The 143,556-nt window shown below is 41.6% G+C and overlaps 8 protein-coding genes, 2 long non-coding RNA genes and 1 pseudogene across 13 annotated transcripts; 1 reads left to right on the top strand and 10 right to left on the bottom strand.

Moving 5' to 3' along the window:
• Nucleotides 1–1,960: 1,960 nt before the first annotated feature.
• LOC111954971 (four and a half LIM domains protein 3) lies at nucleotides 1,961–26,063 on the bottom strand. Its single transcript, XM_023974954.2, has 6 exons — nucleotides 25,916–26,063; nucleotides 6,933–7,112; nucleotides 5,713–5,887; nucleotides 3,822–3,991; nucleotides 3,485–3,671; nucleotides 1,961–2,834 (listed from the first exon to the last, which is right to left on the bottom strand). The coding sequence occupies exons 2-6, from the start codon at nucleotides 7,086–7,088 to the stop codon at nucleotides 2,674–2,676; spliced, it is 849 nt and encodes a 282-aa protein (XP_023830722.1). The 5' UTR covers nucleotides 7,089–7,112; nucleotides 25,916–26,063; the 3' UTR covers nucleotides 1,961–2,673.
• Nucleotides 26,064–28,009: 1,946 nt separating this feature from the next.
• On the bottom strand, nucleotides 28,010–35,479 carry LOC111955329 (ras-related GTP-binding protein C). 2 transcript variants are annotated; one of them, XM_023975533.2, is made up of 7 exons: nucleotides 34,962–35,479; nucleotides 34,138–34,341; nucleotides 32,948–33,147; nucleotides 32,318–32,432; nucleotides 32,024–32,166; nucleotides 31,181–31,329; nucleotides 28,010–30,970 (listed from the first exon to the last, which is right to left on the bottom strand). In XM_023975533.2, the coding sequence occupies exons 1-7, from the start codon at nucleotides 35,145–35,147 to the stop codon at nucleotides 30,813–30,815; spliced, it is 1,155 nt and encodes a 384-aa protein (XP_023831301.1). In that variant the 5' UTR covers nucleotides 35,148–35,479; the 3' UTR covers nucleotides 28,010–30,812. The 2 variants fall into 2 exon arrangements, with proteins under 2 accessions (XP_023831301.1, XP_023831302.1); XM_023975534.2 differs by having other exon boundaries at nucleotides 32,948–33,051.
• A 4,279-nt stretch (nucleotides 35,480–39,758) lies between these two features.
• On the top strand, nucleotides 39,759–44,655 carry LOC111954967 (c-Myc-binding protein). Its single transcript, XM_023974948.2, has 5 exons — nucleotides 39,759–39,909; nucleotides 40,267–40,339; nucleotides 40,538–40,586; nucleotides 44,022–44,151; nucleotides 44,397–44,655. The coding sequence occupies exons 1-5, from the start codon at nucleotides 39,895–39,897 to the stop codon at nucleotides 44,439–44,441; spliced, it is 312 nt and encodes a 103-aa protein (XP_023830716.1). The 5' UTR covers nucleotides 39,759–39,894; the 3' UTR covers nucleotides 44,442–44,655.
• Nucleotides 44,656–46,435: 1,780 nt separating this feature from the next.
• Nucleotides 46,436–48,047, bottom strand: LOC111954965 (gap junction alpha-9 protein-like; annotated as a pseudogene).
• Nucleotides 48,048–53,614: 5,567 nt separating this feature from the next.
• On the bottom strand, nucleotides 53,615–55,938 carry LOC111954966 (akirin-1). The gene is made up of 5 exons (XM_023974947.2): nucleotides 55,525–55,938; nucleotides 54,819–54,965; nucleotides 54,376–54,507; nucleotides 54,071–54,142; nucleotides 53,615–53,981 (listed from the first exon to the last, which is right to left on the bottom strand). Exons 1-5 carry the CDS (start codon nucleotides 55,724–55,726, stop codon nucleotides 53,971–53,973), a joined length of 564 nt encoding a protein of 187 aa, XP_023830715.1. The 5' UTR covers nucleotides 55,727–55,938; the 3' UTR covers nucleotides 53,615–53,970.
• Nucleotides 55,939–62,107: 6,169 nt separating this feature from the next.
• Nucleotides 62,108–68,277, bottom strand: LOC111955210 (serine/arginine-rich splicing factor 10). Its single transcript, XM_070436190.1, has 6 exons — nucleotides 68,074–68,277; nucleotides 67,328–67,451; nucleotides 66,286–66,388; nucleotides 65,876–66,053; nucleotides 65,708–65,764; nucleotides 62,108–63,942 (listed from the first exon to the last, which is right to left on the bottom strand). Exons 1-6 carry the CDS (start codon nucleotides 68,136–68,138, stop codon nucleotides 63,642–63,644), a joined length of 828 nt encoding a protein of 275 aa, XP_070292291.1. The 5' UTR covers nucleotides 68,139–68,277; the 3' UTR covers nucleotides 62,108–63,641.
• A 2,286-nt stretch (nucleotides 68,278–70,563) lies between these two features.
• LOC111955254 (fatty acid-binding protein, liver) lies at nucleotides 70,564–73,424 on the bottom strand. The gene is made up of 4 exons (XM_023975428.2): nucleotides 73,172–73,424; nucleotides 72,885–73,057; nucleotides 71,209–71,298; nucleotides 70,564–70,995 (listed from the first exon to the last, which is right to left on the bottom strand). The coding sequence occupies exons 1-4, from the start codon at nucleotides 73,236–73,238 to the stop codon at nucleotides 70,945–70,947; spliced, it is 381 nt and encodes a 126-aa protein (XP_023831196.1). The 5' UTR covers nucleotides 73,239–73,424; the 3' UTR covers nucleotides 70,564–70,944.
• Nucleotides 73,425–73,519: 95 nt separating this feature from the next.
• On the bottom strand, nucleotides 73,520–97,256 carry LOC111955253 (mannosyl-oligosaccharide 1,2-alpha-mannosidase IA). Of its 2 annotated transcripts, XM_023975427.2 has the most exons (12): nucleotides 96,440–97,253; nucleotides 94,139–94,235; nucleotides 93,839–93,954; nucleotides 93,429–93,509; nucleotides 91,302–91,396; nucleotides 87,763–87,886; nucleotides 87,492–87,585; nucleotides 87,228–87,343; nucleotides 86,722–86,941; nucleotides 77,924–78,096; nucleotides 75,082–75,197; nucleotides 73,520–74,752 (listed from the first exon to the last, which is right to left on the bottom strand). In XM_023975427.2, the coding sequence occupies exons 1-12, from the start codon at nucleotides 96,968–96,970 to the stop codon at nucleotides 74,614–74,616; spliced, it is 1,902 nt and encodes a 633-aa protein (XP_023831195.1). In that variant the 5' UTR covers nucleotides 96,971–97,253; the 3' UTR covers nucleotides 73,520–74,613. The 2 variants fall into 2 exon arrangements, 1 of the variants encoding a protein (XP_023831195.1); XR_002876095.2 differs by lacking the exon at nucleotides 77,924–78,096 and having other exon boundaries at nucleotides 96,440–97,256.
• A 3,700-nt stretch (nucleotides 97,257–100,956) lies between these two features.
• On the bottom strand, nucleotides 100,957–118,621 carry slc9a1b (solute carrier family 9 member A1b). Of its 2 annotated transcripts, none has more exons than XM_023975261.2 (13): nucleotides 117,980–118,621; nucleotides 113,896–114,129; nucleotides 112,930–113,156; nucleotides 110,347–110,597; nucleotides 109,953–110,170; nucleotides 109,565–109,764; nucleotides 106,729–106,818; nucleotides 104,847–104,917; nucleotides 104,474–104,641; nucleotides 103,778–103,874; nucleotides 103,400–103,525; nucleotides 103,149–103,224; nucleotides 100,957–101,852 (listed from the first exon to the last, which is right to left on the bottom strand). In XM_023975261.2, exons 1-13 carry the CDS (start codon nucleotides 118,233–118,235, stop codon nucleotides 101,596–101,598), a joined length of 2,271 nt encoding a protein of 756 aa, XP_023831029.1. In that variant the 5' UTR covers nucleotides 118,236–118,621; the 3' UTR covers nucleotides 100,957–101,595. The 2 variants fall into 2 exon arrangements, with proteins under 2 accessions (XP_023831029.1, XP_023831031.1); XM_023975263.2 differs by having other exon boundaries at nucleotides 101,732–101,844.
• A 2,964-nt stretch (nucleotides 118,622–121,585) lies between these two features.
• On the bottom strand, nucleotides 121,586–122,208 carry LOC139023321 (uncharacterized). The gene is made up of 3 exons (XR_011474459.1): nucleotides 122,146–122,208; nucleotides 122,008–122,058; nucleotides 121,586–121,630 (listed from the first exon to the last, which is right to left on the bottom strand). It is a non-coding gene; the product is annotated as an uncharacterized lncRNA (long non-coding RNA).
• A 13,374-nt stretch (nucleotides 122,209–135,582) lies between these two features.
• On the bottom strand, nucleotides 135,583–141,050 carry LOC111955186 (uncharacterized). The gene is made up of 3 exons (XR_002876083.2): nucleotides 140,921–141,050; nucleotides 136,861–136,946; nucleotides 135,583–136,090 (listed from the first exon to the last, which is right to left on the bottom strand). It is a non-coding gene; the product is annotated as an uncharacterized lncRNA (long non-coding RNA).
• Nucleotides 141,051–143,556: the final 2,506 nt, after the last annotated feature.

Genomic DNA, 143,556 nt, shown 5'->3' with positions numbered 1-143,556 from the left:
AGTTTGTGGTTAGAGCAGGTCACATTTCAGTCCATGACTCAATCATGTGTCATAGATAAAAATGTTACTCTGTGTTCTATTGTAGCAATATGATCTGTCAGTTGTTGTTTTATGCTCCATCCAAAACATTCTGATCGGAACAATAGATTGTGCGAAGCAGCTTGAAAAATACAATTACTACAGGGTCGGGCCATTTCTATTTTGATTCCAGCCAGTACAGGAAATTCATAAACTAAAGACTAATGTTCCGGAACAACTGGATTCCTCGAAATGGCACTAGTTGTATAACTGGTTCCAGTATGTACTCTCTTGTGACAGACTTTTAACATAAATGTTAACCAAATCAAGTAGCTGGCCAGCATTCTCATGAGATTTGGTTCTGTGTTCTGAGATTACTTGTAGTATAACCCTGTCCCCAGGCTCAATTGTAGAGAGCGCCTACTGGGGACAAGAGTACTTCTAGCACAGTATATTGTGTTGTGAATGTATCCTGTTACAGACCCTAGTGCATCATGTGAGGCCTATATCTCAGTGATGGCCTGTAGGGGGTCACATTATGTGAACCTGATTTATTTTGCAGCTGCCACTGGCAGAACTGTTGAATAGGTTTCGGTGGGGCCTGTTGACTGCATCCCCAGCCCCAGTCTGTGTCCCAATTGGCATCCTATTCCCTATATAGTAAACTCCTTTTGACCAGAGCCCTATAGGGACAAAGCCCCAGATCAACTAGTCTATGATGCTCAGATCTCTTTGGGTGTTGTGGCCACAACCCTGGCTGATAGTCCTTGTGGGACCAAACAAGGCCACTTTTAAAAGTCTCCGCAAACAGGGTCAGCCATATTCCAGGAGAAGTCATGGGAAAAAAATATTTAAAAACGCACAACAACATTGCCCTTGATTTTTTTGATAGATTGTTGATCTCATCTGATAGGCTTTTGTTGTGATGAGAATCAAGCTTGTGTCGCAGTTAGTATTTAAAATGTGGGCTCTTCGACATGGGTCAGTAAGCATGGACACAAAACACACATGTACTGTTTTGAACAAGAGATACATTTTAATCTATTACTATTATTTGTCATTTCCAGTTCCTGGAAATCATGCATATAGGAATCATGCACATGTAAGTCTTTATCAGCCCCATTCTTGACTGATGCATACACACTGCATTGACCTGGGTGTTGACACTGGTCCCAGAGGGGTGGCTCCTCAAGCACATGCACTTGCGACTTCAGAGGCTAGGCCCCTCACTTCCTGTCAACTTCAGTTGAACTTACTACACACATGGGGTTGTCAACCCTGTATGAATGTGTGAACAGTCTTGTGTCTCGCTTTCGACCCACGTGACCCAACATATCTGTTTTTACCTGTAGAAACAACTTGGTTTAAAAGGCCAGCTAAGTTTTGTTCTCTGTGTAGTCTTGTGAGCTACATATGGAGGGCATGGGCTTTTGTTCATAGTGCTATGAAGTTGCCATAGTGCCATGCTTAGTATATTCAAAGTCTACGCAAACGGAGCTACAGACCACAACAGTACGTAGAACTGTTGGATCCATTGCGTAGACCGTGTAAAGCTTTTTACAGCCCATTATCAAAAAGTGGCTTTAGCAAGTCATTGGGTATTTTGAAGAAAACTACATTCCACATTGAATAAAGATTCAATCAGCCTTTTTTGGACAGTTTGTACCTCTGCTACAATGTGTTTTGTGTTGGTCTGCCGGAACCCTCACTGGATTCCAGGGAGTGGCCACTGGGCACCACCACCCTGGCACAATCAATGTAAAAATGATCAAATCTGTTCACACCCAGGGTTGAGTAAGGAAAGTCATGTGTAATGTACGCAGAAGTCTGAAGGCTGTTCTCATCAGAAGACAGTTGGGAAGCCTTATGAAGGGTTTCTTTTGGCCCATTTGAGAAATAGAATATATTCATCTTTACAAATACAGTATTCTGATCCAGTTGCGTTATTATTACAGTAAATAAATTACGCTTTATTTCTTTAGAGTAGTAACACTACACAATAGTTACAATACAGCATACAAAAACAAGGCAAGAAAGGCAATCTTGGTTTATATAAAATAATACAAAGGTGGGGGGAAAAAAGTTAAATATTATTGACAAGCTGAGCTCTGACAACATTTGGATCATTTTTTATATTGCTGCAATAAAATACAGCTGTTAAGGCACTTCAAAAATTTAGTTCACACTATATGTGCATCACTAACACCATATTTCAGCAGAGCCCAGGTCAGGTGCATTAATATGTACGATACTTTCAGATCGTACGATACTTTCGGATACTTTCGGATTTAATGTATTTGTGTGCAAAAATATATTACAAATTACAAGAGGAAAAGCTTTAGTTACATCATACTTGTGTTATTTGCTGACTTTAAACATACATTTCAATGTGCTTTATGTTGTAAAGGCAGTTTAACAACATAGAATACATGCAACGCTGATTTAATTTTAAAAATATATTTATATAAATATATTTAAGGTGATGTAGTATAAAATGTAGTGTTTGCTTTAATATGTTGAGGTTTAGATGCTCTCTGTACTGTACTGTAGATGTTAACAAACCTGGAAGTGGACACCACTGTGTTACAAACTTGTTAGCTATTACTGTACATTTGTGATTGGTCAGGTGCAGTTGAAGGACGAAGACAGTGATTCTCATTGGTCTTCTTGGTCGTTGTTGCAGTCTCCACACAGGATCTGGTCACGGTCGGGGAAGAAGCCAGCCCCAACCAGAGAGACAGAGCAGCGGGAGCACTTGAAGCAGGGCTGGTGCCATTGACGATCCTGGAAAGAAATATACTTCCCCTCGCCAAACCCTGGASGGAAATAAAACACACTCGTYAGCATCTATAATAGAATACGGTTGCGTTTCAAATGGCACCTTATTTCCTATATAGCCCTATGGGCCCTAGTCAAAAGTAGTTCACTATAAAGTGAATAGGGTGCCATTTGGGACATAGTCTACGTCTGCAAAGAGACCTTTGACTCTCACCTGGATTGACAGTTGGGCAGTAAGAGAGACATTACATAACACAAAGAAATGACATTCTGAACATTAAGTTCTGTGGGTTATTCTATGGTTGGCTACAATAATAGCCCTGCTGAGGATCTGCCAGGTCTTAGAGGGACTCTCCTGCTGAGGATCTGCCAGGTCTTAGAGGGACTCTCCTGCTGAGGATCTGCCAGGTCTTAGAGGTCCCTGTGTTTAATTGAAACATTGGCATTCTAAACATAGCCACAAGCCTTACTAGTATATTTACAGTACGTCTGTGCTCTGGCATTTGCCTGGGTTGGTACAAAGTGACATAATGGGGAAGACATTGAGTGCATCCCAAATGGCACTCTATTACCTCTATAGTGCACTCATTTTGAACAGAGCTCTATGGGCTATATAAGGTTCCATTAAAGGACAAAACAGTGTCTCAAATCAATCCATATTATCTAGTCGAATGGAGAATGTACTAACCTGTGATGGGCGAGTTACAGGAGGCACACTTCTGTGCATAGATGCTGCTGAAGCACTTGACGCAGTAGGGCGTGTCTCCCTGGGAGGTGAAGGGCTGGCCGGCCAGTGGGATCTTGCATCCTGTGCACACGAAACACTCTTTGTGCCACGTCTCATCCTTGTAGCTCACACCCCCTGTTGCCAGTGCCTACGGAGGATACATACCCATCAACCTCACCCACTTGATCTAGCAAGTCTTTTTCACAAGGAACCTATCAACTACTGTGGGCATGTCACTAACAGTGACAGGGAGAGGATAATGAAGGTTTGCAGTTGATTTGAGGAGACCCTGGTTCACCTTTTTGCAGTGGCTGCACCGCGGGGCGAACCTGCCCTCGTAGCACGGTACACAGTAGTAGTGGTCTTTGTCTGGGATGAAGGACTGGGCACCGATGGGCTTCTCACAGCCATGGCACACAAAGCAGTTCTCGTGCCATGCAGAGCCCTCATACTCCAACTTCTTTGAGCCTGACAGAGGGAGGAGGGAGAGGGGGGATAGATAGGGAGGAGAGAGAGAGAAAGAAGAGAGAGAGAGAGAGCAAGAGAGACAAAGAGAAAGAGACACAGACAGGTTTTGTATAATTCAGTCTGTCTGCAAGAGTCATCATCTGAGTAGTCATCCCAAGTTTGTGTGCCATGTCAGCCACTTTAGTTCTGGGTTAGATTGTCCAACCTCAGCATTGCATAATCTCCAAGTGCTCGCACTACTGCTATTGCCAAAACAGGATGATTCAGTAATAACTGAACCTGTTTGTACACAGACTCAATATATCTCCCAGTCATCTCATAAAGTATAAATAATATTACAGGATTTTACCATCAAGAACGCTTGTGTGGTGTTACATCCAGTCAGGGCCGAATGGCTCTGGAGGTATTTCAGAATTATGGTTTATGGGTGACTGTTATTGGAACTTCTGACTTTAAGCGTGTGCAGTTTGGTCTTCCACAAATACACACTTCCTCCAAGTAGGTAATAAAAGTAGCCAAAATAAAAAAGCGAGCCATTCCTATGAAAATGAACATCAGACCTCTTAATCATTGCTCTTGTTTTACGAGCTTTGGGACCTGAAATGCGCACGTGGGGAGGTCGGCCAGTGGAACGTGTAACCGCCTGAATTTTTTAAAAGGGCGAGGGCACAGTGTAGTGTTTAACTGCGTTCCACTACAGAAACCTAACAAAACGACTGCTCAGTTCTGCAGAAACTGTGGAGAAATAACACCCCACCCCACCCTGTCCAGATTAAACCCTATGTAATTTGCAGTCATCTGACACCCACACCCGCTGATAGCGTAATGCTGCCATGCAGTCACAAAGAMCCTGGGGCCAGAATTCAACAGTAAGGCACTTTCAGTCGAGCGAGCAGACAATTGCAATGTCACATCTAAGCTGTGTCACACCCTAGCTGCTCAACAACAAAAATGCATTCGCCTTTTTATGGTAATGTCCCAAATGGCAAACTATTCCCTACGTAGTGCACTACTTTTGACCAGGGCCCTGAAGGTAGTGCACTACATAGGGAATAGGGTGCGATTTGGGACACATGCGATGCCGTCCACGACTGGATGTGAGAACCCATACGTTTTCCCTTTAGTGACACTGACTGAAGCAGTGCTGCTTACTCTGTAATACCCATGACAGAGGTTTCCCAGGTATTACACACCTGGCATTGATACAGATATAGGATCTTAATTTGAGCCAGTTTGCTACAACAGGAAACTAAATTACAAACTTTAGAAGCCTTTTTAAACCTCAAATACACTACAAGTTCTAATATCCTGCATTGCGGAAAAGTTCTCTTGCAACAGTGTGATCAAATTAAGATCCAACATCTGTAGGTGTGAGAACAGGAGTTGAGTAACCACAGGCCAAAGCATCACCAGTAAGGTCTTTTTAATGCACTTTTATGCCACAGCAACTATGATGGATGTGTAACCAGCCTAGCGCAGTACAGCTCAGCTCGACTCAGCTCAATAATGTCAAAGGGTGTTGTGCACAGGAGGAAGGGCTCGTGGTAATGGTACTGGAATGTTGTCAAATATATCAAACACATGATTTGATGCCATTCCATTTGCTTCCCTCAGCAGCCTCCACTGGTGTTGTGTTATGTTGTCATGTATCCCTGCACGTTTTTGAGAGTTTCGATTAGTACCTCCTACTAATCATGGTAAACAGTATCAGGTTTGTGTACCTGGCATGACGGTCTTGTCGCAGGCCACACACTTGGAGGAGAACTCATTGCAGTAGCAGTCGTTGCACAGGAGCGCCTCCTCCTGGCTGGTGAAGGGCTCGTCTGCCAGGGAGCGGTCGCAGCGAAAACAACGGAAACAGTGTTCATGGTAATGTCTGTCCTCATAGAACAGCTCCTGGAGAGGGAGAGGAGGAGTGAGAGGGATGGACCCAGGCAAGACAGGTCAGAGTCCGAAATATTTGGATTGAAAGACCATTCATGTTAATGGTAGCTGGTGGGCCGAGGCTCATTGTAATAGCTGGAGTGGAAATGGAAACCATGTGTTTGATGTGTTTGATACCTTTTCTTTCCGTTCCTTCCATTCCAGCCATTACGATGAGCCAGTCCTTCTACATCTCCACCCACCAGCCTTCTCTGGTTCACATTCATCATTTATGTTTATATGACAATGAGCTAGATTAGATCTGTTAACAAGGAGGTTTTAGTGAATAACTCTAACTTCAATCTAAACCATTTGAGTAAATATTGAAACAGTGTCCACAAAGAGATTTTTTTATAATCCACCTCTTATATTCCAGATCAACTGTAGTGCAAGCAAACACTGTTAACACACATCACATGATTAATGTCTCGCTTTATGTTTGGGGTGAAAACAATAATAATCCATTTTATTTGACACGTTGGTGGGTTTTCACAGTGTTAGTAAAAGGGAATTGGACAGAGAGGGAGGAGTGCTGTTATTATTGTGTGGAGGAGGAGGAGGGCCAAAGCTAACAGGAGATTTATTTACTGCCAGTCCCTCTGAGAGAGTCCATAACTCAGGGGTCACCCATGCCCCGTGGCGTCTAAGGGTGTTCCCTTCAGCCCTGTGTTTTCATTTGACTCTAACCAAAAGGCCTTAATGTCAGCCTGGAGCAGCTCAAAGGGGATTTTCAGATGTCTTGGTACTAGCCAAAAGAGCAGGAAAGTTGTGTTTTCCAAGAACTCCAGCTCTTTAGAAGCCATTATAACCGAACAGATGGACAAGGACACGCACACATACACACACGCACACACTCGTGTACGTACACAGAAGTAAAACCTCAGAAGTGAGCACACATTCAAACAACTGTAGACAGAAAACACCCACTTGCCACATGTAAACACATTCATACACACAACATATGCTAAACACATTTACACCCACACACACAAAGACAGATCATACAGTTTATGCTTACCCGTGCATTGTGTGCGATGAGCTCCTTGCACTTCTGACATGTGTTGGCATACAGGCGGTCATAGCAGGGAATGCAGTGGGGAACGTCCTCCACTTGGATGTATTTGCGTCCGTACAGGGACTCCTTGCACTCGCCACAGTCAAAACGGTCACTCATGTTGTCTTATCCCTGATTCACCTCCTGAAAGGAAACATCACAACCACAGTGAGTGAACGTTTGCTGAGCAAAGGAGGAGGGGAAGGAGGACAGCGCTGTGAACGTGTGAGGGGGGAGGGGCAGTGAGKGGAGTGAGAGAGAGGAGAGAGAAAGAAATCATTAATACAGACATTGTCATCCTACAAGAAACATGCTAATTTGGTATAGAGCAGGCCTAATTCACTCTATTAAATTCATCAAAACAGGAAGATTTTACATTTGGCTAGAAACKGAGAAAAATTTCCTCCTGTGTGCTACCCCCACTAGAATCCCCATCCCCATACAGCTTCTCCATCCTGTAGGGGGAAATTAATCATTTCCATGCCCATGGACATGTACTAGTCTGTGGCGACCTACATTCCAGAACTGGACAAAAACCTGACATCCTCAGCACAAACAGACAAACACATAYCTGGAGGTGACAGCATTCCCTCCCACATATTCCCCCTAGGCGCAACTACGACAACGTAACCAACAAAAACCGGTCACAACTCCTGCAGCTCTTTCGCACACTGGGTATGTATATAGTCAATGGTAGGCTTCGAGGGGACTTCTATGGTAGTTACACGTATAGCTCATCTCTTGGCAGTAGTACTGTAGACTACTTTATCACTGACCTCAACTCAGAGTCTCTCAGAGCGTTCACAGTCAGCCCACTGACACCCCTATCAGATCACAGCAAAATCACAGTCTACTTGAACAGAGCAATATTCAATCATGAGGCATCAAAGCCAAAGGAACGGAATAATATTAAGAAATGCTATAGATGGAAGGAAAGTAGTGTGGAAACCTACCAAAAAACAATTAGGCAACAACAAATTGTAACCCTTTTAGACAACTTCCTGGTCAAAACATTCCACTGCAATAGTGAAGGTGTAAACTTCGAAGTAAAAAACCTAAACAGTACATTTCAGCTTTCAGCTTCCCTATCAAATCAAAAAAATTCAAACAAAAAACTGAAGAAAATTAGCAACAATGACAAATGGTTTGATGAAGAATGCAAAAATCTAAGAAAGAAATTGAGAAACCTATCCAACCAAAAACACAGAGACCCAGAAAACCTGAGCCTACGCCTTCACTATGGTGGATCACTAAAACAATACAGAAATACACTACGGAAAAAGAAGGAACAGCACGTCAGAAATCAGCTCAATGTAATTAAAAATCCATAGACTTTAACCACGTCTGGGAAAATTGGAAAACACTAAACAAACAACAACACGAAGAGTTAGCTATCCAAAACAGAGATGTATGGGTAAACCACTTCTCAAATCTTTTTGGCCCTATAACAAAGAACAAACAGCAAAAACATATACATGATCAAATACAAATCTTAGAATCAACTATTAAACACTACCAGAACCCACTGGATTCTCCAAATACATTGAATGAACTACAGGACAAAATACAAACCCTCCAACCCAAAAAGGCCTGTGGTGTTGATGGTCCCCTAAATTATAAAATATACAGACCACAAATTCCAATTGGCTATACTTAAAGTCTAACATCATCATTGGCTCTGGCATCTTCTCCAATATTTGTAACCAAGGATTGATCACCCCAATCCACAAAACCGGAGACATATTTGACCCCAATAACTACCATGGGATATGCGTCACAGCAACCTTGGGAAAATCCTTGGMATTATCATTAATAGCAGACTCATACATTTCCTCAGTGAACACAATGTATTGAGCAAATGTCAAATTGGCATTTTACCAAATTACCATACGACAGACCACGTATTCACCCTGCACACCCTAATTGACAAACAAACAAAACAAAGGCAAAGTCTTCTCATGCTTTGTTGATTTCAAAAAAGCTTTTGACTCAATTTGGCATGAGGGTCTGCTATACAAATTGATGGAAAGTGGTGTTGGGGGAAAAACATACAACATTATAAAATCCATGTACGCAAACAACGAGTGTGCGGTTAAAATTGGCAAAAAACACACATTTCTTTCTACAGGGCCGTGGGATGAGACAGGGATGCAGCTTAAGCCCCACCCTCTTCAACATATATATCAATGAATTGGTGAGGGCACTAGAACAGTCTGCAGCACCCGGCCTCACCCTACTAGAATCTGAAGTCAAATGTCTACTGTTTCAAATCAAATCAAACTTTATTTGTCACATGCGCCGAATACAACAAGTGTAGACTTTATGCTTACTTACAAGCCCTTAACCAACAGTGCAGTTCAAGAAGAAGAAAATATTTACCAAGTAGACTAAAATAAAAAGTAACACAATAAGAATAACAATAACGAGGCTATATACAAGGGGAACCGGTACCGAGTCAGTGTGCGGGGGTACAGGCTAGTTGAGGTAATCTGTACCTGTAGGTGGGGGCGAAATGACTATGCATAGGTAACAAACAAACAGCGAGTAGCAGCAGTGTACACAAGGGWAGGGAGGGGAGGGGAGGTTAATGTAAATTGTCCGGTGGTGACTTTATGAATTTTTCAGCAGTCTTATGGCTTGGGGGTAGAAGCTGTTGAGGAACCTTTTGATCCTAGACTTGGCGCGGAGAATACAGTCTATAACTTGGGTGACTGGAGTCTCTGACAATTTTATGGGCTTTCCTCTGACACCGCCTATTATATAGGTCCTGGATGGCAGGAAGCTTGGCCCCAGTGATGTACTGGGCCGTTCGCACTACCCTCTGTAGCACCTTACGGTCAGATGCCGAGCAGTTGCCAKACCAKRCGGTGATGCAACCGGTCAGGATGCTCTCGATGGTGCAGCTGTAGAACCTTTTGAGGATCTGGGGACCCATGCCAAATCTTTTCAGTCTCCTGAGGGGGAAAAGGTTTTGTCGTGCCCTCTTCACGACTGGCTTGGTATGTTCAGACCATGATCGTTTGTGGGTGATGTGGACACCAAGGAACTTTAAACTCTCGACCCGCTCCACTACAGCCCCATCGATGTTAATGGGGGCCTGTTCGGCCCGCCTTTTCCTGTAGTCTACGATCAGCTCCTTTGTCTTGCTCACATTCAGGGAGAGGTTGTTGTCCTGGCACCAAACTGCCAGTTCTCTGACCTCTTCCCTATAGGCCGTCTCATCGTTGTCAGTGATCAGGCTGTTGTGTCGTCASCAAACTTAATGATGGTGTTGGAGTCGTGTTTGGCCATGCAGTCGTGGGTGAACAGGGAATAAAGGAGGGGACTAAGTACACACCCCTGAGGGGCCCCAGTGTTAAGGATCAGCGTGGCAGACATGTTGTTGCCTACTCTTACCACCTGGGGACGGCCCGTCAGGAAGTCCAGGATCCAGTTGCAGAGGGAGGTGTTTAGTCCCAGAGTCCTTAGCTTAGTGATGAGCTTCGTAGGCACTATGGTGTTGAATGGTGAGCTGTAGTCAATGAACAGCATTCTCACATAGGTGTTCCTTTTGTCCAGGTGAGAAAGGGCAGTGTGGAGTGCGATTGAGATTGCGTCATCTGTGGATCTGTTGGGGCGGTTTGCGAATTGGAGTGGGTCTAGGGTGTCTAGGATGTGAGCCATGACCAGCCTTTCAAAGCACTTCAGGCTACCGACGTGAGTGCCACGCGGCGGTAATCATTTAGGCAGGTTACATTGGCTTCCTTGGGCACAGGCACTATGGTGGTTTGCTTGAAACATGTAGGTATTACAGACTCGGTCAGGGAGAGGTTGAAAATGTCAGTGAAGACACTTGACAGTTGGTCCGCGCATGCTCTGAATACACATCCTGGTAATCCGTCTGGCCCAGCGGCTTTGTGAATGTTCACCTGTTTAAAGGTTTTGTTCACATCGGCTACCGAGAGCGTTATCACACAGTCATCCAGAACAGCTGGTGCGCTCGTGCATGCTTCAGTGTTGCTTGCCTCGAAGCGAGCATAAAAGGCATTTAGCTCGTCTGGTAGGCTCGCGTCACTGGGCAGCTCGCGTCTGGGTTTCCCTTTGTAGTCCGTAATAGTTTTCAAGCCTTGCCACATCCGGTGAGTGTCAGAGTCAGTGTAGTAGGATTCAATCTTAATCCTGTATTGACGCTTTGCTTGTTTGATGGTTCGTCTGAGGGCACAGCGGGATTTCTTATAAGCGTCCGGATTAGTCTTCCGCTCCTTGAAAGCGGCAGCGCTAGCAATTAGCTCAATGCAGATTTTGCCTGTAATCCATGGCTTCTGGTTGGGATATGTACGTACAGTCACTGTAGGGACAACATCATCAATGCACTTATTGATGAAGCCGATGACTGAGGTGATGTATTCCTCAATGCCGTTGGATGAATCACGGAACATATTCCAGTCTGTGCTAGCAAAACAGTCCTGTAGTGTAGCATCCACGTCATGTTTGCTAATAATCTGGTGCTTCTGTCCCCAACCAAGCAGGGCCTACAGCAGCACCTAGATCTTCTGCACAGATTCTGTCAGACCTGACAGTAAATCTCAGTAAGACAAAAATAATGGTGTTCCAAAAAAGGTCCAGTTATCAAGACCACCAATACAAATTCCATCTAGGGCACCGTTGCCCTACAGCACACAAAAAACTGTACATAACTCGGCCTAAACATCAGCGCCACAGGTAACTTCCACAAACCTGTGAACATGCTGAGAGACAAGGCAAGAAGGGCCTTCTATGCCTTTAAAAGGAACATAAAATTCGACATACCAATTAGGATTGGTCAGTGAAGCATAGCCTTGCCTATTGAGAAAGGCCGCTAGTAGGCAGACCTGGCTCTTGAAGAAAACAGTACACACTGCCCACAAAATGAGGTGGAAACTGAGCTGCACTTTCCTAACATCCTGCCAAATGTATGACCATATTAGAGACACATATTTCCTCAGATTACACAAATCCACAAAGAGAATTCAAAAACAAACCAATTCTGATAAACTCCCATATCTATTGGGTGAAATACCAGTGTGCAATCACAGCAGCAATATTAGTGAACCTGTTGCCAGAAGAAAAGGGCAACCAGTGAGGAACAAATGCCATTGTAAAAACAACCCATATTTATGTTATTTTATTTTCCCTTTTGTACTTTAACTATTTGCACGTAATATGACATTTGTAATGTCTTAATTATTTTTTGTCACTCACTTTGTGAATGTAATGTTTACTGTTAATTTTATTGTTATTTCATTTTGTTTATTATCTAGTTCACTTGCTTTGGCAATGTTAACATAGGTTTTCCATGCCAAAAACGCCCTTAAAATGAAATTGAGAGAGAGAGAGAAAGAAAAGAGAGAGAGAGAAGAGAAGAGAGAGAAGAGAGAGAAGAGAGAGAGTAGAGAGAGAAGAGAGCGGAGAAGAGAGAGAGAGAGAGAGAGAGAAGAGAGAGAGAGAGAGAGAAAGAGGCGAGAGATAGATTCCATGCAACAACAAAAAATGTATGTACCTACAAGTAAGTATCCAAGGCAACCAGTCAACAGTAGGATAGGATGACCTTTAATGCCCCAGAGGGGGAAATTGTCTACTGCTGTATACAAAATTGACACTGTACAAAACACACACAACATACAGTGCATTCGGAAAGTATTCAGACCCCTTGACTTTTTCCAAATTTTGTTACATTACAGCCTTATTCTAAATTGTATTAATTACAAATTGTTCCTCATCAATCTACACACAATAGCCCATAATGAAAACAGTTTTTTATAAATGTTTACAAATGTATAAAAAAAACAAAAACAGAAATACCTTATTTACATAAGTATTCAGACCCTTTACTATGAGACTCGAAATTGAGCTCAGGTGCATCCTGTTTCCATTGATCATCCTTGAGATCTTTCTACAACTTCATTTGAATCCACCTATGGTAAATTCAATTGATTGGACATCATTTGGAAAGGCACACACCTGTCTATATAAGGTCCAACAGTTGACAGTGCATGTCAGAGCAAAAACCAAGCAATGAGGTCGAAGGAATTGTCCGTAGAGCTCCGAGACAGGATTATGTCGAGGCACAGATCTGGGGAAGGGTACCAAAAAATGTCTGCAGCATTGAAGGCCCCCAAGATCCCAGTGGCCTCCATCATTCTTAAATGGAAGAAGTTTGGAACCACCAAAACTCTTCCTAGAGCTGGCCAAACTGAGCATTTGGGGGAGAAGGGCCTTGGTCAGGGAGGTGAACAAGAACCCAATGGTCACTCTGACAGAGCTCCAGTGTTCCTCTGTGGAGATGGGAGAACCTTCTAGAAGGACAACCACCTCTGCAGCACTCCACCAATCAGGCCTTTATGGTAGAGTGGCCAGATGGAAGCCACTCCTCACTAATAGGCACATGACAACCCGCTTGGAGTTTGCCAAAAGGCACCTAAAGGACTCTCAGACCATGAGAAACAAGATTCTCTAGTCTGATGAAACAAGATTGAACACTTTGGCCTGAATGCCAAACATCACATCTGGAGGAAACCTGGCACATTCCCTATGGTGAAGCATGGGGGTGGCAGCATCAAGCTGTGGGGATGTTTTTCAGTGGCAGGGACTAGGAGATTAGTCAGGATTGAGGGAAAGATGAACAATGCAAAGTACAGAGAGATCCTTGATGAAAACCTGCTCCAGAGCGCTCAGGACCTCAGACTGGGGTGAAGGTTCACCTTCCGACAAGACAGCGACCCTAAGCACATAGCCAAGACAATGCAGGAGTGGCTTCGGGACAAGTCTCGGAATGACCTTGAGTGGCCCAGCCAGAGCCCGGACTTGAACCCGATCGAACATCTCTGGAAAGACCTGAAAATAGCTGTGCAGCGACGCTCCCCATCCAAATTGACAGAGCTTGAGAGAATCTGCAGAGAAGAATGGGAGGAACTCCCCAAATTCAGGTGTGCCAAGCTTGTGGTGTCATACCCAAGAAGACTTGAGGCTGTAATCACTGCCAAAGGTGCTTCAACTAAGTACTGAGTAAATGGTCTGAATACTTATGTAATATTTCAGTTGTTTGTTTTTTACAAATGTGCAACATTTTCTAAAATACTGTTTTTGCTTCGTCATTATGGTATATTGTGTGTAGATTTATAAGAGGGGGAAAACCATTTCATCAATTTTCGAATAAGGCTGTAACAAAATGTGGAAAAAGTCAAGAGGTCTGAATACTTTCCAAATGCACTGTAGTACATACATTGCACGTTACCCATGTCATACATGTTGTACACGTCTCGTACAACCAAATACATAATACATATTGCACACACTGCCCTTGCACATTCTGTCAGCGGCATACTAACAGATCAGCTTAACTTATTGCTGTTTAGACACCATGAACCTCCAAGGTTCCAGATCTGTGATTTTGAACACTTCATTTTTATTGTCAAGCCAAACAAGGTTTTGCATTACAATTCCATAAGAAGTTGACAAGAGAACATAAACAGATCTGGCACCCAGGCTGCCAAGGCCCCTGATTCACCCTGGGAAACATTCCTGATTACATGTTCTAATCAGGTGATTGACATCTCATATGGTGAATAGGGAGGACGGGGTGGAAATACGCCTGACAGCTCTACTATACTGAGACAATCATAACACCCTCTGGCTACTTCTTAAGTCTGTAGGGAGCTGCTAGAGTATGTGACACGAGGTCAGATACATGTACCCCAGTAGCTTTCCTATGGAACGGGAAGGGCAAATAGGGTCCAACAGGGTACATATGGGTTGTGTCTCAAATGGCACCCTATTTCCTACATAGTACACTACTTTGACCAGAACCATATGGGCCCTGATCAAAAGTAGTGCACTATATAGGGAATAGGGTGCCATTTGGGAAGCATACATAGTGTAGAGTAGCAAAAGTGGGGGGATAAAGGTTGGAATTACATGAGTGGAGAAAAGTCTCAAGAGTTCAGGTAAAACAGGCTCAAGAAAACATTGTCAGGAACATGGCATTGACAGAGACTCTAAAGGCAGACACATAAATGTTTCTCTTGGAAGACATTTTGTTTATTATATTTTCCCTCTTTTCAAGGAAAAGAACACCCTTGAAATGCTTTCAGAATGTCAAAAAGCAAGGAGCGCGGAGAAGGGTTGTGGGTTCAATGATGTGCACCGGAGATTCAGGCGGTAGGTTTTAAAGGGGGAGTGAATGGAAGGGAAAGCTCTGGGGTGAAGGGTTTAGCAGCTCCCACTCAGCAGACAGAGCTGAAGTCACAGCCTCACAGGCTCCATGTCCTAGTGGTGATTGAACCCAAGAACTGGGTTGCATCCYAAATGGCACCCTATTCCCTATACCTGTATAATGCACTACTTTTGACCAGGACCCAAAGGACTCTGGCCAAATGTAGTGCACTTTATAGGGAATTGGGTCCCATTTGGCACGCAGACATGGAGTTCCTAATGAAGCAGACCTCATTTCTTGGAAATGCATTTTGCACACACAGGGTTGGCTTGATATAAAACAGGGGGGAATCAACCATTGCTCATGAAAGGAATTCCATCCCACAGTTGCGGTTGTTTTTTACAGGTATTGAGTTAAATGTACTAGAACCCACAAGTTATTTGCGTCTGGTCAATTAAGGAGTCGGCTTAGCAGTGGGGTGTACGTGCCATTCAAATGACTAGCCTCAGACTTTATTTACCATTATTGCCACCATTTATACACGATGGCAAGCACACAAGACAGAAGACTTGGCGAAAGAACAACTTCTGTTTTATCCACCCTATTTGTCTCTTTTGTTTATAATCAAGCAACTGAAAACTTGGCTAACCTCCACAAAATGTCATAGCAGCAGAGCATTTGTAATGGGAACATTCAGCCATATCCTCCTCCCCCATCAGCTAGGCTGCATCAGCCTGAAGAGGTTTGAGGCTTTACAAGGTCAAAGACACTTGGACGGAACACAAAACAGACAAGTCCATCAAACTCCATATCTGTTTCATGTCCGTTTATTGTGAGAGCGGTGGAAATCAGCTTGACTTCCCCTGCTAATGTCTCTCAAGAGGTTAGGCTTCTAGCTATTCTAGTTCATCCATCCCTAAAACCACTGCACTGATACAACAATGGCCTTCCTTCCGGGCATAGTCCCCACACAGCATGACATCTGCAAATACGTTATACTTGTGTCGACAATTATAAGCATTATGACATTCCTTTCTATCTTTTGAAAGTGATAAAAATGTTAACCATAAAAATGTATATGTCTGACCAAAATCAAAATACAAACCACGCCCTTTCTGTTGGATAATTTTTTATCTATTGCGTCTATCCACCCACGGACAATATTTATATCTTTGTTTAAACTCAATTTCGGCTCATTTATGCAATGTCCAGACCGTTCTGTTATTGTAAGAGCTACTGAACTACAAAGAGCTATTCCCAAACAGCATGTCCTTTCCAGCTGTAGAGGAGATGACTGAATGAGCCACGTCGGCATGGATACACTCCCTCTGTGGTTCCTCATCCTTATGACTGATGGTCGTGTTACACATGAACGTGACCCGGGTATAGAAACGATTTAGAGGGAATGCCTCAAAAATAGAGCAAGGAGTAAAAGAATGAACAGCAGGATGGGCACATACAAATACACGTACACACACGTACACATATCGTAACACAGAGTAGCTGGCTAGCATCATTGTTTTCGGAGCCACAGATGGATTGGACCTACCCTTCACTGAACAGAAATATAAACGTAACATGTAAAGTGTTGGTCCCATGTTTCATGAGCTGAAATAAAAGATCCCAGAAATGTTATGTATCCCCAAAAAGCTTATTTCTCTCATATTTTGTGCACAAATTTGTTTACATCCCTATTAGTTAGTGGGCCTGGCTGCCAAGTGGGTGGGCCTATGCCCTCCCAGGCCCATCCATGGCTGCACCCCTGCCCAGTCAGTTGAAATGCATAGCTTGTGACCTAATGAGTTTATTTAAATGTACTGATTTCCTTATATGAACTGGAACTCAGTAAAATCTTGGAAATTGTTGCATGTTGCGTTTATATTTTTGTTCAGTATATATAAATGTATCTGTGTCTCTGCGTCCTGCTCCCAGTGAGTGGTTAAATCAAACAGAAATCCATCAGTGGGACACGTGTTTTTCTCTCCTAGCACACTTCTGTTATAACTCTGCATTTCGCACCTCCAGCCACAGCGGACACCTGGATATTCTTCAGATATATTGTCCACGCTGGTGAAAGATTAATCGGAGTCATCAACTCTGAAGGCTTTGCACTGTGAGCCAGACAGCAAAACATACTCTCCCTCTTCGTCTCCCACATGGCCCAACAACAGACCAGGCCACTCTCTGTCCCTTCAAGGTACTCTGAAGTTATTTTCTTTCTAACCTGACATTTTCTTCAGAGTGCGGAGCCAGTTGTAACTGCATGAGCCATGTGAGTTCTACTGCAGGACCAATGGGGCTCTGGTCAAAAGTAGTGTACTATAAAGGGAATAGGGATCCATTTGGGATGCACCCTGTGTGTTTATTTTCCCAGCAGAGGAGTCTAGTGTGCCCTATGCTTTACAAACCAGAATGTTCCATGATGAAACCCCATGACACCTAGGAGCAAGAGCTAAGAGAAAGGAGTCTTTGTATGAAATGGAACAATCCTACAGTAGTGTGTAGGTAGCCTATGATAACATTACCAGTTTCTTCCTAGGATTCAAAAAAAGACTCCTCAGCTGGTTGTGCTTGTTGACATGTGCTGGGTGATGTATTGCGCTTTCCACTGACATTCAAATTCGAGCCCTGCACAAGCATTAATTTTATGCCTGAGTCCTACCCATGCATGCAACGTTCAGGCCCAACCCTACACAGGCCAGATTGCTTTTGCCAAATTTAAGGCTCTGCCCGAAATCAGAAAAACCTTTTTTTGTTAGTATCCATTAGCTGCTCGTCTCTGTCTGTCCCTCGCTCCCTACGCTTTTCGCGCTGCATTCATTCTGTTGCTGGTCTCAATGATGAGACTTGAGAGAGCAGTTAGCTGTTAGCTAGCTATTTTTCGTCACTCTAAACTCAACAAAACTGAAGGAACAATATTATTTTATAGGGATGGGCATGAGTATCGAGTACTTGAGCACTCGAACGGACGTCCAAACTTGATCTTTAACCAGATATATATATTTTTTCAAATACTGTAAAACTATTGGGTAAAACTTTTGTCTTGAAGACAACATTCATTTGCTTTGACTTTAATGTTCCATTTGTACATGTGTATTTGTGGGGTAAAACAATAAAGAAACCAAGCCATGAATCAAACATTACTTATTATTAATTAAACTCCCTTTCACCTCCGTGTCTCGCTCACTCAGTTGCGTTCTGATCACTCCCTCTACACCAGTGGCATGTATTCATGGATGCCAAGGGGAAGCCAGGCTTCCCCAAAAAATTTACCAAGAAAAAAATAAACAACGTTATTTATCTTTCGACTCTCTGTGTTTCATACATTTCCTGCCATTCACAAGAGGCTGAATGTACCTCACCGGAGAAAGGATCCGATTGAACAAAACTGTGCCCCTTTGTCTCAGTATGTGCAGAATATCTGATGCTGTCTTGTCAGAAAGAGTTCAGACCAATCACATCACAAGTCAAATGTCATTCTTGACAGAAAGAAAATGCATCTTGTTGTGTTGTTGTCCTCTGGTGGCTAGCTAGCTAGAATCGGCGCTTTCCTAAATTAACCATCGATAGAGATAGGAATTTGGACTTGTGGTTTTACTTAATTCTCCGTTCTGGCCAGTGATTATACCAGTGATTCTGATCCAACCCTAAATTCATACAGTACCAGTCAAAAGCTTGGACACACCTACTAATTCAAGGGGTTTTCTTTATTATCTTGGCATTCTCACAACCAGCTTCATGAGGTAGTCACCTGAAATTCATTTCAATTAACAGGTATGCCTTGTTAAAAGTTAAATTGTGGAATTTATTTTCTTCTTAATGTGCTTAAGCCAATCAGTTGTGTCGTGACAAGGTAGGGGTGGTATACAGAAGATAGCCCTATTTGGTAAAAGACCAAGTCCATATTATGTAAAGAACAGCTCAAATAAGCAAAGACGACAGTCCATCATTACTTTAAGACATGAAGGTCAGTCAATGCGGAAAATTTCACTTTGAAAGTTTCTTCAAGTGCAGTCGCAAAAACCATCAGGCGCTATCATGAGGACCGCCACAGGAAAGGAAGACCCAGAGTTACCTCTGCTGCGGAGGATAAGTTCATTAGTGTTACCTGCCTCAGAAATTGCAGCCCAAATAAATGCTTCACGGAGTTCAAGTAACAGACACATCTCAACATAAACTACAGTATGCGAATCAGGTCTCCATGGTCGAATTGCTGCATCAACAACAAAAACACTACTAAAGGACATCAATAAGAAGAAGACTTGCTTGGGCCAAGAAACACGAGCAATCAGTGGTGTACAGTACTTAAATAAAAAATACTTTAAAGTACTACTTAAGTAGTTCTTGTGGGTATCTGTACTTTATTATTTATATTTTTGACAACTTTTACTTTTACTCCACTACATTCCTAAAGAAAATAATGTACTTTTTACTCCTTACATTTTCCCTGACACCCAAAAGTACTCGTTACATTGTGAATGCTTAGCAGGACACAAAAATGGTCTCATTCACGCACTTATCAAGAGAACATCCCTGGTTATCCCCACTGCTTCTGATCTGGCAGACTCACTATATACAAATGCTTCGTTTGTAAATTATGTCTGACTGTTGAAGTGTGCCCCTGGCTATCCGTAAATTTAAAAAACAAGAAAATCATGCCGTTTGGGTTGCATAATATAAGGAATTTGAAATGATTTATACTTTTACTTTTGATACTTAAGTATATTTTAGTGATTACATTTACTTTTGATTCTTAAGTATATTTAAAACCAAATACTTTTAGACTTTTACTCAAGTAGTATTTTACTGGGTGACTTTCACTTTGACTTGAGTCATTTTCTTTTAAGGTATCTTTACTTTTACTCAAATATGACAATTGGGTACTTTTTCCACCACTGCAAGCAATGGACATTAGACCGGTGGAAATCTGTCCAAATTTAAGATTTTTGTTTCCAAATGCCGTGTCTTTGTGAGACGCAGAGTAGGTGAACGGATGATCTCCGCATGTGTATTTCCCACCGTGAAGCATGGAGGAGGAGGTGTGATGTTGTGGGAGTGCTTTGCTGGTGACACTGTTGGTGATGTAGTTATAATTCAATGTACACTTAACCAGCATGGCTTCCACAGCATTCTGCAGCAATACGCCATCCCATCTGGTTAGCGCTTAGTGGGACTATCATTAGGACAATGACCCAAAACACACCTCCAGGCTCCAGATATTTGACCAAGTAGAGTGATGGAGTGCTGCATCAGATGACCTGGCCTCCACAATCACCCGACCTCAACCCAATTGAGATGGTTTGGGATGAGTCAGACCGCAGAGTGAAGGAAAAGCAGCCAACAAGTGCTCAGCATAAGTGGGAACTCCTTCAAGACTGTTGGAAAATCATTCCTCATTAAGCTGGTTGAGAGAATGCCAAGAGTAAGCAAAGCTGTCATCAAGGCAAAGGGTGCCTACTTTGAAGAATGTCAAATATATTTTGATTTGTTTAACACTTTTTTGGTTACTGCATGATTCCATATGTGATATTTCATAGTTTTGAAGTCTTCACTAATATTCTACAATGTAGAAAAATAGTAAAAATAAATAAAAACCCTGGAATGAGTAGGTATCCAAACTTTTGACTGTGCTGTATGTGATGAGTCCAACAAAGTTGGTGGAAAACAGGTCAATGTAGATAGTCTGCGTATCGATTTGTTTAATTATTTAGAAGTCTTATGGCTTGCTGTTAGAAGCTCAGGGTCCTGTTGGTTCCAGACTTCGTGAATTGGTACTGCTTGCCATGCGGTAGCAGAGAGAAGAGTCTATGACTTGGGTGGCTGGAGTCTTTGACCATTCATAGGGCCTTCCTCTGTCACCACATGGATGGCAGGGAGCTCGGACCCAGTGATGTACTGGGTCATACGCATTACTCTCTGTAGCGCCTTTGCGTACGGATGCCAAGCAGTAGCCATAACAAGCTGTGATGCAGCCAGTCAAGATGGTCTCAATGGTGCAGCTGTAGAACCTTTTGAGGATCTGAGGGCCCATGCCAAATCTTTTCAGCCTTTTGAGAGGGAAGAAGCGTTGTTGTGCCCTCTTTACGACTGTGTTGGTGTGTGTGGACCATGATAGATCCTTAGTGATGTGGACACCAAGGTACTTGAAGCTCTCGACCCGCTCCACTACAGCCCCGTTAATGTGAATGGGGGAGTGCTCGGCCCTCCGTTTCCCATAGTTCATGATGAGCTCCTTTGTCTTACTGATGTTGAGGGAGAGGTTGTTGTCCTGGCACCACACTACCAGGTCTCTGACCCCCTACCTATATCGTTGTCGGCGATGATCAGGCCTACCACCGTCATGTCGTCAGAAAACTTAATGATGGCGTTGGAGATGTGCGGGCCACGCAGTCGTGGGTGAACAGGGTGTACAGGAGGGGAGTAAGCACGTACCCCTGAGGGGCCCCTGTGTTGAGGGTCAGCGTGGCAGATGTGTGGTTGCCTACTCTCACCACCTGGGGCGGCCCGTCAGGAAGTCCAGGATCCAGTTGCAGAGGGAGGTGTTCAACCTCAGGGTCCTTAGCTTAGTGATGAGCTTGGAAGGCACTATGGTGTTGAACGCTGAGCTGTATTAACTGAACAGCATTCTCACACAGGTGTTCCTCTTGTCCAGGTGGGAGAGGGCAGTGTGGAGTACAATAGAGATAGCGTAATATGTGGATCTGTTGGGGCGGTATGCGATTTGGAGTGGGTACAGGGTGTCTGGGATGATGGTGTTGATGTGAGCCATGACCATCCTTTCAAAGCATTTCATGGCTACAGAAGTGAATGTTAAGGGCTAATAATAATTTACCTTGGCTTTCCTGGGCACAGAGACTACGTTGGTCTTCTTGAAACACGTAGGTATTACAGACTGGGTCAGGGAATGACTGGGTCAAGTGAATGTTAACCTGTTTAAAGGTCGTACTCACATGGGCTACAGAGAGAGTGATCACACTGTCAGCTGTCATTTAATAGTTACCCCACTTTACTTTTATATTTATTTATCATGAAACCGGATTAGCCTATGTTTAATAATGTTCCTGCCCAGAACAGTTCACATTTTGTCAGACTTTTTTGGGTCACACAACACAGCTCACAGAGAATGATATTGATGGGCTTTAAAAGGTGCTATAAACACATTAAAAGCTCCTGTAGCTTTAGTAAAATGTTCATGGTTGGGGCAGTAAATTCTGCCAGAAATAAAGGAAAGGCTTGTCCCTTACAGCCATCGGTCGGATGACTGCTCCCTCTCTCTTTTATCCCAGTACAAAGAGACCCAATGTGAAGTGACTGACTTCCTGCCGGATCAGAAAGCACTGTTAGCTGCCTGCACGCACACACAAACCAAAATGAACAGAGGTAGCTCTCATCAAGTTGATATGCAATGTCTGTCTGTATCAACATTCCAAACGGGATGTTTTGAGACACAGTTTGCAAAACATCTCGTTTTGGATAATTGAACATCGACCAAGTCCAACATTCCTTTACCAATGTCCTTGGGAGATCACTTGAATCAATGTGTTGAAAAGAGACAAAATTGCACTGGGAAACACAGACTGGGCGATGATGACAATATCAACTCAAGACAAGTGAAGACTTTACCTAATCTTCATTCTTATCTGAATTTAATGACAAACACGGACTCCACCTGCTCGTAGGGTAGTAATTAAAAAATCCCTTGCTGACATTAACACAGAAAAACTGAGCCTGTAATCTTTTACCTGCCCTTTGAGGAACAATAAAAGCAAAATGAATGAGAGGGTACGTGCTTGGCTGTGTTTAGCTTTGGGCCCCCAGCTGGCTGTTTATGCCCCGTAGGGAACAACGCAAGATGCAGCTGAAAACCTTCTTAGAACTACATCCCTCCCGCACCACCTCTGGTGTGTACTAAAACAAAAGGCCAAATCTGACAACAAATAAAAAGACGTCACTGTGCCAAGGCCTTCTTCGCTCTGTGTGGTAGACCTATGCTATCTTCATGAACAAAGAAAAGGAAAGGCCTGAGTATGACATGGTGTAGAAGTCAGTCTAGTAAAGATAACAACAAATATGTGCTTTAAATTAGAAGATAAACTGATGAAAATCAATTGAAAGGGGGAATACATATAATCTCCTATATCTATTAAAAGGTAGTCATGGAGATAAGAAGGCAGGAAACGTCACTAGCATCCTCTTCTGAAGCAAAGTTGCTTTTGGCAACAGGCTATGTTTCATTTGGATTATTTTGCAGTGGGAATTCGGCCAAAGAATAAATAAATAAAGTTTGCTTGATGTGCACAATCAGCAGTCAGTCATTATCCAAAACAAATATGCATGTAAACATATTTTCCCAGCATCAGATGCTGGTAGCCAGTAGAGCGAGCATCCATCCAACCCCAGGCCCCGGGTGTTAATAGTATCAACGGCGTTTATTTTCCCAGAGCCCCTGGCGACCCTACAGCCTTTGTTTCATGAATGCTGTAAGATTTATTTGTCTTTGTTTTTGAGTAACATCTACATGTGTAAGCACTTTAGGACTGTTGAGACAAATGGTTCTAGACCCCAAACAGAATTTTGTTGGGAGAGAGGGAGTTTGAGGAAGTATGAGATGGAGTGGAATGCACATGTTTCTGGAGACAATGAATGAATGGGACCAAATCCATTAGAAAGAGAAAGAGAAAGAGAAAGAGAAAGAGAAAGAGAAAGAGAAAGAGAAAAAGAAAGAGAAAGAAGGGGGAAAGAGACAGGAGGGCATAACTCTGAGCTCACATCCCAACTCCTTTTAAATCTTCCATTGCTGCTGTTCATGGTGGGAAAAGTGACACTCTAGAACCAGCCAGGCAAGGAGGAAATGGAAACACAAACAACAGTGTGATAATGATAATGAATCATTTACAACCTATGGGTCAATGTCCCTAATTATGGCCTGAGCCCGTACCAGGGTATGTCCCAAATGGCACTATTCCAAAAGTAGTGCACTATATGGGGAATAAGTTGCTATTAACGATGTATTCCCAGCCTGGGAAAGACTTGTCCATCTCCAGAAGTCCTGGAAACCGTTTGGCTCTGCTCCAATGATTGTACACAGACCCAACCTTCCCCAATGAGAAGAATGTCAGAGGAATGAGACTGTGGTCAGAATGTGGCAGAATCATGTGGTGGGTCCAATGTTGGGATTGAAAAAAACAGCAAATGCATTTTTCTTCCATCCTCCCTCTGTTCTAAAAACGGCAAATTCCTCCTTTTCTAAAAATAATGAAGCAGTTCTTTTTTGGTTGCCACCACATTGCTGGTTACTCACAGGGAAAGACTCCTCATAAAAAGCCAATTGTTGAAGTAATCAAAGAGCTATGTTAATTACACCCAAAGTGCGTCGAACTCACATGATGACATGGATATAGAGTTTGCTGAATACATGCAGAAACTATTCCATTTGGTGCCAACGATGGTGAGTGTCTGGGAAAATAATACTTGCAATCTTAAGTATAAGACATGACATTACTCTTAAGGATGTTGGCTAATTGAGATGGCTGCATAGGTGTCCTACACAGCATTTGTCCTACCAGTTTTTATTGCGATGCCGATAAGGCCAGAAAATCACACAAAAGTAAAACAGTTGAAAACAACAGTGTATATTAAACTGTCTTCTTCCTGTTATACAATGTCTCCCCCCACCATATCAAGACACTGTTAATCAAGCTCTTAGTTTGAATGTGTGAGCAAATAATATGTTATGTGTGTTATTGTTCAACATTAATGTGTCAGAATCCATGAAATTCAAACAGAGAGATTGACTTGGGGGCAACTGTTACAGAGAGGCTCGTCTCTTCAAAAGACTCCCTGTTCTCTCTTTAAATCATACCGGTTCAAAATGGTCTGCAGGTATTGTTGTGGTGTGGTCTTAGGTATCAATTATACACTTGTGTGCCTCTGTCCAAGGCAACTAACCCCAACCCCCAACATCCCTCAGTTAGTTTCCTCATTCTAAAGTAAAATTAGGCTACATCCTACGATATATCCTGTCAGTCCAGTTCCTTGGGAGAGAAGGGACAGATGCTAAGAATCTGTGCAACAGGATGTATAAAGTGTAAAGAGAGTTAAAGAGGACAAATAACCGAGAGAGAGCATGAGAGAGCATGAGAGAGAGAGAAGACAAATTCCATTCTCTGTCCGTGGTTTGTGTCAACAACAAAAAACAACAATAAATGTGTTTGTGCATCTGCTTCATGTCGAATCGTGTGTGTATGATAGAGTATCAAAGAGTTTCTCAGCTCGAATACTGTACTCTCTGAGACACAGGTGAGTTGTGTGAAAGATCTCTCGAGCTGTGACCTGTCTTGTGGATGTCGAGTGTCCATATATCTTGACCTAAAACGTCACGCGAATTTCTGTTCCCTTGATAAAAATAAGCATAAATACCTTTCTCAATTTATGACAATAGTTAACATATAACACATTTTATCAGATAAAATAGTCAGTAGGCTAGAACTGAAGGGTCTAATAACGGACGATTCGACAGGTGACTCGATTCGCATCACCAACTGTATTATCCAGGTGCTTTATTGACTAAAATGTAGACAAGTAAAAGTAAGAATAAACAAGACTGTTCACTTAATCTCGTTTTCAATCAAATATTGATCTTATCGGCTCTCATAATTTTGTTATTATTTGTTATAAAACTCATACAAATGATTGTAAAATATCATACCACCAATTTACAGCTCCTTTCGTGTCAGGGAACTTTGTCAAATGTAGTTTATTTGTTTCAGTCACCAACCTGTAGCTTGCAGCTTTTCTCTGGCAGCAAAATTGACTCCAAATATTGACAAGTCAAGATCCGACGCAGTGCTGAACCCTTCTCAACTTCAACGAATGTGAAATGCATCGTGTAGCCTACTACCTCCCGTACGCAACAGCATCAGGCAAGCGCGTAAAAACACGCCCTACAGAAATTTCGCTTCTCGCTTTACTGCGGAGGCACAGCCGCACAGGTAATTTCAAGTGGCACAGACAAAAACATTTTTACTGAGCTATTCATTTACTTTGGAAGTCTAAGTCTATCACAGACGACTGACTCATCAACCTGTATCTTTTTGTTCTTCATACCTGTGTTATGTTAGTGCCAGTCTGTACTACCATGTTAACTCCTTGTCACCCATTATTGTCATGCTGTGCTTGGCTTGACAATTACCAATGGAGTTGAGAAGAGAACAAGCAGATCTGGAACCAGGTCGTGTATCTCACTAACCAGTGTAAAGAAGTAGTGAACTACAAGTAGTTCAAGTAGTTCAACTAGTAATTTAACTACATTTTGCATTAGCTTGGTGGTAGTTTAACTAAATTCAAATCTAGGTAGTGTTTTCACTAGTTAATTACTTTTTTGCCATGTAGTGGTGTAGATAACTACTGGAAGTACACTCTACTACTCTTTTTGCAAAAATAAAATAAAATATGGGTGAAATAGGCAATAATTTCCTTTCTTTTTCGGCATCAGACCTGCGTAATTCTCTCAATTGTGTTTAATAGGCTAAATATGACTTTGGGGTCAAATGTTAACATATGACCCCAAAATGATCTGTTCTTGTAATTATAGTCTATAACATTTCAGATTGACATATGCATTTTTTTTTTTAGCCTAACCATTTTCAGTGAAAGGAAATTGGTAGCTTGGTAAACTATATTTTCAGAGTAGCTTCCCAAACACTGTCACTAACATTGGGTGATAAGAGGCTGATGGAGGTAAAAACTTAAGCAATTAACTACCATAAGGCTTCACTTTTGTGTTGTCATTCCTTCAGACTTGATTAAGGTTCCTTACCAACTCATTCAGCAGAGTAAATACTCTGAGAAACTGCTGGGTTCCTGAAAAAAGCCCTGGCAAGCAAGATATTATTTTCCTTTTTTTTTAACCTCCATTTTCCACCAGTCTAAACTGGAGGTCTGGGGTTGATTAAAGAGTTACGTTGTGGCTCCATCCTGCCACTACCCATTACGCATGAAAATGTATGAGCACATGCGTAGTATGAACAGTTTCATTACACATGTAACTGACTTAACTATTTCAACCTATTTATCTTGTTAGTGTTGTTCACCCTGTACTGTTAAAAGGCTTATAAGATGCCTCAGCGGTCCTATGTTTCAATTATGTACAACATTGGGGGGGGGGGTCAATTATGCAATGGAGTAATGGAACATTCTTTTTGGGTGATAGCAACCACCTGAGCTGATCATTCCCAACTGCATGGGGTCTACCTTAAACACTACAATGCATAGACCATACAGACACATGTATACACAGTTCAAGTCAGGTCACCAATGTAGAGACAGTCACTGGTACCACAGTAAAGTAACACTGACTCCAGGTATTTCATATAATAATAAATACCATACAGCAATCTAGGTCTGCATTACATTACATTTGTGGTTAGGTCAGTGGTCTTGAACCTCTGATATTTATCATTGTATTAATGCAGTCACAGACATCATACTCCACTTTTCTGATTATTTTCATTAGTAGATCAATAGTGCCATCTACTGCCCACTGCAATACAGCAGCAGTGCCATGATGAGCCAAGACTAGGGTTGCAAAATTCTAGGAACTGGCAATAAATTCCCTGGTTTTCCCAGAATGAGGGGGGAATAAGGAGGAAAGCTCCAACCAGGATTTCTGGAAAACCAGGGAATGTATTGAAAGTTCCCGGAATTTTGCAACCCTAGCCAAGAAACACACGTCTAGCCTCGATTTAGGCAAGTTACTTGTTTCAACCTCGGAAGCATTTTTTGTTTTGTTCAAGACAATACATTTACTGTATAGGATCCAAAATGGTAGGTAGACTGGATGTTCAGAACAGTACAGTTATGAGTGACAATATTCAAATGAAAAAATATCTTTAATGCTTCACACAATTTCAGATAAAATAGTGAGAGACACTCAAATTTCCCTTATAATTCAAGTGCTTTAAATGCTTAATTATACTCAACAAAAAAAAACATTTATAACCTTATGGCATCTGACAACATATTCGATATGATTCACCTCCCTTTGCACCCAAAAGCAGAACAAAGACCAATGCAAATATTATCTCACAATGGAATCATAGAATCATCCCAATTGGTTGTCAGAGTAACAAACACTTTCATCATAAAGGTTATATCCCGAATGGCACCCTATCCCCTTTATAGTGCACTACTTTTGACTGGGCCCTGGTAAAAATAATAATAATAGTACACTATATAGGGAATAGTGTGCCACTTTGGAGGCATGCTAAGAGTCAGTCACTACAGCGCCCTGGAACCAATAAGACTAACATCCTGTAATACTCCATTTGAAACACTGGTAATTTATTAAGTTATTATAACTTGCACAGTTGGGGTCTAGGGAGACCTCAAGCATTCCCTTTATAGTGCAGTACTTTAGACCAGGGCCCATAGGGCTCTGGTCAAAAGTAGTTGCCTGACGACTCATCCTGAATTGAATTCCGCTGCTCTATCGATCACTCCATACAAGAAATGCTAGTGGGTGTGGCATATGGCCAGAGTGATGAGGATGGGTAGTCAGACTACAAAATTATTGCACTATGTAGGGATGCAGTCTGAATGATTACCTCTACATACCACAAGAGTTGTTGGTACTCACTACTAAAAACATACTGTAAGTACTGTACTGACCTTTCAGATAGCTTACCATGTCAGAGAGAGAAATACATTTACACACACCAGTCATAATTGTGTAATTGAAAGATTAAATTAATACATTATGTAAAAAAATGTTGGACCCAGGTATTTGTAACACAGAGACCTTTCAGCAAACATTCACATATTTTGTCATTAGTATAGTTCAATATATATGTTTTTATGCAGCACAGGGCACTGACTGGCCCAAAAGTAAACTCATTTTATAGTGAATTTGGCTACAGTTTGAAACTGACAACTGCATGAGAGTAGTAGGTACAGTATCATAGTTTACAACCACAAGTACTTTTCGAGGTGGTTTTCTTCCCAGATGGGGAAATGTTATCTTTGAGGAACAAGGCCTAGTTTTTAGCTAGGCTCCAAAACAATCAAAACAACTAAGTTGAAATACATATAGCAATAGTCCCAGATCTATAGTTGCATGCTTACAAATAGACCGCTTTGCACCGTAGTAACCAATGTCCAGTGCGATAACACTAACATGTACTCTACCGATCAAAGGTTTGGGGTCACTAAGAAATGTCCTTGTTTTTGAAAGAAAAGTACATTTTTTGTCCATTAAAATAACATAAAATTGATCAGAAATACAGTGTAGACATGGTTAATGTTGTAAATGACTATTGTAGCTGGACACAGCAGATTTTTTATGGAATATCTACATAGGCGTACAGAGGCCCATTATCAGCAACCATCACTCTTGTGTTCCAAGGGCACGTTGTGTTAGCTAATCCAAGTATATCATTTTAAAAGGCTAATTGATCATTATAAAACACTTTTGCAATTATGTTAGCACAGCTGAAAACTGTTGTTCTGGTTAAAGATACAATAAAACTGTCCTTCTTTAGACTATTTGAGTACCTTTAGCATCAGCATTTTGGGTTCGATTACAGGCTCAAAATGGCCAGAAACAAATAACTTTCTTCTGAAACTCGTCGGTCTATTCTTGTTCTGAGAAATGAAGGCTATTCCATGCGAGAAATCGCCAAGAAACTGAAGATCTCGTACAACGCTGTGTAATACTCCCTGAACAGAACAGAACTGGCTCTAACCAGAATAGAAAGAGGAGCAGAAGGCCCCGGTACAGAACTGAGCAAGAGGACAAGTACATTAGAGTGTCTAGTTTGAGAAACAGACGCCTCACAAGTCCTCAACTGGCAGCTTCATTAAATAGTACCCGCAAAACACCAGTCTCAATGTCAACAGTGAAGAGGCGACTCCGGGATGCTGGCCTTCTAGGCAGAGTTCCTTAGCTAACACAACGTGCCATTGAAACACAGGAGTGATGGTTGCTGATAATGGGCCTCTGTACGCCTATGTAGATATTCCATTAAAAATCAGCCGTTTCCAGATACAATAGTCATTTATAACATTAACAATGTCTACACTGTATTTCTGATCAATTTTATGTTATTTTAATGGACAAAAAAAAGTGCTTTTCTTTCAAAAACAAGGAAAGTTCMATTTCTAAGTGACCCCAAACTTTTGAACGGTAGTGATATTTACTGTTTCAATGCAGGCTTCCTAATTAATTTGTTTTCCAACATTGCTTCCTGTTGAACCTTGTCTGAAATAAGAGTGGGAAAACACAGATAGTGCCCTGTTTAAATGACTTGTGCTGAGGAAGACCACAATGACGACATTGTCATCTCGATACTCGTAAAACTGTTTGTAGCAAAAATAATCATTATTGTCAAATAAGTGGTTAGACGCAACCCAAAAACATTGAGGTGCTTAAAATAGATGTGCTTGCTGGCTTCAACTCTGTTCAGTGTTTAGTCCATTGCAGCGTTTTTTTTACCCTTTTCAATCCTTGCACAGAACAGCATCCCCCCCATCCCAAGTGTTATTTTTCAAGGTTTTTCCTGCTTTTTCCCTGTGTCACCTTTGATCGTTCATAGCCTTCCAAGTAAAATACACAATTACTACTTGTCCATTCTCAGTGGCTAAGGCATTCCAAACCTCTTTGCTTTTCTTACATTCCTCTAAACAGCACTTCCGTTTAATACACCAAGTTTTACGCTGGACAAGCTGTTGTTGGACGAGCTTGGCTGTAGTCTGCCTGTCCTCTGTGTCAAGGACCCCACTTCAAACACCTCCTGGATGGCTTTGCGGAAACAATGGAAGTTATAGTCTATTAAACCTGAAAGAAAACATCAGAAAATAAATCACGCTATATGAATTTATTTCAAAACAAATTGGGCTAGTAACTTCCAGCACTACAAATGAGATAAGCATGGTAGTGCAGCGTGTTAAACTTCTTCTAAAGGCTATATGCATGTCGGTCAAATCAACAATAGGCTGCTAAGATAAATGGTTAAATCCTATAAATGGTGCCAGACTTTTGTCTTACCTTTCTTTTCAAAGCTCTCCTCTCTAAGGATGCAAACGAGGGCTAGGAACTTGGTGACCTCTTTCAGGTAGAGTATGGTGGTATTGTTGAGCTTAATGATGGCCAAAGACTCCTTATCATATGCACTGCCATTTCCATCTTCCCTCAGGCTGCAATGGAAGAACACAAAGCTATTCACTTTTTACAATCACAAAATAAACTCAAAGCTCTCCACAATAGCTTTTCACAATCACAGCGATCTACGATTCCATGTCAACCTTTGCAATCACAAAAGCATCCTTACCACATGCTTCAACCGAATACAGTGCCAGAGGAATGCGTATTCACTGCATTGTTCATTTCAAATGATTTTCACATAAATCCCAAGCATGTACAATGTAATTTATTGAAGAGACAGTTAAATAGGATGTCCAATACACACATTTTTAAATGGCATGGCAGGGATCATCAACTAGATTCAGACGAGGGGTGATTGTTTTCTTGAGCAGATGGTCGGGGGGCCGGAAAATAATTACAAATTATTTGTAGACTGCAAATTGACGACAAGAAGCCCAAACACATAATAGTTGACTAAAACATAATAATTTCAAACCTTGCTTACATTTGTAAACGATCATGTCTCTATTATGCGTGGGAATACTTGGGAACAGATTTCCAAAATTAAAAGTACTTGGAGCTGATTTCCTGGTGTTTTTGTAGTCTTATGTCAAACAATGATTTATTATTATTATTTGCATTTATTTTGGGGGGGGTTTTTGCTTATAAAACTTGGGAGGCCAAATAAAACCACCTGCGGGACAAATTCTGCCAGTTGGGGAACCCTGGCATATGATTTTCTCTCACCCATAGATACAAGAGACGTCAATGACAACATCGATCATGTCACAACAAAGCTCGTATGACTGCATGTCCACAGGGGAGCTGTCGGTGGCGATGTAAATCTTACTGACCACGTCAAACAGGAAGGCTTTCTCAATCCCAGAGTTCTGTCCAAAAATAAAAACACGGGCAATGTTTTGACATATGAAACATTATCGAAAGGACTAAAACATTGCAAAAAATCTGTTGTGATTTGTGTAGAAGTACAGAAAAACAAGCATCAGTTCAAATCAGCTTATTGGTCAAAACAATACGTACTGATATGAAAATGTTCACAAGGTTTTCCAATGTTGGTAGCTGAGGAATGAGCTTCTGGACAACTTTACTGAAAGCCTCAAATATAGAGTGGTCATAGATGCTGGTCAAATAAAAGCTGAAACATAGAGAGAGGAGGAAGAGGGAGAGAGAATTGAGATCGCAGTTATATTTCCTGTGTTTCTAACAGTTCCTCTCCCAACATGTTAGGTCAAAAACAAGCTGATCCCTCTGAGTAACATTCAGCCACATACCTAACCTACCACCAGTTAAGGACAAAACAGACCGAGGCCAACAAATGGTTAAAAGCAAGTGTGTGGCCTTCACATCTCCTCTGACCACAGAATATCAGCTGACATTTACTACTGTTCATTTCCCTAAGATTCTTCATGTTGAATAGCCACAGTTGGTCCAGACCCAGCAGGTGATCTACTGCGCACGGCCGACGTTCATTATGTTGTATCTTATCCTTTATACTAAAGGCYGTTACACACGTCATGCAAACAGAACGACGGATCGCTGTATACTGTTCGTTCCAAATTGAGCCACACAAAAGTACATAGAACTACATGTGAAAATGACACTCCGTTGCTGTGTTTGCATAGTTTGAGTGAAGTGTGTAGGGCCCTTAACCTGAGATGAAGCTTCTCCAGGCTGGCATCTGCCAGGTCATCGTTGGCTCTCTGATGGACGTCTCTTTGGGTTTCTATCTTGTGGTCGTCTGACAGGCCATCAACCTTATGGATAAACACCTCAAAGTTGATCTCTGGGTTGACCCTGTAGGCTCGGGACACTGTGAGATGTAGCCTCCCCAAGGCTTCAACATAATCATCCTGATGAAACCAATAGAGAACAAAGGCATAAGACGTGCTACCTGTCCCAGACCTGCTGTTTTCAACTCTCTAGAGACCGCAGGAGCGGTAGAGATACTCTTAATGATCGGCTATGAAAAGCCAACTGACATTTACTCCTGAGGTGCTAGCTTGCTGCACCCTCGACAACTACTGTGATTATTATTATTTGACCATGCTGGTCATTAATGAACATTTGAACATCTCGGCCATGTTCTGTTATAATCTACCCGGCACAGCCAGAAGAGGACTGGCCACCCCTCATAGCCTGGTTCCTCTCTAGGTTTCTTCCTAGGTTTTGGCCTTTCTAGGGAGTTTTTCCTAGCCACTGTGCTTCTACACCTGCATTGCTTGCTGTTAGGGGTTTTAGGCTGGGTTTCTGTACAGCACATTAAGATATCAGCTGATGTACGAAGGGCTATATAAATACATTTGATTTGATTTAGAGCAGACACAATGCAGCAGTCTATTTTTTTGTATAAATAAAGATCAGTGGAACTGTAGGCTGTACAGTCAGTCTCCCAGGACTGCTGTAGAAAAGAAGAGCCTTCTCAATGTTTGCCATGGGTAGTGGGTAATTCCATGGTAACGGAATTATGCCGAGACTCATTTTTTCACTTTCAAATGTATACCTAACAAAAAACGATTGATTTTAGAGTTAAACAAACCATACATCTCTATACACAAGGACTACTTTTAACAATTTCCACTGAACATATTAAAAAAAAACATTAACAGGAAGAACTGTGCAGATACAAAGTTCAGTAACAGAATAAATCTGAGGGAGATTTTACCATTATTCTGTTATCAAATTGTGCATCTGCAGTTTTTCTAAGTAGTCATTAGAGTTGTATGGTTTGTTAATCTTTGAAATCAATGGTTTTTGTTTGGCATACATTTTAAAGCATAATTCAAGTGTGTTACCTTGGAATTGCCCTAGTACAATGTCTAACATTCCTCTAGTATTCTCACCTGAGCATCAATGACGAATATCAAAGCCCCCGTGCCCCTGAAGATCATCTCATAGTCGAAGGTAGGGTCAAAGAAGTCCACCTGACCAGGGAAGTCCCAGATTTGAAAATTGACGAAAGAGCTGCTGGAGATGTCATCCTTGTAGATTTTGTTGGTGCTCTCCAAGAACAGTGTCTCGTTGGGCGACATCTTGTGGAATACAACCTGGATATAGCACAATAGATTTTTTAAATTAGACAAATACAATCAGTGTAAATTACTACTTGACTGACTAGTTAGGTAATCAACAACTTGAGTAGTGTACTATTCATAAACACTATGGTGCATACACATTATAAACATTGTAGTGATGCACAGAAGAACTGACCAGCAGCAACTTATTGGAGAACTAAACTAATAGAAGGGGGTGGGTATAATTTATGGAACGTTCCAACAGGAATCTGTTCCAGAAACTTCGTAAATAACAAGGTTGCCAACAAACAACGCATACAAAGTTGTATAGCGGCCGAATAAGATACCCGGTAGGGAGTGGGCTATTTCATTAMGTTTTTCACTCACTACGTTTATTCCGCAAAATGTCTGTCCTCACTCTGGTAGCCTATGGACAAACATTAAGAATAAGSTATGTGGTGAGTTGATGCCTATTCGAAAGCTAGTTAGCAAGGTGAATTTATCNCCTATTCGAAAGCTAGTTAGCAAGGTGAATTTATCGTGCTACTTTGTATGCGTTGTTTGGCAATCGTGTACTTTACGAAGTTTTTGGAACAGATTCCTGTTGGAAAGTTCCACAAATTAAACCTACCCATAGAAGTATAGCAACACACCTTTTGAATAGATGACTTTCCACTTCTCCGCAATCCCATCAGCAGGATCCTTGGTTTACTGTCACCTGACGTCGTGCTCTCCTCCTCGATATCTGGTTCCTCCACTCCGTAGCCAAAATCCTTTGGGAAAGAGTCCACAACACCATAACTCCGAGCCAATGCAGGCTCCTCGTACTGAATCGACATTTTGCCTCAACTCTACCAAACAAATCAACGTTAGCGATTGTTAAATCTACTGGTCAAATCCAACCCTGTTTTGAGATAGCGTTAGCACTAACTAGCCTAGCTAACTACTCAGATAGCTTGCTAGCTACTGGTTTTGCTTGGTTGTTCACAACCTAGTCGTGATTTGAAAACAGACGATAGGTAGTGCTGTTATAGGGTGTATTCACTACGAACTAAATACCAGCATTTTAGTACCAAACAACATTATTGTATACTATACTTCCGCTACCCAACACCCCCGGTTTTAGCTTATCAACTAGCCAATTTTGTCTCACTTCCGCCATAACCTGTATTTTCCCGCCCCCTTACTCTCATTGGTTCTCTCTACGCACAGCAGTGTTAGAACATTGGCCCGTTGTCTTTCCTACTTCTCGAATTTTCAGCGCAGCTCAAGCAATTTCTCCAACCGTCAACACATTCAGATGAATAGAGGACACGTACCTGGACACGCGTTGGTTGGGAATTGTGTGTGTTGGGGGGGCTAAGGGCTGTTCTTTTCACGAAGCAACACTGAGTGCCTGGATACAGCCCTTAGCCGTGGTATATTGGCCATATACCACAAACCCCAGAGGTGGTGCCTTATTACCATTATAAATGGGTTACCAACGTAATTAGAGCAGTACAAATAAATGTTTTGTCATACCCGTGGTATGTGGTCTGATATACCACGGCTGTCAGCCAATCAGGGCTCGAGCCACCCAGTTTATAATTTTGCTTATACAAGGGGTGGGTCTAATCCTGAATGCTGATTGGTTAAAAGCCAATTCCAGCCGGTGTCTATTTCACAAATTACCACCAGCTAAATCTATGACATTAAAATGCCTATTTACTCAACTGACTGCTCAATCCACTGTCTCATCAGCCCAGCTATTAATTTTTATTTAACTAGGCAAGTCAATTAAGAACAAATTCTTATTTACATTGATTGCCTACCGGGGAACAGTGGGTTAACTGCCTTGTTCAGAGGCAGAATGACAGATTTTTACCTTGTCAGATCGGGGATTCGATCCAGCAACCTTTCGGTTACCTGCCAAAAGCTCTAACCACTAGGCTACCTGCCTTGAACGCCACAATAAAAAGCATGTTATATCACATTTCTTTTAGACTAACATTTTATTTTCAACAGAGGAGGTTTGTATAAAACCTTGCTGTCAGGACACTTTTGTTCAGAGGAGCAAGAACGTTGCCAGCCAGTATGGCAATCCAACAATTAGAACTATCGGAGTTATTGGAAACTCAATAGTAGACTGTTGGAAGATGCTAATTTCAAGATCGTTGCCTAAGATATTATACAACAAAATTTGAGGAAAGCCCAACCATTTTAGTCTTATGGGAAATATTGGTACTTAATGGAGTATGAAATAAGACAAACAGCCATGAAGAGAGGTAAAGAAATTGCTGAACTTAAAAGACTGAGGTAAAATAAACTTAAGGAAATACTTTCTCTAATCTCTATGGAGGACCTTGATGAAGAAGGAAAGGGTCAGTTATTCTCTTTACAACTAGAAATGGACCGAATGTATGAAGAGAGAGCAAAAGTGGCATTTGTAAGATCAAGAAGGAGATGGTTGGAGGAAGGTAAAAATACACAAAATACTTTTACAATTTTGTGAGAAAATCTGAATTTACCTCTATTCATGAGTTTAATATAGATGGTAAAGAAAATGAAAACCCCAAAGATATTTCAAAATATGTTTCAGAATTCTATGGTAATCTTTACACCAGAAATGCCTGTCCTACTAGTGACATATCTGCCTTTCTAGATGAAGACTTCCAAAAGTCTTGTGATTAATTAATTTATATTAATGAAATAAAAAAAATGTATCAGCAAGATAAAAGAGAACAAATCTCCAGGGAATGATGGCCTTTTTTATGAATTCTATAAATATTTTCAGGAGGATATTGTTGAATTTATATTTAAAGTTTTTAAGAAGGCAATTGATTTAGGGGTCCTGCCTGTTTCTGCAACACAAGGCCTTATTTCTGTAATCCCCAAACCAAACAAAGATCCTATGATGTTAGAAAATTGGAGACCAATCACATTAATTAACAATAATGGAAAGCTGCTTGCATGCATCTTTGTAGAAAGACTTATAAAAGGTCTTGACGAAATCATTGATGATACCCAGTCTGGTTTTATGAAGGGGAGACATATATGTAATAATATTTGACTAGTATTGGACTTGATAGACTACAATGAGCACATTATGGAAGATAGCTTTATTTTATTTGTAGACTTTTACAAGGCTTTGATACAGTAGAACATTATTTTATTTTTGAGACTTCGATTTTTTGGTTTTGGTCAATATTTTCAAAGTGTAATTAAGACACTTTACAATAATAGTAATGCTCTGTTAAATTATCCCATGGAACTTCACAGAGATTCGACATTAGAAGCGGAATTAAACAAGGATGCCCAATTTCTCCTTTCTTATTTTTATTGGTCACACAAGTTATGGCACTTCATATCTATACGGATAGATTTAGGGGTATTCAGATACAAGATAAAGAGATAAAATGTTCATTATTGTCTGATGACACCACCATTTAAAAAAAAAGATCATAATGAAGCCAGGAAAGCTATTGAGTGTAATAATGCCTGCTCACATGTATCTGGTTTATCTCTGAATATTAGGGAATGTGAATTATTTGTGTTGAAAAGATGTGACTTAAACTCAGTATGTAATATCCCTGTAAAAGATGTGATCACATATCTTGGTATTAAAGTTAGCAAAGATCCGAAAGAAAAGGCCAACTTAAATGTATCTCTTATTGTAGATACAATTGGAAAGAGATTTAACTCATGGTTATTATGAGATTTTTCTTTATCTGGATGTGTACTTTTGTCAAAATCTGAAAGTCTGTCCAGATTAGTTTATACCTCCCTTGCCTTGGATGTTCCTCTGTCAGTAACTAAAATGGTTGATTCTAAATTATTTAACTTCATGTGGAGGAATAAACCTCATTATTTAAGAGAAGCAGTAATATGTAGCACCCAAAGTGGGGAAGGGTTGAATGCTCTGGATTTTAAAACCTCTAATATAATCTTTAAGATCAAATGGATACAAAACTATTTAAGAAATAAGGATTGCATTTGAAATATAATCCCTAATTTAATATTCCAATAGATTGGTGGTCTACAATTCTTACTCAAATACAACTTTGATGTGGGTAAGATCCCAATTAAGCTTGCTAACTTTCATAAAAAAGCACTTCTAACTTGGAACCTCATGTAAAAACATAATTTCCCCCCACATAGATCTACAATCTGGAATAATAAAGACATAAAATACAAAAACAAGTCTTTGTTTTTCCAGAACTGGTTTTACAACAGCATTATCTGGGTTAAACACTTATTGAATAATGATGGACAAATGTATGATTATCCAGAATACATTAGAACACACAATGTTACATTCACTCCTGAGGATTTTCAAATAGTTGTTATAGCTGTCCCTAAAGGTGCCATTCTTCTTTTAGGAGAATATAACAGTACTCCAAGTTCAACTGTTGAGGATTTTGTAGCCTCAATACAACTAGAAGGAATTGACATTTTAAACTATTAATGTAGTAACATGTATATAAGAAAACTATGTCAAGATGTTACTATCCCCTCTGCTAAAATATACTGGAATGCAGCCCTAGGACAAGTGAACTGGAACAAAGTCTCGCTGTTGTCTGGCAAATATTGTATATCTAATAAGGTGAAAGAAGTATTATACAAACTCATTCATAGAATCTACCCTGTAAAGACATTTATTATACACAGATTCAAAACAGCTATTGATAACAAATGTGTATTTTGTGGTTGTGACCCAGAAACTCTTTTGGGACTGTTCTTATGTCAGAATATTTTGGAAGTGTGTTATAGTATTTTATTTTAAAAGAAACTGCCATTGATATTAATTTGTGAGACTCTGATATTATGTTTTATTTTTATCCAAATTATATGGACCCTGATTTAACTTTCATTGTTAATTTGTTTATTTTTCATACCAGATTCTTTATTCATAAAATGAAGTGGGCGGAGAACAAACCTATCTTCACATTGTTTGAGATAGAATTGAAATATTATTTAGAAATTATCAGTAAGTGTAAAAACAAAAAAGCAATATGTACACTTTTTGACAAATTGAAAATGTATCTCGATATGTAACACCCCTGTCTGTTTATGTACTCTTGTTTGTATATTTCTGTTTTTGTATTTGTTTTGTTCATAATAATAATTTATGAAAAAAGTGACAAAATGACCAGCCGGCTTGGGCAGCAACCCTAGATTTATGTCGGGACTATATCTTGTGGAATAATTATATGGTATGAGTAAATAAATAAAAAATTWAATTAAATTAATCATAGTTATAGCAATCGTAATGTTACCACGGTGGAAGAGAGCAGTCAGGGTGTATTCATTACGTCTCGCAACGGAAACCGTTTACCGTTTAAGAACCAAACGGAAGCAAACAGAGAAACGGAACAAAACGGGGAGGGTCCTACCAGAATTTGTCCAATAGAAACACTCGTTTTCGTTGTAAAACGTTTTCCCTTTGGAGTGAACGGTTTCTGTTGCAAAACGTTATGCAACAGACGAGAAATTTTGCAACAGAATCTGGGTAATGAATACAACACAGGCTTAGTCGTTTGATAAATATTTCCAGCTGTAGATAGTTTACTTATCTTCATAACGCAACATATTTGGTCGCCAGGCATAATGTCCTATTACAGAGTAAGTATACGAACCCTTTCTTCAATTAACTTCATACGAGTGGTTTGAAGATATCGCTTTCATATCCTGCGTTTTCACTTGTTAGCGTAGTTTTAGCTAACGTTACCTCGCTAACTGAATTCATTTATTACTTTAACTTTCACTCAGCGGCTACACATAATCAGCAGCATGACTGTATTGGCTAGCTTGTTTAGTAGTTCGTTTTCAAACTTCATGGTCAACCAAACATATTTGTATTCTGCTTGCTTACTGCCCGGAAACAGTCAAGTAACTGAAGTAGTAAGCTAGTTGCTGCACATGGACAACGTTTGTTTTGTTACAGCCTTTTTGATTTATTTTCTTTATTGTTTCTTTCAGGGTTCTGAATCAAAGAGGGAACAATTTCGAAGGTATCTCGAAAAAGCGGGTGTTCTTGACACTCTCACCAATGGTAGGTCTTTCAGAAATTCAAGGACATTACTGCCACAATGAATAGACTATGTATGCATATAGCCATTGTCTGTGTGAGAAACTTTGTTTCATTTTTCTTTTAACTGTAACCACTTGCATAGGCTAGTGTAAATGTAGTATCTTTGAGTGCTATACACATCACCACCAATGTCCATAACCACAGTCCTGCTGTTTGCAGTGTTGGTGGCCCTATATGAAGAGACAGAGAAACCTAATAATGCTTTGGAGTATCCTTTTGTCTTGGTTTGGTAATACTCCAAATTGATATGATAACAGAAGCATCTTAAAATAACTTATCTTATTGATGGTTCCTGTCATTTTTTATTTAATTTGTGGTGAGAGATGCATGTATGTAGAACAAACATGCATCTCTGACAGGCTCTATTTGCGGTATTTCTGTCTGCACAGGTCAAGAATGTTTTCGTACTGAACATGGCCCATGTAGACCTAGTCAGTCATTGGGCGGGGAAATTACCATGACCAAAATCTGGTGACTACAGCCCCCCCGGCAACTCGGTCAAGGGTAGAGTTTGTCTACATCACAAAATCCGCATCTACAATTGTGGTTGTGCATGTGATGTCTTTAAAATCTCCATCCCAAACTATACAATTTTCTGACAAGATAGAACTGCCAAAGGGGGTGTAGATAGCTTGCAGAGTTCTGTCATACTATCCAGGTCTGTGCCCAAACAATTCGAGCTTCAACTTAAAAAAATACACCTTTCCAGAAACAATTCTCTCACCGTTGCCGCTTGTTATAGACCCACTTCAGCCCCCAGCTGTGCCCTGGACACCATATGTGAATTGATCGGCCCCCCATCTATCTTCAGAGTTCGTACGGTTAGGTGACCGACACTGGGACATGCTTAACACCACGGCCGTCCTACAATCTAAACTAGATGCCCTCAATCTCACACAAATTATCATGGAACCTACCAGGTACAACCCTAAATCCGTAACCATGGGCACCCTCTTAGATGTCATCCTGACCAACTTGCCCTCTAAATACACCTCTGCTGTCTTCAACCAGGATCTCAGCGATCACTGCCTCATTGCCTGCGTGTGTAATGGGTCCGCTGTCAAACGACCACCCCCATCACTGTCAAACGCTCCCTAAAACACTTCAGCGAGCAGGCCTTTCTAATCAACCTGGCCAGGGTATCCTGGAAGGATATTGACCTCATCCCGTCAGTAGAGGATGCCTGGGTTCTCTTCAAAAGTGCTTTCCTCACCATCTTAAATAAGCATGCCACATTAAAAAAATGTAGAACTAAGAACAGATATAGCCCATGGTTCACCCCAGACTTGACTGCCCTTGACCAGCACGAAAACATCCTGTGGCATTCTGCATTAGCATCGAATAGCCCCCACAATATGCAACATTTCAGGGAAGTCAGGAACCAATATACTCAGTCAGTTAAGAAAGCTAAGGCTAGCTTTTTCAAACAGAAATTTGCTTCCTGTAGAACTGATTCCAAAAAGTTTTGGGACATTATAAAGTCCATGGAGAATAAGAGCACCTCCTCCCAGCTGCCCACTGCACTGAGGATAGGAAACACTCACTACCGATAAATCTACGATAATCCATAATTTCAATGAGCATTTTTCTACGGCTGGCMATGCTTTCCACCTGGCTACCCCTACCCCGGCCAACATCTCAGCACCCCCTGCAGCAACTTGCCCAAGCCCCCCCTGCTTCTCCTTCACCCAAATCCAGACAGCTGATGTTCTGAAAGAGTGGAAAAATCTGGATCCCTACAAATCAGCTGGGCTAGACAATCTGGACCCTCTCTTTCTAAAATGATCCACCGGTCATCCCCCTCTTCAAAGGGGGAGACACTCTAGACCCAAACTGTTATAGACCTATATCCATCCTGCCCTGCCTTTTCTAAAATCTTTTCCATTTCGAATCCCACCGTACCTTCTCCACTATGCAATTTGGTTTCCGAGCTAGTCATGGGTGCACATCAGCCACTCTCAAGGTCCTAAACGATATAACCGCCATCGATAAAAGACAGTATGGTGCTTCATCGACCTGGCCAAGGCTTTCGACTCTGTCAATCACCGCATTCTTATTGGCAGACTCCATAGCCTTGGCTTCTCAAATGACTGCCTTGCCAATTTCACCAACTACTTCTCAGACACAGTTCAGTGTGTCATTGGAGGGCCTGTTGTCCGGACCTCTTGCAGTCTCTATGGGGGTGCCACAGGGTTCAATTCTCGGGCCTACTCTTTTCTCTGTATATATCAATGATGTCGCTCTTGCTGCTGGTGATTCTCTGATCCACCTCTACGCAGACGACACCATTCTGTATACATCTGGCCCTTCTTTGGACACTGTGTTAACTAACCTCCAGACAAGCTTCTAAGCCATACAACTCTCCTTCCGTGGCCTCTAATTGCTTTTAAATGCTAGTAAAACTAAGTGCATGCTCTTCAACCGATTGCTGCCCGCACCCTTCCGCCCGACTAGCATCACTACTCTGGACAATTCTGACCTGGAATTTGTGGACAACTACAAATACCTGGGTGTCTGGTTAGACTGTAAACTCTCCTTCCAGACTCACATTAAACATCTCCAATCCAAAATGAAATCTAGAATCGGCGTCCTATTTCGGAACAAAGCCTCCTTCACTCATGCTGCCAAACATACCCTTGTAAAACTGACTATCCTACCGATCCTTGACTTCGGCGATGTGATTTACAAAATAGCCTCCACCACTCTACTCAGACTACATCCAATTTGCTATCACAGTACCATCCGTTTTGTCACCAAAGCCCCATATACTACCCACCACTGCGACCTATATACTCTCGTTGGCTGGCCCTCACTACATATTCATCGCCAAACCCACTGGCTCCAGGTCATCTATAATTCTTTGCTAGGTAAAGCCCCGCCTTATCTCAGCTCACTGGTCACCATAACACCCACCCGTAGCACGCGCTCCAGCAGGTATATTTCACTGGTCATCCCCAAAGCCAACACCTCTTTGGCTGCCTTTCCTTCCAGTTCTCTGCTGCCAATGACTGGAACGAATTGCAAAAATCACTGAAGATGGAGTCTTATATCTCCCTCTCTAACTTTAAGCATCAGCTGTCAGAGCAGCTTACCGATCACTGCAGCTGTACACAGCCAATCTGTAAATAGCACCCTCAACTACCTCATCCCCATGTTGTTACTTACCCTCTTGCTCTTTTGCACCCCGGTATCTCTATTTGCACATCATCTGCACAGCTATCACTCCAGTGTTAATGCTAAATTGTAATTATTTTGCCTCTATGGCCTATTTATTGCCTTACCTCCCTACACGTCTACATTTGCACACACTGTACATATATTTCTATTGTGTTATTGACTGTATGTTTGTAACTCTTGTTTTTGTCGCTTTGCTTTATCTTGGCCAGGTCACAGTTGTAAATGAGAACTTGTTCTCAACTGGCCTACTTGGTAAAAAAAAGGTGAAATAAAAAAATAAGAGTTTAGGATGTGCCAGTGGCTGGTCTAGTGGTAGTGCTGCTGCCCCTAGACCACACATTGCCGCTGGAAGAGAACTCTGTCACATTCCATTCTATGCACCATCAGCTCTATCTCCTCATCTCAATAACTTATTCACTGTATCTAACAACAAGAAAGAGTTAGAATAGCCTTCACCTAAACACAGCTTTCTAAAGCATCACCTTGGTGTCGCTGGTGTGGAGACAGCAGATGCCGAGGCCCTCCGTTTGGGGGTGTCTGAGCTACAGCAGAAGTGTGATCTGCTCATGGAGGAAAACAAAGAACTCAGAAAGAGGGTCAGCAGCATGGCTGGATAATTAAATATTTTTCCTAAATTGCAAGGGGTGGTTTCCAGGACACTGATTAAGCCTAGGCTTGGACTAGAAAGCACTTTCAATCGAGTTTTAAACCACATTTTTTTTATTGTCCCTGCTTTTAAGTCCTACGCTTAATCTTTGTCTGGGAAGCCATCCCAAATGCCTGAAAATGTCAAATCTCGGTACCTTGCAAATAGCTGAATTTGCTCTACCTTGTTTTATAGCTTCTGCAGTATGAACCAACACCTGAGGATGGAGCAGCGAAGTAATGTAGTTGGTTGAATTGTTATATATTTTTTCACTGTTTGGAAGGGGCGCTTAATGTAAAGCCATTTCTTTATTGTGTGTGTGATATATATAACACTTCATTATTAAGGCAATGTAATTTTGTTTAAGTAGTAAATGTGGCTTCTGTGTACAGGCACTTCCTTTGTTACCATTATCTCCAATTTAAGTCAATAAATACTCTTGCAGGAAATATTTCTCATGGAATTTCTTTTCGTTGATTTACATTTTACAGTATCTATACTGAACAAAAATATAAATGTAATGATTTGACTTAGTTATAGTTCATATAAGGAAATCCGTCAATTGAAATTCATTAGGCCCTAATCTATGGATTTCACTTGACTCAGAAGGGGCGTGTGCCCACACATGGCTGCGCTCCAATCAGAATGAGTTTTTCCCCACAAAAGGGCTTTATTACAGACAGACATACTCCTCACCACCCCTCTCAGACGATCCCGCAGGTGACTAAGCCGGATGCAAGGTCCTGGCCTGGCGTAGTTACATGTGGTCTGCGGTTGTGAGGCCGGTTGGACGTACTGCCAAATTCTCTAAAATGACAGAGGCAGCTTATGGTAGAGAAATGAACATTAAATTCACTGGCAAAAGCTCTGGTGGACATTCCTGCAGTCAGCATGCCAATTGCACTTGAGACATCTGTGGCATTTTTTGTCCCCAGCACAAGGTGCACTGGTGTAATGATCATGCTCACTAACAGGGATGTAAACCAACTTTATGTTAAACATTTGAGCGAAATAAGCTTTTTGTGCATTTGGAAAATTTCTAGGATTTTTTTTAATTTCAGGTCATGAAACACGGGACCAACACTACATGCTGCGTTTTATATTTTTGTTCAGTTTAGATGGAATTCCCAACAACTGATACTTGCCCCTTATTTCAATGCCAAAAAAACAGGGTTTAAAAATGTGTTACTTAAAGTCAATGTTCTTGTCTGTTTCTGTTTGGATTGATATTTTAACCCATACCTTAGGGAAATTATTTAATTAATTAATTAAATAAGAAATTCAAGAATATTTGTACTTTATTTTATAAAGGAAGTTATACAATTGTGAAAACAAATCAATGTTCAGTAAAAATACAGTTTTCATATAATCCCCTACCACAGCACCATAAATATGTATAATTTACATTGTCAAATGACCAGTGGGCTTTGGGCCACAATATCAATGCTATTTGAGGACGGAGGACATCTGCAGTAATCCGACCTGGGGGGGAAAAAACTAGTTGAGTAATTTGCAACTGGTTTATTACTCCTTAGCTAAGTCCTTGTAGTAGTGGGTTTTCAATTACAGTTAAACTCCAACTGTATTTTGTTATTATAGTGGATAGTATTGAATACATTTGACCAGTACATCATGAGCAAAGAAACTATTAATTGGACTGATACTAAAATGGATCGTAATGTCGCTGACAAAATATCCTCTGATTAGTTTGGTAGCTAGTGAACTCCACACACCAATTTCAACTGGGGAAAGTCAAATTCTGAATGGATTTTTTTTTTAAGTGCAATACCACAGACTAAAATGAGAATGTTGCTAAACAGGTCTCTTATTTTCCTTGTTAACAAATGCTGGCTTTATCCAATGAATAACATTGATTCAGTTTTGGATTACGTAATTGCAAATTACTGCCTAAAGGATATAGATGTTCTGATTCTGCTTTCCATTGCTCTTTGTTCATTACTACAAAATGCACCTTTTTTTATGGTACAGTATATAAGACAAAAAAGTAATGCTGTAAACATGACACTGGCATTGCTATACTTTTTCTCTCAAACATAGTTTTACCCTTTTGTCCTGCTTCAAGGAGTAGTTCACTATTTTACAACTTGATGTTAGGTAGTTCTTCACCCTGAAAGTAGTGGGTCAAGAGAAACTGTAATTCTTTAAACAGCCATTACAAACCTCAACTACTTTTAGCCATCAAAAGCTAACAATCAATGGAAGTGATGGGGGAATGTGAGCATAGCCTAACACTGTAACAGTTTCTTGTGACATGAGTTTAATACCCTAACTCTTAGATCTGCAGGTCGCCTGGAGCTCGTCTGCTTGTGGCTTTACTTGCCAATGACATTCGGCGGTTGGGAGAGCAGACAGGAGGACTGTTGCCATCGTGGCTGTCCCGGGATGCAGACCTCAGCTCTCCTATTGAGTCCGGGCTATGAGGTCTGCTCATTCTCTTGAGGTCCGGCTTAGAGAAAGCCCTGGCTCGGCTGGCAGCAAAGCTGCAGCGTGGCTTCATTCTTATTGTTCCAGGGTAGGAGTCCCCACTATTTGAGCCATTCCCTTCCACCACTGTGGAACAGTTCCATGGGGCACTGACCCGTCGTGGTTTCCTCACAATGACCGAAAGGGTCGGACATGAGGAGGCATCTACCCCGGGGTACTCAGAGCCCCGTGAATTGAAGCCCACATGGTGGGGGAGATGGGCGAGAGGATCTACGTGGCAGGGTAGAAGATCCATGTGATAGGGTAGAGGGTGCATGACAAGGACCACAGAGGGAGACCGAGTCGTCTCACTGCTGGTGTTTGAGTAGCTGTTGTGCTCAGTAGGACTTGGCAACACTCCCTCCTTACTGTCTGTATTGTGGCTGTCAGTACCTGGCTTGACTCCAGGGTACCCCTGAATGGGAACAAAGGCAGAGGAGGCATTGAGGAGGGGATACGTGGGTCCATTACCCTGCTTCTCCAGCAGGAATGTGTACCCACTCGGTGCTGTGTGGATAGTAGGCTTGGGGCCCACAGAGGTGCCCCCCATGTTAACCTGTTGCACAACAGAGTTTCTTTTGGACTTACTAACATAGTAGTCATCCAGGTCATCCTTAAGATGTGGTTGGTCGGCCAGGATGCCCTTCTTGAGCTTCTTGTAGCTCAGGTGCATGATCTCCAAGAGGCTGAGGAAGAGGGACACGGCGGCGATGCCCTGCATGAACATCATGAAGATGTTTTTTTCCGTGGGCCTGGAGACAAAGCAGTCCACCACATTTGGGCAGGGCGCCCTCTTGCACTTAAATAGAGGGTCCAGGTGGTGGCCATAAAGGAGGTACTGGCACAGCATGAAGCCCACCTCCACCACAGACCGAGTGATGATGTGGGCCACGTAGGTCTGTAGCAGGGACCCCTCAGCGGGGCCTTGTTGAGCTTCCCCAGATCCAGTTGTCTCATCTCTCTCTCGATACGTCTCCGCACCTCGATCAGCGCCACGTCCACTGCCTCCAGCTCCCGACGCAGAGCCGCCTTTTTAGTGTGACGCGTCTTCTCCAGAGCTCGCAGCTGGTAGATGGCGTGACCCATGTAAACCAGAGAGGGCGAGGAGACGAAGATGACCTGGAGAACCCAGTAGCGGATGAGCGAGATGGGGAAGGCTCGGTCGTAGCACACATTGCGGCACCCTGGCTGTTCTGTGTTGCAGATGAAGTCGGCCTGCTCGTCGTTCCACACGCCTTCTGCAGCAACGCCAAGTGCTAGCATCCGGAAGATGAAGAGGATGGTCAGCCAGGTCTTTCCCACCATGGTAGAGTGGATATGCACTTCCTCCAAGATCCCACCCAGGAAGTTCCAATCTCCCATCTTCACACGGGTTTTGCTTATTGACGGGAAAAGGTCTTTGTTACTTAAAAAGCAAAGACAATATGGAAATGGAATGTCAAAGTTAAGTGTATGGGGAGGTCAATAATAATACATGGCACAATGTGTAAACAATGTTCAAAGAATTCCAGGCTTCATTTGATTATGAATTAGTATTGATGATGATGACGATCATTACAATGATTGGTAATTGGAGAAAAAATATAGAATATTAATAATTAGCCTACCATTGATCCAGGTTTATTGGACAAAAAAAATATTGGGACGTGTAATGGATATAGGAGACGATAGCAGCGGGAAGTAGTTTGGGGGTGCCTGCGCTGAAGACTTCTATATCGGTCCACTAATATAAGACTAGTAAAGGCTTAGTGCATTAGTTTTATTTTATACAACTAAATACATTTGAGTGTTTACCAGCATTTGTAACTTGAGTCTGATAACTATCTGTACAAAACAATTTGTCTGATAATACTTGTGGAATATGAAAGTACTTGCTTAAGATGTGTTCCAGTTTCTTGAATTACTTTGCAAATGCAAATTATTTCTATGTGGAAACTGAAATGGTCTATTCATTCCTTTTCCATTTTAGTAGCTGCTCTTATCCAGAGCAACTTACAGTTGTTAGTGCATACATGTTCATGCTGGTCGCCCATGGGAATCGAACCCACAGCCCTAGCATTGCAAGTGCTCTGCTCTACCAACTGAGCCACATCACATCAAAAACAATTCGTTTTACTTCATGCTCAGGGAAAGTCTACAGGTACAATCCTAGATGAACAGCCTATTAATTGGTTTGTAAGGATGGTAAATTAATACTGCTCAAAGTGGTTGTTTTCCATGTTATTTGATCAAGAAAAATATTTAATTTGATGTGAATGTTTTGTCTGTCCATAATTTTACACCTTTTGATGTAAATGTTTGAGGACAGGGTTTTGTTGTTTCTGGAATCCAATAGAATGACAATCGCAGAGAAAGGGACAGGGCAAAAATTATTAGAATATGGCAAATATCAGTAAATTTTTGCATTCTATTCATGCTTGCTTTCCCGTGCTAGCTGAGACATGAAACAGATAGGCTGTCGACAATTTATTAATGCGCAATTTGCCTAAATGGCTGATGGAAACACTTCAATGGAAACACTTCAATGGAAACACCATGACGTCATTACGTCCAGCTGTTTTCGTCAACACAATAGTTAAATGGCAACACACCCTAGCAGGCAATTGCCGCATCGATTTTCTATGCGAACTTTCTAAATGTCGACAACAAAAAAATCGCTGGACAAGTTAATGGAAACATGATGATCATTTGTCCTAATTATAATAATTAGGTAACACAATATCAAATTAAATGATCATCGATAACATTAAGCTGTTATCATTCATATTAAGTAGCCTATTTGCAGTCCAGTTAATTGCATAATTTACAAGTTACAGAGAAAAAATATATATTCTTCCGAAAAAAATCTATGCGAAACATCAAAATGTAGTTCTCTTTGAGAGTTTAAGTCAGGAGGCCTCTACTGGGAAAATAATGTATTCATTCATATGTTAAAACTCAATCTAAAATAACACAAGTAAACGTACCTTTCATTTGGGAAATAAGATGTACAGAAACGTCTTACCAAAATATAAGTACGTTCGATGCAGTCCCGTGCTCATTGTCAATCTCTTTATATTTATCAGAAAAAAATGCATATGCATATGCCCTCATTAACGATGGGCTACAATCCCGAACCCTGATGAAATGAAAACCAAAATAAAACCAGCCTGTGGCTTTAGTTGATAAGAATTATATAGGCTGCCAAGATAAATCAATTGTACTATTTGTTGTTGTTTACCTTGCAGCAGTATGCACGGCCTGCGGGTGGTGGGGGGCCCTGTGCGTCATCGGGCGATGGGGGGACCGTCAAAAATATTCAATAGTTTTTCTATTTGAGGCTGCCCCTAGAGGACCTCGAACCCATGGTGACTCTCGGTGGCGCTCTGCCCGGTGATGCCTGTGGAATATGATGTGGTGTGTATGAGAGCATTGCCCCCAGTAGCTCTGAGTGCATGTCAGAGCGGTTCCTGTAGTTACATAAAACATCTACAAAGTCAAATATACTGTGTCTGAATTGGATTAAGTAGCCTGCCGGTGGTTACTAAAAGTGATGCCTACTTTGGGAACAAGTAGAAAACAATTAGAAACAACCCCATCTTCAATTCAAAGTATTTTGAATATCTCCTCCCCGAATGTGTACTCTTCTTAATTAATGTATTTCAATTCTAGTAGTTGATTAGTCAGGATTATGTTGCAGAATTACTCAATTTGGAGAATGATAGTTCGGTCAAACTCAAATCTCAACAAACTACTGTGTTGGTAACAGAATTGTAGAATGTGTAAAAAAAAAAAAAAAAAAATGTATGTTTCATAGTGAGACAGACTGAACAGGAAAGCTAATTTTCTTTCATTCATCCATGGGGTAGCTGTATTGCACAATACCTGTCAACCATTTTCTCAGTTTGTTGCCACTGGCAATGATAGCCACACACCATCAATCAATGAGCTTAGGAATGAACCGCTGAAACCTACAACCATACAGTAAAGCATACTCAATTTTTTTTGTACATTTCCCAAACACAATTTAACACAATACTGGCACATAATCATGGAGATATCAACGCTACAGGTTTCAAACCTGCCATAAAGACAGACTGCAATTGATTGTATTTTGTTTAATTAACAAAACTGTCCAAATATTATTTATCTTACCTTGTTCTGCAATGTCAAATATTGCTAAATATGTTTACAAGCAGCTGGCTATCTATCTTCCACCTCCAATTGAAGTGATATTTCTAGTTATAGTTGATCCTCAAAACAAATGTATTCTGTCCCAGTCATTTATTCCACTGGCTTTTAATGAACAGAAGCTACACCTGTACTGATCCCGTTAGTATTTTTTATTTTTTGTGTGTTTTTGTTCTACATTGTTATTTTTAGTATTAGATTGTTATTGATTACTGCATTGTTGGGTTTAGAGCTTGCAAGAAAGGCATTTCACTGTAGTGCACGTGACATCAAAACTTGAATCCCACACCAATATTGTTTATTTTTTTATTTTTTAAGTGCTTGGATATTGGATGAAATGTGGGGAATTATAAAGGAAACATGTATATGTGATGTACACAACTTTATTAGTGTATACACATATTATAAATAGCATTTCATCACAAATGTACTATAAAAGACTGATTCTATGTACAGTATAAAAACTAAGATAATTCTGTCTTGTCACAACCTCTTGCTGCAACCTCACTGTCACCCTTTGTTCACTTCACAATTCAAGGGATTTGGGTCTGGGGCCTATATTTTTGTCTATTAGTTGCTCTTCACATATACAAGTCCAAGTGAATGCGTGTCATACTATATGAGAGCATTTCCACAATGGCACACTACACTTTTGGATCAATGCATTTTCTCCGTCCTGAGGATCAATAGGTCATGTCCGATTTCATACATGGATGACTCCGTGAATCAAATTAAGATGGTCACCCCAGCTATTGCATGTTTTTGATTCTATTTATAGGAAATTAATGGGTATGGCTTGTTGGCAGGTTTGATTTTGTTGACTGCCCGGTGGCCTACTAATACTACGTGAACCAGCCAATCCCTTTTTGAGTTTCAATGAGGTAAGAACACCCTGTTATGTAATTTATGTGTGTGAAAAAAGGCTGCCTCTATTTGCTACTGAAATATGGTAAAGCCATATGAACATTTGAAGTTACTGTACATGAAGTCTGTCTGGATGTCGCTGTCTCTGTTTTAGCTTACTCTACTATTGTCATTCTCTTATAGAGCTCGCAGCTTGTAGTCCTAAAAAACGGAAATGAGTTAGCATTTTCTACCTGTTTCATAGGCCATTCCTGTTGGGGAAATGAATGGGGTTTTGGGATAAAAGCTGAAAATAAGGTCTCCTATGCTTGTGTTTACAACATACCTTTTCAGTGTCAATCCAACAACCATACAGAAACAGATCCCCATAGGGTTTGGCCAATGAGTCATGGCAGTTAGCCCCTACAAAAAGACATTACTATTGCAGCTTTGGAGTGGTCTAAAACAGAAATTGATAAGCGCATAGCTCAAATGTCATTGTGATTGGTAGACTGGAGTTTCCTGTTGCGTATATTGTAAAGAAAACCAGCCTGAAAACAAGGAATTTTCTCTCCCTCATACCAATTGTTCAGCTATCAGAACTGTGTACTTGGACAGTATATTGAATGTATTCCAAGCTTTTGATATAAGTCATCTTTCAAGTATTTATGGTTGTGTTTCATGGTCTGATATTCTCCATAACTATGAACAATATGCTTTATACCACTCAGAATGGTAAGTGTGGCCCCCTGGTGCTCCATTTGCTACAATGTAACACTTGTGTGACATGACCCGTATTAGGCTTACTTCATTTACTCTCACAAGAATTACATTCAAAATGATTCCCTTCAAATCAAGTATTTATTCAATGTTATAATTGTGTTCAACAAAACTGACCTTAAAACACAGTAGTTAGGACAATATTTTTGTGAAGGTTCAGGGTATTCTTTTGGTAAAAAGGTGATATCAAGAGCTTCTTGTACAGCAGAGAGCAACTCAATCCACAACACAACTGGAGAATTAAAAATAAATCAAATGGCATGTCTTAATGGTAGACGTGCCATTGTATGTATGCAGTTTATGCAGACACACATTAGTTCACATTTGAATGGTGAAAATCTGTTATTTCGACTTCAACCCATCYATTAAGGCGTACATTCCCTTTATTCAGTGGTGTGATGTGTAACAACGTAATCCCTCACCAAATCACAGAACACACCACCTGTACTACAGGGTCACCTAACTAAACTCTCCCAAAAAATATCAGACAGTACACTCAGTTGATATAAAATCACAAGTAATCATTCAATAAATCAAATATACAAAAAGAGAGTACATAGGGCCAGCTACAGAGTAAAAACATTGAGCATGCCTCTACAATGAGTGGAGTTCCATTACCAACCTCAAGGGCCCAGGTATATTGTAGCCAATTCAGGGGGAGGGGTAGCCATTACGCCAAGAGAGCCGAACCTTTTGACGAGGTTGCTCGGTGTTGGGTTAAGGTCACTACAATGTCGATAAAAGAATCAAGTCTATACAGATGTTTTATTCCAAACCAAGAGGTGACTGTGCAGTTTCACACATTTCAGCCTCCATTTTTTTGCTGGCCTATAACGAAAACCCTCATCCAGTCTATCCCTGTAAGAAGGATCATAACCAGTAAACAATTGAGCCCTTCCATCCATGTTTGGTTCTCTTGGGAGTAATAGCCTGCATATCTTACAAAGAGCTCAGTATACCGACACACACGCTGTGTTGGCATCTCCTCAATTGCAGCATAATCTGGTAGAATGTCTAACAAGAACCCTAAAATATGTAAAACAAGGGAATCACCCAAAACTCTGTACAAAATATGTATAAAGAAAAGCAAAACTGCAATTGACTGTAGTACACCAAAGTTCCAATGTATAATATCATACCATTTACATAAAGCGCAAATAACTTTAATTTCTAAAATCAAAAGAAAACCACCTTTTCAAGTATGTTTTGTAAAAATAAAAAAATGTAAAAAGGCATGTAGGGTTAAATGCTGCAGCAGTGAGTTTTGGCAGGTTAAATTGAACAGTCACGTCAGCCCAGCTTTCCACAACCCTTGAAAAGGCAAGTCCACTATCCATCTCCCAAAGAGCACATCCACACAAGTACAGTACAACTCAGAATATTGAGCGTTTTAAAAGGAAAAGAAAATCATGTCACTGAAGTAGTGAAGAAAAACTTGGGAGATTGAAAGCAGCAGTCTTGAGGTGAGCGCAGGTAGCTTACTGTTAAGATTTCATGAGACATCTGAAAAATAGAAACAAAATGTTGATTAAAACAGCCACTGGGGAAGATAAAAAGTTAGTGTGCGTGTTTCGATTATCGTTGGAACTCACAGCTGGAGGGTCTAGCGCTATATTGTCGCATGATCTGGTCATGTGTGAACTTCACAAACGATTCATATTGTTCTGGGAAGGAACCAAAAACATTAAAATTATCTATGAGTCGTCATACCATGAGATGGCCCGTATTCATAAAGCGTCTCAGAGTAGGAGTGCCGATCTAAAATCAGGTCGCCCATGTCCATGTAATATTACTCATTATGATCTAATAGGCAAAACAGATCCTAGATCAGTGGCGCTCCTACTCTGAGATGCTTTATGAATACGGGCCCATATCTGTAATAAGAGAGTCAGCATACCCGCCAGCTTCGTGTTCAGGATCTGTTCATACTCTTCACAGATGCTCTCCTCGTGGTCCTTGAGGATTCGTTCACACAGGGAGCCTACCTGGCGCAATGTGAAGCAGGGCTGGTCCCTCTTCATAGACACTCCTGGGGAAACCATAACATGACAAGGAATGAGCTTTTGTCTGACAACTGCATACACAATCTGGTTAAAGAGACACCCAATTAGGTCTGGTTTACTTCTGCAAGTGTTGAGACATTGAGAATAAACAACAAATGCAAAGGTTAGTGTGAGTCATCTTTTCTTAAGAATTTTACTTTGTGGCTCTTCTTCCCCACACCACAAACAAGAGACAGCACGGTGAGTTGACTGTTATTCACCCTTATAGTAAGTTTATTTGTAATCAGATGCTGACAGCATCTTCAGCTTGGTGAGGGCTAACTGCTTGAAAACAGACCTGATGGGGAGCTTGGTGCCATGAAACCAGAGCTTTGTCCTGGGCCATCACTTGGAGTCTGGGACTCACTCTGGTTGAAGGCCTCCTCAAGTTGACACCGTCGCTGGTAACGGCTATATTCTTGCCTAAGATTCTGGACGATCTGCTCTGTGGATGGAAAAACAACTAAAGTCAGCTTAACATGGTTGTCTTACTCTGGAAAGGGTGTTTCCTCAGGCAACAGCCCAGGCCTCACATCTATATTGAGTGTGACGAAGCATGAAACATGGTCACATAGCCATGCACCCAATAAACCTATCAAACACATGATCAACTTGGTACCTGGATGGATGCATGAATGATTTCCTAGCCAGGTATTATCATCAACTTGAAGCTACACTGTTATACAGGATAACTATGTTAGTTACAATCAGGACTGGGTTCATTCTGGCCAACTACAAAGTGGGTAACGTTAGTTAGCTATATGCCTAGCTAGACTATCATCATGTGAGTCTTTCTTCAATGTTTGACCTACTAACTACAACCTGTAAATCGCGTTCATTATTAGATAGATAACGTTAGCTAGATAGCCTGCTAAATGATAACGTATGATCTCATATTTTACTATTCGCTACTTTCAGCCACTGCACTGGCGCTAGCTAGCTACAATGGCCACCATCTAACGTTAGCCATTTATTTTTTTACATTCTTCAGGCAAACAAGTAACCTGGGGTAAGTCTATGTTCTCCTCCACAAGTTGATTGGGGAGACATCGAACTGTCACCGGTAGCGGAAAGCAGGTTACACCGCTTTGGCGAGGGGGTGACTGGGGTCCCTGGCAGAGGGTTGCACCTTCGCCGTTTTGGAGATTGAGGGCTGTGAAGGGCCTCAAACTCAATTGAACGCTTCAAAGTAGCTCCGCACGCCATGCTAGCTAACTTAGTCCAGAAAACAATGTTTTTCGGTCGGCAAAAAATCCGGATAGCTGCTAATAACGAGTAAATTAAGGTTATCAGTTTGTCCGTCTTGTGCTTTCTTATGTTCTTATATCTTGCCGGTGTCTGGGAAATCACTTATTCGCTAACACAGGCTTCGGCTAAATAAAAACGTTTAAGTGGCGTCTTCTTCCCTCGAGTTTAATGTACGATGTCACACCTTTACTTGCCTTTACCGCCACCCACTGCACTGGGTTGAGAAGAGTCTTTAAAAAAAAACTTTATTTAACTAGGCAAGTCAGTTAAGAACAAATTGTTATTTTCAAAGACTGCCTAGGAACAGTGGGTTAACTGCCTTGTTCAGGGGCAGAACGACAGATTTTTACCTAGTCAGCTCGGGGATTCAATCTTGCAAACTTTCGGTTACAAAATTATTGATTATTATTATATTATTATCCTATAAGAGCTCTTTGTCACTTCCCACGCGCTGGGTTGTGACAGAAACTCACACTCATTATGTTTAATAAATGTATCGTATAGTGTGTGTGGCAGGCTTACAATGATGGCAAAAAACAACCTTTGAGAGTGCGCTGACCCTGGTGCTAGAGCGGGTACGCAGCTGTCGTACACATCGATACAGATCATCCCAAACATGATTAATGAGTGACATGTCTGGTGAGTATGCAGGCCATGGAAGAACTGGGCCATTTTCAGCTTCCAGGAATTGTGTACAGATCCTTGCGACATGGGGCAGTGCATTATCATGCTGAAACATGAGGTGATGGCGGCGGATGAATGGCATGACAATGGGCCTCAGAATCTCGTCACGGTATCTCTGCATTCAAATTGCCATCGATAAAATGCAATTGTGTTCGTTGTCTGTAGCTTATGCCTGCCCATACCATAACCCCACCGCCACCATGGGGCACTCTGTTCACAATGTTGACATCAGCTAACCACTCGCCTACACGACGCCATACACGTGGTCTGTGGTTGTGAGGCCGGTTGGACATACTGCCAAATTCTCTAAAACAACGTTGGAGGCAGCTTATGGTAGAGAAATTTACATTCAATTCTCTGGCAACAGCTCTGGTGGACATTTCTGCAGTCAGCATGCCAATTGCACGCTCCCTCAAAACTTGAGACATCTGTGGCATTGTGTTGTGTGACAAAACTGCATATTTTAGAGTGGCCTATTATTGTCCCCAGGACAAGGTGCACCTGTGTAATGATCATGCTGTTTAATCAGATTCTTGACACACCACACCTGTCAGGTGGATGGATTATCTTGGCAAAGGAGAAATGCTCACTAACAGGGATGTAAAGAAATGTGTTCAAAAAATTTGAGAGAAATAAGCTTTTTGTGCGTACGGAACATTTCTTGGATCTTTTATTTCAGCTCATGAGACCAACACTTTACATGTTGCATTTCTATTTTTGTTCAGTGCACTTAGAAGTGGATGGAAAGTGAGTGGAGTGCATCTCGGAGTAGGAGTGCTGATCTAGATCTTCTCCCACATGTTGTTACCTTACAGCCTTATTCTTTTTCCATTATCAGTCTACACACAATACACCATAATGACAAAGCGAAAAAWGTTTTTTTGATTTTTCTGCTAATTTATTAAAAACAAAAAACAGAAATACCATATTTACATAAGTATTCAGACCCTTTGCCATGAGACTCGGTTATTAAGCTCCGGTGCATCCTGTTTCCATTGATCATCCTTGAGATGTTTCCACAACTTGATTGGAGTTCACCTGACGTAAATTCAATTGATTGGACATGATTTGGAAAGGCACACATCTGTCTATATAAGATCCCACAGTTGACAGTGCATGTCAGAGCAAAAACCAAGCCATGAGGTGGAAGAAATTGTCCGTAGAGCTCTGAGACAGGATTGTGTCGAGGCACAGCTCTAGGGAAGGGTACCAAAACATTTCTGCAGCATTGAAGGTCCCCAAGAACATACTGGCCTCCATCATTCTTAAACGATGGTGGACATTCCTGCAGAAAAAGTTTGGAACCACCAAGACTCTTCCTTTAGCTGGCCGCCTGACCAAACTGAGCAATTGGGGGAGAAGGGCCTTGGTCAGGGACGTGACCAAGAACCCGATGGTCACTCTGACAGAGCTCCAGAGTTCCTCTGTGGAGATGTGGAAAACTTCTAGAAGGACAACCATCTCTGCAGCACTCTACCAATCAGGCCTTTATGGTAGAGTGGCCAGACGGAAGCCACTCCTCAGTAAAAGGCACATGACAGCCCGCTTGGATTTTGCCAAAAGGCACCTAAAGACTCTCAGACCATGAGAAACAAATTCTCTGGTCTGACAACCAAGATTGAACTCTTTGGCCTGAATGTCAAGCGTCACGTCGGGATGAAACCTCCCTACGGTGAAGCATGGTGGTAGCAGCATCATGCTGTGGGGATGTTTTTCAGCGGCAGGGACTGGGAGATTAGTCAGGATCGAGGGAAAGATGAACAGAGCAAAGTACAGAGAGATCCTTGATGAAAACCTGGTCCAGAGCGCTCAGGACCTCAGACTGGGGCGAAGGTTCACCTTCCAACAGGACAACGACCCTAAGCACACAGCCAAAACAACATAGGAGTGGCTTTGGGACAAGTCTCTTAATGTCCTTGAGTGGCCCAGCCAGAGCTCGGACTTGAACCCGATCGAACATCTCTAGAGAGACCTGATAATAGCTGTGCAGCAACGTTCCCCATCCAGCCTGACAGCGCTTGAGAGGATCTGCAGAGAAGAATGGGAGAAACTCCTCAAATACAGGTATGCCAAACTTGTAGCGTCATACCCAAGAAGACCTGAGGCTGTAATCGCTGCCAAAGGTGCTTCAACAAAGTACTGAGTAAAGGGTCTGAATACTTATGTAAATGAGATATTTCCATTTATTTGTAAATTTTGACATTTACAACATTTTCTAAAACCCTTTTCTTGCTTCGTCATTATGGGGTATTTTGTGTAGATTCATGAGTATTTAAAAATAAAGTTTAATCCATTTTAGAATAAGGCTGTAACATAACAATGTGTGTGTGTATACAGTGCCTTGCAAAAGTATTCATCCCCTTTGCCTTTTTCCGATTTTGTTGCATTACAACCTGTAATTTAAATAGATTTTTATTTGGATTTCATGTAAATGGACATACACAAAATAATCCAAATTGGTGAAGTGAAATTTAAAAAATGACTTGTTTCAAAAAATTCAAAACAATTCCAAATGGAAAAGTGGTGCGTGCATATGTATTCACCCCCTTTACTATGAAGCCCCTAAATAAGATCTGGTGCAACTAATTACCTTCAGTAGTCACATAATTAGTTAGATTGCACACAGGTGGACTTTATTTAAGTGTCACATAATCTCAGTATACAGTCACCTGTTCTGAAAGGTCCCAGAGTCTGCAACACCACTAAGCAAGGGTTACCACCAAGCAAGTGCCAACATGAAGACCAAGGAGCTCTCCAAACAGGTCAGGGACAAAGTTGTGGAGAAGTACAGATCAGGGTTGGGTTCTAAAAAAATATCAAAAACTTTGAACATCCTACGGAGCACCATTAAATCCATCATTAAAAAATTGAAAAAATATGGCACCACAACAAACCTGCCAAGAGAGGGCCGCCCACCAAAACTCACGGACCAGGCGTGGAGGGCATTAATTAGAGAGGCAACAAAGCAACCAAAGATAACCCTGAAGGAGCTGCAAAGCTCCACAGTGGAGATTGGACTATCTGCCCATAGGACCACTTTAAGCCGTACACTCCACAGAGCTGGGCTTTACAGAAGAGTGGCCAGAAAAAAAGCCACTGCTTAAAGAAAATAAGCAAACACATTGTGGGAGACTCCCCAAACATATGGAAGAAGGTACTCTGGTCAGATGAGACTAAAATTGAGCTTTTTGGCCATCAAGGAAAATGCTATGTCTTGCGCAAACCCAACACCACTCATCACCCTGAGAATACCATCCCCACATGAAGCATGGTGGTGGCAGCATCATGCTGTGGGGATGTTTTTCATCGGCAGGGACTGTAAAACTGGTCAGAATTGAAGGAATGATGGATGGTACTAAATACAGGGAAATTCTTGAGGGAAACCTGTTTCAGTCTTCCAGAGATTTGAGACTGGGACGGAGGTTCACCTTCCAGCAGGACAATGACCCTAAGCATACTGCTAAAGCAACACTCGAGTGGTTTAAGGGGAAACATTTAAATGTCTTTGAATGGCCTAGTCAAAGCCCAGACCTCAATCCAATTGAGAATCTGTGGTATATCTCTCTGGTCACCCCCAAAACCAATTCTTCCTTTGGCCGCCTCTCCTTCCAGTTCTCTGCTACCAATGACTGGAACGAACTACAAAAATCTCTGAAACTGGAAACACTTATCTCCCTCACTAGCTTTAAGCACCAGCTGTCAGAGCAGCTCATATATTACTGCACCTGTACATAGCCCATCTATAATTTAGCCCAAACAACTACCTCTTTCCGTACTGTATTTATTTATTTTGCTCCTTTGCACCCCATTATTTCTATCTCTACTTTGCACATTCTTCCACTGCAAATCAACCATTCCAGTGTTTTACTTGCTATATTGTATTTACTTCGCCACCATGGCCTTTTTTTTGCCTTCACCTCCCTTGCTCACATTGTATATAGACTTATTTTTCTACTCTATTATTGACTGTATGTTTGTTTTACTCCATGTGTAACTCTGTGTTGTTGTATGTGTCGAACTGCTTTGCTTTATCTTGGCCAGGTCGCAATTGTAAATGAGAACGTGTTCTCAACTTGCCTACCTGGTTAAATAAAGGTGAAATAAATAAATAAAAAGTATGACTTAAAAGATTGCTTTACACCAGCAGAACTCATCCAACTTGAAGGAGCTGGAGCAGTTTTGCCTTGAAGAATGGGCAAAAATCTCAGTGGCTAGATGTACCAAGCTTTTAGAGACATACCCCAAGAGACTTGCAGCTGTAATTGCTGCAAAAGGTGGCTCTACAAAGTATCGACTTGGGGGGGTGAATAGTTATGCACGCTCAAGCTTAGTTTTGTTGTCTTATTTCTTGTTTGTTTTACAAGTCAGAGAGTGTTTTTGGGGAGTCAGAGCAGTACTGGAATGCCGAATGAAGCAGCAGCCTTGTAGCAAAAGTGTGATTTTTTTGTTGTAATGCAAGTCTACAGACCATGCTGCCCTGACCTCTTATATGCTTACTAGCTTGGTCCCAGATGCGTTTGTGCTCTTGCCTACTCCATTGTCATTGTTTGGCATGAGTGGACAAGAGTGCAGAAACTGATTTGACACCCAGGCTATATTGTTACTGATTGTTGTTCTATGGAATAATGCACATACCAAGCTTTGGCGCTTAATAGAACATCTGATCTCAAACGGCAGAACTATTTGAGAACTTGAACAAAAAATAGTGTTATACGACTTAACACCCACGCTTGCAGTTGATATGGTGACCTAACCTTACACATTCCATTTTGTGAAATGTTTATTTTTATGAGTATTTAAATGTACCAAAACTTATAATGCAAAATTGGGATCAAATGGAACATGTAAGCTATTGAGTGGAGTATTTGATGCATGTTGTTTGTTGTTTTCCAGTTGTGCCAACTCAGTTCACACAAAAAATATTATTTTTTCTTTCTCATTTTACCCATCCAATTTCAGTGTTGATTTTGATTTAATCAGTTTAAAAAAAATGGAAAAGCCAAAATAAGCTTTAGTATGACCTCCCTAATCAAGTGTGTATGATATTAGTATTCTATTGGTATTGTGTATAGTGATATTACAGAATCAAAGACATTGCAAGACAAGGGGGCTACTATACTTTTAGAATGCGCCTCAAATAAAATCCAAATAAAATAAAATGTTGATTTGAGGCGCAAACTAAAAGCATAGTATAGTGGCCCCCTTGTCTTGCAATGTCTTTGATTCATTAAGAATGTCTGTGTATGGTTACACATCGTATAGAATTTTAAACATTATCCCCACATGCAAAAATGCCAGCAGACTTAGTGAAACGATTTCTGATAGAATGCCCACCAAACTAGACACCATTAATTTTTAAATAGGTCCTCCAGTGATTTTATTTTATTTTTTATTTTTTACTTATACTGTTGAAAAGTGATATCTGAAGTATAAACAGTAAAGTATACACACAATTTTTTTTTTTTTTTTTAAATGACATTGAGCAAAATAGTTTTTTTTAGTAACAACTGCAAACGTCAAGGAGGGAACATCAAATAAAATATGATTGGTCGCGTACACACATTTTGCAGATGTTATCGTGGGTGTAGCTAAATGCTTATGTTCCTAGTGCCAACAGTGCAGCAATAGAGGAGCAACAATGAACAAACTAGTAAATCAGGTGATAAATTAGCTTAAAAGGTGACTGACTTCAAGCATTTATTACTCTCCAAGAAAATAGTTGCATAAACAGTAGAGCATAACTGACATATTTGGAAGGAAGACTACACTTGAGTTGTTTTAGGAAAAAACAAGCATATAGAATAATACAAGCTATCACAAGCCATCATGGGAACCGTTTAGCAAAGTATGGAGTATTAACAAAGCGAAGGATCAAGGTCCTGAAATGTCAAAACATACAGAAGGCCATGTACAAACCATCGCCAACTTGATCAAATTTAGAAACCTTCAGAGTTGATATTTGAGGCTACTGACATGATGGCTACCAGAATTGATCAAATCAAATAGGACAAGTCAATGTTACATGGGCCTGTCTATCGCTGAACAAATCGTAAACAAATGTTGGTAGAAAATAAACGGTGCTACCGTAGTGGCTCGTGGCTTTCACAGGCCAGGGGTATGTTTCACTAGGAAACAAACAGAACCAAATTAAAGTATTCGTTGCAAAACGTTTTCCGTTTGAGTAAACTTTTTGAACTAATGATTACACCCCAGGTAACTTACACTTCAAGCATACCAACTGAAAGCTGGGGCCTAATGTACTTGACAGGAAGGTGAAGGTAAGGATTTTAGCGACAAGGGCAGGGATTCAATCCGATTACCGCTTTTCAAGGCAATGTTCCCTCATTSACGGTAAACAATGATTGGATTGAATCACGGTACTTGATCTTGGCCTATACAGTACTTCTAGCCCTGTCTTCTGAAAGGCATAACGCTTATACACTGAGTGCACAAAACATTAGGAACACCTGCTCTTTCCACGAGACTGACCAGGTGAAAGCTATGATCCCTTATTGATGTCACTTGTTAAATCCACTTCAATCAGTGTAGATGAAGGGGGGGGAGACGGGTTAAAGAAGGATTTTTAAGCCTCAAGATAATTGAGACATGGATTGAGTATGTGTGCCATTCAAGGGATGAAGATTTAAGTGCCTTTGAACGGGGTATGGTAGTAGGTGCCAGACGCACCGGTTTGAATGTATCAAGAACTGAAATGTTGCTGGGTTTTTCACACAACCGTTTCCTGTTTGTATCAAGAATGGTCCACCATTCAAAGGACATCCAGACAACTTGACAACTGTGGGAAGCGTTGGAGTCAACATGGGCCAGCAACACTTTGTAAAGTCCATGCCCCAATGAATTGAGGCTGTTCTGAGGGCAAAAGGGGGGGGGGGTGTAATTAAATATTAGGAAGCTATTCCTAATGTTTCGTACACTCAGTGTATTGGCTATAATGACTAGAAACGGAGGGTGTGTAAATATAAAAAAGGTGACATTTCTGGGACTGATTTAAACAGGATATTGTGCTTCTCTTTTGTCATCCATTAAAAAAAAACGTGAAAAAAAGAAGCAAAAAACTACAAAGGAAGATCATTTTCACAAACCAACCAACAACCGTTCCATGAACATTCAATTATCCAGCAAGCCATTTTGGACACAACTACAATCAAAAGGATCCAACAAACATGTTTTAGTGTCCCCCTGACTTGCGTCCTGTCCAGGACCTGGAGCGAGAACGGGACCGTGAGAGGGAGCGAGAATGCGAGCGGGACGGGGAGTGCATACGAGGCGATGCATCGTCCTGCGGCTCATAGCCTCCGGATGCTGGGTGGATGTCGCCATCTCGTGGGCTCAGGGACTTAGAGCGGGAACGAGACTTTCCTCTGGACTCCCTCTGGGCCCTGGGCCTGGATCTGGAGTGAGAAGGGGATTGGCTGTGAGGGGAATGCCCAGGGGGGGGTCGTCGGTGGTCACGTGGGTGGGGTCGGTGCCTGTATGAAGAACAAACCATTGGATTATTACACTGAACAAAAATATAAGACAACTAAGATTTTATTGAGTTACAGTTCATATAAGGAAATCAGACAATTGAAATTAATTTATTAGGCCCTAATCTATGGACTTCACATGACTGGGAATACAGATATTATTCTGTTGGTCACTAGGGTTGCAACGTGTCAAACTTTCTGGTAAATTTACGTACATTTTCCATGGCAAGTTAAGCCAGGGAATTTTGCTTAAATTCATTTTAAAAAGTTCTACACCCGTTCATACAAGATGATCCAGAGCATCCCAAACATGCTCAAAGGGTGACATAGGCAGGCCATGTAAGAACTGGGACATTCAGGAATTGTATACAGATCCTTGCGACATGGGGTTGTGCATTACGAGGTGATGGCAGCAGATGAACGGTATAACAATGGGCCTCAGGATCTAGTCACAGTATCTATATAAAATGAAAATGACATTGATAAAATGCAATTGTGTTCATTGTCCTTAGCATATGCCTGTCCATGCCATAACCTCACTCCGTTCACAACATTGACAAACCGCACGCCCACACAACGCCATACACGACACCATACACGCCGTCTGCCATCTGCCCGGTACAGTTGAAACTGGGGTTCATCAGTGAACAGCACACTTCACCAGCGTGCCAGTGGCTATTGAAGTTGAGAATTTGCCCACCGAAGTCTGTTACGACGCCGAACTGCAGTCAGGCCAAGACCCTGGTGAGGACGACGAGCAAGCAGATGAGCTTCCCTGAGACGGTTTCTGACAGTATGTAAAGAAATTCTTGGGTTGTGCAAACCTAGTTTCATCAGCTCTAGGTGGCTGGTCTCAGACGATCCCGCAGGTGAAGAAGCCGGATGTGAAGGTCCTGTGCTGGCGTGGTTACACATGGTCTGAGGTTGTGAGGCCGGTTGGAACTACTGCCAATTCTCTAAAACGACATTGATGCAGCTTATGGTAGAGAGATTCAGCTCTGGTGGACATTCCTGCAGTCAGCATGCCAATTGCACGCTGCCTCAAAACTTGAGACATCTGTTGCATTGTGCTGTGTGACAAAACTGCACATTTTAGAGTGGCCTTTTATTGTCCCCAGCATAAGGTGCACCTGTGCAATGATCATGCAGTTTAATCAGTTTCTTGATATGCCACACCTGTCAAGTGGATGGATTATCTTAGCAATTGACAAATTCTCACTAACAGGGATGTAAACAAATTTGTGCATATGGAAAACCTCTGGGATCTTTTATTTCAGCTCATGAAACACGTGACCAACACTTCACATGTTGCGTTTAAATTTTTGTCCAGTGTATAATCCCTTCCACTGATGGAGGACAGCAAAAGTAACAGAAGATTACAACCATCTAATGATTAAGTAAGTTTATAGAAAGTGCCCAGAATGTGTTTCATTGTCAGGGGTTCAGCTGTTAAAGGGATACTTAAGGATTTTGGCAATGAAGCCCTTTATCTACTTCCCCAGAGTCAGATAAACTTGTGGATACCATTTGTATGTCTCTGCATGCAGTTTGAAGGAAGTTGCTAACTAGCATTAGTGTAATTGACGAAGTCTACGGGAACAGCTAGCATGCTAACTGTTCCTGTAGACTTCGTCGTTGCGCTAACACTTCCTCTTACTTCCTTCCTACTGGACGCAGAGATATAAAAATTGTATCTTTGAGTTCATCTGACTCTGGGGAAGTAGATAAATGGCTTCATTGCCATAATCCCAGAGTATCAAGGACCAACCTGTCGTTTTCCGGACTCCTGCTTCTTCCTCTACCGCCGTACATCCTTCCACGGGAGCTGGGTAACAAAACGTCAATCAGAATGTAATCAATAGACTGTGCCATTTTGTATAAGCTTTGCAATCTTATTTGAAGCAACCTAGCTGGAGAACACTGGAAAGGCCCTTACTCTCTGGGACTCTCAGAGCGTCTGGGCCGGCGATCGTAGGATGGGCTGCGTGACCTCCGTCTTTGGTAGCTACGGCTGCGAGAGCGCCTACGACGGCTGTCCCGATCATAATCCTGATCATCATGCCGCGAAGAGCTGCGCGAAGATCCCCCCTCCTTTCCTTTCATCTGATTGGGTGCTGTGATGGAAAAAAGGGGGTTTGGGAGAAGAGAGAAACCCACCAAGCAAACATACAGTACACAGTGGTTTAGCTTTCCTTGAAAGGTATTGCAGTTGTACCACGTGAGATAGAAAACATGTATTTGAAATTACAGCTGAAAGTAACATCAGTAAATCGCGAACAAGAAATTCTGCTTGATACTGTACAGTGTTACTTCATGAAACACAGGACATTTGTGAAACCGCCTTACTCTTTCGGTCTCCCTGCGCAAATTGGATTTCAATCTGTCGGCCACACACCCACTTCCTGTCCAGGTTGTGCAGAGCATCTTCAGCGTCGCGCACATCTTCAAACTTGCTGAGCTGTTAAGGTTCTTACCTGTGGTCTTATGTGACTACATTCTTTTCAGCAATACTGTTGTAATACAATGTATCTTCTGCCACTTAATCGAAATGGAAGCCATATTGGCTGACAGCATAAAGCAAAGCTTAGGTTCTGGAACACATTTGTTATGAGAATGTTGGGTTCTTCTCAAGATTGAAGATGAGGCAAACATGTTTCAATAATATGTCTCTTATTTGATGGCTTGCACTGAGGAATCAATACCGCTTCAGTTTCAAATTATATTATCAAATGCAAAATATATTGATAAGAGTAACAATTTCTTAGTTGAATTAAGAATCAAATTTTCACATTGGCTATTTATTGATAGATTTTCATGTAATATTTGTTGATTCATTATATTTGTGAGGATACAAAATAATTCAGGTTTGTTACCTTAAACATACTTGACTTTGACTTTCATCTTGATCTTTAAGCTCTTTAATCGCCTCCCAGAAGAACTTGGGTTTCCTGCTCGTCTTTGCCCTTTAATCTCTTCCCTTTTCCTCTTTCTTTTGACGACATATCCAAGCCTCGACTCCGTCCCCTCTTTTTCCTCTTTGTCTCTTCAAGCTTTAAATTCTCTTTCAAACTTTCCCTCTCTCTCTTTCTTGCATCCTGGCGGTCTTTTGCTGCTTGTCTTTAGATCTACTCTACACCGGACATTCTTACTCTTTCTCCAGGCTCCACAACAACTGGATGCCTTTACATTTTCTGGGGCAACAGAGAAATGTAAGTTAGATATTAAAAAGTACTTCATTGTGTACATACAGAATGCAAAGTCACAGCAATAAATCACACAACCAAGCCTTACTGCTTAAGACATTTTCTGAGAGAAAACATGTTATCATTTTACAACATTCAAAATAAACAAATTATAAAAGAGAAAAGACAGATTTCACAATTCTCACTTTAGAAGGGAAAGGATATTGAATATATGCAAATCCTCTTGGTCGGCGTGAATAGAAGTCAAGTGGAATGTAGACGTCTACTACTGGCCCATAACGACCAAATTCACGGCGCAAATCCTCAGGCCTGAATACCGTAGAGGATAGAAATGTCACTTCACTGACCAGGAGGAAAAGTAGTACCACCAAAGGAACCACTGACAGACCGGTGGCTTCTGTTGGGCAATATGATGCCACTTCTTTGCATGAAAACTGACACAATTTAAACTTTAAGTCTATGCATAACCTACACACTCTGAAATGTACCTTACGTCCATGAATGGATAACGTTAATAGAACAATCGCCCGTGTGTCATCTCCCTTTACTAGTCATATTTTTTTTTGTCATTTAACGTTATATTATAATTTTGTTAAACTATGTAGTAGGGTAACATTCACAACTGTTTTTAAACGTAAGTGTGGAACAGGAGCTATAGCTAACGTTAGCTAGCTTGTTAGGACGATTGAAACAGAAGTTTGTCCAAATGTTGATGGTTAGTCATTTTTTCTTGGTTTATGACTTGAGTTTAGCCATCTGTGGGTCTACCTTGCACAACTGTAGGGCCAATCCACAATCGTCTTTGATCAGGCAGTGGCTAGCAGACTAGCATTGGCCTAATGACGTTAGTTAACGTTAGCTTGGGGTGTAGAATTCTGACCTTATTTGACCGCAAGGAACTGGGGGGAAATATGTTCAAATATGGACTCACCTGGATTCATCGGAAATGTTTCTGATGAAAAGAGATGTATTTGGAGGTCTCAAATATCTGGCCATGCTAAAAATATAAAGCAAGAATGCAGCTTTACATCAAATATTTTCGCTCTCTGTTTTGGGTTTAACAGAAAAGTATTCCTAGTTGTGCAGCTATGTGGAAAACCGAATGCGCAGGCGCATACTTTACTTCGCGGATTCGTGAAAGCACGAAAATAAATTTAGCGCCATCTACTGTTATGGTGCGTTATCACACCCAGCAGAGGAAGCATGACGTATAAAGAACGGAACTCTCAGGCAAAACACAAATTGGTGGTTTTGTTACCAATCCGACTATTACATAGGCTACCTATCATTATGATGTAAACTCCATGTAGTTTGGACATAGCTTTTGAAAATTATCAGAACATCTAGAATCATTAACTGGTTGCATTTGACCATTGTTACTTTTTTTTATCCATTTAGTGCATTATTTTGTCATGACATTTACTCATCAAAGTCTGGCATTCTCTGGATTGATGGTGCTTTCAAGACAACTGGGAACACGGGGAAAAAACAACCTTGAATCATGACGTCAGTGAGCTTCAGGTCGGAGCTCTAGAAAGACGCCCGAGTTCCCGACTTGGAATTCCGAGTTGGATGACAGTTCAAAACCTATTTTCCGAGTTGGAGTTCCCAGTTGTTTTGAACGGGGCAGAAGTCATGCTGGATTGACAGCATGCCCAATGTATTCAACCTTCTCTGGCCCATGGTGTTGTGTGTGAATGCTTATCCTTTTAAGCATGGCCCTTAGACCCAGACTTGGACTACACACCCTCTCCACCGAATAACAGGCAGGGGAAGAAAAATAGTGATTGCTTTGCAACGCTTGCAGTTTTTTTATTTAACCTTTATTTAACCAGGTAGGCTAGTTGAGAACAAGTTCTCATTTACAACTGCGACCTGGCGAAGATAAAGCAAAGCAGTGCGACACAAACAACAGCACAGAGTTACACATGGAATAAACAAACATACAGTCAATAACACAATTGAGAAAAAAAGTCTATATACAGTGTGTGCAAATGAGGTAAGATAAGGGAGGTAAGGCAATAAATAGGCCATAGTGGCGAAATAATTACAATTTAGCAATTATACACTGGAGTGATAGATGTGCAGAAGATGAATGTGCAAGTAGAGATACTGGGGTGCAAAGGAGCAAAACAATAAATAACAGTATGGGGATGAGGTAGTTGGATGGGCTATTTACAGATGGGCTATGTACAGGTGAAGTGATCTGTGAGCTGCTCTGACAGCTGGTGCTTAAAGTTAGTGAGGGAGATATGGGTCTCCAGCTTAAGTGATTTTTGCAATTCGTTCCAGTCATTGGCAGCAGAGAACTGGAAGGAAAGGCAGCCAAAGGAGAAAATGGCTTTGGGGGTGACCAGTGAAATATACCTGCTGGAGCATGTGCTACGGGTGGGTGCTGCTATGGTGACCAGTGAGCTGAGATAAGGTGGGGCTTTACCGAGCAAAGACTTATAGATGACCTGGAGCCAGTGGGTTTGGAGACGAATATGAAGCGAGGGCCAGCCAACGAGAGCATACAGGTCGCAGTGGTGGGTAGTATATGGTGACCAAAGCCCAATCAGTTGGCCACTGATTCCTTCCAAACCAATCATTGTTGATTTCCAACTTGTTGTGTAATGTTTATGTCCAATGGCCGATGAGCACCGATACATTTTATCTATAATTTATTTTCATATGACAAGGATTTGCCAGTAGATTGTCAATGTGATTCATGATGATAACTGCTTGTCTAGGTAGATAGCTAAGATTTTGAAATTATGATGTTGACATGATCTGTCCAAAAAAAACTACGATAGATATAACGTGATTTGACATGATCTTATCTGTGGCGAATGACCTTGACTTCTTGGATGGGCACTTCTAATGTAAATGTATGGCAGCACCCAAGGGGGCTTGAACTTACTAGCTCGCCCTGTAGATTTTGCGGCGACGTAGTGTTCCCATGAGTGACAGAACACTGAGCCAATCACGGCGCAACTAGAGAAGATTACCAAAGCCTGCACTCTGTATTTTGCACTGGCTTCCCCTCCACCACAGAAAGCACTGAGCTAGGCTGAAACACCTGAATTTTGGAGCTGCCTTGTATGTGACTTTATTAACTCAACATTTTATTTTACAATGTTTGCAAACTGATAGGTGACACGTATTAAAGCCAAAATAACATGCAAAACAGCTAAACAGGTGGGTCGCCACTGACTGAACTAGACATGGCATTCAATGGAAAATCCACAGTGGGCACTGGTCAAAAGCAGTGCACTACATAGGGAATAGGGTGCCATTTGGGACTTACACACAGTCAGTGTGAATTCAGTCACAAATGTTGATTGGTATAATGTAAAATGCCTCTCCTCTAAATTGTTCTTGTCTGTGTTCTTGCTTTACAGGATGAAGATGACGATGTGACCATGAGTTTTAAAAAAAAATGATAAAATCCAGATAAAATATGAAATAAACACAAGAGATTATGAGCTAGTCATTGTTGTCTACCGTTGCTAGTTAATGATGAAGTGAAAATATGATCCCACAAGTTTACATTTGTTGCTGAGTACTACAATGATTGCAGATTATTCAATAACCACAAGGTGTCAGGAAAAGCTATCCGTTTTGTATTGGTTTTGTTAGGGAAGTACATTTGCTTTGGGGCTTTTAAAATGCATGTGTCCAAATTAGACATAAAATKAGCAGATGCAATGTTGAGTCATTTGTCATTTTAATGTAAAATTTTATAGCTATTATATTACCTGAGATAAAAGGTCATTTAAATTAATTGAAAATGTAATCCTTTTCTCTGTGGCTTTAGAGATCAGACTCTCTTGCTTATCCTGGTGAGGGTTGTAGAGGCCGCAGTGATAGTCTGAAAAAAATGGGAAAGAGGACAGTCACTAACACAGAACAACATGAATGAACAACCACAGATTGAATCAGGCTGGCAATTCATTGTTATTTTTTTTGTTGAGGGGCAGTGCTACTGTAATTGGAGACCAACTGCTAGGACATTAGGACAAAGTGCATCCAATTAAGTGTATTTTACAACATTAAAATATAAAAGTGGAGGGATGCCCTTTACCTCAACCATGTTCTCCCCTTGGATTTCCCGGATGTGGGAGAACTTCTCTGTATCGCAGATGAGCTTCCCATCCTCCAGTCTGGCAGTACACTATGGGTCAGAGAGTAAACACAAAACACTCACACACCCTGCTGCAGCTGCACCTATGTCTACACTACCGTTCAAAAGTTTGGGGTCACTTAGAAATGTCCTTGTTTTCCATGAAAACATACATGAAATGAGTTGCAAAATGAATAGGAAATATAGTCAAGACGTTGACAAGGTTATAAATAATGATTTTTAATTGAAATAATAATTGTGTCCTTCAAACTTTGCTTTCGTCAAAGAATCCTCCATTTGCAGCAATTATAGCCTTGCAGACCTTTGGCATTCTAGTTGTCAATCTGAAGAGATTTCAACCCATGCTTCCTGAAGCACCTCTCACAAATTGGATTGGGTTGATGGGCACTTCTTACATACCATACGGTCAAGCTGCTCCTACAACAGCTCAATAGGGTTGAGATCCGGTGACTGTGCTGGCCACTCCATTATAGACAGAATATGAGCTGACTGCTTCTTCCCTAAATAGTTCTTGCATAGTTTGGAGGTGTGCTTTGGGTCATTGTCCTGTTGTAGGAGGAAATTGGCTCCAATTAAGCGCCGTCCACAGGATATGGCACGGCGTTGTAAAATGGAGGGATAGCCTTCCTTCTTCAAGATCCCTTTTACCCTGTACAAATCTCCCACCATCCCACCACCCAAGAACCCCCAGACCATCACATTGCCTCCACCATGCTTGACAGATGGCGTCAAGCACTCCTCCTGCATCTTTTAATTTTTTTCTGCATCTCACGAATATTCTTCTTTGTGATCCAAACACCTCAAACTTAGATTCGTCTGTCAATAACACTTTTTTCCCAATCTTCCTCTGTCCAGTGTCTATGTTCTTTGGCCCATCTTAATCTTTTATTTTTATTGGCCAGTGTGAGATATGGCTTGTTCTTTGCAACTCTGCCTAGGCCAGCATCCCAGAGTCGCCTCTTCACTGTTGAGACTGGTGTTTTGAGGGTACTATTTAATAAAGCTTCCAGTTGAAGACTTGTGAGCCGTCTGTTTCTCAAACTAGACACTCTAATGTACTTGTCCTCTTGCTCAGTTGTGCACCGGGGCCTCCCACTCCTCTTTCTATTCTGTTTAGAGACAGTTTGCGGTGTAGTACACAGCGCTGTACGAGATCTTCAGTTTCTTGGCAATTTCTCGCATGGAAAAGCCTTAATTTCTCAGAACAAGAATAGACTGACGAGTTTCAGAAGAAAGTTCTTTGTTTCTGGCCATTTTGAGCCTGTAATCGAACCCACAAATGCTGATGCTCCAGATACTCAACTAGTCTAAAGGCCAGTTTTATTGCTTCTTTAATCAGCACAACAGTTTTGTTTCTAATGATCAATTAGCCTTTTAAAATGATAAACTTGGATTAGCAAACACAATGTGCCATTGGAACACAGGAGTGATGGTTGCTTTTCTTTCAAAAACAAGGACATTTCTAAGTGTCCCCAAAGTTTTGAACGGTAGTGTATATCAAACTAGAGCAAAGGAGATGGACACACAGCACCATGCAAATAAACAAAGCTGTGTGATGCTCTTCACACTCTCATGGCCATAGGTCCATGCACACAATTTCATGATTGATAAATTACCTTAAACTTTCTCCCATCCATGGCAGTGATTTCTGCCTCCTTCCCTATAGTGAATGAGTTGGTGACAGTACGGAGGGGAGTCTCAACTCTGATGGTGAAGTCGTCACCTTTCTGCTCAATTATTGTCGTTGGCTTGACACCCTTGATCATTTTGATCAACATCTCAGGGACAGCTGAAGAACATAATTGCGACATAAAACATAACCATTATTGACAATGTTCTAGAACACAATACTGCCATTGAACACACTCTGAGATTGTTGTAAGAAATGTATGTGAGTTCTCACCCATTGCTTTAAGAAACTCTTCATGGTTCTCCTGACTGTGGATTTTCCATTTTCCATTGAATGCCATGTCCAGCTCAGTATTGGGATTAGCAGCAGGCAGTTGTTCAAACTAAAGGCAAATGGATGGTAAGTCCAATGGTTGTGACAAGTGTCTTTATTAAGAAAGCACTCTCTCCTCCCTCTTCCCCCCCACACACACTGGTCGTTGCCATGTTAGGGATTTTGCCTCCCTGTTATTCAGGTATTTCCTCATGCCACAGTGACCTGTGGGAGGGCCATGCCCTCATTGCCCTGTGTTCATCAGGCAATATTTACTTAATGCAACATCCAAAGTCCTACTAAAAATACACAGCCCCTGTAGTTGAGTGGAAACATTCATGGCTATTTGCAGATATGCAATGACATCAGAGTTCAATTCTACACATTTTGTCTTCCTTTAATATATCTCCCCGTTTCCCATCTATCAAATAAAGCATAGAACATACTATTTAAAAATCAGTAGCCTATCTTAATATTACAGAAATTAATAAATTACTATTAATTATGAGTCTCAGATTTGTAATCAACTGAGCCATCAGGGAAGAAATCAAATATGACTTTTTCCAAATCATTTTAAGTAATGTAGGGTAAGCTAATTTATAGTAAGCTAATTTATAGTGCACATGTAGAGAAAGTAAGAGGGAGGTGGTAGTTGTGAGCATGTAATCATTTTCACGAAACTCTCTTCACTTTTTGGACCTAATGAACAATTTCCCTCTTTCTCCTGGGACTGCAGCTTTCTATAAATCTATAAATCAATTTCCAAGCCATGGATCGTGATCAGGATAAAAATTGATCGATGAGGAGTGTTTTGCATCGTGAGTCAGAGAAGTGCTGAAATCCATCAGAAATATTTACATTTATATTTTAGTCCTTTACCAGACACTCTTATCCAGAGTGACTTACAATTAGTGAAATTATCTGATAATAAAAATAACTGGCATGGACAGAAAATCCTACACTGAAAAAACGATATTTTTTATCATAGCAGACAGATTTAATGCACAATGGATGTATCACAAATAAATATTGACACTCAGACAGCTGATGTTCAGCTCATACCCTGTGATATGGGAATTTCCCTCACAGAGGCAAAGAAGTAGATATATATACTCATTGTTGGTTTCTGATGATTCACAGAAACAACAACAGCTTTCACAGTGAAGACAAAATCAGTTCAACAGTATCCACAGAGATGTGTCTCACTGACCATCCATCTCCTGCAGTTTAATCAAAGTGACTAGGACCAGAAAGGGGGCCCCCAATCATTTCTTAGGGCTTTTTGGGGCCAGGCCTCAGAGATGGAAACATAAAGGTAAAATGTTTGGGCCAAACACTGGAGTTAAGCCTGACAATGAACATACACCATATATGGTCCATTTCAAAGGAGCCCTATAAGCCTGTCAATGAGTCCAATTGGGTCTGTGTCCTCTCTCCTGAGAGCAGTTCCTGGGGATGACAGGTAGAGGGTGTGCTTCTGTGTTAAACACCCAGTCCTTCAGAGGCAGGAGATCGTCGTCAGAGAACAGCAGGTAAAGATACCTGTAACACACCAGAGAGAGAGAGGACAGAGAGGAGGAGAGGAAAACACTATTAAAATTAGGTACAAAAGGAAGCAAACACTGACACATATTACAAACTCTATACAATAAAATGTACAATAGCGTTATGTTATGGTTATTGCAAGTGTAAAGCGCAGAGAAAATACGAAGATAGAGAAGGGAGGACAGGAAAACACAATTAAGATGAGATATATGGACAGGGACAAAGTAAAAACGGAGTGTTTTTACGGTTATGGTTATTGCTAATGAAAAACACAGAGAAATGACAAAGATAACACACATGATGCTTGTATCTTTTCCTTCACTCACTTGAGTGTTTCTGCCAGAAAGAAACTCTGCTGTAGGTTGTCGTGTTGGATTATATGGCCGTAGACATCAATGATACCAGAGAACCCTGTGGCAAGTCGACAGTGTCGCTCCAGAGCCTGTAAAATAAAAGTACAATCCCATCTTTAACTAACCGCAAGAATCAGACCAACATTTCCATTTTACATGTAGATGGTTTTATGGTTAAGTTATTTTAGGGTAAATCACACATAGAACTACAGTATCAAAATGGGCTGAAAGGAAATATATCACAGGATCATAGGTCAATTTATTGTAATGTATTTTCATTGCTATACAGTGCCTTCGGAAAGTATTCAGACCCTTTGACTTTTCCCATATTTTATGTTACAGCCTTATTCTAAAATGGATTAAAACTACAATTTCCTCAGCAATCTACACACAATATCCCATAATGACAAAGCGAAAACAGGTTTTGATTTTTTTGCAAATGTATTACAAATAAACAACAGAAATACCTTATTTACATAAGTATTCAGACCCTTTGCTATGAGACTCGAAATTGAGCTCAGGTGCATCCTGTTTCCATTGATCATCCTTGAGATGCTTCTACAACTTCATTGGAGTCCACCTGTGGTAAATTCAATTGATTGGACATGATTTGGAAAGGCACACACCTGTCTATACAAGGTCCTACAGTTGACGGTTTTTGCTCTGACATGTACTGAGCCATGACGTCGTAGGAATTGTCCGTAGAGCACCGAGACAGGATTGTGTCGAGGCACAGATCTGGAGAAGGGTACCAAAGAATTTCTGCAGCATTGAAGATCCCTAAGAACACAGTGCCCTCCATGATTCTTAAATGGAAGAAGATTTGAACCACCAAGACTCTTCCTTTAGCTGGCCGCTCGGCCAAACTGAGCAATCGGGGGAGAAGGGCCTTGGTCAGGGAGGTGACCAAGAACCTGATGGTCACTCTGACAGAGCTTTGGAGTTCCTCTGTGGAGATGGGAGAACCTTCCAGAAGGACATCCATCTCTGCAGCACTCCACCAATTAGGCCTTTATGGTAGAGTGGTCAGAAGGAAGCCACTCCTCAGCAAAAGGCACATGACAGTCTGCTTGGAGTTTGCCAAAAGGCACCTAAAGACTCTCAGACCATGAAAAACAAAGTTGTCTGGTCTGACGAAAGCAAGATTGAACTCTTTGGCCTGAATGCCAAGCGTCACGTCTGGAGGAAACCTGGCACCATCCCTACGGTGAAGCATGGTTGTGGCAGCATCATGCAGTGGGAATGTTTTTCAGCGGCATGGACTGGGAGACTAGTCAAGATCGAGGAAAAGACGAACAGAGCAAAGTACAGAGAGATCCTTGATGAAAACCTGCTCCAGAGCGCTCACAACCTCAGACTGGGGCGAAGGTTCACTTTTCAACAGGACAACGACCCTAAGCACACAGTGAAAATAACGCAGGAGTGGCTTCGGGACAAGTCTCTGAATGTCCTTGAGTGGCCCAGCCAGAGGCCGGACTTGAACCGATCTAACATCTCTGGAGAGACCTGAAAATAGCTGTGCAGCAACGCTCACCATCAAACTTGACAGAGCTTAAGAGGATCTGCAGAGAAGAATGGGAGAAACTCCCCAAATATAGGTGTGCCAATCTTGTAGCGTCATACCCAAGAAGACACCAGGCTGTAATCGCTGCCAAAAGTGCTTCAACAAAGTACTGAGTAAAGGGTCTCAACACTCACACTACAGTTCAAAAGTTTCGGTGTCACTTAGAAATGGCCTTGTTTTTGAAAGAAAATCAAATGTTTTTGTACATTAAATCAGAAATACAGTGTAGACATTGTAAATGACTACTGTAGCTGGAAACGGCTGAATTTTAATGGAATATCTAAATAGGCATACCAAGGCTCATTATCAGCAACCATCACTCCTGTGTTCCAAAAGCACATTGTGTTAGTTAATCCAAGTTTATCATTTAAAAAAGTCTAATTGATCATTAGAAAACCCTGTTGCAATTATGTTAGCACAGCTGAAAGCTGTTGTGCTGATAAAGAAGCAATAAAACTGGCCTTTAGACTAGTTGAGTATCTGGAGCATCAGCATTTGTGGGCTTGATTACAGGCTCAGAAAGGCCAGAAACAAAGACATTTCTTCTGAAACTCGTCAGTCCATTCTTGTTCTGAGAAATGAAGGCTATTCCATGCGAGAAATGGCCAAGAAACTGAAGATCTCGTACAACGCTATGTACTACTCCCTTCACAGAACATCGCAAACTTGTTCTAACCAGAATAGAAAGAGTGGGAGGCCCCGGTGTACAACTGAGCAACAGGACAAGTACATTAGAGTGTCCAGTTTGAGAAACAGGCGCCTCACAAGTCCTCAACTGTCAGTTTCATTAAATAGTACCCGCAAAACAGCAGTCTCAACGTCAACAGTGTAGAGGCAACTCCGGGATGCTGGCCTTCTAGGCAGAGTTGCAAAGAAAAAGCCATATCTCTGTCCAGTGTCTGTGTTCTTTTGCCCATCTTAATCTTTTCTTTTTATTGACCAGTCTGAGATATGGCTTGTTCTTTTAATGGACTTTTTTTGTTGCTTTTCTTTCAAAAACAAGTGACACCAAACTTTTGAACGGTAATGTATGTAAAATGTCATATTTCGAAGGAAAAAAAACTTCATAAAGTAGCAAAAAAAAAAAAAAAAACTGTTATTGCATTGTCATTATGGGTTAGTGTGTGTCGATTGATGAGGGGGAAAAAACAATTTAATCTATTTTAGAATAAGGCTGGAATATAACAAAATATGGAAAAAGTCAAGGGGTCTGAATACGTTCCCGAAGGCACTGTAAATGTATGGCCTCACCTCCAGAGCCTCCCAGCCCCACTCTCTGTACTTGGGGTCATGGGTCAGTCTCCACATGTACATGTAGCTCTCCACGACCTCTGGCCTCAGGATGTAATGCCTTTCGTTTACTCTGGGTGCTGTTGCCTCCGCTCCATCATCAAACCGGAACACCTCTGGGCCCAGTTTAGTGGCTGTTGGATTTTAGGTTGGATTAGAATTGACAATGCATTATGCTAAACGTATTGATCTCCAGCACCTGTTTAGAAAACACTGGATATGCATATATTGAATATTTGTCATATTGTGCATATTTAATATTTTTTGTATTGTGCATATTTAATATTTTACTATTGTGCATAATTATGTAATATGCTGGAGAATAGTCATATTAGAGAGAAAGCTGTATGATTACAATTGTTTCTGCCAAGGTGCTACACTCAGGGATTGAGACCGGGGTTCAATCCCTGGGCAGTATGTACCTAGAGAAGGGAGCGTTACAGCTAGATCACACCCTACAATCTTACAGGTTAACTTTATTCCCTGCAACTATTTGCAGATGCTCTTATAATACTTTATACTTATATAAATATACTTTTACTCTAGATGTCGCTGGATGTCCATAGGCTACCCATATGCATATCTAAAAACACAGTACCAGTCAAAAGTTTGGACACACCTACTCATTAAAGGGTTTTTCTTTATTTTGACTATTTTTTACGTTGTAGAATAATAGAAGACATCAACGCTATAAAATAACACATATGGAATCATGAAGTAACCAAAAAGGTGTAAAACAAATCAAAACATACTGTATATTCTTCAAAGTAGCCACCCTTTGCCTTGATGACAGCTTTGCACACCGTTGGCATTATCTCAACCATCTTCACGAGGAATGCTTTTCCAACAGTCTTGAAAGAGTTTCCATATATGTTGAGCACTTGTTGGCTGCTTTTTCCTCCAACTCATCCCAAACCATCACAATTGGGTTGAGTTTGGGTGATTGTGGAGGCCAGGTCATCTGATGCAGCACTCCATCACTCTCCTTGGTCAAATAGCCCTTACACAGTCTGGAGGTGTGTTTTGGGTCATTGTCCCGTTGAAAAACAAATTATAGTTTAACTTAGCGCAAACCATATGGGATGGCGTATCGCTGCAGAATGCTGTGGTTGCCATGCTGGCTAAGTGTGCCTTGAATTCTAAATAAATCACTGACAGTGTCACCAGCAAAGCACCCCCACACCTCCTCCTCCATGCTTCACGGTGGGAACCACACATGCGGAGATCATCCTTTCACCTACTCTGCGTCTCACAAAGACACGGCGGCTGGAACCAAAAATCTCACACTTGGACGCATCAGAACAAAGGACAGATTTTCACCAGTCTAATGTCCATTGGTCCAAGTTTCTTGGTCCAAGCAAGTCTCTTCTTCTTATTGTTGTCCTTTAGTAGTGGTTTCTTTGCAGAAATTTGACCATGAATGCCTGATTCACGCAGTCTCCTCTGAACAGTTGATATTGTGATGTGTCTGTTACTTGAACTCTGTGAAGCATTTATTTGGGCTTCAATCTGAGGTGCAGTTAACTCAAATGAACTTATCCTCTGCAGCAGAGGTAACTCTGGGTCTTCTTTTCCTGTGGCGGTTCTCATGTGATCCAGTTTCATCATAGAGCTTGATGGTTTTTGCGACTGCACTTGAAGAAACTTTCAAAGTTCTTGACATTTTCCGGATTGACTGACCTTCATGTCTTAAAGTAATGATGGACTGTCGTTTCGCTTTGGTTACTTGAGCTGTTCTTGCCATAATATGGACTTGGTCTTTCACCAAATAGCGCTATCTTCTGTATACCACCCCTACCTTGTCACAACACAACTGATTGGCTCAAATGCATTAAGAAGGAAAGCAATTCCACAAATGATCTTTTAACAAGGCACACCTGTTAATTGAAATGTATTCCAGGTGACTACCTCATGAAGCTGGTTGAAAGAATGCCAATAGTGTGCAAAACTGTCATCAAGGCAAAGGGTAGCTACTTTGAAACATCTTAAATATAAAATATATTTTGATTTGTTTAACACTTTAGTTACTACATGATTCCATATGTGTTATTCCATAGTTTTGATGTCTTCACTACTATTCTACAATGTATAAAATAGGAAAATAAAGAAAAACCCTGGAATGAGTAGGTGTGTCCAAACTTTTGACTGGTACTGTATACAGTGCATTCGGAAAGTATTCAGACCACTTGACTTTTTCAACATTTTGTTACGGTACATCTATATTCTAAAATGGATTAAAAAAATTAAAAAATCCTCAATCTACACAAAATACCCCATAACGACAAAGTGAAAACAGGGTTTTAGATTTTTTTTTCAGATTTATAAAAAAGGAAAACTTTGCTATGAGACTTAAAATTGAGCTCAGGTGCATCCTATTTATATTAAATCATCCTTGAGATGTTTCTACAACTTGATTGGAGTCCACCTGTGGTAAATTCAATTGATTGGACATGATTTGGAATGGCACAAACCTGTCTATATAAGGTCCAACAGTTGACAGTGCATGTCAGAGCAAAAACCAAGCAATGAGGTCGAAGGAATTGTCCGTAAAGCTCAGAGTCAGGATTGTGTCGAGGCACAGATCTGGGGAAGGGTACCAAAAAATCTCTGCAGCATTGAAGGTCCTCAAGAACAGAGTGGCCTCCATCATTCTTAAATGGAAGAAGTTGGAAGAAGTTTGGAACCACCAAGCGGCACATGACAGCCTGCTTGGAGTTTGCCAAAAGGCACCTAAAGGACACAGACCATGAGAAACAAGATTCTCTGGTCTGATGAAAACAAGATTGAACTCTTTGGCCTGAATGCCAAGCGTCATTTCTGGAGGAAATCAGGCACCGCTCATCACCTGGCCAATAGCATCCCTACAGTGAAGCATGGTGGTGGCAGCATCAAGCTGTGGGGATGTTTTTCAGCAGCAGGGACTGGAAGACTAGTCAGGATCGAGGGAAAGATGAACGGAGCAAAGTACAGAGAGATCCTTGATGAAGTCCTGAGCCCTCAGGAGCAGGTTATCAGACTGGGGCAAAGGTTCACCTTCCAACAGGACAACGACCCTAAGCACACAGCCAAGACAACGCTGGAGTGGCTTCGGGACAAGTCTCAATGTCCTTAAGTGGCCCAGCCAGAGCCCAGACTTGAACCCGATCTAACATCTCTGGAGAGACCTGAAAAAAGCTGTGCAGTGACAATCCCCATCCAACCTGAAAGAGCTTGAGAGGCTTTGCAGAGAAGTATGGGATAAAATCCCCAAATACTGGTGTGCCAAGCTTGTAGCGTCATACCCAAGAAGACTCGAGGCTGTAATCACTGCCAAAGGTGCTTCAACAAAGTACTGAGTAAAGGGTCTGAATACTTATGTAAATGTGATATTTCAGTTTGTTTTTTATAAATTAGCAGAAATTTTGAAAACAACTGTTTTTGATATGTCATTATGGGGTACTGTATAGATTTATGAGGGGGAAAAACGATTTAATCCATTTCAGAATAAGGCTGTAACGTAACAAAATGTGGAAAAAGTCAAAGGGTCTGAATACTTTCCGAAGATGGCGCCGAAGAACATGGCTGACGTTTTATGTTCTCCCAAACAATTGTGCAATTTTGTTATTTTTTTTGCCTTTTGTGTAACTTATTTTTTAACTTATTGTGTACATAATATTGCTGCTACCGTCTCTTATGACCAAAAATAACTTCTGGACATCAGAAAAGCGATTACTCACCACAGACTGGAAAAAACGTTTTCCTTTAATCAGTCTGACGAGAAGGATGTCCTGCTTTCACTGGAACAGGCCCAGATCCACGCCTTTGGCGTGAAGAAAAGACGCCGGAAAAGGCGACGCAAATCGGGGATCTTTCTGAGAAGCCGGAGGCGAGCGAGTAAACTCCCAATGCCTTCCATTCTCCTTGCTAACATGCAATCGTTAAAAAATAAAATCGATGACCTACTATTAAGATTATCCTACCAAGAGGACATTAAAAACTGAAACATCTTATGTTTCACCGAAACGTAACTGAACGACGAAACAGACAATATAGAGCTGGCGGGATTTTCCATGCACCAGCAGAACAGAGACGCTACCTCTGGTAAGGCGAGGGGTGGGTGTGTGTGTCTTTTTGTCAATAACAGCTGGTGCGCAAAGTCTCAAGGTATTGCTCGCCTGAGGTAGAGTACCTTACCACACTATCTACCAAGAGAGTTCTCATCTGTATTATTCGTAGGCGTCTACTTACCACCACAAAGCGAAGCCGGCACTAAGCCAGCCCTCAACCAACTATCAAGCCATAAGCAAAGAAGAAAATGCTTACCCAGAAGCGGCGCTCTTAGTGGCCGGGGACTTTAATGCAGGCAAACTTAAATCAGTTTTACCAAATATTTACCAGCATGTCACATGTGTAACCAGGGTGGAAAAAATCCTAGCCCACCTTTACTCCACACACAGAGATGCATACAAAGCTCTCCCCCGCTCTTCATTTGCCAAATCTAACCACAAGTCTATCCTCCTGATTCCTGCTTACAACCAAAAACTAAAGCAGGAAGTATCAGTGACTCACTCAATACAGAAGTGGTCAGATGACGCGAATGCAACACTACATGACTGTTCTGCTAGCACAGACTGGAATATGTTCCCGTGATTCATCCAATGGCATTTAGGAATACATCACCTCAGTCATCGGCATCATCAATAAGTGCATTGATGATGTCATCCCCACAGTGACAGTACGTGCATATCCCAACCAGAAGCCATGGATTACAGGCAACATCCGCATCGAGCTAAAGGCTAGAGCTGCCGCTTTCAAGGAAAGGGAGACTAACCTGGGCGCTATGCCCGCTATGCCCTCAGACGAACCATCAAACAAGCAAAGCGTCAATACAGGATTAAGATTAAATCCTACTACACCGGCTCTGACGCTCGTCGGATGTGGCAGGGCTTGAAAACTATTACGGACTACAAAAGGGAAACCCAGACGCGAGCCTACCAGACGAGATAAATGCCTTTTATGCTCGCWTCGAGGCAAGCAACACTGAAGCATGCACGAGAGCACCAGCTGTTCTGGATGACTGTGTGATAAACGCTCTCGGTAGCCGATGTGAACAAATACCTTTGACTATTGGATGTTCTTATAGGCACTTTAGTATTGCCAGTGTAACAGTATAGCTTCCATCCCTCTCCTCGCCGCTACCTGGGCTTGAACCAGGAACACATCTACAACAGCCACCCTCGAAGCAGCATTACTCATGCAAAGCAAGGGGAACAACTACTCCAAGTCTCAGAGCGAGTGACTTTTGAAACGCTATTAGCGCACACCGCGCTAACTAGCTAGCCATTTCACATCGGTTACACCAGCCTAATCTCGGGAGTTGATAGGCTTGAAGTCATAAACAGCGCAATGCTTGAAGCATTGCGAAGAGCTGCTGGCAGAACGCACGAAAGTGCGGTTTGAATTAATGCTTACGAGCCTGCTGGTGCCTACCATCGCTCAGTCAGACTGCTCTATCAAATCAATTTTTTTTACATTTAAAAAAACAATCGTCCGATTAATCGGTATCGGTACCRGCGTTGAAAAATCATAAATCAGTCGACCTCTAGTCCAAACATACCAAGACAGTCGTAAAGAGGGCACAACAAAACCTTTTCCCCCTCAGGAGACTGAAAAGATTTGGCGTGGGCCCCCAGATTCTCAAAAGTTTCTACAGCTGCACCATCGAGAGCATCCTGACCGGTTGCATCAAAGCCTGGTATGGCAACTGCTCGGCATCTGACCGTAAGGCGCTACAGAGGATAGTGCGAATGGCCCAGTACATCACCGGGGCCAAACTTCCTGCCATCCAGGACCTATATAATAGGTGGTGTCAGAGGAAAGCCCATAAAATTGTGAGAGACTCCAGTCACCCAAGCTCTCCGGTACCAGAGCGCATGGACCAAAAGGGTCCTCAACAGCTTCTACGCCCAATCCATTAGAATGCTGAACAATTCATAAAAATCACCACCGGACAATTTACATTGACCACCCCCCCTCTTGTACACTGCTGCTACTCGCGGTTTGTTTCTTACCTATGCATAGTCACTTTGCCCCCACCTACATGTACAGATTACCTCAACTAGCCTGTACCCCTGCACACTGACTCGGTACCGGTGCCACCTACCTGTATATAGCCTCGTTATTGTTATTCTTTTTGTTATTCTTATTGTGTTACTTTTTATTATTACTTTTTATTTTAGCCTACTTGGTAAATATCTTCTTCTTCTTGAACTCTTGAACTGCACTGTTGGTTAAGGGCTTGTAAGTAAGCATTTCACGGTAAAGTCTACACTTGTTGCATTCGGCGCATGTGGCAAATAAAGTTTGATTTGAATGCACTGTACATTGATTTTTATGTGGACCTATGAATATATAACTCATTATAGCCTCAATGTCTACCCTGAGTTATGCATCTTGATAAACACACTTCAACAGGAAATCAAATCTGTATCAGAAACTGAAGCTTGGCTTCCATTAGGTATTAAGACACAATCTCAAACTAACACTTTGTTCAACTGCACTGCCAGTAAGTTGGTAGGTATCGGAGGATCTCCCTTTCACATTCTAACTGATGCCCGTCACTTTGGCAAGAAGCATGTTTGCAGGACTGTTCCTCTTTATAGCCAGTCTGTCGAATGTAGATGCAGTGATTTGCAATGAGAAGAAAGTTTGTGCCTTAAGAGGGTTCGTCAGTGAACATGAACTACAATTTCCCTGATGCTGACTTTTTGCGGACAGGTGACTTAGTCTGGTTTAACAATGGCAACAAAAGAAATGGAAGGACAAGACCATTCCCGAAGACTTCACAGATGACGAAAGGGTATTACAGACGTTTTGAGTGGCTTCATGACTTTTGGGGGAATCTTCTATAAGCTAGCTACATCTGGTACAAGAATGGGCAAAATTTACCAAACCCTGAACATCAGCCTGTACCTAGACCCAGTCCGCAGTGAGGAAGCAGGCAGTTATTCCTGTGCCGTAAAAGGATGTAAGGATCTTCACTCTCCTGCATGTCTCCTTGGTAACTGCTGGGATGTAATAAACACAAGACCATCTGCGCCTTCATTGGGATACCTGTCAAAATCCCTTGCAATTACGCATTATCCCAGCATTCAAACCATCACACAATCTGGTCAAAAACGGTTTTCAAATACTTGGACTTCCCGGATCGGAAGAGCACCATGGTAACAAGGAGAAAGACTGCACCCTGAGAACAAATTCACGTTTAAAAAGCAAGGGGGTACGGTACGACATACAGTGATCCATTTGGGGTCAATCTGTCTGTTACAAACATACAAGTAAAAGTTACTCCTCCCATTGCAAAGGAGGGAGAATCAGTCCTGATCTCCTTCTGCAAGACTTCCTGTCCAAACTTTAGTTACTTAGTCCAAGTCCAAGGTCACGTTTCTACAGGCAGTCAGAAAGGGCATTCAGGCAGCTACTTCTCTATTGTAAGAGGCCTTGAGAATCTCCCATTGGAGGTACACTTATTGTGAAATATGGCTCCAAGAACACTTCAATGTCAGTCAGTGGTGAAATAGAGGAGGGCAGTCCGTGACTCTGACCTGCAGCAGCGATGCCAACCCACCAGTGACGTCTTAAACGTGGTACATGAGCAATGGGACTGAAGTGAGAGTCGTACAGACAGGATAAGGAAGAGAACAGTACATAAGTGTCAGTCTGGGAGACATGATCCAGTACTACTGTATGGCTGAGAACAAGATAGGAGCTCAGAACTCTACCCTCTTGGACCTTAACATAGGTGTGTCTTCACAGTGTCCGTTTGCTTTCTGTACTGACTGTGGTGGGCGTTGCCCTGGCTGCTAAAGCTTCAGTTCTCATCTACTGTACACTGAAGAGGAGAAGCAGGAAGTGATGTCAGAGAAGGAAGTGATGTTAGAATAGGAAGTGATGTCAGAGGAGAAAGTGCTGTCAGATGTGAGTGTGAGGACCAGAGCCTCTATTTATGAAACCCTTGACAACATCTTTGCAGACACTGATGAGTATTACGACATACAGGGTGACATCTACACAGGGCTTCAGAGAGATCAGGGTGACACCCACACAAGCCTTCAGAGAGATCAGGGTGACACCTACACAGGCCTTCAGAGAGATCAGAATGACAACTTTTCACATACAATGGCAATATGAATGTCCCTCAAACATTTTCTCACACCCCTAACTTCGTACTTAAGTTCCCATATGAACTTCATTAAGGCAATGAAATTGAATAAAATGTGTAATGCTAGTTAATGTTATGTAAGAGATGTGACATTGTTATTGTTTTGTTATTGATCATGCTATTTAGTTTGTTAAGTATTAACTAATGGTAATTCATCATTAGTCCATCCTTTTAGTGGATTCTTACTGTTAACACCTTTACAGGTGACTAACTATTAAACCTGTCAAGCAATAACTAATGATGTAATGCCCTATCTGGTTGGGGGTGGGGCTTTGTTGGAGCATAAGATTGAGAGTGGTAGAGGATTTGTTGTTTGTTTTCGCCCTTCGCCTGTAAAATACTGAAAAGCCAAATAAAAAAACCTTGATTAAAAAAGCACTAACTAATGGCAATTCATTTTGAATCCATCCTCTTTGTGGGGCCCTATAGTAAAAACTGTTCAGACTTTAACTAATGAATTGTGAATATGCCATGAAAGCATGTCAATTACAACACCCTGTAAGGCATCTGATTGGGCTTTGAACTGGGTTGAGTATATACTATATAGATGTGTTCCTACGTGTACGTCTGTAGGACTCGTGGCAGGTATGGGTGATGTTAGCAGCCAGGTCCAGTTGGTGCTGCCTGGTCTCTGGACTGCCGTGTTCAGCCCCGATCCCGATCATCCCTCCAGAGAAGCAGGCCAGGTGACCCATCCTGTGGTCCAGGATACCCCCTCTCCACTCAGCCACGTAGATCAGCCCCCCAGGAGACCTCTGGACTAGGTTATTCTCTATGGCCTAAAGCAGTGTACAGTAGATGGGTATCATTAGTAAACAACATGTGAAGAGTTTCATTCCAAAACGCGATATATCCATTTTCAGAAATGTTGGTAAATTGATATTAATTTTAAAAATATATATWTTTTTCATCAAATGTCTTTGCCTCTTTTCGCGATCTCTTCCCTTTTCCTGCTCTGTTCTATGGTACTGTTCTTGTTCTCATGCTCCACCTATTGCTTTTCTGCTGTTATAACATTATATGGCAAAGCATGCAACCATAGACTGGCCAGACTGGTATGTGTACCTCCAGTGCAGCATAGTACATTCTTTTAGCAACTTCATCTGTCCTGTCTGACATCAGGTAGGATTTTATTAGATACTCGTAGAAGCTGTCACCAAGGGCCCCAATGGAGACATAATCTGAAAAAGATAAGCAATAACGCATGATCTGCCATGCCATATAACACAAGTGGCTGTTCTCAGACAGGACAATAACATCAAAGAAAAATGTAATCCCTCTTATTTTAATGAAGGACTGCAATCACTCAATAGTCAGATGGTGATTTACGCTGTTCCCAATGCCCACTGACTGGGTTGAGAGCGTTTGGGTAGAGGCCACGTGGCTTGTCCAGCTGGTTCAGGTGTTTCCTAATATTCATAACCTGAGGGTGTAGAGAAGTAAGAGGGCGAGAGAAACACAAAACAAGTAAATTTATTTAACAGTTGAGCTTAATATGGGGTATTCTTTCTAAGCACCTGTTATTTTCACATTATATCTGATTTTAAAGACTTGAAAACAAAAGCATTATATGTGAAGCTTGTGGAGTTACAGCACTCACCTTCTCGGTATAAATGGGATCATTGGTGAGTTCTGACAGATGAACAAACTCCAGATGCAGTGTTCCAAACTCTGCTAGAACACTGCTCCTCCCTAGATCCCCTCCGGACGACCTCCTGGAATCACTAAAACAGGAACAGACATGAGACAGAGATACTAGCCTGACAACTCACACTAAATTCTTCCGCTGCTTTGTCGTTTGCTACATACTTTAGTCTGAGACAACCATCATTGAAATCATTTGTGGTGACGAGGAGCGATTGGATCATCTCTAACCAATCAGAGTATCAAAGCCAATTACGATTATTCAAACTGCCCACGTGTTTTCTGGCTCTAGCCCAACCCATTCTGTTTCTGTTCACTTTCGGTGAAGCGTCGGGGAGGTACTCAGATCCAGAACCATTCCGAAGAAGTCCGTGGGTGCGGCGTAGCGTTTGGCCGGTGCAAGGAGTCTGGGTAGCCAGGCAAGAGCAATGTAACATTTGAAACCTGCCTACTGTACTGTAGAAGTTGTACCAGCAATAACACATACATTATGCATTGGGCACATTCAGAATTTTATGAACACAATGATCCTCCCAATTTGCAAATTCTACATTTGTTGAAATGTGAGGGTTAAGTTGCTAATACTGTTCGGTTAGCTGAATTACACCCTGACATCCAAGGGTCTCTGTATTTTTTAAATTATATATAGGCCTAATAATAAAGAGGTCATTTAAACGGTAAAAATGAATTTCCTTTTAATGTGGCATGAACACAACCAGTCATGATACTTTCATCTGATTGTCAAACAAATCACTTCAAAAGGTAGACATGTTCGTCCACTCCAAAATAATTCCAGCATTCAAACTGCATGGCATTTGATGAATGGAAATAGACATCTGTTACAAAACACCAAAAAGTGTGTCTAATGTCATTCAGTGATTGCCATTGATTAGGCCTACATTAATTGATGTGTCTTGCTGACAAATTTATATATTTTTGTAGTTGGGACACCTGAAATGGGGCTGAAACTGTCCTGGGAAAAACGAGATGCTCACCCTAACACACACTGTCAACTTACTAGACTAGGCTACAATGTGTTTTACCATGAACCTCAAATATATGTAGGCCTACTGGTAGCCAGTGATGTAGCAGTAAAAAAAAAATTGGTGGGTAAACTCTGATTGCTGGTCGCGGTAAAAAAAAAAGTAACTCTCCCTATAATTTCAATGCATTATTATTATAATTTTTTTAAAGGTGGGTAAAAGGCATTTACTTGCGTTTACTCTTCACTAGGACTACACCAATTCCGATAGCCTACCCTCTCAGCCAAGGCAATTTTAAAGACATCACACACAGAATAGACTACATTCAAAATAATAAGTTACTTGAATCTAAACATGTTTTACACCATAGTTCATGAGTTGTCCATAATTCATGAGTTAATGCTTGGGAGACTTCACAGATCATGTGACATAAAACACTACCTTTCTTTCCTTACAAAAATTACATTTATGACAGTGTTATTTATCATTGTTAAGCATTTAACAATTGAATTAGAACATTGAACCTGTACGAATCATTGATCTTGGAGATCTCTGAAAATTAACTGTAAGTGTAACTATGCCTACGTAACATTTCATGATGTTTCGCTGTGGAAACAGTTCTCATGAGCACACAAATCCAAAATAATGTAAGCCTATGCCATTGCAAAATCGAATGCTTCTAACCGAAAGAGTCAACTATAGGCCTACTGTCATTAACGTATAATTGTTGGATGGATTGGATGTGCATTGGTGTCTAGCTGTGGGCTAGTTGTCTAGTGATATTGTTGACCATCATCATCATCTGATCGAGGAAAGAAAACAAATATTAATAGAACATAATGAAGCTAAATAAAATGGTCTGTTACTTCTGACGCAGAGATCACCAGTACCCTCGCGCATCTGAAAAACAAAACAACGAGCGCTCCAAACAGCTGACCGACRAAAGCAAACAATGATAAATCAACGGATAAATCAAATGCATTGGAATAAAGGCTATTTTTAACAAAGTCGCATGGCAAACAAATGTCGAAAATGAGGAAGTACAAAGGAACATCTACACATAAAGGAGGTCAGCTGAGGCTGAAATTCAGCACTACTGGATGGACAGCACCGCCACATAGAAATACATTTTTTAAACCATGACAGATAGGTGGGGGGTATTCGTTTCATTGGTAAATATGAAAATAAAATATTCCAATGTAAAACATATTTACCACTGCATTCTAAACAAATAGGAAGCGTGTCAAATTGACATTATTTCGAGACCCTCCCCAAAGTTGGACTTTTGTTGCATTTAGGGGAGTTAACGTCTCATTCAGGGGAGCTGAGCCCCCGACTCCCCCGTAATTCGCACCATGGTTAGCTGAATAACTTACATCCAACTCAAATTGGCTACGTAATATTTATGTAGTAATGTATAATTTTCTCTGCTCTTCTGCAAAGGTGTTGGCTATCATGCTCTCTAATGCACATGGCGGAAATATCAGTGTTGCCCTAAAATGAGTAATTTCACAGGCTTATTATTTCAGTGTTATTGGAGATAGCTGTAGTCAGACAGAATTATATGCAGTAAGCTCTAACCAGCTTTGATCACACAGAATAATAATTTTTAACTGTGACAAGCCTTGATTGGCTAGGCGGATAAGTACTTGTTGTGACAGAAAAGCGTTGATTGGATAGAATTACCATTATAGGCTGAGACAATCTATAGTTGTGTCTTGGATATCCTTATTTTTGTCCAGTTGTCAGCAGACAGCATGGTTCATGTCTGAAATATTATTTTGTCTTTCTGATAAAAGAACCTGGAGAATAATCATGACGACAAGAGTCTATTCTGCTATAGATTAGAAGCAGATCCTGACCTGTTAGTCTTTCTCTTCTACCCAGACCTGTTCCTCATGCACTTCCATAATATTCTATATTTAGATCTGGAGGAGGGGGATGTTGATCTTCCTCCACTTTGAGCCTCTGTCATTCCCAGACACCTGACACATCGATCCCAGATACGCCTTTGACTGAAAGCTGGGGAGAGGGAAGCTGACAGGCTGCCAGGAGCACCAGCTTAGCTTACCCTCCCTCTAATGGCCATGGCAGATTGCTTCACACTTCTCACTCACTTCACACTTACTTTCCCTAGGGACTAGGGGGGAGAGCTGAGCCATCAGGCAAAACTGAATAGAATGACTCTCACTTCTGCAGTGAAAATGCATTTTGAGTAAAAATGAACAGGATGGATTCCCTTTCTCTCTCCGATCCAAATGTATTTTCCACTGTGGTTTTAATAGTATTACCGGGATGAGATAAATCCAGAGTTCATCAAGTGTAACGCATGATGACACACTGCAACTAATTAGATCACAATATATAGTCCTGCAATCTATTTACAGTCCAAGAATTACACTACCTACAACAGCATAGCTACAATGTGTCAGTTTATGTATATTGCTTCAGTGAAGTCTACCCTGCTCCAGCAGAAGAGGTATTGTATACCCAACTAGGAAATGCTACCCACCCGGCCAGGTTGACAACTCCATGTGGTATGCCTGTGGGAGTGTTGAAGGCAGGTAACAGATTTCTCCCCAGCTCCACCACTTTCCTTTTAAACACCTGGAGAGACAAGAGAGCGGTTCAGTTCAGTCCAGTTAAATCAGTTCAGTTAAATCAGTTCAGTTAAGTCAGTTCAGTTAAGTCAGTTCAGTTAAGTCAGTTCAGTTCCGTTGAGACAGCTCCGTTGAGTTCGGTTCAGTTGAGTTCATCTAAAGTAGTAGATGTGTGACTTTATGGGACAGCTCAGGGCTTCATGGCCTCTTCTATCCCTCTTCTCAGTGTCAGTTTGGTTACGGGTGGGGTTTGGCAAGGGACAAGGAAAGGGGAGGAGTGTTGTAGTCTTCATTGTAGTTCACCTTTTGTAGACTGCATCTAGTTCAAGCTCTTCTATGCTGAAACCACATTGTCAGTGTATCACTTTTCAGGGAGTGTTAATAACAGCTGTGGCAAAGTTGGTGTCCCATTTATTGTTTCCTGTCCTGCATGTCCCCAAAGGAAAGGTGCCTAATGACTCTCCTTGTTGTATCCAATAGGGCTGCGACAATACCAGTATTACACAATTTTTTCCATAGCAAAAATAAAAACACAAAGCAGACCAAACTCTTTGGTCCTTTAAAACCTGCTTTATGTAAAATATTGTGTTCTATAGCTTAGAAATAAATACAAGTGACTCTGGATGACAACATAATGATGTTTGTTTTCAACATTAAATCCCTCTTCGTGTTTTGTTTCCATACCACAATACTAACAAATATCTCAATACTGGTATCATCCCAGCGCTAATATCCAGGTGGACCACATTAGTATTATCTAATGATACACAACATGTATAAATCCACAGACACAGCTTGACAAACTTACAAAATATGACATGCAGCTAAAAGAAAGAATTTCACCAAAGTAAAGCCAAAGCTGGAGTCAAAGAAGAGCTTGGGACACAGTGTGCCTGTAGCAGTGTTCTGTCTATCTGAAATGCAGCATTCTTTTAAAACCAATTACTGCCTCTGTTTGAGAACAAAGCAGCCAGCAACCACAAACAAGCAGTCTTGATTAACCCTCAATATAAAAGTCTGAGAAAACTCTCTGCAGGATTTAATGAAACTGGTACTGTGATGAGTATGTTATGTTTTCTTTCATTTCTGAAAAGACTGTATCAAGATAATAATCCAGATCTCTCTTTACAATTATTTAAGGCTTGAACAAGTGTCCTTGAAATTGCACAGACTGTAATCACATCAAGAACTGAGAGCACAACCTTGTGAAGAAAAGTGCTCTGGCAGAGGAAGGTAATACTGGTAGTCATGTTGCCATGGTAATCTGAAAATATACTGTAATCTCACCCAGTGTAATTGATCACCATACAAGGAGAAAAACAGGCTGTTAGGAGCTGTCCATGGTGCTGAATGTCCTCCCAGCTGTCATACCTGGGGCTGTATGTGTTAAATATCTCAGAGCAGGAGTGCTGATCTAAGATCAGGTTCCTCCTGTCCATGTTATCGTAATCATTGTGATCTAAAAGGCTAAACTGATCCTAAATCAGCACTCCTACTCTGAGACACTTGATACATACAGCCCCAGATTTTAAGACACTGTTTAATTAGAGAAGGCACAACTGAGCCCTAAAACGATATTCTTAATTACTTCATAGTCTGGTTCTTGATCCTGTTCCCAGCTGTGATAACTGACCATCCCCACAATGAATCAACTGCAATGGAATCATTCTACGACAGAGCCTGCTTAGTTCCGAAAAATAATGCCTTGATTCTGGATAAATTCCAGAACTCAATCAACCTACATAATTTCAGTGGTGTGTGTGGTATTGATGTAATTCTCTAATCTGTCCGTGATCGATGCATTATAGGATATATAAGTTTTGACAACTGCACACATCAACCAAGGATGTGATGGCGGTTCTCTTTGATTCTAGGTCATTTATTTGAACGGCCGCATTATCAGGCAAGAGGATGTAGAGCTGTTTTCCGGGAGACAGATATCTTTAGGCCTCATAACGGTGGGAGACATTATACCTGAGTAATACCACTGTTAAGCAATGTAGAAATGTGATGAATAAACTATGATGGATGGATCTCACCTCCTCTCCTGTTAGGTAGTAGGCAGACAGCAGGCCACCCACGTAACGGATATTCACTTCAAACAGAGACGCCTCTCCACCCTGTGGGGTAAAGAAAGAAAGAAAGAAAGATTGCTTTTCATTACAGACGAGGGATACTTTCTATTGTGTCTGACGAGCTGTCGGAGGTTTGGCTCCAGGGTTATTTAAGGATGTTTTTAATTTTCTTCTCAGCGGGCATAATCTCCCTGCCTGAACCATGATTGATATGCAGGTCCAGCATTCTCAGAGTGACGTCCCTATCCAACTCCAACCTGTCTGCACGCTGTTCTGGATTAGATTTAAACAGCTGGATTAGATTTAAAGTGGCCTATGTATAGCCCCACTGACAACATAAATTATTTGTAATAAGGGGAAAAGGACCCACTTACTACATTGAGGTTCAGGTTGTTCTCCACCCACTCCTTGGCCTCCTGGTACTCTTCACCAAGCCCCATAATGTAGAGGGTATCCAGAGAGTCCACGATAGAGGCACCTCTTAACCCACCTGTGACACCAACACACTAACACATAATGGACTGCACTGCAGACTAGAAACATTAACTGCTATGGACTGCACTGCAGAGACATTAACTGCAGACATTAGTTTGTAAACTTCCATGTAGATAGAGTATGTTCAGAAGCAGGGTACTGGTATGCCATATAGTACGTTCAGGGGGCCATTTACTCACCAAATGTCCTCCCATCATTGCCATTCCTGGAGAGTGGTCGCAGCTCATTCTCCCCCCATGCGTAGAGCTTATAGTTGTCCCAAGCAAACTTCATCATCTGAAATAAAAATACATGTGGTAGAATCTCAGTGAAATAAGTATACTAGTTTTAGTGATAAACAAACAGATGAAAACCTTTAATTAGCTTCAATATCAAAATTGAACAGCTCATTGCAGTCATTTCATAATCTCCATGAAATGATATCATTGAAATAGGATGAGGTCATTCAAGCATCACATTTCTGTGATCCGAGGGCTCCCTCTGGAACCACCAGTGACATTAGTAACAACCAACATCCATTCATCTCCTCACCCTACTTATTCACATGGCTTAGGCTAATGCATATAATGGCTTACACATTATATTATCGTAATATGCATCTAATTTTGCCAAACTAACTTCTCTCACCATGGGGTCTGTTTATATCTCAAGAGCTAATAACCTACTCCATTAAACAACTCCTCTGCCTGCAGTCCTTGTCAACAATCTACCAACAGTGAGTCGCAATAAGCAGTAACTGTATATCAGTTTGTTTCTTATTACCTCTTGGCATAGATTAGCAGTTATCTTGAGGTAACTGTCGGTAACTGTGTTAGGGAAAGAAAAAGAGAACAAAAGAAAAGAAAAGGCTGTAGTTCTGTTGACACTGGCTCTGGCTTTTGTGGTGATAGGAGGACAATGTGTGAGACAGGTGGAGAGAGCAGGGAGAGATGAACTTTGGAGATTATGTGTTGCTTTATTCATCAAAACAGCAGAACCAGTAAGGAAGACAGATAGGGCTATTCATGATCTTTCACCGGTAAAGCCTTGGGGTTGACCTTTGTAATCAAGATGACCTATTCTGGATGGGATCTTTGGCACCTCTGAATCATCTGCCTTCTATAAAGTATCAGATGGCCTTATTTCCCCTCCAGAGGTTTTGAAATGACACGGAGCATCCATTGATCAGAACATTAGGAAGAAAGAAAGATCTTGTATAACAATTGAAGGGGTTTTAGTTTGACATTTAAGCTTGCTTGGCTTTGTTGCAGCCGTGTCAATGTCATTTTATACTTCCGCACAATGAATATCCAAATGAGGCCAAAGATAAGTCACATTCTCCTTGCGAAGAAATGAACAAGAACCCAAGTTAGACCAATCTCTGGCAATACAATTCTTAACTGATATGACACTGTAATAGCTTTCTGAAGTTTTGGGCCTCAATTTCTATGAAAGAAAGCTTCTGTTTGACTGTAAGTAGCACTATTTATGAAAAACATATCAAAAGAATAAAAGCTTCTGTTTCATTCAGGAGAATCATGGCTGAATAGCAACATAGATCACTCAGTCTACTGTTGCTCTACAGTCATGGGCTTTGCAAATAGCTTGCCGGGTAAATAATATATCTCTATTCTCTGTTTGAATGAAAGAAGCTAGTGTACGTTGTGTGTGGGATTATTCACCCCCCTAGTTGCTGTGTGTGTGTGTGTGTGTGTGTGTGTGTGTGTGTGTGTGTGTGTGTGTGTGTGTGTGTGTGTGTGTGTGTGTGGCTTTGGAGACGTTTGTAATAAGTAGTGTCAGGTAAAGGCTAAGGTGAACAGCGGATGTGACTGTTGGGAGTCAGGAGAATCATCATGTTCGACAGTCAGGAGCCTGTGCCCCAGAATAATGAGGTGCACTGTGCGTCCTAAATGGCATCCTATCCCCTATATAGTGCACTACTACTCATAGGGCTATGGTCAAAAATAGTGAAATATGTAGGGAATAGGTTACCATTTGGGACAGAGACCCGGTGTCTGGACAACTGGAGCAGCCCTGCCAATCAAACAGCATTACCTCAAGAGATCTGTACAGTAGGCTTTATGACCCCTGCACCCCACCTCTGTCAACCCACACACTTACCATGCAGCACCATTATTGACCTGGAGATTTGCAGCCTGCTGATGAATTTGTCTGGCTTTTCAAAAGATGCCAACTGCATTCTCTCATGGGCAACAGTGCGGAGACACCTTATCGTTTTCAGTCTGGGGGCTGTGCTAGAATCCAGGCTATTTAGTATAAAATTCACAATAGATCCCATTTAATTTAAAAGTGTGAATCATTGAGTAGACCTACAGCCTCAAGCATGTTGTTGCCATTAACAGTTATTTGCTCTAAGACATTGATTGTTCAAGCTATTATTGTCCTCCTGCCTTCTCCACATAAGCCTGTCTGTACCAAAGCGTTATCCTATCCTATTATGATACCATATGACAATGCATAGGCCTATCACCGCCTCTTACCTCTTTGACTTTCTCCCGACGCTGCAGAGATTCAGGGTCACTAGGTTTTCCATAATTTGCGCCATATGGCGGTTTCAGCATACAATTCCTCAACTTCACTCTCACAGGTGAGAGCGCCCCACTCGATACCACCACGCCCCCTGTATGCACCTTGTTGTTGGCAGCGTCACCTTCAGACGTATGTTCCACTGAAACTGTTCCTTGACTACTTTCCTTGTTATTATTTGTCTGTTTTCCATTTGAAGATGAGAGTTGTGATTGTATACGTAGCACTCCAATATCGAACCGAGCGGCTCCAATGAGCCCATATCCAATGGGTGAGCTGGGCTGTGCACTTCGTCCATTCATAGAGTCGGTGATAACTGCCGAGTTGTCCGAATTATGTTGAAAAATACGTTTCAAACGAGATGTTTCAGGCAAAAAGAACAAAGCTCCAAATCCCAGACTTCCGAGAAACAGTAAGAATACAAATGTCTGCGGTAAACGAAGCCCCACGAATGAAGTTTTACCTGCGAGCGTTTTGAAAATCATCTCGTCTCAGTTTACCAACACAACAGCTACATTGTCGATAAAGTCAACTGTTGTCTCCTTACATTTTCCCTCGTGGCCGTTACAACATAAAGAAAATAATTGAACTTATTTAGTTTGAGTAGAATTCCAACGTTAAATCTTCCCAGAGTATAGCGATAACATCGACTCGTCCGTCATAGCGATTTTATGAACGCACGAGCCATTCTTAATCAGGTCTCGTTCACTCAAGCGTGTTCAGAATTGTGATACACTGTACAGTACCTGTGTGAAGCTAGCCACAATAAGGATTAGCCACAATAGTGGAATTTGCGGTTCGGCTTCAAAATAAAAGTCCCCAATTGAACCTGATGAACGGATACAAATAGTGTAATCATTTTACATTTTAGTCATTTAGCAGACGCTCTTATCCAGAGCGACTTACAGTTAGTGCATTAATCTTAGGATAACTAGGTGGGACAAGCACATATCACAGGCATAGTAAGTAAACTTCTCAATAAAGTAGCTATCAGCAAAGTCTGAGCTAGATAGATGGGTGGGGGAGTGGGTGTATTTAAGATACTCTTTGAAGAGGTAGGGTTTCACGTGCTTTGAGAAGATGGGCAGGGACTCTGCTGTTCTAGCTTCAGGAGGAAATTGGTTCCATCATTGGGGTGCCAGAACAGAGAAGAGATTGGACTGGGCTGAGCGGGAGCTGCACTTCAGAAGGGGTGGGAAGGCCAAGAAACCAGACGTGGCAGAACAGAGTGTTTGGGTTGGGGTGTAGGGTTTTGAGCAGGGAGGTAGGGAGCGGCAGTTCCTCTTGCTGCTCCATAGGCAAGCACCAAGGTCTTGTAGTGGAAGCAAGCTTTGACTGGAAGCCAGTGGAGTGTGCAGGGGAGTGGGCTGACATGGGAGAACTTGGGAAGGTTGAAGACCAGGGTGGCTGCACCGTTCTGGATAAGTTGCAGGGATTTGATGGCACAAGCGGGGAGCCCAGCTGGGCCCCATATTTGGACTAGAGAATGCTAAACAACAATGGAATGTTATATAACTTAAAAATACACACAATTAATTTGAGAAACAGTATAAAAACAGTTCAAATCCCACTGTAGTTGTATTAGACTGCATAATTGTATTGGGGGCATACAGTGCCTTCAGAAAGTATTCATACCCCTTGACTTATTCCACATTTTGTTGTTACAGCCTGAAATCAAATATCTAGATTTTTTTCACCCATCTACACACAATACCCCATAATGACAAAGTGAAAACATGTTTTTCGACATTTTTGCAAATGTATTGAAAATGAAATACAGAAATATCTAATTTACATAAGTATTCACACCCCTGAGTCAATACTTTGTAGAAGCACCTTTAGCAGTGATGACAGCTATGAGTCTTTCTCTCCACCCCATGGCAAAACGAGTAGAATTGCATGAAGTTACAGTGAACAACAATATAAACACAACATGTGAAGTGTTGGTCCCATGTTTCATGAGTTGAAATAAAAGATCCCATAAATGTTCCATAAAAAGCTTATTTCTCTCACATTTTGTGCACAAATTTGTTTATATTTCTTTTAGTGAGCATTTCTCCTTTGCCAAGATAATCCATCCAGCTGACAGGTGTGGCATATCAAGGACCTGATTAAACAGCATGATCATTACACAGGTGCAGCTTGTGCTGGGGACAATAAAAGGTCACTCTAAAATGTGCAGTTTTGTCACACAACGCCACATATGTTTCAAGTTTTGAGGAAGCATGCAATTGGCATGCTGACTGCAGGAATGTCCACCAGAGCTGTTGCCAGAAAATGTTATGTTCATTTCTCTACCATAAGCCGCCTCCAACATAGTTTTGGAGAATTTGGCAGTACGTCCAACCGGCCTCACAACCGCAGACCACATGTATGGCGTCATGTGGGTGAGCAGTTTGCTGACGTCAACTTTGTGAACAGAGTGCCCCCATGGTGACAGTGGGGATATGGTAATGGCAGGCATAAGCTACGGACAACGAACACAATTGAATTTTAGCAATGGCAATTTCAATGCACAAAAATACCGTGACGAGATCCTGAGGTCCCATTGTGAGACCCATTTTTTAAGGTATCTGTGACCAACAGATGCATATCTGTATTCCCAATCATGGGAAATCAATAGATTAGGGCCTAATGAATTTATTTCAATTGACTGATTTCCTCATATGAACTGTAACTCAGTAAAATCAATGAATTTTGCATGGTGCATTTATATTTTTGTTCAGTATAGTAATACAATTGCAAAATCTTCTCTGCCCCATGGCAAAAAGTGTTGAATTGCAGCAAACTTGCTTTAAAACTACAACATTTTCTCTAATGCCTTTGGAAAAATATGTAGAATTACAGGAAATGAACTCTTAAACTTCTCTCTGCTGTCAAGAGGGCTGCACAAATGTTTTGCTAGCAAGGTGGGAGGGTGGGGCCCGCCAATAAAATGTTACTTACTCACCGTCTTTCTCTCACTAACACACTCTTAATTTCACTTCAAAGTGCAACCTTGTCTAATGCCCCATCTCTTTATTGGCATGGGAAACATATGTTAACATTGCCAAAGCAAGTGAAGTAGATAATAAACAAAAGTGAAATAAACAATAAACAATGAAACATTACACTCACAAAAGTTCCAAAAGAATAAAGACATTTCAAATGTCATATGTGCAAATAGTTAAAGTACAAAAGGGAAAATCAATAAACATGGGTTGTATTTACAATGGTGTTTGTTCTTCACTGGTTGCCCTTTTCTTGTGGCAACAGGTCACATATCTTGCTGCTGTGATGGCACACTGTGGTATTTCACCCAATAGATATGGGAGTTTATCAAAATTGGGTTTGTTTTCAAATTCTTTGTGGGTATGTGTAATCTTTTTATGGGGGAAATATGTGTCTAGTATGCTCACTGAATCTGTACATAGGCAAAGCTTTCCTTAATTTTGGGTCAGTCACAGTGGTCAGGTATTCTGCCACTGTGTACTCTCTGTTTAGGGCCAAATAGCATTCTAGTTTGCTCTGTTTTTTGGTAAATTATTTCCAATGTGTCAAGTAATTATCTTTTTGTTTTCTCATTTGTTTGGGTCTAATTGTGTTGCTGTCCTGGGGCTCTGTGGGGTGTGTTTGTGAACGGAGCCCCAGGACCAGCTTGCTTAGGGGGCTCTTCTCCAGGTTCATCTCTGTAGGTGATGGCTTTGTTATGGAAGGTTTGGGAATCGCTTCCTTTTAGGTGGTTGTAGAATTTAACAGCTCTTTTCTGGAATTTAATAATTTGCGGGTTTCGGCCTGCTCTGCATGCATTTATTTGGTGTTTTACGTTGTACACACAGGATATTTTAGTCTCAATTTGGTGTTTGTCCCATTTTGTGAATTCTTGGTTGGTGAGACCCCAGACTGCCAAATCATGAAGGGCAATGAGTTCTATAACTGATCCAAGTATTTTTAGCCAGATCCTAATTGATATGTCATGTATGTTCTTTTTGATGGCACATGTTCACAGCTTTGTGGAAGTTACTTCTGACGCTGATGTTTAGGCCAAGGTATAGTTTTTTTGTGTGCTCTAGGGCAACGGTGTCTAGATGGAATTTGTATTTGTGGTCCTGGCAACTGGCCCTTTCTCTCTCACCCCCTCATCTCTCATCAATTTCAGGCTTCGGCTACATACTGACCCCTGATGGCAGTAAATCTTAATTATTTTACCACAAATCTCACTATTAAAATGTCCAACAAAATATTTTTATTTTATAAGCACTTTATTGTTAAACTCAGTCATGAAGTCATCTTAATTTCTGATGCATATTATCTGTAAAGCTTGTTTTACCTCTCAGTACAAACTGCTAACAATTCAACCCATTTCAAATAGGCCTGCATTGTCTTTATAAAAATTATTCAACTTGGCAACCTTTTTTTAAACAATCACTTAGAAGTCTAAATTGATTTTGACAGCTTCAGACCCAAATACAGTGGAGACAAGGCATGAGTGCGATTACTTTGTGTGATATGGAATCTATTTTGCTACTTGCTTCCAATGAAAAGGCTTTTATCCAGTCAAAAGACATACTGGAAATTGCATTTGTATATATACAGTTACCAGGAGTGTGTTTTCTGGCTGCTAAGGGTAGTTGGCCAGCTACCCTGTGATGCAGTCCCTGAGAAAACATATTTATTATTCATGCCAAACAAAGTGAATGAGAAGCACTATCATGTGAAAAACATATTAAGACAGAAGTGCTGACAAACACCTACATTCCTCTCTCTAAAAGGAAGCTGTGATTTTACATAACAAAAACATTTAAAAAATCTCTGAAAACCAAACAAATCTTGACACATGATTTCATGATATTGAAAAATGGTTCAAGAAAAATTGGTATGTGAACCTTTGGCAAATTATTCACATTATCTTACATCAAAAATACCAAAGAACAAGGACCCAAACATGAGAAATACAACAATAACGGCACATAGATAAATTAGAAATGTCCTTCAATAAATGAGATACTTGTTGCCATAGACAAATCTCCATCTCATACAATTAAGTGCCAGAGGATAATTAAGGAGCTTCTGAAAYAGTGGAATCCTATTATTCTCGTCATTTGAAGCGCTATAGTTTAAAAGATGTTCTTTAACAGGACATGAAGGGATCGTCCTCCTCCTTGTCTTTATTGGGACCGGGGTCGCTTAGACAGCGTGCCAGTCTCTGGTAGTCCAGCTCGCCCTGGTGGTTGTCTGACGCATTACCCCTGGGTCCTTCTATGTCTGCTTTCAGGCTAGGCCTCTTGGGTACCTCCTCCTCTAGGCTGACAGCGTCAGGTGTGCTGGGAGGGGAAGGCTGCTCAAAGTGGACAGTAGGGACACTGTCAGCACTGAAAACCTGGTTGTCTTGAAGAAAGAAAGTATTATCAACCAGAGCTGGGCAGAAAATAGTTGTATTTTGTAGTTTATTTTAAAATACCTACTTTTCAAATACTCAAGGTAGTCGAATATAGTTTTAACTAAAAGGCAACTAGTTTCTTTGATATTCAAATACAGGTTTCAGAAAAACAAATAACATTTGAAAGTATTTTGAATACATCTCAGAAAACCAAATAATAAAAAGGTATTTGAATATACGCACACTATTTAAAAATCTTTATTAGGTGGCTTCCAAATATTTGATTAAGAACCAAAAAACTACAACAGTTAGTTGAAATAGTCTAAATATATGATCAATAAAACATGGTTTGGAGGGCTCTTAAATATGAATCTTAATATTGCCTAAAGTTAAATACGAGGGACATCGAATCATCTCAACATTACAGTAGACCAATTTTTCAGCTCCAAAATGACAAACAAATATATGTTCATAATGAGTGAGACATAAGGTAGAGTAACACTTGACATCAACTTCTTATACATGTGTAGTAACTTTGATTATTACAATAGCAACATTGTTGATACATAGAACTTTGGAAATTGCACAATAATGAAGTTATTACATAAGTGGAATAAGTAAAACACTATTCCTTGTGTACAGTAGTTAAACTCAGCTCATTGCTATGCAAATAAAATGCAATTGCCAAAGTATTATGTAACATGGTAATACATGTTGCTACAAAAGTAATTACAGTTTTAATACACAAGAACAGTTTTATGTTAAGTGTTACTGAGAATGCTAACAGTAACAAAATATGGCTATTCAGTGTCAAAGGAAACAAATATCCCAAAATTGCCATCTTGTGAGATTGTGTGTGCTCTATAGTTTCAAAAAAGTAGTTGCTTTCTCAGATCTGTATTAAAGTACATTTTAAAAAGTAGTCATTTTTGGGGATCTGTATATTTGAAGTAACTATTTGTTTCCCTCAAAAAATAGTTACTTTCCACACAGCATAGTTACAACTAGTTATCCCAGGTCTGTTATCAACACTTACGTGACAAATCTGAACTCTTTTTACTGCATATTTATGTTCATATTGAATATGACAACATAATATGGATATATACAGGGGCACATTTTTTAGGAATTATAACCGTTTCAGTGACGGACAGAAGCAACAAGGCACAAAACAGAAGAAAATGGTCCGAAACAGGGAGGTACTATCTGAACTCAGTCCAATAAGAAATGCTTGTTTTCATTCTACAATATTGTGCTGCGGTGTACCCTGATGAATACGACCCAGGTGTGTTAGACTGACAGACCTGATTCAAACCTGACTCGCCTGACCCCAGGCCTAGGTGACTCCCGGTTAGCTGGAACAGTGAGGTAGTGGCTCATCTGCAGAAACAATATTGTTACAACGTCACAAATATGCTTCATTATTGCAATGAGGCAAAATCTCTGAAAGGTTGGAGACATAGCCGTGGTCAAGAAAGAACACTGGACTGGGGTCTTTTCCAAACACTGACCCTCCCTCTCCATCACACTGACCCTCCCTCTCCATCACACTTACCCTCCTCTCCATCACACTGACCCTCCTCTCCATCTCCATCTTCGTCTTCCGTAGGCGCACCTCGCTCACGTTGTCTTCCTCATCGGCGTCAAACAGAGTGTGTCTGCTGTAGGATCTGCTGCGCATCTGGGGAAACAAGGAACTGGATGTGAAAATGGTGTTGCTTGGTGCCCGGGGATAATATCTAAGAGAAACTGTAACAGAGCTCTGTCTGCACATAAAGAGACATCATACTTTACTCAAAACATTTTTAACTCAGTGTAAGAGGCATGGCGGGTATGCCTGTGTGCATATTCTGTTTTTCTGTCTTCCTCAGGTGGAAAACCTAATTTCCCTTCAGACATTCAATTTCAACCAAATTCATTCATTGTAACTTACTTTTTGCTTGTTGTTCTGCAGGTTGGACCTCAGGATCCTTCTGATCTCTTCCTCCCGTTTCTTAGAGACCCGTGGAATCGCTCTGGGCTGGATGTTCCTTGGGAGACACAGATTAAAGATATAACCAAAATTGCCATCACACCAGTCAGGAACAGACAGGCCACTTGTTAGTATAGCCTAGTTCCAGGTCGGTTTGTACGGTCTTGCCAACTCCTGGTCATTGTCACACCGCTTGACAGATCTGGGACTAGGTTAAGGGTCTAACAGAGTACCACATGTGTACATGTACACACAGCAGTGCTCTAGAACATTGGACTGTTGGCTTCAATACTTTTCAAATTCTCAGTGCAGCTCAAGCTATTTCTTCAACTGTCAACACAAATGAATATAGGATGTGTACCAGAGACACGTTGGTTGGGAATTGTGGGGAGGTGCGCATTCAGGCTGTGTGTCCACTGCAGATGATGGTCTGAAAGCTGCGTAGCTATGTCACAATGGGACGCCGGACTATCGTGTCCTAGCGTCTGTGGACTATGATTTAAGCTTAAGCCAACAGTGGCCTCTGGTGGAGAGGACTGGATGTGGACAGTAATGGGCCCTTACTCTTACTGCACGGATGATAAGTACTAAGGACAGGTTGCACTCCATGGGAAAAAAATAAGTATATCTTAAACAGAAATAGGAGGCAATACTTACTGCATGGAGATGGTGGAGGGCAGAGCTGAGGGCAGCTGGCCACTCTCCACCATCATAATAGCCTGCTTCAGCTCCATCTTGCGGTAGAAGGCGATCAACTCAGGCTCCTTAAAGTTCTCGCCCGCTATAAGCCACCTCTTCACGTAGGTCTTGTTGAAGCGGTTAAGCCTGATATGAGGAGAGTAGAGGAATGGAAAGAGGGAAAAACAGAAAGAATAGGAGATGGATGGAGAGAGAGAGATAGATAGAAATATGGAGATAAAGAGGAAGAGAGTTCATGATGTGTGAAGAATAAAATGGCTGCTTTATTCCAGCTCCAAAACGATATCAATCCTTTTAATATGTTTATTTCACAATGGCATGGGATCCATACTTCTCCTTCCAGTGATAATGCCCATAATGGCCACAGACACCCTCAACGCCTGTGAGGAGATGGTTCAGGAACTAAGAGAGAAAATGAAGAGTGTTTACAAAGTCTCTGATTAACCATGCAGTACCTTTAGTGTACTATGTAAGGACCCATACTACAGTATAATAATACTGCTTGTCACCCGTGTGTAATATCTTGTGGACAGACGTACAGTTGAAGTCGGAAGTGTACATCCACTTAGGTTGGAGTCATTAAAACTCGTTTTCAACCACTCCACAAATTTCTTGTTAACAAACTACAGTTTTGGCAAGTTGGATAGGACATCTACTTTGTGCATGACAAGTAATTTTTCCAAAAATTGTTAAGACTGTATCACACTGTATCACAATTCCAGTGGGTCAGAAGTTTACATACACTAAGTTGACTGACTTCAAACAGCTTGAAAAATTCCAGAAAATGATGTCATGGCTTTAGAAACTTCTGATAAATTATGTTAATTAGCCTGAGTCAATTGAAGGTGTACCTGTGGATGTATTTCAAGGCCTACCTTCAAAGTCAGTGCCTCTTTGCTTGACATCGTGGGAAAATCAAAAAAAATCAGCCAAGACCTCAGAAAATAATTGTAGACCTCCACAAATCTGGTTCATCCTTGGGAGCAATTTCCAAACGCCTGAAGGTACCACGTTCATCTGTACAAACAATAGTACGCAAGTATAAACACCATGGGACCACGCAGCTGTCATACCTCACAGGAAGGAGACGCGTTCTGTCTCCTAGAGATGAACGTACTTTGGTGTGAAAAGTGCAAATAATCCCAGAACAACAGCAAAGGACCTTGTGAAAATGCAGGAGGAAACCGGTACAAAAGTATCTATATCCACAGTGAAACGAGTCCTATATCGACATAAGCTGAAAGGCTGCTCAGCAAGGAAGAAGCCACTGCTCCAAAACCGCCATAAAAAAGCCAGACTACAGTTTGCAACTGCACATGCGGACAAAGATCGTACTTTTTGGAGAAATGTCCTCTGGTCTGATGAAACAAAAATAGAACTGTTTGGCCATAATGAACATCGTTATGTTTGGAGGACAAAGGGGGAGGCTTGCAAGCCGAAGAACTCCATCCCAACCGTGAAGCACGTGTGGCAGCATCATGTTGTGGGGGTGCTTTGCTGCAGGAGGGACTGGTGCACTTCACAAAATAGATGGCATCATGAGGCAGGAAAATTATGTGGATATATTGAAGCAACATCTCAAGACATCAGTCAGGAAGTTAAAGCTTGGTCGCAAATGGGTCTTCCAAATGGACAATGACCCCAAGCATACTTCCAAAGTTGTGGAAAAATGGATTAAGGACAACAAAGTGAAGGTATTGGAGTGGCCATCACAAAGTCCTGACCTCAACCCTGTAGAAAATTTGTGGGCAGAACTGAAATAGTGTGTTTGAACAAGGAGGCCTACAAACCTGACTCAGTTACACCAGCTCTGTCAGGAGGAATGGCCCAAAATTCACCCAACTTATTGTGGGAAGCTTGTGGAAGGCTACACAAAACATTTGACCCAAGTTAAACAATTTAAAGGCAATGCTACCAAAAACGAATTGAGTGTATGTAAACTTCTGACCCACTGGGAATGTGATGAAAGAAATAAAAGCTGAAATAAATAATTCTCTCTACTGTTATTCTGACATTTCACATTCTAAAATAAAGTGGTGATCCTAACTGACCTAAGACAGGGAATTTTTACAAGAATTAAATGTCAGGAATTTTTTAAAACTGAGTTTAAATGTATTTGGCTAAGGTGTATGTAAACTTCCGACTTCAACTGTACGTAACATAAATAGGTGATGCTGTTACGCAACATTTTGGTTCTGGGTTTCCGAGATTACCTCTGTGTGAATCTCCTCGTTGATGGAAGGTTTGCTCTCCTTCTTCTTCTTCACAGCAAGTAGCTCAACCAAGGGCCTGATTGTCATACCCTGAAAACACCCAGAAAAGCAGTAGTTAGTTGTAAAGTGAACCTTGTCTATACAAGCAGGTCAAAGTGTTCCGTTTCACTTTTTCAGAGATTTACAGTAACATTTTGGAGCAGAGTCAAGGAATGTTTGAACTTTAGAGCAGGGGTGTCAAAACTCATTCCATGGAGGGGCAAACATCTGTTGATTTCTGTTTGTTAGAACAGGGCTCCGGGCAGCCGAGCGGAAATGGAGGAAAACTCGCCTCCCTGCGGACCTGGCATCCTTTCACTCCCTCCTCTCTACATTCTCCTCTTCTGTCTCTGCTGCTAAAGCCACTTTCTACCACTAAATTCCAAGCATCTGCCTCTAACCCTAGGAAGCTCTTTGCCACCTTCTCCTCCCTCCTGAATCCTCCTCCCCCTCCTCCCCCCTCCTCCCTCTCTGCGGATGACTTTGTCAACCATTTTGAAAAGAAGGTCGACGACATCCGATCCTCGTTTGCTAAGTCAAACGACACCGCTGGTTCTGCTCACACTGCCCTACCCTGTGCTTTTTGACCTCTTTTCTCCCTCTCTCTCCAGATGAAATCTCGCGTCTTGTGACGGCCGGCCGCCCAACAACCTGCCCGCTTGACCCTATCCCTCCTCTCTTCTCCAGACCATTTCCGGAGACCTTCTCCTTACCTCACATCGCTCATCAACTCATCCTTGACCGCTGGCTACGTCCCTTCCGTCTTCAAAGAGCGAGAGTTGCAACCCCTTCTGAAAAAACCTACACTCGATCCTCCGATGTCAACAACTACAGACCAGTATCCCTTCTTTCTTTTCTCTCAAATTCTTGAACGTGCCGTCCTTGGCCAGCTCTCCTGCTATCTCTCTCAGAATGACCTTCTTGATCAAATCAGTCAGGTTTCAAGACTAGTCATTCAACTGAGACTGCTCTTCTCTGTGTCACGGAGGCGCTCCGCACTGCTAAAGCTAATCTCTCTCCTCTCATCCTTCTAGACCTATCGGCTGCCTTTGATACTGTGAACCATCAGATCCTCCTCTCCACCCTCTCCGAGTTGGGCATCTCCGGCGCGGCGACGCTTGGATTGCGTCCTACCTGACAGGTCGCTCCTACCAGGTGGCGTGGCGAGAATCTGTCTCCGCACCACGTGCTCTCACCACTGGTGTCCCCCAGGGCTCTGTTCTAGCCCTCTCCCTATTCTCGCTATAACACAAGTCACTTGGCTCTGTCATATCCTCCACATGGTCTCTCCTATCATTGCTATGCAGACGACACACAATTAATCTTCTCCTTTCCCCCCTCTGATAACCAGTGCCGAATCGCATCTCTGCATGTCTGGCAGACATATCAGTGTGGATGACGGATCACCACCTCAAGCTGAACCTCGGCAAGACGGAGCTGCTCTTCCTCCCGGGGAAGGACTGCCCGTTCCATGATCTCGCCATCACGGTTGACAACTCCATTGTGTCCCCTCCCAGAGTGCTAAGAACCTTGGCGTGATCCTGGATACACACCTGTCGTTCTCAACTAACATCAAGGCGGTGACCCGGTCCTGTAGGTTCATGCTCTACAACATTCGCAGAGTACGACCCTGCCTCACACAGGAAGCGGCGCAGGTCCTAATCCAGGCACTTGTCATCTCCCGTCTGGATTACTGCAACTCGCTGTTGGCTGGGCTCCCTGCCTGTGCCATTAAACCCCTACAACTCATCCAGAACGCCGCAGCCCGTCTGGTGTTCAACCTTCCAAGTTCTCTCACGTCACCCCCGCTCCCCCGCTCTCTCTCACTGGCTTCCAGTTGAAGCTCGCATCCGCTACAAGACCATGGTGCTTGCTACGGAGCTGTGAGGGGAACGGCACCTCCGTACCTTCAGGCTCTGATCAGGCCCTACACCCAAACAAGGGCACTGGCGTTCATCCACCTCTGGCCTGCTCGCCTCCTACCTCGTGAGGAAGTACAGTTCCGCTCAGCCCAGTCAAAACTGTTCGCTGCTCTGGCACCCCAATGGTGGAACAAACTCCATACGACGCCAGGTCAGCGGAGTCAATCACCACCTTCCGGAGACACCTGAAACCCCACCTCTTTAAGGAATACCTAGGATAGGATAAAGTAATCCTTCTAACCCCCCCCCCTTAAAAGAGTTAGACGCACTATTGTAAAGTGGTTGTTCCACTGGATATCATAAGGTGAATGCACCAATTTGTAAGTCGCTCTGGATAAGAGCGTCTGCTAAATGACTTAAATGTAAATGTAAATGTTATTTCCTTGAATTTCAACACCCAGGTGTGGGAAGTTCCTAACTAATCAGTAACCTTAATTGCTCAATCAAGAACAATGGATGATCAAAAACCTCCAGACACTCGACTCCACATGGAATGAGTTTGACACCTACGCTTTAGGGCAGTGTTTCCCAACTCCAGTACCTCCAACAGCAGTGGTGTAAAGTACTTAAAGAAAAGTACTATTTAAGTCATTTTTGGGGATATCTGTACTTCACAATTTCTATTTTTGTTGTGCCGTCTGGTTTGCTTAATATAAGGAATTGTATATTATTTACACTTATACCTTTGATACTTAAGTATATTTTAGAAATTACATTTACCTTTCATACTTAAGTACATTTAGACCCAAATACTTTTAGACTTTCACTCAAGTAGTATTTTACTGGGTGACTTTCACAAAAAAAGTGTACTGTTGGGGTTACTGGAGGTGTTGGGAAGCACTGCTTTAGAGCATCATTCAGATTGTCTGCCTCACCTGCACAAACACAGTAAAGAAAATGACAGTGATGATTGCTGTCAGGAACAAGTTCCTCATTTGGTGTCTATTTGACAGCAGGTATCCCAGGGAGAAAGCTATGGCCCCTCGCAGGCCACCGTAGGCCACAATGAACTGGTCCTTTTTGGTCAACTTGACAATACGGAATTTGTTTATGATGAATGTAAGGCCAATCACACCTGTAATACACAGACAGATAAAATAAATACATTTTTCCCCAAGTATAAATGAAACAGATGAAAAAAAGTTATACTTTAACGTTAATGTATTTACATTTTGAACATTTTATTCCACATTTTTATTGCATCTGTTTTACTGTAACTTTTATGGAAATCTTTAAAGAATTAGCATTTAGCATAATACTGACCCAGTACTCGTGACACCAGACAGAGGATGACGGTGGTGATGACGAAGGTCCAGTTCCAGGCATGCGGCCCTGCCACCGTGGACACGCCCAGGAAAATGAAGATGAGCGTCTCGCTCACGCTGCTCCACATCTTCAGGAAGTACTTGATGGTGGTGTAGGACTTGTGGGATATGTTGGCCTCCACATAGGGCCGCATCACAACCCCACATACTATCAAACTACGGAAGGTAGTACAAGACCATTTTCATTGTAACTTCATGTTCATTTGTCAGTTCAACTTGTAGCATGATGTACTACACTAACCATAATGCTCCATGTAACATACTGAAGCCAACCGAATGGTGTCCCATCTCCTTATCAATACACATCTGTTCTCTGTCAAATAGCTACTTACGCCATGATACCAGAGAGATGGAACATCTCGGAGGAGAGGTAGGCCATGTAGCTGTAAAGGAAGACGAAAAGGGGTTCGATGACGCGGGTGTGAGAGGTGAAACGAGAGGTGAAGGCTGCCAAGAAGCCGTAGATGGCCCCCACCAGGACCCCTCCTAGGGACACCACGAAGAAACACACCACGCCTAGGAACACATCCAATACGGTGACCGTCCCCACTTTGGAGAACTCCTCAAACAGGTTGTACAGAACCTGCATGGAGGGACGAAGGAGGGGTCAGTGGAAATTCGCAGAGATCTGTGTGCGAGTCCCAAATGGCACCCTACATAGGGGATAGCGTGCCATTTGGGACACTGGATAGGGTGCCATTTGGGACACCACCTATATGTCCAGGAAATAGCAATATTCAATCAACTAGATTTAGTTATAGTTGTCGATTTGATTCTGCGTCACGTTAGCCTTGATCAGACTTGATTTCAAGCCAAGGATCCTCTAACCACTACACCAGTATATCCCTACACCCGTGTTATATGCTGAGACACATTATCCATTTGCTTCACTTTACCTATTGGTTGAATGGTAACATGATATGTAAACAACATGTGGACTATCTAAATGGTATCCATCAGACAAGCTCCAGATACTAGGGCCGAGTCCCAAATGGTGCCCTATTCGTAGTATATAGTGAACTACTTTTGACCAGTAGTGGTTGCACTATATAGGGAATAGGGTGCCATTTGGGATGCACCCTAGCTGGCATCAGCCCCTCTCAGCTCTTCAGTCTTTTGGAACACTGAGGCCATTATCACCGCCAGGCAGTAAATACCCTCCCATTGCTTTACTGCTCCATTAAACCAACATCCTCTGTTTGGGTGATAGCTGAATCAGTGGTCCGGGTTGGCATAGCCAGAGCCATTTGGCTGAGTAATATCTATACCTGCCAAAAGCACCTAAACTGCTATTAATAGATGTTTACGCATACAGTGAGCCAGTGAGTGAGCCACAGTCAAATGCCATCTACACTATATGACCAAAAGTATAGATCGTTGAACATCTCATTCCAAAACCATGGGCATTAATATGGAGTTGGTCCCCCCTTTGCTGCTATAACAGCCTCCACTCTTCTGGGAAGGCTTTCCACTAGAAGTTGGAACATTTCTGCGAGGACTTGCTTCCATTCAGCTACAAGAGCATTAGTGAGGTCGGGCACTGATGTTGGGCGATTAGGCCTGGCTCGCAGTTGGTGTTCTAATTCATCCCAAAGATGTCCAATGGGGTTGAGGTCAGGGCTCTGTGCAGGCCAGTTCTTCCACAACAATCTCAACAAACCATTTTCTGTATGGACCTCGCTTTGTGCATGGGGCATTGTCATGCTGAAACAGGAAAGGGCCTTCCCCAAACTGTTGACACAAAGTTGGAAGCACTTTACAGTTAGTACTATGCATTTGGGCAGATAGCGTTCTCCTGGCATCCACCAAACCCAGATTTGTTCGTCGGACTGCCAGATGGTGAAGTGTGATTCATCACTCCAGAGAACGTGTTTCCACTGCTCCAGAATCGAATGGCGTCGAGCTTTACACCCCTCTAGCCGATGCTAGGCATTGCACATGGTGATCTTAGGCTTGTGTGCAGCTGCTCGGCCATGGAAACCCATTTCATGAAGCTCTCGACGAACAGTTCATGTGCTGACATTGTTTCTAGAGGCAGTTTGGAACTCGTAATGAGTGTTGCAACCAAGGACAGATGATTTGTATGCGCTACGCGCTTCAGCACTCGCCAGTCCCGTTCTGTGAGCTTGTGTGGGCTACCACTTTGCAGCTGAGCCGTTGTTGCTCCTAGACGTTTTCACTTCACAATAACAGCACTTACAATTGATCGGGGCAGCTCTAGCAGGGCAGAAATTTGACAAACTGACTTGTTGGAAAGGTAGCATCCTATGACGGTGCCACGTTGAAAGTCACTGAGCTCACCAGTAAGATCATTCTACTGCCAATGTTTGTCTATGGAGATTGCATGGCGGTGTGCTCGATTTTATACACCTGACAACAACGGGTGTGGCTGAAATAGCAGAATCCCAAAATTTGAAGGGGTGTCCATATACTTTTGTATATATAGTGTACCTTACAGTTAGCCGCTAGCAGAGAGGAAAGTGCTCCATCATGGTTAATAGAAAATGGATTATGCTCATTCTCCTCAGCTGTGAGAACACTGGCTGCCTGTTAAGCGGGGTGGCTGGTGGCGTTAGCCACGGGTCTGGAAATGAACACTACATTTACACAGCTGGCATTGGAATAAAGTAACAAAACAGCTCCCGTCATGTTAAATTGAGTTGATGGAAACAAGCCAACATTGTACACAGAAAGAGAAATGCAGCAACTGAGTGAACTAACAGGATCACCCCAAATAAAATTTGGCCTCTAATTTGATTTGTCCCCACTGTGACAAATGACCCTGATGAAGGCGAAGGGCCGAAGCACGCTGGTTTTATCGATCCGCTGCCCATAAATAGTTGCTGAATTTCCTCTTGGAAGCACAGTTTGCTACTCAATTCATGCACCTCGGTTGGAAAGCCCTTAACACTCACCACTGTGACAGCATCATTGAGAAGGGACTCCCCAAACACCAGGATGTGAACCAACTCGTTGACATGGATCTCCTCAAACACAGCCAGCACGGCCACAGGGTCCACGGCCGACACGATGGAGCCGAAGAGCAGGCAGGCCAGCAGGTCAACTCCGCCCAGACCGACGCTCTCGATCTGACACAAGGCGTACAGCAAGCCCCCCATAAAGAAGGTGTTCCACAGGGTACCTAGAAAGAGATAGAAAGAGAATGGCCGTGTCCTAATACCTGTACTTGCGTTCTAAATAGTAGGCATTTTGGGTATGAAGGAAAAACATACTTTTATAGTATGTGAAATTTTGAACATTTAGTATACTTTAAATGCCAGCTCATTTAGGCTTTTTATCTCGTAGAGTTCGCTGCACAATATTGAGGAAGAGAATGTTCTTTCGAGACCCACGTGTGTTTGACAACAGCTGATAATCAGCTGAGGGGACACGCCGTACCAAAATTAACAAATGGCGGGAATCAACGCAATTGCGCATTAGATGAGGCATTCTCAGTAGGAGGAGCTTAGTATGTTGATATTTATTGCTGACTGCATTCGTTTTTAAACAGTACGTTCTAAACAGTATGTAGTACGATTAGTATACACAGTATGCAGTTTAAGTAAGTAGTAGGCAAGCTAGATTTCGGACACGGACAATGGTTTATTTCACTAAGGCGACATTACATGGTATCAATACCAGCAAAGGCTAAATTATTTTATACAAATTACAATTTTCACAAGGGTAGTAGTAGTAGTTCACTAACCATGGCATAACAAGGAGTTTGAAATTATAGCACAAACAGATCTGGACTAGGCTAGGAAATGTGTTTGTGGCAGTTTAACTATATGATATAAATATGATAATATGAAAGTAGCAAATACATCTGTATACAAATTGCACTGGAGGGATAAAGTGCTTAGCAGTCAGTGCTTAGTTACCTATCACCGCAAACACCAAGATGGTGCCCACATTCTCTGTGAAGGGCCGGATCGGCAGAAAGTAGCCAGCATCAAGGATGATGGGAGGGAGGAGGCACAGGAAGAAGAGCTGGGAGTCCAGTACTGGGGGCTCTTCTCCGATCACCTTGATGAGCCCCCCCACTAGCAGCCCCACCACGATCAGCAGGCAGCTCTCTGGGACCACGCCAGACAGACGCGGGATCAGATGGAAACCTAAATGGGGAGACGAGGTAGTTAATGTTATTATAGAGACATATGTCTGCCGTACACCAAGGACCGTATTCATAAAGTGTCAGAGTAGGAGTGCTTATCTAGGATCAGGTCCCCCCTGTTTATGTAATCCTATTCATTATGATCTAAAAGGCAAAGCTGATCCTAGATCTTTTAGTTTTTTCTTTATGAATACGGGTCTAGGTCAGTAGAAGGCAGTGGGTTTATTACTATGACATTGCTGTATCCAGGCAAGAATGTGTGCAATTTCCTCCCTATGTTGATATAGCCTCTGTTGCAATTGTCTTCAGATGTGCAATACATTGTATAAAACAAACTGTGCCTGTAGAAGTGGATATACAGTGGGGCAAAAAAGTATTTAGTCAGCCACCAATTGTGCAAGTTCTCCCAATTAAAAAGATGAGGCCTGTAATTTTCATCATAGGTACACTTCAACTATGACAGACAAAATGAGAAAAAAAAAAATCCAGAAAATATCATTGTAGGATTTTTAATGAATTTATTTGCAAATTATGGTGGAAAATAAGTATTTGGTCAATAACAAAAGTTTCTCAATACTTTGTTGGCAATGACAGAGGTCAAACGTTTTCTGTAAGTCTTCACAAGGTTTTCACACACTGTTGCTGGTATTTTGGCCCATTCCTCCATGCAGATCTCCTCTAGAGCAGTGATGTTTTGGGGCTGTTGCTGGGCAACACGGACTTTCAACTCCCTCCAAAGATTTTCTATGGGGTTGAGATCTGGAGACTGGCTAGGCCACTCCAGGACCTTGAAATGCTTCTTACGATGCCACTCCTTCGTTGCCCGGGCGGTGTGTTTGGGATCATTGTCATGCTGAAAGACCCAGCCACATTTCATCAATGCCCTTGCTGATGGAAGGAGGTTTTCACTCAAAATCTCACGATACTTGGCCCCATTCATTCTTTCCTTTACACGGATCAGTCGTCCTGGTCCCTTTGCAGAAAAACAGCCCCAAAGCATGATGTTTCCACCCCCATGCTTCACAGTAGGTATGGTGTTCTTTGGATGCAACTCAGCATTCTTTGTCCTCCAAACACGACGAGTTGAGTTTTTACCAAAAAGTTCTATTTTGGTTTCATCTGATCATATGACATTCTCCCAATCTTCTTCTGGATCATCCAAATGCTCTCTAGCAAACTTCAGATGGGCCTGGACATGTACTGGCTTTAGCAGGGGGCCACGTCTGGCACTGCAGGATTTGAGTCCCTGGCGGCGTAGTGTGTTACTGATGGTAGGCTTTGTTACTTTGGTCCCAGCTCTCTGCAGGTCATTCACTAGGTCCCCCCGTGTGGTTCTGGGATTTTTGCTCACCGTTCTTGTGATCCTTTTGACCCCATGGGGTGAGATCTTGCGTGGAGCCCCAGATCGAGGGAGATTATCAGTGGTCTTGTATGTCTTCCATTTCCTAATAATTGCTCCCACAGTTGATTTCTTCAAACCAAGCTGCTTACCTATTGCAGATTCAGTCTTCCCAGCCTGGTGCAGGTCTACAATTTTGTTTCTGGTGTCCTTTGACAGCTCTTTGGTCTTGGCCAAAGTGGAGTTTGGAGTGTGACTGTTTGAGGTTGTGGACAGGTGTCTTTTATACTGATAACAAGTTCAAACAGGTGCCATTAATACAGGTAACGAGTGGAGGACAGAGGAGCCTCTTAAAGAAGAAGTTACAGGTCCGTGAGAGCCAGAAATCTTGCTTGTTTGTAGGTGACCAAATACTTATTTTCCACCATAATTTGCAAATAAATTCATTAAAAATCCTACAATGTGATTTTCAGAATTTTTTTCTCTCATTTTGTCTGTCATAGTTGAAGTGTACCTATGATGAAAATTACAGGCCTCTCTCATCTTTTTAAGTGGGAGAACTTGTACAATTGGTGGCTGACTAAATACTTTTTTGCCCCACTGTAGTTATTTTAAGTTTACAGTATACACATACAGGGGTGCAACTTAAACCCCCCCCCCCCCCCCCCCCCACCCCCACCACATTCTGAAAGTGCACCCCCTAGCGGGTGGGTAGGCTGTTTGGAGTGTTTACCTGACTGGATAAAATTATATAAAAATAATACATTTACGTCCCCCCCACTTCTAAAACTAAAGTTGTGCCCTTGTAAACATATAACCACTTAATTATTGGATGAATGAAATGCTCTAATCAGTTAGTTGTGCATCACTGTTTGACATTCTAAGCTCTCATAAAAAATTAAAAAGGCCTTTTTTTAGACCGCTATTTCAGGCAACACACAGGATGCTTCTGCACAAGTTGCTAGTCATAGGTCAACCATGCTGGTGCTGCAACTGCAGATAACTTAAACCCAGATACACATTTCTTAGGGCAAGTGGATACAAACAGGAGAACCCTAGTACCACTCCAGTACCTCAAGGGTCTCCGCCTAATGTATGTCTGAGTCCTGGAATGTTATAATTTACTACATCTGGGATGGGCCAAGGGCGTGAAGCACAAAAACCCTACATAACTCACAAGAAGTTCTTGCAAGAAAGGCATTTCACTGTACTTGTGCGCGTGACATTAAAACTTGAAACACATCAACGGTATGTATCCACCAAGAGACACGCCATTCATTATAACAATAACTGAAGCATAAGGCTATTGGGAGACAAGACAGTCTCAATGACTACCGTATAAATATTTCAGGACTAGGACACTGTTTGAAATTGGTATACTGCTGTATGTGCCACTCTATGCATCAGCCCCCACCAGCTCCTTTCCTCTTTCTGTTATCACAGAGTACAGAAGAGCAGGCTGGCCTTGAGAAGAGAGCTGCTGCTGCAGCAGATAAGTCCAAATCAGCTTCACTTATTGGGCTGGGCCAATGATAGACAGGGAGGGGAAAGCCCCACGGCCAATCACTATCTCGGCAAGCTGACTCCGAATTGACAACATGTACATGGAAGATCCCTTAATAGGGTGTGTTCCAAATGGCACCCTATTCCCTATATAGAGAATATGGTGCCATTTGGGACACAGGGTTATGTGTATACGAAATACAATATGAAATATTTGTGTAGTGTGTGTGTCTTTTTCTGAGATAAACAATAGCCTATTTTAAAAGTGAAAGTACAGTCACAGGAAATACATGCAGAACTAGCTACACCCCTAGCGACCCCCTACATCCCTCTAACTCTGTCAGGTCATGATAACAACTGCTCTCATCACTCTCAGAATTTCCAACTCAAATGTTTGCCAAGTCGTGCAGTGTTTAATCCTCAAGTCTTCCATTACACTAATTTTATGGAACTTCTGCATCTATTTCTAGTGGTGACTGGTGAGAGGGACAATTGCTTATAAAGTCCATGGTAAGATGCAGTGTCTCATGATCAAAAGTGGGACTGGAACAATGGGTATGGCTGCAGCAACTTTTACTTATTGGTAATAGTATGGCTTCCAAGCCCAATCCTGTGCCATAAAGAACCAGAGAACGTTCTGCCCATCGTACGTTTATGGTATCATCCCACTTCTGCCACCAATTTAGCGATTAGGAACAGGGTGGGCAAGTCTACTAACTCCCGTGTCCAAACTTCTTGGCAGGAACTGTAGTATGTTTATAACATTACATTCCTGTCTGAATTGACGAGTTGTAGAGTATTTCAATAATGTCCCTGTCTGAACGGGTCTGAAGCGTTCAATCAAATGATGATACACCCTGAGCAGACAGCTGCAGTGTCATGATGCAAGACGCAATGTGACGTTGAGGGGTTTACACTGTGGCATATTAATCCATATCAATTAATGCAGCAGGGGGCATTCCCAATGTATCACGTTAACATCGTGACAAAAGCAAAGGCAGATACTCACCAAGTTTCATCAATAAGGCGAGGAGGATCCATAGCGCGATCTCAAAAGGCTTTCGTACGTGTTTGTAATTTACGGCAAGTACAGGAAATGCCTTTTTAGTATTTGTTACATTAGTTAAATATGAGCCTTCAGTCCCATGCGATTGATATGCAGGGGCGGAGGCTTCAATAGGTAATCCAATGCCCACGAACACAACTAAAACTATTACCAGGAGATCCCTGCGACAGCCAGGAAAGGCACACGAGAATGCCGGCATTTCAAATATGTTAATGATTTATCCCGCTAGCTACTCCAAATCGTCATCCTCCATCAATGCGTCGGAGATGCAGGCAGAAATGAAGATGTAACGGGAAGTGATGCTGGTGCCATGTTACTGCAGCTGGAGCTTGCACTTTTACGCAGTGAATGTACGGACATCATGCATATAATATCACGGGTAAATGTAAAGAAACACCAGTAAAAAACTCCCTGATGAATGAGAGTTAACGCCGGCGTTGATGATGATTGTATTCCTCTTTAAATGTTTGCGCAGTGTAGTCAAGCGTTGAAGTGTTCACTAATGTGAAAGGCGCAGCTGTTATGTATCAGGCGGAATATCAACTCCCGTTTGTGCCTTATGTCCTCTATTTGGGTTACATTGGCTGCAATCACACCTCAATGGTTCATACAACCAGCCCAATTCAGTTCTTTTCTACTTCTGTGGTTGGCAACCAAAAATGTGCATTACCGCCACCAGCTGGAGTGGAGTGTGAGTCCATTACAATTTGTGATACAAAAAGATGGAAAAAATTGCTACTCTTCTGCAGTAAAATCTTGTAACCCCAAGTACTTCTCTGGAGCTTCCACCAGAACATCTATTTTCTGTGATTTACATTCCATTTGTGCAGTACACTTCATAACCATGGCAATGCAAGTCCGGCGTTATGGGCGGGCCTTAGGGGGCCTGGCCTGCCCTACCACACCTTGTCCATCCAAATAAAATATTTAAATATTCATAATTTATTTGACAGAAACCCTTGGCCTACAATGGTCATGCACCACAGAAATCTAATTAACATAAGAAAAAAATCCTATCAAAATCCGTCTGTTTCGGCTAGAGATACAGTTGAAGTCGGAAGTTTACATACACCTTAGCCAAATACATTTAAACTCAGTTTTTCACAATTCCTGACATTTAATCCGAGTAAAAAGTCCCTGTCTTAGGTCAGTTAGGATCACCACTTTATTTTAAGAATGTGAAATGTAAGAAATAATAGTAGAGAATTATATATATTCAGCTTTTATTTCTCTTCACAATTCCCAGTGTGTCAGAATTTACATACACTCAATTACTATTTGGTAGCATTGCCTTAAATTGCTTGACTTGGGTCAAATGTTTCGGGTAGCCTTCCACAAGCTCCCACAATAAGTTGGGTGAATTTTGGCCCATTCCTCCTGACAGAGCTGGTGTAACTGAGTCAGGTTTGTAGGCCTCCTTGCTCGCACACACTTTTTCAGTTCTGCCCACAAAATTTTCACACAGGATTTAGGTCAGGGCTTTGTGATGGCCACTCCAATACCTTGACTTTTGTTGTCCTTAAGCATTTTGCCACAACTTTGGAAGTATGCTTGGGTCATTGTCCATTTGGAAGACCCATTTGCGACCAAGCTTTAACTTCCTGACTGATGTCTTGAGATGTTGCTTCAATATATCCACAAAATTGTATTTCCTCATGATGCCATCTATTTGGTTTGAAAGTCACCAGTCCCTCCTGCAGCAAAGCACCCCCACAACATGATGATGCCACCCCGTGCTTCACAGTTGGGATGGTGTTCTTCGGCTTGCAAGCCTCCCCGTTTTTCCTCCAAACATAACGATGTTCATTATGGACAAACAGTTCTATTTTTGTTTCATCAGACCAGAGGACATTTCTCCAAAAAGTACAATCTTTGTCCCCATGTGCAGTTGCAAACCGTAGTCTGGCTTTTTTTATGGCGGTTTTGGAGCAGTGGCTTCTTCCTTGCTGAGCAGCCTTCAGGTTATGTCGATATAGGACTCATTTTACTGTGGATATTGATAATTTTGTACCGGTTTCCTCCAGCATCTTCACAAGGTCCTTTGCTGTTCTGGGATTGATTTGCACATTTCACACTAAAATAGGTTCATCTTTAGGACACAGAACGCATCTCCTTCCTGAGCAGTATGACGGCTGCGTGGTTTCATGGTGTTTATACTTACGTACTATTGTTTGTACAGATGAACGTGGTACGTTCAGGCGTTTGGAAATTGCTCCCAAGGATGAACCAGACTTGTGGAGGTCTACAAAWTTTTTTATGAGGTCTTGGCTGATTTCGTTTGATTTTCCCATGATGTCAAGCAAAGAGGCACTGACTTTGAAGGGAGGCCTTGAAAAAAAATCCACAGGTACACCTCCAATTGACTCAAATGATGTCAATTAGCCTATCAGAATCTTCTAAAGCCATGACATAATTTTCTGGAATTTCCCAAGCTGCTTAATGGCACAGTCAACTGAGTGTATGTAAACTACTGACCCACTGGAATTGTGATACAGTGAATTATAAGTGAAATAATCTGTCTGTAAACAATTGTTGGAAAAATGACTTGTGTCATGCACAAAGTAGAAGTCATAACTGACTTGCCAAAACTATAGTTAACAAGAAATTTGTGGAGTGGTTGAAAAACGAGTTTTAATGACTCCAACCTAAGTGTATGTAAACTTCCGACTTCAACTGTATGTGTTTTTTGCATGGGCTGCATCTCAATCCACCACATCCGTCGATCTCGCCCTGGCAGAGCTAGAGCGGTGTTTGTCAGACCATGAGGAATCCTGAAATTCGGTCTTCTCACGAAAATGTCTATAGCATCCGAACGGTTTGGCCAACAAACTATTATGCCCACTGTAGGACGTTCACAGACTTGTCTGAAGCTGGTACAGCCTCTTCTGCCAATTTCTGTCTGTAGCGTCTGAACAGTTTGTGCTACACACTAATATGACCCCTCTGTGGAAAGCTGAGACTCTCACAAACCCGATGTTCTCCGTTTTGCCCTAGGATGCCCACAAGCCTCACAAGACTCATCTGAAGGTCCCGGGTTCTAGTTTAAAAAATGATTGGAAGTATATATGGAAATAGTTTTGTGCCTAAAATAAGGGAATAAATACATGTAAAAAAAATCTTCTACATCATCCTGAAATATATTGGAGAGGGGGGGTTATGTCTTTAAACATTGGTTTAAGACTATACCACTCATCATATGAACCTCCTACCTGTAGTGTGTTTTGTTTATGCTGCCTTTTTCAATCTTTCAACCTCTCTTCTTCAGACCTTAGTGAGTGAACGACACACATCCAATATGAACATATATTCAGGTCAGTCTGGCTACAGTGAAACAAGCGATTTTAAGGATGCAAATGAAAAGGTTTTATAATGTTCAAGACTTAGGGTATTGGAAAATTCTGCAGGAGAACTAGGCACCACTGTCGCCTAATTTGCTGCCTGTTTTCCTTTGAAAAAGAAAATCAGTCAATCGGATGAGTATCCCAAAAACATTATATCCATTATAACATTATATTATATAGTGATGATAATTTCATAATTTATACATACCTCAGTGAAATCACACTGTGCTTCCATTGCAATGTACAGAGCGTACTGTAAGTTAAGAAAGAGTAGGTTGTTAAGTTTGATAGTTATGATAACAACAATAATAATGATAATAGTAAATCATAATAATAATAATACCACCCCCCTCCAGGAATATTATTTCAGGATGTAGAAGACATCCCCCCCAAGAAGTCACAGCATGTCACATCAGCATCCAGCTCTGCAGGAGTTTGATGTATGAATTGTGCATGTAGTGTAAAAACTGTAGGAAATAGGTCCCAAAAAGTGTCAAGAATAATAAACAAGAAAATGAGCAATAACAGTATGTGCTTTGCATGCTGCAAGCACAGAAATAGTAATAACTTTTCATATGTTATAACAGAATAAAAGGACTAATTTAATATACTGAATAGCCAGCATCTTACCATCAAAACAAACACCCCACAGTTGTTTGAGAAGCCTTGCTTTGGTAGGCCCTGTGGTGTGAACAAGGTACAATCTTCCATAAAGGAATGACAATCAAATGGTACAGTTCAGTCGAATAATTTCAAGGAATATCTAACTTGAACATCATCCACACCAAAAGTCCTCCAAGGTCCAGGGGACAAGATCCGAGCAATGTTTCTGTGAACACAGTGCATGTGAAAGTAAAGAAAAAGTACAATTCAACAGCTTTTCATACTTCAGCATGCATAGCAGTTTTGAACATAGTTGGAACTGAATTAGCCCAAGAATTTTTCACAACATGTATGAGTGTTGTTGGACCAGAAAATGTATTTTCAACTGCAAACACACCATTTCTCACATCAATGCACTCACATGCCAAAAATCTTTCCTTTGGACACTGTTTCAAAGCAATGTGTATGCTTTCTTCGTAAATGTGTTTTGAAGATTTTCTTATTTAACTTCAGTTTGCAGTGTGGCAATTACTTTTCTTGACTTGCCATGTATGTTGGGACCTGGTGATTTCATTATTGTACAGTCGTGGCCAAAAGTTTTGAGAATGACACAAATATTTTCACAAAGTTTGCTGCTTCAGATATTAGATATTAGATATTTTTGTCAGATGTTACTATGGAATACTGAAGTATAATTACAAGCATTTCATAAGTGTCAAAGGCTTTTATTGACAATTACATGAAGTTGATGCAAAGAGTCAATATTTGCAGTGTTGACCCTTCTTTTTCAAGACCTCTGCAATCCGCCCTGGCATGCTGTCAATTAACTTCTGTGCCACATCCTGACTGATGGCAGCCCATTCTTGCATAAATCAATGTCTTGGAGTTTGTCAGAATTTGTGGGTTTTTGTTTGTCCACCCGCCTCTTGAGGATTGACCACAAGTCTCAATGGGATTAAGGTCTGGGGAGTTTCCTGGCCATGAACCCAAAATATCGATGTTTTGGTTCCTCGAGCCACTTAGTTATCACTTTTGCCTTATGGCAAGGTGCTCCATCATGCTGGAAAAGGCATGTTTCGTCACCAAACTGTTCCTGGGTGGTTGGGAAGAAGTTGCTCTCGGAGGATGTATTGGTACCATTCTTTATTCATGGCTGTGTTCTTAGGCAAATTGTGAGTGAAGCCCACTCCGTTGGCTGAGAAGCAACCCCACACATGAATGGTCTCAGGATGCTTTTACTGTTGGCATGACACAGGACTGATGGTAAGCGCTCACCTGTGTCTTCTCCGGACAAGCTTTTTTCCAGATGCCCAAACAATCGGAAAGGGGATTCATCTGAGAAAATGACTTTACCCCAATCCTCAGCATTCCAATCCTGTACCTTTTGCAGTATATCAGTCTGTCCTTTATGTTTTTCCTGGAGAGAAGTGGCTTCTTGCGTGCCCTTCTTGACACCAGGCCATCCTCCAAAAGTCTTCACCTCACTGTGCGTGCAGATGCACTCACACCTGCCTGCTGCCATTCCTGAGCAAGCTCTGTACTGGTGGTGCCCCGATCCCGCAGCTGAATCAACTTTAGGAGACCATCCTGGCGCTTGCTGGACTTTCTTGGGCGCCCTGAAGCCTTCTTCACACAAATTGAACCGCTCTCCTTGAAGTTCTTGATGATCCGATAAATGGTTGATTTAGGTGCAATCTTACTGGCAGCAATATCCTTGCCTGCGAAGCCCTTTTGTGGCAAAGCAATGATGACGGCATGTGTTTCCATGCAGGTAACCATGGTTGACAGAGGAAGAACAATGATTCCAAGCACCACCCTCCTTTTGAAAGCTTCCAGTCTGTTATTCGAACTCAATCAGCATGACAGAGTGATCTGCAGCCTTGTCCTTGTCAACACTCACACCTGTGTTAACGAGAGAATCACTGACATGATGTCAGCTGGTCTTTTGTGCAGGGCTGAAATGCAGTGGAAATGTTTTTGGGGGGATTCAGTTAATTTGCATGGCAAAGAGGGACTTTGCAGTTAATTGCAATTCATCTGATCACTCTTCATAACATTCTGGAGTATATGCAAATTGCCATCATACAAACTGAGGCAGCAGACTTTGTGAAAATTAATATTTGTGTCATTCTCAAAACTTTTGGCCACGACTGTACATTTAAAACCAAATACTTTTCGACTTTTACTCAAGTAGTTTTTCACTGGGTGACTTTTACTTGAGTCATTTTCTATTAAGGTATCTTTACTTTTGATCAAGTACGACAATTGAGTACTTTTTCCACCACTGAAGGTTGCCAACGAACAACGCATTCAAAGTAGCATGATCAATTCACCTAGCTAACTAGCTGCCGAATAGGCATCAACTCAACACATAGCTTATTCTTAATGTTTGTCCATACTCACTCCACCAGAGTGAGGACAGACATTTTTCAGAATAAACGTGGTGAGTGAAAAACGTAATTAAATAGCCCACTCCCTATCTTATTCTGCCGCTATACAACTTTGTATGTGTTGTTTGTTGGCAACCTTGTTATTTACAACGTTTTTGGAACAGATTCCTGTTGGAACGTTCCACAAATTATACCCACCCTGCCATAGTAAAGATGTCGCCCTTTTCTGACAAGTAATTTGTAATTTCATGTAAACTGTCAGCCCAGCAACTTGTGATAGAAATGCATGGCATCATCGTTACTGAAACTCACTTTGCTATCTTGTTCATACCAGCTACCATGTTAGCTAATTAGTGTGCTAACCCAGCTAGCTATTTATTGTTCAAAGGCAGGAATGAGACACTGGATGTATGTCAGAGACACATACAGTAGTAACCCGCTGTAGCATCCCTGTATGCTTGCTTGACATCTACCAAGAGGTCTGGACCTTTATGGCACAGAAAGAATAGGATAGGTCTACACAAATATACTGGTGATATAGCTATTGGCAAGTGTGTTTAAACTAAACTGGTCCAGGGCAAGCAGCCCTGGTCCCACTCCTCTCCCTCAATCACTACAGTAGCATTACTTGAACTTCTATCGCTGCATAATGGCTCTAGTATACTGTAAATACCATCCTCCTGTACCACCAGCAGGTTCGAGCGGTGTTCACCACCATTCCCAGTACACAACACTTTTGTTTTTCATTTCATTTCAAATCAAATCAAATGTTATTTGTCACATGCACCAAATACAACAGGTCTGTAGACCTTACAGAGAAATGCTTACTTTCAAGCTCTTAACCAACAATGCTGTTTTAAGAAAATACAAAAAAGTAAGAAAATAATGAATAGTTAAAGAGCAGCTGTAAATAACAATAGCGGGGCTATATACAGGGGGTACCGGTACAGAGTCAATGTGTCAATGTGCAGGGGCACCGGTGTCGAGGTAATTGAGGTAATTATGTACATGTAGGTAGAGTTATTTAAGTGGCTATGCGTAGATAATAACAGAGAATAGAAGCAGTGTAGGGGTTGGGGGCAATGCAAATAGTCTGGGTAGCCATTTGATTAGCTGTTCAGGAGTCTTATGGCTTGGGGGTAGAAGCTGTTTAGAAGCATCTTGGACCTAGACTTGGCGCTCCGGTACCGCTTGCCGTGCAGTAACAGAGAAACAGTCTATGACTAGGGTGGCTGGAGCCTTTGACAATTTTCAAATCAAATCAAATCAAATTTATTAGTCACATACACATGGTTAGCAGATGTTAATGCGAGTGTAGCGAAATGCTTGTGCTTCTAGTTCCGACAATGCAGTAATAACCAACAAGTAATCTAACCTAACAATTCCACAACTACTACCTTACACACACACACAAGTGTAAGGGATAAAGAATATGTACATAAAGATATATGAATGAGTGGTGGTACAGAACGGCATGGCAGATGCAGTAGATGGTATAGAGTACGGTATATACATATGAGATGAGTACTGTAGGGTATGTAAACATAAAGTGGCATAGTTTAAAGTGGCTAGTGGTAATGTATTACATAATTTCCATCAATTCCCATTTTTAAAGTGGCTGGAGTTGAGTCAGTATGTTGGCAGCGGCCGCTAAATGTTAGTGGTGGCTGTTTAACAGTCTGATGCCTTGAGATAGAAGCTGTTTTTCAGTCTCTCGGTCCCTGCTTTGATGCACCTGTACTGACCTCGCCTTCTGGATGATAGCGGGGTGAACAGGCAGTGGCTTGGGTGGTTGTTGTCCTTGATGATCTTTATGGCCTTCCTGTGACATCGGGTGGTGTAGGTGTCCTGGAGGGCAGGTAGTTTGCCCCTGGTGATGCGTTCTGCAGACCTCACTACCCTCTGGAGAGCCTTACGGTTGTGGGCGGAGCAGTTGCCGTACCAGGCGGTGATACAGCCCGACAGGATGCTCTCGATTGTGCATCTGTAGAAGTTTGTGAGTGCTTTTGGTGACAAGCCGAATTTCTTCAGCCTCCTGAGGTTGAAGAGGCGCTGCTGCGCCTTCTCGAAAAGTTGGCCCAGATCCATTGTATTGGGTGGAAGGCAAAAAACTGGATCCGTTTCGGGAAAGTCATATTCCTGGTAGGAACGATGATGAGTTGACGTTAATCGTATATTCAGTAGTTCCTCCCGACTGTATGTAATGAAACCTAAGATTACCTGGGGTACCGATGTAAGAAATAACACATAAAAAAACAAAAAACTGCATATTTTCCAAGGAACGCGAAGCGAGGCGGCCATCTCTTTTCGGCGCCGGAAGTAAAAAGGCATGTTCAATTTTTAGAGCCTTCCTCTGACACCACCTGGTATAGAGGTCAGGGTTGTCAGGAAGCTTGGCCCCGGTGATGTACTGGGCCGTACCCACTACCCTCTGTAGTGCCTTGCGGTTGGAGGCCGAGCAGTTGCCATACCAGGCACTGATGCAACCCGTCAGGATGCTCTCAATGGTGCAGTTGTAAAACCTTTTGAGGATCTGAGGACCCATGTAAAATCTTTTCAGTCTCCTGAGGGGGAATAGGTTTTGTCGTGCCCTCTTCATGACTTGTGCTTGGACCATGTTAGTTTGTTGGTGATGTGGACGCCAAGGAAGCAGTTATGTTACCAGCAAAAATATTGTAATCAGATTACAGATACTTTTGAAAAATTTGATGAATACTTCTTGGATTACTTTTAAATTCAGAAAGGATGTTTGCAGAAAATAATACATGTTTTCTCAATGACATTCAATTCAGCATTGGAAGAAAGGCGCAGTTTAAGTTTGTTCCACCTGAGCGAGTCCGACCACAAGTCAGAGACGTCTAAGATGACAAACCAAATGCATTTGATGGATCCATTTTGTCTTCTTCTAATGCCTCTTAACGGGAAAGCAATCCAAAAGTAAATTAAAGTAATCAGGTTATGTTACTGAGTTTGGGTAATCCAAAAGTTATGTTACTGATTACATTTTTGGACAGGTAACTAGTAACTGTAACGTATTACATAAACAAAGTAACCTACCCAACCCTGATAACAACTGGGCGGCCACGGCCATACCAAACAGACAGACTACTATACCAACCACATTAAAGGCTGGATGAACCCAATGAAAGGCAAAGAGGAAGACACCAGGAAACAGAGGCTCTGTGTGGGAGATCCCATCATCTACAGCGGGCACCCAATGTGAGCCGCGTAGGAAAGCTTTGCCCTTCCACCCCGCCCCCCCCCCCCCCCCCAGTCCTGGCTCCTGTCTGTTTATCCCGTCTCCTGCTGTCACCCCACGTCATCCTTATCTGTTTGATTGTCTGCCCTGCTCCAACCCAACGACAGTAAAGACAACAGTTCATACCATTAGGATTACTGTTTAACTAGGCAAGGTATTCTTCCTCAAACATGGTCGGTTCCCACAGAATCACACTGATATTTCCAGTATGTGTTCTCACAGTAGACTCTGGCTCACTGACTGACTAACTGACTGAGCTTCAGGCAGATGCTAAGCTTCTAAGCAAGCTCCAGATGCTTCTAGCTACTAAGCAACTTTGAAGGATTTCGTTTTTTGTGTGTGTTAATTCTTACATTATTAGCCCAGAACGTTTTTTGTGTTATTACATACAGCCGGAAATAACTTTTGGATATCAGAGCGGCGGTAACTCACCAGCATTAGGACCAGAAATACAACTTTTCCGAATTGGATCCTTTGTTCGCACCCCCAAGAGCAGTTTAACTTATTCCAGAGGCTGCTCCAAGATGCCGCCGGTGGAGAAGAGGTATTCGGAGTGGACTTCTAGTCTGACTCAGGAGGCAGGCACACCATCCTCCGCTTCTGAGTATATTATTCGCTAATGTTCAGTCTCTGGACAATAAAGTAGATTGTAACATACTCTGTTTCACGGAATCATGGCTCTCTCCGTATATACTGTCTACATCCATACAGCCAGCTGAGTTCTCAGTACATCCCGCAGACAGGAATAAAGAACTCTCCGGGAAGAAGAGGAGGAGGCTGAAGAAATTTGGCTTGGCCACTAAGACCCTCAGAAATTTTTACAGATGCACAATTGAGAGCATCCTGTCGGGCTGTATCACCGCCTGGTACGGCAACTGCACCACCTGCAACCACTGGGCTCTCCCGAGGGTGGTGTGGTCTGCCCAATGCATCATCAGGGGCACGCTGCCTGCCCTCCAGGACACCTACAGCACCCGATGTCACAGAAAGGCCAAAAATATCATCAAGGACATCAACCACTCAAGCCACGGCCTGTTCACCCCGCTACCATCCAGAAGGCGAGGTCAGTACAGGTGCATCAAAGCTGGGACCAAGAGACTGAAAAACAGCTTCTATCTCAAGGCCGTCAGACTGTTAAATAGCCATTACTAGCACACGGTTACTCAATCCTGTACCTTAGAGGCTGCTGCCCTACATACTGTACATAGACATGGAATCACTGGTCACTTTCATAATGGAACACTAGTCACTTTTGTATTTGTATTTGTATTTGTATTTGTATTTGTATTTATTAGGGATCCCCATTTGCTGCTACCAAGGCAGCAACTACTCTTCCTGAGGTTCTGTCGATGAGAATGGATTCGTGCTCGGTCCTCCTTTTCCTGTAGCCCACAATCATCACCTTTGTCTTGATCACATTGAGGGAGAGGTTGTCCTTGCACCACACGGTCAGGTCTCTGACCTCCTCCCTATAGGCTGTCTCATCGTTGTCGGTGATCAGGCCTACCACTGTTGTGTCATCAGCAAACTTAATGATGCTGTTGGAGTCGTGCCTGGCCGTGCAGTCATGAGTGAACAGGGAGTACAGGAGGGGACTGAGCATGCACCCCTGAGGAGCCCCCGTGTTGAGGATCAACSTGGCGGATGTGTTGTTACCTACCCTTACCACCTGGGGGCGGCCCGTCAGGAAGTCCAGACTCAGACAGGGAGAGGTTGAAAATGTCAGTGAAGACACTTTCCAGTTGGTCAGTGCATGCTCGGAGTACACGTCCTGGTAATCCGTCTGGTCCTGCGGCCTTGTGAATGTTGCCCTGTTTAAAGGTCTTACTAACATCGGCTGCGGAGAGCGTGATCACACAGTCGTCCAGAACAGCTGATGCTCTCATGCATGTTTCAATGTTACTTGCCTCAAAGCAAGCATAGAAGTTATTTAGCTCGTCTGGTAGGCTCGTGTCACTGGGCAGCTTTCGGCTGTGCTTCCCTTTGTAGTCTGTAATAGTTTACAGTCCCTGCGACATCCAACAAGCATCGGAGCCGGTGTAGTACGATTCGATCTTAGTCCTGTATTGACGCTTTGCCTGTTTGATGTTTCGTCGGAGGGCATAGCAGGATTTCTTATAAGCTTCCGGGTTAGAGTCCCGCTCCTTGAAAGCGGCAGCTCTACCCTTTAGCTCAGTGCGAATGTTGCCTGTAATCCATGGCTTCTGGTTGGGGTATGTATGTACAGTCACTGTTGGGACGATGTCCTCGATGCACTTATTGATTAAGCGAGTGACTGATGTGATGTACTCCTCAATGCCATCGGAAGAATCTCGGAACATATTCCAGTCTGTGCTAGCAAAACAGTCCTGTAGTTTAGCATCTGCTTCATCTGACCATGTTTTTATAGACCGAGTCACTGGAGCTTCCTGCTTAAATTTTTGCTTGTAAGCAGGAATCAGGAGGATAGAATTATGGTCAGATTTGCCAAATGGAGGGCGAGGGAGAGCTTTGTACGTGTCTCTGTGTGTGGAGTAAAGGTGGTCTAGAATTATTTTCCCTCTGGTTTCACATTTAACATGTTGTCATGACGTGGCCCTCTTTGGGTATAGTGAGTGCCTTCCCCCTCTCTCCCTCTTACACCCAGGCTTTGTTATCTCAGGTCGTAAATTCCATGAGGAGACTCTCTTCCCCCCCGGCCATGCGGTATAGAGAGAGGGTTCACAGTAGAACAAAGGAACTTCTTCTACCTCACAGAACTTGAGAACTGAACAATATCCATGTTTTGGAGAATGTGTAAACGGTCGGTGGAGAATCCAGCTATGACCTGTCCATTTTGTTTAATGTTTGTGACCTCGTGTGAGACAATACAGCCACATTACCATAACTCTGTTTATACAAGAGTCTCCGTTATGAGATTTGCATCTAATTATTGTATAAAATGAATGAGTAAAGATGAAATTATTTGTGAAATTATGTAATATGATTTTAAACTGTTTAATGAAAGAGAATCTAATTCCCTTTAAAGTTTAACTAAGCCCTTGGCCCGCCCCATGAGCACAGACATTGATCTGGCGTCATGGGACAGCCTTTTCTGCTGTTCCGAATATAACCCCCACCTGGAGAAGCCCACTTCAGACCATTCGTACCTCGATTACCGAGAGGGCTAAGGTTTGAGTAGAGACCATGCATTCCTCGGTCATCTGAGGGAGCTAAGGTTGTAACGATTGTTGAATTCCTAACCAAACCACGTGGACCATTGGCTACACTGGTGGAAATGGTTAAACTCTGAGACTATCGATACCGACAGAATAAGAGCACATTTTCGATACTAATTACTAGTCTGCAGCTAGAATTTATGTCGACCTGGAATGCGAAGACCCACAACCGCTGAAATATCTATTCTACAAGAACATTTCTGAATGGGACTCTGAAGTATTCATTCTAACCACGAAAGACTCCAGGGACGCAAAGAGAAGTTCAGATGAACTTATAAACAGAAAGACTGATGATTCCAACAGAGATCATGACGACACACTGAGCGTAAATATATATATTGATTGCAATTATTCCCGAATGAGTGAGTGTTCATGTGCAAAGGATTAGTATTTCTATCAATGTAATTATCAACTGTGTAGTGTCTTTTGTCTTTCGCGCCCTTCTCAGTCCCTTTGTGTACCAAGCCGCCATATCGGTTTAGCCCACTAGGGCACATCCCCTATCATTTCCTTGTAACCATATCTGCTGTTTTTTTGTTATGCATTTCTGTGATTATTTAGTTAGTAAATAAATTATTAAGACAATTGATGTATGGATGATTCATAGTGAAGGCTGGGTTTGTGCAGATAACCAACAATTTCCGACGTTTGGAATGAGACTAACGTGAGGTAAAGAATAATTCATTAATTTGAAGACTAATTGATCAGATATTAAAATATCTGAAGAGTTATATTAGGAAAATTATAACTTTGTAATCTGAAGATTTTCCTTGGTGCCCCGACTTCCTAGTTAATTACATTTACATGATTCGTTTAATCATGTAATAATAATTACTGAGAATTGATTTGATAAAATAACAGTCTTCACTTTAATGATGCCAAAGACACAACAATGTTGATACAAATTAGGTAAAGCTGATTTAAGTTTCCCTGCATTAAAGTCCCAGGCCACTAGGAGCGCCGCCTCTGGATGAGCATTTTGCTGTTTTCTTATGGCGGTATACAGCTCATTGAGTGCGGTTTTAGTGCCAGCATTGGTCTGTGGTGGTATGTAGACAGCTACGAAAAATTCTGATAAACTCTCTAGGTAGATAGTGTTGTCTTCAGCTTATCATGAGATACTCTACCTCAGGCGAGCTGTTGTTTACATAAATGCATAGGCCTCCGCCCCGTGTCTTACCAGAGGCTGCTGTTCTGGCCTGCCGATAGTGTATAACCCTCCAGCTGTATGTTCTTAATGTCGTTGTTCAACCACGACTCGGTGAAACATAAGATATTACAGTTTTTAATATCCCGTTTTCAGTTCGTCCCATTTATTTTCCAGCGATTGAACGTTAGCTAGCAGGACAGAAGGCATGGGCAGATTAGCCACTCGTCGCCTGATCCTCACAAGGCACCCTGATCTCTTTCCACGAAATCTGCGTTTCCTTTTCCAGCGAATAACGGGGATCTGGGCCTGGTCGGGTGTCTGTATTATATCCCTCCCATCCGACTCATTGAAGAAGAACTCTTCGTTCAGTTTGAGGTGAGCAATCGCAGTTCTGATGTCCAGAAGCTCTTTTCGGTCATATGAGATGGTAGCAGCAACATTATGTTCAAAACAAGTTATGAAAGACGTGAAAAAACAATCAAAATAGCATGGTTGGTTAAGAGCAATGGTGTAGTCAACGGCAATTGTTTAATTTATTTTAAACGGAACCAGGCAAGTCAATTAAGAACAAATTCTTATTTACAATGACTGCCTACCAGGGAACAGTTGGTTAACTGCCTTGTTCAAGGGTAGAACAACAGATTTTTACCTTGTTAGTTTGGGGATTCGATCCAGCAACCTTTCGGTGACTGACCAAACGCTCTAACCACTAGGCTACGTGCTGCCCCGATAGGGATATATCACTTATTATTTGTATCTACATAGCGCCTTGATGTGACACTGCTGCTCTCTCATTTAGCTATTTGCGCCTTACTGAATGTAGTTGTTGTGGATGGCTGTTCAGAAATCTAAATGTGTATTTGAACCCAATAATGGTTTAATTCAAGAAGTTTAAGCTGCTTATCAATCATTGCTTTTGAAATCAGTGGACAGCCAGTGAAAAATGCGCTCTTGCAACAGCTACATAGTGCAGATCCAAGTCTATGGAATAAAAGTGAAGTTTTATTGCTCAATCTAAATCATGCTGATAAAAAAAATCGATAGGCCTAATGGACACTTGCTCAAACTTGCACACTTTTGATTGACTTAAAGGTGCAATCTGTAGTTGCTACATCCATTTTTGGACTTATAAATTATATATATATATATATATATATATATATATATATACATTGATTCTTGAAGAATCTAACTTATAAATGCCTAACGAGCTTAGTTCAACTGTCACACTCCAGGAGAACCCGAAATATAAGCTTGTTTTTCTCAAATGTTTGTAAACATGGTAAATGTAAACAAACACTCTATAGCCTCATAACATGGTTAAAACAATGATTTTCATATCATGGATGGTCAGTCCTTGCATCCATAGTTCTGTCTATTAATCTGAGAGTGGTTACATTTCTCCAAGCCCATCCCTCAGCTTTTTACCAAAACAGAGGCGGGGTGACGGTTTTGTTAATGTTTCTTCTGTGATTTGTGCTTTAAACAGCTGCATATTATCAAGATATCAAAGTGTCACCAACAAAATGGTCCAAAATAGGCCTGTAGTAAATGCAGCATACGGCATTAATTAATGCTCAGGTAAAACAATTTGGCTAATCTATACTTCCCATATTTCCAAGTCCTATTCTTGAAGATCAAGGGGTAGAACATTTATTGGAATGACTGGAATTCTGATAGACTGGTTTTAATGTAAATATATATTTTAATAGTATTATTATATGTTGTAGCGATGGGTTAGATTAGAAGAAGCCTACATAACCAACCCATGAAGTAAAATTTGACATCCATATGGCCAGCTATGTAAACTTTAACGTTGATTTATCATGCAATAGATGTTGTTCAATTGGTAACATACATTTTTGTCTTCTTCTAATACCTCTTTATGGGAAAGTAATCTAAAAGTAGCGGAATGTAATCAGATTACATTACTGAGTTTGGGTAATCCAAAAATGATGTTGCTGATTACAATTTTTGACAGGTAACTAGTAACTGTACCGGATTACATTTAGAAAGTAACCTACCCAACCCTGTCTGCATTCATAGACACACTTCACTCAAAGCCAGTAGCATGTCGGTAGTAAAGATAGAAAAAATTAAGGGACCTAAACAGCTACCCTGGGGAATTTCTGATTCTACCTGGATTATGTTTGAGAGGCTTCCATTAAAGAACACCCTTTGTGTTCTGTTGGACAAGTAACTATTTATCCAGATTATAGCAGAGGGTGTAAAGCTATAACACATACGTTTTTCCAGCAGCAGACTATGATCGATAATAACTTTTAATAATACTGCTTTACTCATTTCATATGTATTTACTGTATTCTATTCAACTGTATTTTAGTCAATGCCACTGTGACATTGCTTGTCCTAATATTTATATATTTCTTAATTCCGTTATTTTATTTTTTAGATTTGTGTGTATTATTGTGAATTTTTAGATATTACYGCACTGTTGGAGCTAGGAACACAAGCATTTCGCTACCCACGCAATAACATATGCTAAGTATGTGTATGTGACCAATAACATTTGATTTGATTTGATGCCAGAGAATCACGGGACAATAGACACAGATTTACACAGATTTTTTTGCAATAAAGATCATGAGTAACCTGTAACCTAGTATTGGGGCACATTTTAGGATGTGCAGCAAACCCCATCACTGTAATGGGATTAGGGTTGCAAAATTCCGGGAACGTTCAATAAATTCCCTTGTTTTCCTGAAATTGTGGTTGGAGGGCTATAAAATCAGAATGGAATTAGCAGGACATCCTGAAACCTCCTAACCAGGATTTTGGGAAATCCAGGGAATGTATTGAACGTTTCTGGAATTTTCCAGCCCTGAATGGGATATCTCATTCATGTAGTGTCAAAACCACATTTTCCTCCTTTAGCTTATTTTCACATGAATCACCCAATACAGTCAGTGTAGCTGTGTGACCATATCACTCCCTAACCTAATGTACTGTACCTTCCACATGGATAACCCCATAGAATTAGAAAGATTTTCACAACAACACTTTGGTGTTGCATAACTGTTTCAAAGAGTTGAATGAAAAATACTCAAGTCTTGATAGGTCACATACCACTGACATATACACACATTTATCAACAGAAAAAAACCCAGAAAGAAATCAGTGACTATGATGATTATATTACATAAAATTATTTTTCGTATATGTACTTTACAGCCAAGTAAATCATTGATCCTTCTTTGAGTTAATAGTGAGTTTTATTTGGTATTTAAAATGTTAATAAAATATACATATAAATGTCATTAAGAGTCAGTTTGGAAGTGGCATACGTTGAGGAGACCACCGATTCTGTCAGAACCACAGAGCTAGAGTATTATCATGGCATCCATGTTCAACTGATAAAGCGCTAAAGCAAACACTAAACGCTTACTGGGATCCCGCATTTGTGATGTGCATTCATGCTATGTTCAAAAGACATTCTAGTATGGAGCCTAAGTAAGTATGCTAGGCCTACATGGTGAAATCTTTCAAATAAGCAGATATGTGTAGATCGCCTCATATCTTCCAAAATGTCTTTAGGTAAAAATGTTGTTAGGTCATTTTAATCTATTAGGCATTAGTACTGGTAATTCACATTTGCATTTCCCCACAGTACACTTACATTTTCCCATCATCACAATACAAAGATAAACGTATTTCAAACCCAGCAGTTGTTTATTAAAGACTGCATGGTCTCACTCTCAAGACAAAACGCTCCTGATACCCATCCTCTTCCATCAAACACAGACATTCTCTCGAACAACAACAACAAACACTCAGCCCACAGAACCATCTTGGCATGGCAGCTTTGAGTGGGCCTGAATTCTAGTGAAGGTGCCAACCGCTGCAATGCAAGGTGATGGAGTGCAGCACTGCAGCCTACTCTGATTCTCTTCATCTCTCTCCCCCATCGCTCTGGTCCAGTTGAGGGGCCACACTGTCCAACTGTTCAGGGAGCATTCTCTTTCAGATGGAACTTCTTCGCCATCCGCCGGGCGCTGTAGAAGGACACACTGATGCCCACCATGGCCATCGTCATGGCGATCTGGTTGATGAACCCTTTCTGCGGCTGTATCTGGACTTCACCTGAGACCTGTCTCTGCCAGGGGGAAGAAACGAGCGCGCACACATACACACACACACAAACATACACACACACACACCGACACACACAACGTTTGGTCAATTTATATTGGCATCAGTTCACACAGCCCCTACTGTTTTTGAACTGTGAAACAATCCTGTTCTATTGTTGCCTACTTTTCAAGTTTCCTTTACGCTGGCACTCACTATGAATATTTGAACAAGGAAATTAGGGATTTGCGTTAAGGGCACACAGTGCTCTTTCCACACACATTAGCAATGGCACTGATAATAAAGCCAGTAGGCAGGAAACAGTGTCCCATAGGTTGCATGTCTCTCATATTTACAGCTCTCATAGGAACAGGTCCACACCACGGTAACAGAGCATAGGAATGATAGGAATAAGTCTTTGGTATTGTTTTATTCACATCTGTGAGGCAGGCATGCAAGATAATACACTAACGTCAAAATGATCCTTTATTTCAGAAAGTACAATTCAGCAAAAGCTTCAAACGATATGAGCTGGTTCTTTCAGTGAGAAAAGCAGTCATAAGTGTTGTATTATATAATCACTTAAGGTCTGCATCTGTAGTTCACTATGAAATGTTAATGTCCACTTTTCACTGTGTTGTTATCCATCACAACTAGCCTACAGTACAATGGATCCCTATGCTAATATATCAACTCATCAACTTTCCAAATCAACTCTAAAAACAAACAGTGTGTGCAGGAAATAAACTGCAAACGAAGGTTTAAAATCATCCCTAGATAGACAAGGACACACACCTGGAGGAGACGGAAGTATCCAGGGGTCAGGCGTCCCAGTCTAATGAACATGTCTTCAACTGTGAGTTCTCAGACTAGTCCAGCATCTGCCAGCAGAGAAAACATAAAATATAAATATAATCACCAGAGTACTCAATAGATACTGAGGCAAAAACATAGACAACACAATGAAAATGTAGTTTTAAATACAAGACTCAATAAGCAAGCCCTCTTCCCATATTGATCCAACAGCACAAAAACAAAGTCACCTGACTCAGCCTTGGAGGTAAACAAGCTAATCAAAAATATGTTCCACTGTTAACATGCAGACGAATAAGGACCAGAATGATATTCTGAGACATTTATCAAAGGACAGTACATTCATACCTACACTGAACAAAAATATAAATGGATTTCACATGACTATGGATTTCACATGACTGGGCAGCAGCGCCAGCCATGGGTGGGCCTGAAAGGGCATAGGCCCATCCACTTGGGAGCCAGGCCCAGCCAGTCAGACTGAGTTTTTCCCCAGAAAAGGGCTTTATTACAGACAGAAATATTCCTCAGCTTCATCAGCCGTTCGGGTGGCTGGTATCAGACGATCTTGCAGGTGAAGAAGCCAGATGTGGAGGTCCTGGGCTGGCGTGGTTACACGTGGTCTGATGTGAGGCCAGTTGGACGTACCAGCAAATTCTCTAAAATGACTTTAGAGGCGGCTTATGGTAGAGAAATGAACATAAAATTATCTGGCAACAGCTCTGATGGACATTCCTGCAGTCAGCATGCCAATTGCACGCTCCTTCAAAACTTGAGACATCTGTGGCATCGTGTTGTGTGACAAAACTGCATATTTTAGAGTGACCTTTTATTGTCCCCAGCACAAGGTGCACCTGTGTAATGATCATGCTGTTTAATCAGCTTCTTGATATGCCTGTCAGGTGGATGGATAATTTTGCCAAAGGAGAAATGCTCACTAATAGGGATGTAAACAAATTTGTGCACAAAATTTGAGAGAAATAAGCTTTTTGTACGTATGGAACATTTCTGGGATCTTTTATTTCAGCTCATGAAACATGGGACCAACACTTTACATGTTGTGTAAAACTTTTTGTTCAGTAAACTTGCAGGCCAGGAGAAACAAAGAAACCCCTAATTGGGGGCTATTTGTTGTGGATTCTGTAGGGTAAGTTGCTCCCATACAATGTTAAAGGTCCAATGCAGACGTTTTTAACTCAATATCAAATAATTTCTGGGTTACAATTAAGTATCTTACTGTGATTGTTTTCAATTAAAATGGTCAAAAATAAACAAAAATAGCTTCTTTGCAAATGGCAATTTCTCAAGCAAGAATTTTGCTAGGTCTGTCTGGGAGTGGTCTGAGTGGGAAACATATTGGGCGGACGGAACATATTGGGTGTACGCTGATAATATATTCATTTATAAGACTTGTTCATAAAGTAATATATTCTTTCTACAGCTTACACCCAATATGTTTCCCCTGTTGATTATGCATTATGCATTATGGTTGAACCAAAAGATTACATGTCTCAAAAATGTAAAGAAATTGGAAACAATTAAATATATTTGTGAAATTAAATTAAACAATAATCTATGCTGATGCTAATATTATTTACAATATTTAATTATGTTTCCAGATGATAACAGTAGCCTAATATATTCTAAATGCTGTAAACTATTGTCATTTAAAAGTTTCATTCAATTCATTCTAATCAATCTAATAATTATGACACACCCCTCAACACTGTCATTGGTTGCACTAATTGCACTGTTTGTCTACATAACCTGGTTCAAGCGTTCATGACATTACACTGAATAAGGCAGGCACAGTGTTACCGAAACTTTGGTGTTTTACCCAATAAATTACTGGGAGTTTATGTATATACAGTTGAAGTCGGAAGTTTACACACACTTAGATTGGAGTCATTAAAACTCGTTTTTCAACCATTCCACAAATTTCTTGTTAACAAACTATAGTTTTGGCAAGTCGTTAGGAAATCTACTTTGTGCATGACACAAGTAATTTTTCCAACAATTGTTTACAGACAGATTTCACGTATAATTCACTGTATCACAATTCCGGTGGGTCAGAAGTTTACATACACTAAGTTGACTGTGCCTTTAAACAGCTTGGAAAATTCCAGAAAATGGTGTCATGGCTTTAGAAGCTTCTGATAGGCTAATTGACATCATTTGAGTCAATTGTTGGTGTACCCGTGGATGTATTTCAAGGCCTACCTTCAAACTCATTGCCTCTTCGCTTGACATCATGGGAAAATCAAAAGAAATCAGCCAAGACCTCAGAAAAACAATTGTAGACCTCCACATATCTGGTTCATCCCTGGGAGCAATTTCCAAACGCCTGAAGGTACCACATTCATATCTACAAACAATAGTACGCAAGTATAAACACCATGGGACCACGCAGCCATCATACCGCTCAGGAAGAAGACGCGTTCTGTCTCCTAGAGATGAACGTACTTTGGTGGGAAAAGTGCAAATCAATCCCAGAACAACAGCAAAGGACCTTGTGAAGATGCTGGAGGAAACAGCTACAAAAGTATCTATATCCACAGTAAAACGAGTCCTATATCGACATAACCTGAAGGCCGCTCAGCAAGGAAGAAGCCACTGCTCCAAAACCGCTATAAAAAAGCCAGACTACGGTTTGCAACTGCACATGGGGACAAAGAATGTATATTTTGGAGAAATGTCCTCTGGTCTGATGAAACAATAGAACTGTTTGGCCATAATGACCATTGCTATGTTTGAAGCACGGGGGTGGCAGCATCATGTTGTGGGGGTGCTTTGCTGCAGGAGGGACTGGTGCACTTCACAAAATAGATGGCATCATGAGGCAGGAAAATTATGTGGATATATTGAAGCAACATCTCAAGACATCAGTCAGGAAGTTAAATCTTGGTTGCAAATGGGTCTTCCAAATGGACAATGACCCCAAGCATACTTCCAAAGCTGTGGCAAAATGGCTTAAGGACAACAAAGTGAAGGTATTGGAGTGGCCATCACAAAGCCCTGACCTCAATCCTGTTGAAAATTTGTGGGCAGAACTGAAAAAGCGTGTGCGAGCAAGGAGGCATACAAACCTTACTCAGTTACACCAGCTCTGTCAGGAGGAGTGGGCCAAAATTCCCCACCTTATTGTGGGAAGCTTGTGGAAGGCTACCCGAAACGTTTGACCCAAGTTAAACAATTTAAAGGCAATGATAGCAAAAATGAATTGAGAGTACGTAAACTTCTGACCCACTGGGAATGTGATGAAAGAAATAAAAGCTGAAACAAATCATTCTCTACTATTATTCTGACATTTCACATTATTAAAATAAAGTGGTGACCCTAATTCACCTAAAACAGCGAATGTTTACTAGGATTAAATGTCAGGAATTGTGAAAAACCGAGTTTAAATGTATTTGGCTTCAGTAAACTTCTGACTTCAACTGTAGAGTGTGCGACTCTTTATTTATTTCTATAGACATGGGATCCTACCACCACATTTTGCTAAAAGGGAACTAAACTCCTTGGCAACAATACCCAGCATAAACTTCTGTCGAATGCACTTTTAGAATCTCATGTCCATGCAATTTGTTCTGCAACAAGGACTGCATTCATGTTGCAAATTAGTACAGGAGTTAACCAGCAAATCACAAAAAAATGCAGCCCAAAAGTACACAATAGCTGCCAACATAGCCTCTTTTATCTAATTTTCCACTGAATGGTGCCCTCAGTCTTACATCACAGAGAAACCAATGAGTCCTACATTTCAAACTCAAATTCAACATTTGAGAAAGACATGATCCATTGGAGCTTTTATAGGCCCAGAGTCAAGCAAACTTCAAGTCATGATGACAGCAAAATAACAAAACCAGTGATAACCATGACATGAGACCAATACCACAATTGAGAAATAACTTCAGAAGTTCCCAGAATTTTAGGAAAAATGTAGAATATAATCTCACGGCATGGAGTTGGAGAGCCTTGGGCAGAGAGAGAGAGAGAGAAATGATTCAGGACAGGATCAAAAGGAATCCCGGTGAATCCTCACCTTTACCAAGCCCTGCAGCAGCATCAGAATGCCCAGACACCATCCGAAACACTAGAAGAAAGTGAAAGCCTGTGATACTGAGGAAGCTCCTATGTGCCCCTGGTCTTTGTAAACCCCAGTCCCATCCAATGGGCTCAATAGACTCAAGCTGAACACACAGACACAGTCTCGCACAGACAGACACACACACACATAGACACACTCTCTCGCCCTACTGCATAAAAGCCTCAGCCTGTCAGATACGGTTTTGTCATCCATTCCAAAAATGGGAGGATGAGGAGAGGGGAGTGTGCTTCTGTGCAGCATGGTCCACGCTTGAAGAAACATGTGTTAACACGCTGCAGTGGTGTTATGTAACACCTCGGACTCACCAAAACAGGACCCTATCCAATAGCATCCACTGCAAGAAGCATTCAATGATCCCAGCAGGAAGTCATTATAATGACTTCTAATTATGAGAACATATCTGACATTTCTGGAAGACTTCTTGCCTTGTATATGTTCAAATGATTGTCTGAAGGCTTGGTTCTGATGTTACATACTGACCACACCACTCGGTCGCGTGTGAGAGCGTTGCAAAATAAATGTACACATACATGTTTATTCAATCATTGCACCCACACTGCTCGCGAGCATCAACGAGCATGCATAGCCATGCGCTAAAATAGAACTTTGTCATATTTGTGATGCTCGAAGCGTTGTAAGTCCTGCCTCTCCCATCTCCTCATTGGTTTTTAGGAGCATATGCCCATGTGAGTGATTGAAAGATGAACTGAGGTCCACACTCCAGTCCAGTTGGTTGTGGTAATGCACCTTAAAGTTGGTTGCCAACCGCCATATAAAGTCCAAAGAAGAAGAAGCCTGAAGGAGGAGAGATTAGAAACAAACTCGGTTTACTGTTTTATCTGTGGATTAATTGTCGGAGTAGAGGACCTTGTGCATTTCAGGTAAAATAACAACCCAATGTTTATATCCCAGGACAAATTAGCTAGCAACAGCAAGCTAGCTAGCTAAATTGCCATAAATGTTTAATGTTTTTCGACCTGTCCCCAAATTAATATAATTGGTTCAGAGTTTGTTTTGATATTCAAACCTGGTGTCCTGATCGTGTCTGGTGTGGGTGGACAAAATCAACTTGCGCGATGGCACACGCGGACGCACGTTCGGTCTGGTCAGCATGTAAGACTTTCCGTTTTTATGATGTCTCTATAACATTTTTAAATAGGCTTTCTCTTTTATGGCATGACCATTTCCACCGGGCACAGACGTCAGTTTATCGTTTAATTTTGATTTACATTTGGTTGAGTTGTCAACTAACGTGAATTCAATGTGAAATCAACAAAACATTTTACCATGTCATTGGATTTAGGTAAAAAATTGGATGTTTTTCAATCAGTTTTTCCAAGTTGATTCAACATCATCACATAGATTTTTGGGGGGGTTAAATTATATGGAAACAACATTGATTCAACAATTTTTGGCTCAGTGGGTTGTAATCGTCAGTTACAACCAATGATGTATATAAACCCTGGATTGCTGATGCTATTTAATTGCCATTGAGACGCTTTGAAGTCACCGGTCGGGACATATTGGTACTCCCCAGTTGGAGCAGTCCTCCATAGGAATGAATGGAATTCGACAGTATTTAAATTAAATGTTTCAAGGACAAAATTACATGTATTTAAGTATTAGTAAATGCATTTATATAGCTTCCAAAATACTTTTTACAACGGTGGGAGTGCGATGGCTTCAACACAGCGCCCCGTTAGACCTCTTTCTGTGTCTGCAAACATTGCTGCAAGATGGTGATGCGCGCAAGTTGGTGGCAGGACAAGGGGGAGTTCTTATAGAACTCCAGCAAAAAAAGGCTCTATTTACATGTTGCTTATGAGTGCATTTCACACTACTTTGAATTATAATTGGATTTTAAGGCTTGTATAAATGTCATGCTTAATATAATGTTTGTGTCATCATCGCAAATCAACTGCATTATATTAAAAAAACACTTCAACCAGTAAAATGGCTCTTTGGCTTTTGCTACAGCCTATATCAATGAGCGTTAGGATTCTAGCTAACAACTGCTGCATCCAAAATAGTTATTTTGCAAAGATCACATCCAAATATAATCTTTGCGACTGTTCAAGCAAGAATCAAAACATTATTGTAAGCATATGACAACCCAAAAAAGTGATTTTGTTCAGAAGTAATAAAAACATAAATCTAGGCTTTGTTGGATGGGAGTATGATGGCGAAGACTTTCTATGAGGGGAATTTTTTTTATCTTCATCCAACACATCCAGAACTAGTGGCCTGACCACAGCACAACCAAAGACATTTCCTTTATGGAAACAATATTTTCAAACCAAAGGAAAGCAGGAAAGCTTCATCTTCCCCATCTTGACACACTAGTTGCCTTGTTTAGTATGGGTCTTTGTCTATAGTCTGCAGAATACAAACATGTGTAGTCATGTTCAGTTTGGCCACAAAAGGCAGTCAATTCGGGGGGGGGGGGTAGACTACAGAAAGCTGATTGTGGCCTCCTAAATGAATTCATCCGTCAGTCTGCACATCAGTAAATTGAAACATTATTGCCAAAAGCAGATGCTGGTAACATACTGGTCTTGATGTAAACTGCT

This window comes from Salvelinus sp. IW2-2015, linkage group LG30 (genome assembly GCF_002910315.2).
Source record: "Salvelinus sp. IW2-2015 linkage group LG30, ASM291031v2, whole genome shotgun sequence".
In the NCBI taxonomy this organism is placed as follows: Eukaryota; Metazoa; Chordata; class Actinopteri; order Salmoniformes; family Salmonidae; genus Salvelinus; species Salvelinus sp. IW2-2015.
This window is presented reverse-complemented; position numbering and strand designations above follow the sequence as displayed.

Coding starts and splice junctions, on each gene's coding strand:
- LOC111954971 (XM_023974954.2), bottom strand. CDS start 7,088: ATGAGTGACCGTTTTGACTGTGGCGAGTGCAAGGAGTCCCTGTACGGA. Junction 3,992..5,712: donor CGACAAGACCGTCATGCCAG/GTACACAAACCT, acceptor TCCCTCTGTCAG/GCTCAAAGAAGTTGGAGTAT. Junction 3,672..3,821: donor GGTGCAGCCACTGCAAAAAG/GTGAACCAGGGT, acceptor TATCCTCCGTAG/GCACTGGCAACAGGGGGTGT.
- LOC111955329 (XM_023975533.2), bottom strand. CDS start 35,147: ATGTCGATTCAGTACGAGGAGCCTGCATTGGCTCGGAGTTATGGTGTT. Junction 34,342..34,961: donor GAAAGTCATCTATTCAAAAG/GTGTGTTGCTAT, acceptor TGCTATATCCAG/GTTGTATTCCACAAGATGTC. Junction 31,330..32,023: donor GACGTCTCTTGTATCTATGG/GTGAGAGAAAAT, acceptor CTTCCATTGCAG/CCTGAGGGAAGATGGAAATG.
- LOC111954967 (XM_023974948.2), top strand. Junction 40,340..40,537: donor TCTTGACACTCTCACCAATG/GTAGGTCTTTCA, acceptor TGCTGTTTGCAG/TGTTGGTGGCCCTATATGAA. Junction 40,587..44,021: donor AAACCTAATAATGCTTTGGA/GTATCCTTTTGT, acceptor ACCTAAACACAG/CTTTCTAAAGCATCACCTTG.
- LOC111954966 (XM_023974947.2), bottom strand. CDS start 55,726: ATGGCGTGCGGAGCTACTTTGAAGCGTTCAATTGAGTTTGAGGCCCTT. Junction 54,966..55,524: donor AGAACATAGACTTACCCCAG/GTTACTTGTTTG, acceptor TTCCATCCACAG/AGCAGATCGTCCAGAATCTT. Junction 54,143..54,375: donor CCTGAACACGAAGCTGGCGG/GTATGCTGACTC, acceptor GTTCCTTCCCAG/AACAATATGAATCGTTTGTG.
- LOC111955210 (XM_070436190.1), bottom strand. CDS start 68,138: ATGGCCAGATATTTGAGACCTCCAAATACATCTCTTTTCATCAGAAAC. Junction 67,452..68,073: donor AACATTTCCGATGAATCCAG/GTGAGTCCATAT, acceptor TACGGTATTCAG/GCCTGAGGATTTGCGCCGTG. Junction 65,765..65,875: donor CGCTCTGAGAGTCCCAGAGA/GTAAGGGCCTTT, acceptor TTTGTTACCCAG/CTCCCGTGGAAGGATGTACG.
- LOC111955254 (XM_023975428.2), bottom strand. CDS start 73,238: ATGGCATTCAATGGAAAATGGAAAATCCACAGTCAGGAGAACCATGAA. Junction 73,058..73,171: donor AGAGTTTCTTAAAGCAATGG/GTGAGAACTCAC, acceptor TATGTTCTTCAG/CTGTCCCTGAGATGTTGATC. Junction 71,299..72,884: donor TGGATGGGAGAAAGTTTAAG/GTAATTTATCAA, acceptor TCTGACCCATAG/TGTACTGCCAGACTGGAGGA.
- LOC111955253 (XM_023975427.2), bottom strand. CDS start 96,970: ATGATTTTCAAAACGCTCGCAGGTAAAACTTCATTCGTGGGGCTTCGT. Junction 93,510..93,838: donor ACAACCTGAACCTCAATGTA/GTAAGTGGGTCC, acceptor TTTACCCCACAG/GGTGGAGAGGCGTCTCTGTT. Junction 78,097..86,721: donor CGAGTCCTACAGACGTACAC/GTAGGAACACAT, acceptor AAAATCCAACAG/CCACTAAACTGGGCCCAGAG.
- slc9a1b (XM_023975261.2), bottom strand. CDS start 118,235: ATGCCGGCATTCTCGTGTGCCTTTCCTGGCTGTCGCAGGGATCTCCTG. Junction 113,157..113,895: donor CTTGGTGTTTGCGGTGATAG/GTAACTAAGCAC, acceptor ATCTCTTTCTAG/GTACCCTGTGGAACACCTTC. Junction 104,918..106,728: donor ACGAGGAGATTCACACAGAG/GTAATCTCGGAA, acceptor TTTCTCTCTTAG/TTCCTGAACCATCTCCTCAC.